The following is a 113,307-nucleotide window of genomic DNA, read 5'->3' as shown; positions in this document are numbered from 1 at the left end:
AAATGGGACCTAATGAAACCTAAAAGCTTTTGCACAGCAAAGGACACCATAAACAAGACCAAAGGACAACACTCAGAATGGGAGAAAATATTTGCAAATGAAGCAACTGACAAAGGATTAATCTCCATAAAATACAAGCAGCTCATGCAGCTCAATATCAAAAAAGCAAACAACCCAATCCAAAAATGGGCAGAAGACCTAGACATTTCTCCAAAGAAGATATACAGATTGCCAACAAACACATGAAAGAATGCTCAACATCATTAATCATTAGAGAAATGCTAATCAAAACTACAATGAGATACATCTCACACCGGTCAGAATGGCCATCATCAAAAAATCTAGAAACAATGAATGCTGGAAAAGGTGTGGAGAAAAGGGAACCCTCTTGCACTGTTGGTGGGAATGTAAATTGGTACAGCCACTATGGAGAACAGTATGGAGGTTCCTTAAAAAACTACAAATAGAACTACCATATGACCCAGCAATCCCACTACTGGGAATATACCCTGAGAAAATCATAATTCAGTAAGAGTCATGTACCAAAATGTTCATTGCAGCTCTATTTACAATAGCCAGGACATGGAAGCAACCTAAGTGTCCATCATCGGATGAATGGATAAAGAAGATGTGGTACATATATACAATGGACTATTACTCAGCCATAATAAGAAACGAAATTGAGTTATTTGTAGTGAGGTGGATGGACCTAGAGTCTGTCATACGGAGTGAAGTAAGTCAGAAAGAGTAAAACAAATACTGTATGCTAACATATATGAAATCTAAGAAAAAAAAAAAGGTCATGAAGAACCTAGGGGCAAGATGGGAATAAAGACACAGAGCTACTAGAGAATGGACTTGAGGATATGGGGAGGGGGAAGGGTAAGCTGTGACAAAGTGAGAGAGTGGCATGGACATAGTATACACTACCAAACGTAAAATAGATAGCTAGTGGGAAGCAGCCGCATGGCACAGGGAGATCAGCTCAGTGCTTTGTGACCACCTAGAGGGGTGGGATAGGGAGGGTGGGAGGGAGGGAAACGCAAGAGGGAAGAGATATGGGAACATATGTATATATATACCTGATTCACTTTGTTATAAAGCAGAAACTAACACACCGTTGTAAAGCAATTACACTCCAATAAAGATTTAAAAAAAAAAAAAAGAGTAGCCCCCACTCGCCACAACTAGAGAAAGCCCGCTTGAAGCAATGAAGACCCAACGCAACCAAAAATCAATCAATTAATTAATGAAGAAAACCCGAAGTATTATCACCTTATAATAAGCCTTGTGGTCAGTGAAAAAGCCATTGGCACCTGGCATCTTCCTGTGGACCCCTACAAGCTCAATGTGGCCTAGTGCCCCACTGTGCAGACTAGAGCGGCCTCATACACCGTGGGGGAGCGATGCTAACGCCGACTCCAGCATCCCACTGCTTCCAGATGATCAGAGCCGATGTGCCTCCACGTGGCTTAGGTTACAGTGTTGTCAGTGGGCTGCTGCAAGGCGGCCTGATCTCTCCCACAACTTGTCACCAGTGCATAGATCGAGACCTAAAAAGGCTGACATCTCACCAGCAGGGTCCAGTACCATTATATGGAGACATTATTCTGACTGGAAGGGCTAAGGACAGTATACCGACTGCCTTAGATAAGATGGTTCAGTTTCTGAGTGAACAGGGCTGGAAGATGAACCCCATCATGAATCTGGGACCAGTAACCCAACCAAAGTTCTTGGAAACTGTTATGGTCTGAATTGTGTCCCCTTAAAATTCATGCGTCAAAGCCCTAACCCCCAGAATTCCCATGCAGGGGTGCAGGGGTTCGATCCCTGGTTGGGGAACTAAGATCCTGCAAGCCACGTGGCACAGCCAAACAAAACCCCTGACCCCCAGTACCTCAGAATCGGATTGCATTTGGAGAGAGGGGCTTGAAAGAGGTGATTAAGTTCAAATGAGGGTGTTAGAGCGGGTCCTAATCCAGTCTGCCTGGTGTCCTTATAAAAAGAGGAAATTTGGACACACACAGGCACCTGGGATGTGCAACACAGAGGACAGGCCATATGGACATACGGTGAGAAGGTGGCCGTGTGCAAGCCAGGGACCGAGGCCTCAGAAGAAACCAAACTCGCTGACACCTTGGTCTTGCACTTTTAGCTTGTAGAACTGTGGGAAAATAAATTGCTGCTGTTTAAGCCGCCCCGTGTGTGGTGTTTTGTTGTGGCAGCCCTAGGACATGGTTGCAGACTGCATGGGCAAAGGGATTCTGCCCAGTAGGCAGAGTGCAGACTTCGGTGCTTGTCTTGAAAACACCCCCCCAAAAATGTACCTTGTGATCTATTTATTAACTCATGGGACTGGCAGTGTGGTCTGGTGCCTGGCCGGAGTTGACCGGATCAACACGTCTCAGGCCCCGTGGGGCCAAACACCATGGCAGCAGATCGCACAAGAGCCACACCCCCTGTTCATGACCCCTGGGGAAAGAGACCCTTCGAGGATGAACATGGGTGGAGTCGACAAGCTGGTCTGCACTGCCCAGGTGAGGACCACAGCTTTGTGCATATCCACGGTCGCACAGGGTGTGGTCATCCATGTACAGTTCAGAACTGGGCCCTAAAACAAGGCCTAGTGATTCCAGCCCAGGAGGCTAAGGAAGCCTGGAAAACGTGCCTGGACTGCCAGCTACATAGTTGAGTAGCAACGGGGACTTCAGAGTGTATAGTTAGGGGTACCAGGCGGGGCTGGCCGTGGCAAGTAGACCACGTAGGCCCCTACTCTTTCTTTTTTTTTTTTTTTTTGCGGTACGTGGGCCTCTCACTGTTGTGGAGTCTCCCGTTGCGGAGCACAGGCTCCGGACACGCAGGCTCAGCGGCCATGGCTCACGGGCCCAGCCGCTCCGCAGCATGTGGGATCTTCCCGGACCGGGGCACGAACCCGCGTCCCCTGCATCGGCAGGCGGACTCTCAACCACTGCGCCACCAGGGAAGCCCCCCTACTCTTTCTTGAGGGCACTGGCTGCAGGAGACTTGTGTTCTTTCCCTATCGCTGCTGTAACAAGTTGCCGCACGTTTAGAGGTTTAAGTCAACATACAGTTATTATCTTACAGTTCTGCAGTTCAGAAATACAAAATGGGTCTCACCGGGCCCACATCAAGATGTTGGCAGGCCTGCATTCCTTCCTGGAAGCTCCGAGGCAGAACCCTTTTCCCTGTCTTTTCCAGTTTCTGGAGGGTGCTCACACCCTTGACTCCTGGCTTCTTCCATCTTCACAGCTAGCAATGGCCGATCCAGTCTTTCTCACGTGCGTCATTCTGACGCTGACCCTCCAGCCTCCCTCCTTCACTTACAAGGATCCTTGTGATTTCACTGGGCCCACCCAGAAAATCCAGGATAGTCTCCTCACCTCAAACTCAGCAACCTTAATTCCGTCTGTAACTCCAGTTCACCTTCCCAGGTAACATATGTTCACAGGTTCCAGGGATTAGGATGTGGGTACCTTTGGGGGTCCATGGATATCTTCCTGGGGTGGCACAACCATCTCTGTCTGCACGAGAGATGGGTGCCGTACTGTTCAAGGACTCTTAGATGGACTGAATAATGTTTTTGGATTCCCCGAACACATACAATCAGACAGTGGCATTGCCTTTGCAGCAGAAAGTACAGCATCAGTGGGCAGCCCCTGGAACATTCACTGGATCTTTCGTGCCCCATATCACCCCCTGGCTGCACGTGCCGTTGACGCCTAGTATGGACTCCTTTTTTTTTTTTTTAAATAAATTTATTTATTTTATTTATTTATTTTTGGCTGCATTGGGTCTCCGTTGCTGTGTGCGGGCTTTTTCTCTAGTTGTGGTGAGCGGGGGCTACTCTTCGTCGTAGTGTGCAGGCTTCTTATTGCGGTGGCTTCTCGTTGTGGAGCACGGGCTCTAGGCGTGTGGGCTTCAGTAGTTGTGGCTCACGGGCTCTAGAGCGCAGGCTCAGTAGTTGTGGTGCACGGGCTTAGTTGCTCCGCGGCACGTGGCATCTTCCCGGACCAGGGCTCGAACCCGTGTCCCCTGCATCGGCAGGTGGATTCTTACCACTGCGCCACCAGGGAAGCCCCCCTACTATGGACTCTTAAAGGAAAAACTGGAAAAGACAACTAACCAGACAACCGAGGTTCAGTTTCCAGCAAAGCACACTTAAGAAAGGCAGTTTGGTCTCTGAATGTGGCAATTTTCTAGAAAGTACCTCCCGTTTAAATAAATTGCTTAATTACGAGGTTGGGGAGGAGGGGCGGAGACCCAGAATGGCTGTAAGAGACCCAAACCACATAATGAACCGTTCTCAGGTCACACTTTTCCTTTCCACATCTACCCCTGGGAGACTGGACCACTGGAATTGGAGAGTAACAGAGAAGATCAGGCACCGCCAACCCAACCCGGTGATTCTTTTGCCCCCACCCCCCACCCCCTGCCCATGCTTGCTGGATTTGGACAATTATGGACACTGAAGTTAATGATCAAGAATGCAAGTGACAACTCCTAAGCTAGTCCTGGCATAGATCACAGAGTGGTGGAGCTCACACAGTGGGTAAGGTACAGGGTGAGATGGTCTAGGATCGTACAAGTTATATAAGAAAGAAATTGCTGAGCCACCTAGGGATGAGGCTGAGTGTGCGATGCAGGCAGGACATGGGGAGGACTAGATAAAGGGTGGAATGATCCCTGCAGAGACTGGTCATATAATCACGTGGCTGTGGAAGGCAGGGAAGAACCTGGGTCGGTGGGAGAGACAATCCTAGACCTCGAGAGGCTAGTCAGTGAGGCTCAGGCAGTGTGACAAGGCAGAGTGGGGCAATCCCACCAAGTGGGTCTCGCCGCGCTCTCGGCAGGGAGAGGGGTGGTACCTAAGTGTGCAGATTCTACCTCCCGTCTTTCCACCTGAGAGCCTGACCCGTGCAGATATGTGATTCCAGGTGCTGCATCTTTCATTCCAATCAGCTGAACTGTTGTGTCTTTCCTTTCCTGACCGAAGCGGAGAGCCCTACCTCTGCCCCACTCCGAAGGGAGAATGCGGGGTGAGGAGAGCCCAGGGCAGAGTCCTGACAGTTCAGCAGGGGAAGCGGTAGATGAGGCAGGGAGCTTTGAGCAGACGCTCCTGCAGGAGGCTGGAAAGAACAAGGAAGTGGCAACATTCCCAGCAGCAATGGTTTCCAGGGCAGAGACGAATCTACCCATGTCACTGAGCGCAAACTGAGCCTCAGGAAGGGAAAATAAGGTGATAACATCAGATCTGGGAGGGGAATTGGGGTGGGGGACAAAATGGGCTAAGAAACTGATAAAGACTGGAAACCTAATCCAGAGAAGGGAGGAAAGAGAGGGAACTCAGGATGGGTTTACGTATTATTTTCACTCTCCAGGATTAAGGGTCTTGCTCAGAGGGTCCTTGGTTTCTGGACATCAAGTGGAGGTGAAACCGTACATTTAGATGCAAACACCTAACTCGTTTGCCTTCTCTCCTCCTTGCCGAGATGGCTTTTATAGGTTTACTAATTGTTTGAAGCCAAAATTCTAAGCCAGTCTCAAGGCATGGCTTGGAAGGCGGGTCCAGAAACTGTCCAAACAGCTGTCTACTAGGCCCCGCTCTCCTGTGAGAGCATCTGCAATCTTCTCCTGGGACAGAACCAGCCCTGCCGCGAGGGAAGAGCCCCTGCACCAGGAGGAGAGAAGAGGCCTTCTTTCTGGCTGTAGTGTTCCGACAGAAGAGTGAAACCTTCCCAGGGAGAGTCAGAGCTGATATGCGACCCTGACCCCAACCCCAGGGGAAGAGCTAAGATGCCCTGACACTGCGGGTTGGGGGGAGGAGTCGGCACCTGGACTGGGGCCTGAGGAGACTACTGAGTTTAGGATGATTATCTCTGCCGCCAGCCCCATTTTTTTTATGTCCCCAAGCTAGGAACTATTTTCTTGACCGGACTAGAAGAAACCAGCACCTGTTTCCTCCACCTGGACTCCCAGCGTCAAAATCAGCTCTGCTTTCCCTGTAGGCTCTGCCTTGACTTAGGCTCCTTCAGACCACAGCCTCCTTCCTGCCGTGCGCTAACCCCGGGTTTGCAATCACTCAAACTCTTAGGCAGAGTGCGGGAGCCATGTAGACCTAACCTCAAATCCACAACTGTTCACTCATCTGCAAGATAAGGCTATTAATACTTAAGTTCCAGGATTGCTTTGATAATTAAGAAAACAACCTACCATATTTAATCAATGCCAAAATGATATCAGTTGTAAGATGCAGCATTAATCACCATGAAAAGAAAGTCCCGTCATTGCTTCTTTTTTTTTTTTTTTTGCGGTACGCGGGCCTCTCACTGTTGTGGCCTCTCCCGTTGCGGAGCACAGGCTCCGGACGCGCAGGCTCAGCGGCCATGGCTCACGGGCCCAGCCGCTCCGCGGCATGTGGGATCTTCCCGGACCGGGGCACGAAGCCGCGTCCCCTGCATCGGCAGGCGGGCTCTCAACCACTGCGCCACCAGGGAAGCCCTATGTTTACCTTTTTGAGGAAGTGCCAAACTGTTTTCCAAAGTAGCTGCATCATTTTATTTTTCTACTAGCAACGTATGAGGCTTCCAGTTTTTTCACATCCTCACCAGTACTTGTTACTTTTGTCTGTCTTTTTGCTTACAGCCGCCCTAGTGGATGTGAAGTGGTGTCTCAGTGTGGTTTTGGTTTACATTTCTGAGATGGCTGATGGTGTTGAGCATCTTGTCATTGCTTCCTTTCACTTAGAAATTTTATTTTATTAAAAGAGTCTTTTAAGACTTATTTAGACATTTTAAAAATCATATTACTATTATGCACACGTAAGAGTGAAACTATGCAGCTTTTCACCTAATGTTTTCAGCAGCTGCTTACAACCCCTGCCTAGTTTCATTATTCCATTAGCCATTTTCTAATTCTATCATTCCTTCTTTATTTATTAACTGGAACGTTTCTATCAAATAGTTTCCCTCGTCAACTATTTGGTGGCCCTGAGGAACAGTTCATACAGGAAAGACAGGATAAATGCTTAAAATTTCACCTTTATTTACCTGTTTTCTGAATAACAAGTTGGTTTCTAAGCGTTCTCCAAAGCCAAAGATGTTTTTGAAAAGTATTATTATGAGTTCATGAATTTTGACGTAATTGATGTGTTTCAACTCACTGCTGTTGTTATTCTTTTTGCTGCTGGTCCAGTGAGGAGACAGAAATCTTAATAGTTATTTGAAAAGATAGAACTTAATATAATTGTTATTAAGAATTGTTATCATGCGCCCCTACGTTCATTACAGCATTATATATAATAGCCAAGATATGGAAACAACCTAAGTGCCCATCAGTGGATGAACGGATAAAGAAAATGTGAGATACACACACACACACGCACACAACATAATATTATTCAGCCGTAAAAAAGAAAGAAATCTTGGGGACTTCCCTGGTGGCACAGTGGTTAAGAATCCGCCTGCCAATGCAGGGGACACGGGTTTGAGCCCCAGCCCAGGAGGCTTCCACATGCCACGGAGCAACTAAGCCCGTGCACCACAACTACTGAGCCTGCGCTCTAGAGCCTGCGAGCCACAACTACTGAGCCCGTGTGCCACAACTACTGAAGCTCGCGTGCCTAGAGCCTGTGCTCAGCAACAAGAGAAGCCCCTGCAATGAGAAGCTCGCACACTGCAACGAAGAGTAGCCCCCACTCTGCAACTAGAGAAAGGCTGTGTGCAGCAATGAAGACCCAACGCAGCCAAAAATAAATAAGTAAATAAATTAATTAAAACAGAAAGAAAGAAAGAAAGAAATCTTGCCATTTGTGACAAGGATGGACCTTGAGGACATTATGCTAAGTGAAATAAGTCAGACAGGGGCTTCCCTGGTGGCGCAGTGGTTGAGAGTCCGCCTGCCGATGCAGGGGACACGGGTTCGTGCCCCGGTCCGGGAGGATCCCACATGCCGCGGAGCGGCTGGGCCCGTGAGCCATGGCCGCTGAGCCTGTGCGTCCGGAGCCTCTGCTCCGCAGCAGAAGAGACCACAACGCTGAGAGGCCCGCGTACTGCAAAAAAAAAAAAAAAAAAAAGAGAAAGACAAATACCATATAATCTCACTTATATGTAGAATCTTTAAAAACCTGAAAAACAAAGAACCAAAAAAACGTATTCATAGATTCAGAGAACAGATTGGTGGTTGCCAGAGGTGGAGGATGGATGGTGGTCAAAATAGGTGAAGGGAGTCAAAAGGTAGAAACTTCCAGTTATAAGCAATGTACAGCATGGTAACTATAGCTAATAATATCGTATTGCATACTTGAAAGTTGCTAAGAGGATAAATCTTAAAGGTTCTCATCACAAGAAAACAAATGTTGTGACCGTGGATGGTGACAGCTGTTAACTACTTACTGTGGTGATCATTTTACAATATATATAAATACTGAATCATCGTGTTGCACATCTGAAACTAATATGTCAATTATACTTCATCATGTTATATATCAATTATACCTCAACAATGGGGAAAAAAAAGAATTGTTAACTAGGTGAAGCTAGGTATAAAATGGTAAAAGAGGTAACTCAAAGTGTAAAAAGAGAAGTCTAGGGTATCATGGAGTGAGGAACTGAAATAGCTACAAATAAAATGAAGAAGCTGCTTCTATTGGCTTTTAGCTACAGGTTATGAGTTACTTTCTTCCTTCTCATGTCCAGTAATTTTTTTTTCATTTTACAAAATTTTTTAAAAAATTTATTTCATTTATTTATTTTTTGGCTGTGTTGGGTCTTCGTTGCTGTGCAGGCTTTGTCTAGTTGCGCGTAGCAGGGGCTACTCTTCTTGCGATGCGCGGGCTTCTCATTGTGGTGGCTTCTGTTGCAGAGCACAGGCTCTAGGCGCGTGGCTTTAGTAGTTGTGGCGCATGGGCTCAGTAGTTGTGGCTCACGGGCTCTGGAGCGCAGGCTCAGTATTTGTGGCACACGGGCTTAGTTGCTCCGCGACGTGGGATCTTCCCGGACCAGGGCTCAAACCTGTGTCCACTGCATTGGCAGGTGGATTCTTAACCACTGCGCCACCAGGGAAGCCCCCATGTCCAGTAATTTGTATTGTGTATTGGACATTGGGATAATATGTTGTAGAGGTTCTGGATTATTTTATCTTCCCATAAAGAATATTACATTTGGTTTTGGCAGGCAGTTAAATTGCTAATAGGTAACCCTGACTTAGGTTTTGTTAGAGTGAGTCTGTTTAATTTTTTACTTTATTCCTAGAGTGTGTGTAGCCTTACTTCTAGGACATGGTCTGTCTGGGATCTCAGATTGTTCTCAGAACAGCTCAGATTGTTTGCCAAGCTCTTTTCATTCTGGATGGGGAAATTTGGGCTGACCACAAGAAACCATATCTAAGAAGCATGAGAATAAAATAAGATTTTATGGGAAATTTGCTGCCTTCAGCTGGCCCTTCGAGAGAGAAATTTTATTTTCCAATTATATATTTCACTTTTCATTTCTCAGGATTGGGTTTTCGTCCTCAAACTTTGAACAAGAGTAGAAACAGCAGACAGAACAGAACAGGCATAGTTTGGGAGTTGAGGGTGTTAAAAATTCTGGAAGAAACAGGGAACACACTGCAGTCTTCAGTAGAAGTTTTGAACTGCTTATATTAGAAAAAGCAGAAGTTAGGAGGGTAGGGGAAGAAATAAAGCAAGTAGAATTTGATAGAAGAACGAAAGCTGTTTTCCCCTTTACTTCTTTTTTAATAAAAAATTGGGTTAGTTAGTAAATTGCTTTAGGCTAGGCATTAGGAGTCCTGAGATCTATTCTCACTGATTGAACTATCATTAGGGACATTTATTTCAGCCAAGTCTCTTAGTTATTTATGTTATTAGGGAAGACCTATGCATAATCAGAATTTTAAACCTTCTCCCGAATCAATATCTTTACCTGCCTTCTCTGTCTTTTAAACCCTTTATCAGAAGCACTCACACAGGGAAAACCATGATTTGCAAAATCATGATTTGGAAATCGTCTCTCTAGTCCTCTTCCTGTTTTGTGGTGGAGATGCTGTGAGAAAGCAGTGGCCTGGTTAAGTCATAAGCAGAGAGCATCACACTCTTGAATCCCTGAGAACCAGCTGTATCCCTCACTCTCAGGGGCTCAGTTTTCCATCTGGCTTCTCTGAGGGCTTCAAGCAGGCCATCAAAGGACCTTGGAAGAGCACTAGTCAGTGGTGGGGGTCCTGGAACCCACAGGTCTCCTCCCCTAGGGAGGTGGTCAATCGAATAGATACCTTCTGGTGCCCGTGGGCTGTGTTCTACCTGAGGGTGCCAGAATGAGGTACAGGAGCACTTTGGGCAGCCAAGGATTCTGGGGTGTGAACTCAGGTTGGGCACGGATGTGGAGGTGGAAGGGCGTTCTGACCTCACATTGTCTCCAGCTGCTAGAGCCATTCGTGGCCTCTTCCTCCAGCGGCCGTGCGGGTCCTGCAGCAGCGCTGTCGAAGCCATTACTCTGCCTCATCTCGTGCTCACTCTCTCCCCTTAGACGCATCTGACCTTCAGGAAGGCATTCACAGAAGCGCTGGAAGCCAAACAGGTGGCTCAGTAGGAAGAGGATGCAGCAGTTACACACGACCAGATGATTGAAAGGACTCATGAGACTTAGCAAAGTATACTTGTTACGACAAAGGGTACAACACAGTAGAAGAAAGAGAACCCAAGCAAACATCAAAGAGGTCCAAGACATTCAGGTCCTATCTCAGTCACCTAGGACATGATTTTGGGGGACATCACAAACCACCAAGATGTGTGTAAAAGATCTAGGTCTTGCAGAAAAATAAGATAACAAAAAACTGCAGTGCTGTGGAAGAATTGTGTCCTCTCCAAATCATACGCTGAAGCCCTAACCCCCATTGTAATGGTATTTGGAGATGGGGCCTTTGGGAGGTAATTAGTTTTAGATGAGTTCGTGAGGATGGGACCCTAAAGAATGAATTAGTGCCTTTAAAAGAAGATACACAAGACTTCCCTGGCGGTCCAGTGGTTAAGAATCCGCACTTCACTGCAGGGGGCTCAGGTTTGATCCCTGGTAGGGGAACTAAGATTCCGCATTGCATGCTGCACGGTGTGCCCCCCCACCCCCCCAAAAAAAAAGATATACAAGAGAACTTCTAGTCTCTCTCTCCACCATTTGGGCACACAGCAAGAAGGTGGCTGTCTGCAGGCCCGGAAGAGAGCTCTCACCAGAACCTGACCATGCTGGTGCCCTGCTCCCAGACTTCCAGCCTCCAGAACTGTGAGAAAAGAACTTTCTTTTGGTTAAGTCACCCAGTTTATGGTATTTTGTGATGGCAGCCCCAGCTGACTAACATATACAACCATGTTTTTCCGGAATGAGGGAATGCAGGACAAACTAGCTCAGCCTTAAGCTGAGTGAGCATAGCTCATCTAATTTTATTCCCAGACCTTCTGCTATGTGTCTCTTCATTTAGCGGGTCCTGATTTGTATCCTTTATAAGAAAACTGTAATAGTAAGTATAGAGTTTCCTGAGTTCTGTGAGTCATTCCAGCAAATTATTGAATCTGAGGGGGTGTGGTGACCTCTGAATTTGTAGCCAGTTGGTCAGAAGTGCAGGTGGTCTGGACACCCCTGCACTTGGCATATGAAGTTAAGAGCAGTTTGGGAAATTGTGCCCTTAAACCTGTGGTGTCTGTGCTAACTCTGGGTGGTTAGTGTCAGAACTAGAGATACAGATTTGATAGTCATTGGCATGGAGATGGTATTTAATGCCATGATCTGGATGACATTTCCTAGGGATACTGTATAGTTGGAGAAAGGACTCTCAGGAATGACCTTGGATTACATTTTGAGTTTGAGCAGATAACAGAGCCAGGAAAGAAGACTGGAAAGCAGCTGCCAGGGTGTGGGAGGGAAACCTGAACTATGTGGTGGGGTAGAAACCAAAAGAAGAATGGGTTCCTAGAAAGAGGGAGCAGTCAACTGCTAAAAGCTCCTAAGAAGACAAATAGCATGAGTGTAGAGAAGGGACCATTGCATTTGGCATCGTGACGTTCTCAGTGGAGTGTTTACCACCTGGGCGTCCTTCCTGTCAGACCTAGCTCAGTATTTACAAGATCCTTCCTTTCTCATTCTCCTCGGTCACTTTGGAAGAAGGCGTTGAAAATATGCCCCCTGTGTTAGCGGAGAAGCTCTATTAACCTTCTTGTCTTCAGTGTCAATGAAAATAATAATGCAGGAGCTGCAGATAAGAAAAGAATTTACTTATTTATTTAATTGGGGTCTTGAGAATTGCGATTGAGGGCTTCCCTGGTGGCGCAGTGGTTAAGAATCCGCCTGCCAATGCAGGGGACACGAGTTCAAGCCCTGGTCCGGGAAGATCCCACATGCCGCAGAGCAACTAAGCCCATGTGCCACAACTACTGAGCCTGCGCTCTAGAACTACTGAAGCCTGCGCACCTAGAGACTGTGCTCCGCAACAAGAGGGGCCACCGCAATGAGAAGCCCGTGCGCTGCAACGAAGAGTAGCCCCCGCTCGCTGCTATTAGAGAAAGCTCGTGCGCAGCAGCGAAGACCCAATGCAGCCAAAAATAAATAAAGTAAATAAATTTTAAAAAAAATTGCAATTTGAGAGGCACAGATTTGGGTAATACTGAAAGAGTGTTCCAAGGAAGAGAGAGTCAGGGGTTTATAAATACAAAAAGCCACTAGGTTGTTAAAAGTTGCCTGGTGAGAATTGTGATTGACTTTGACGAAAATCGGAAAATATTTGTCCTCAAGGAATCCCAAGTTGTTGTAGGGTAGGTGTCTGATAAGTAGATAGATTATCACAAGTTATTCTAGTGTAAGGGTCCAACACATATGTTGAGTTTCTGGCAGGTGTTCTGTGTGACTTCGTCAGGTCAAAAGGTCAGATTCCATCCAGGCTGAGAAGTGCATACATCACACTTCCCTAGTGTCCTGCTGGCTCCTTTGTGGAGAGTGCTCTTAGCAATGCAGACTCCCATTGTGATTTTCCTTTCATAGTAGAAACTTGGGGGCATCGAAGTTCTTTTACATCTCCTGTCTCTTTCAGTCCAAGTTGGGGCCACTTTGTCAACATAACTGCCAGAAATGAATATTTCTTATGTATTTGATTTCAGACAACTTCATGGGCCAGAAGCCATGCTCACAATTCTTTTATGCTCTCTAGACTTAATATTGGATATTTATGAACAGGCATATCAACTGTTTACAATAGCCAAGACATGGAAGCAACCTAAATGTCCATTGATAGAGGCATAGATAAAGAAGATGTGGTACATACATACAATGGAATGTCACTCAGCCATAAAAAAGAACAAAATAATGCCATTTGCAGGACTTCCCTTGGGGCGCAGTTGTTAAGACTCTGCACTCCCAGTGCAAGGGGCTCATGTTCGATCCCTGGCCAGGGAACTAGATCCCACATGCATGCCGCAACTAACGGTTGGTGTGCCGCAACTAAGGAGCCTGCCTGCTGCAACTAAAGGAGCCCACATGCCACAACTAAGGAGCAGACAAGCTGCAACTAAGGAGCTCGCCTGCCACAACTAAGATCCAGAGCAACCAAATAAATAAATAAAGAGTTTCATACAGTAGAGCATTAAAAGAATAATAATAATGCCATTTGCAGCAACATGGATGGACCTAGAGATTGTCATACCGAGTGAAGTAAGTCAGACAGAGAAAGAGAAATATCATGATATCGCCTACATGCGGAATCTAAAAAAAAAAAGATAAAAATGAACTTATTTACAAAACAGAAACAGACTCACAGACTTAGAGAACGAACTTATGGTTACCGGGGGTTGGGGGAAGGGGTAGTTAGGGAGTTTGGGATTGACATGTACACACTGCTATATTTAAAATGGATGGGGACTTCTCTGGTGGTGCAGTGGTTGGGAGTCTGCCTGCCAATGCAGGGGATGCGGGTTCAATCCCTGGTCCAGGAGGGTCCCACATGCTGCTGAGCGACTAGGCCCGTGCGCCACAGCTACTGAGCCAGCACGCCTGGAGCCCATGCTCCACAACAAGAGAGCTCACCACCGTGAGAGGACCCTGCTCGCTGCAACTAGAGAGGGCCCACGCGTGCAGCGACGGGGACCCAACGCAGCCAAAAATAAATTAATTAATTAACCAATTTTAAAAAGTAAAGAAAATTAAGGTTTAAAACAAAATGGTTAACCAACAAAGACTTATTGTATAACACAGGGAACCCAGCTCAATATTATGTAACAACCTAAATGGGAAAAGAATTTGAAAAAGGATACATTTATATGTATACTTTGCTGTACACCTGAAACTAACACAACACTGTTAATCAGCTATACTCCGGTATAAAATAAAAAGTTAAAAAAAAAAAGGCAAAACAAACAAACGGAAAAAGAACTGGCATATCACTCTTCTGTGAGTTTACAGTTAATCATTCCAGGAACCCTTCTGTCTAGCTGAGTGGATTTATTAGGCCCTGCCTTCATCTTTTCAGAGGTCTTTTTAAAAGGGTGTGATAGCCACACACTTGACTTTTTCTTTATCTTAAAGCCATGTAGTAGATGGCAGTAATGGCCACAAATTCCTCCAGTGGGTGTGCGCACACCCCTTTCATTGTGACCGCCAATCCTCCATCAAGAGGTAGATCCTGTTTTTCACGCTTTCAGTCTGGGTTGGGCCAGGTGGCTTGCTCTGTAGGATGTTACATTATTAGCAAAATTGATGAAAGCAGAGACTTGGGAAGGGTTTGCCCTCACTGAAGTTGGGAACCTTTCTCCCTCAGAAGGGTTCCTAAATGTGAAGGGTCCTCAATTCCAGCTGAGGTCTCCTTAGGCCACTCAGCCTGCCAACAATCAGACATGCCATGAGGCTCTCAGGTTATTCAGCCCCAGCTCCAGCTGAGTCCAGTCCGGAGCAGAGGAGCTGCCCAGTCTACCCACAGTATCATGAGAAAAAATAAGTGCTTGTTGTTTTTAAACCATTCAGACCGGAGAAGTTTTTTACGTAGCAAAAGCTAACTGATACAGGCTGTATCTTAATGGCAGCATCATAGTATAGATGGTAAAGCGGTCAGAGGTTAAGAGATACGTGAATGTCTGGATAATAAAGAATAGCTTGGCTGGATGCTCTGGGGTCTGGAAGAAGCAAGATTGAAAGACTAGAGAAAGGAGGTCTAGAGATGTGTGCGGATGGACCTGTGGGAGTGGGCATCAGTGTGCATATATTTATGTTTTCCATCAATAACCGTAAGAGGGCATCCACCTCAGAGGCACTCAACAATGAGGTGGATACACTAATTCAGTGGAGGCCAGCCAGCCTCTGTCCTGCCCCACCCCCCAGCCCCACCCCATGCTTGCCAATGGGCCCATGAGCAGAGTAGCCATAATGGCAGGGATGCAGCTAGGCATGGCCCTGTGCGTGGGCTCCCATCATCAAGGCTGGTCTCCGTTCTGCTGCTACCTCTGAGTGTCTGACCTGTCAGCAGCAGAAACAATGGCTAAACCCTCAAAATGGTACCATCTTTAGGAAACCAACTTGCCAGTCAGAGGCAGGTTGATTATATCAGATCCTTTCTGCTCCGGAGGGTCCTAACTAGGATTGATGTAAATACCAGGCAGGGGGTTGTTTTCCCTGCCCAGTCACCCTAGTGCTTGCTCAATGGGCCCAGGTACAAAGTGGCCATAGTGGAGACACGTTCTTCCCTTCCCAAGGTTGATTTGGCCTCTGCCACTGCTGAGTGCCGAACCTGCCAACAGCAGAGACTAACACTAAGCTCCCCCAATCCCCTGGGAACCAGCTGGCTACCTGGAGGCAAGGTGGGTGGACTACACTGGACCCTTCCCCATCATGGAGGGCAGTGCTCTGTCCACATGGGGATAAGACACGTTCGGGTACAGATTTGCCCGCCTACCCTCAGCACTTCTGCCCGAACCCCCTGTACAGAATGCTTCGTCCATCACCATGATGTCCCCCATAAAATGTGGAATGCCAACCAGGGGACACGTTTTGTGGTGAAGCAAGTATGATAGTGGGTTCATGCTCACAGAATTCCTGGTCTTAACAAGTGGCCCCATCACAGAAGAAGCGGCTTGACAGAACAGCAGAAAGGTCTGCTGAAGACTCAACCACACGCTAGCTGGGAGACAGCACTGTGCCTTTGGAGTTCTGTCCCACAGCACACAGGACACAGGCCCAGTGGCGAGGCTAAGGCAGGAGTATAAGAGGCAGACATACCGTGTGTCTAAATACTTTAAGTTACAAATGAGGCTAGCAGTCAAATATAAAATGTTCTGCCCTCCTACCTTAACAAATACACTTTCATAATGAATTGGAAACTCAATTTTTTAGTGCATCTATTCCTTTTTTTAAAAACTAAATAAATTTATTTATTTTTGGCTGTGCTGGGTCTTTGTTGCCGCACGTGGGCTTTTCTCTGGTTGTGGCGAGCAGGGGCTACTCTTCATTGTGGTGCACAGTCTTCTCATTGTAGTGGCTTCTCTTGTTGGGAGCACGGGCTTTAGGTGCGAGGGCTTCAATAGTTTTGGCACGTGGGCTTGGTAGTTGTGGCTCACGGGCTCTAGAGCGCAGGCTCAGTAGTTGTGGTGCCCCGCCCGGGCTTAGTTGCAACGTGGCATGTGGGATCTTGCCAGACCAGGGCTCGAACCCATGTCTCCTGCATTGGCAGGCGGATTCTTAACCACTGCGCCACCAGGGAAGCCCCAGTGCATCTATTCTCTATTTCTGTATTACTATTTTTATTGAAATATAGTTGGCTTACAATATTATATTAGTTCCAGGTGTACAAATGGCAATTCGATACAAAGTTATTACAAAATATTGACTATATGGCCTGTGCTGTACTTTACAACCCTAATACACTGCTGGTGGAAATGTAAATTGGTACAGCTTCCATGGAAAACAGTATGGAAGTTCCTCAAAAAATTAAAAATAGGACTACCATAGATCCAGTAGTTCCACTTCTGGGTATTTATCCGAAGAAAATGAAAAGATACGTGCATTCCTGTGTTAACTGCAGCACTATTTACAATAGCCAAGCTATGAAAGCAACATAAATGTCCATCAACAGTGACTTCTCTGGTGGACCAGTGGCTAAGACTCTGCACTCCCAATGCAGGGGGCCGGAGTTCAATCCCTGGTCAAGGAACTAGATCCCACATGCCGCAACTAAAGATCCCGCATGCCCCCAACTAAAAGATCTCACATGCCGCAGCAACTAAGACCTGGCGCAGCCAAATAAATAAATATTAATAAAAAATAAGTGCCCATCAACAGATGAATGCATAAAGAGGTTGTGGTATATATATATATACATATATATATATATATATATATATATATATATATATACACAATGGAATATTAACCATGAAAAGGAATGTTGGCATTTGCAACAACATGAATGGAGCTGGAGGGTATTACGAACTAAGTCAGACTGAGGAAGAGAAATACTGTATGTTTTCACTTATATGTGGAATCTAAAAAACGAAACAAACAAGTGTAACAGAAACAGCCTTACAGATACAGAGAATAAACTAGAGGTTACCACGGGGGAGAGGGATGGGGGAGGGGCGAAATAGGTGTAGGGGATTAAGAGGTACAGATTAGAAGGGGAAACTCAAATTTGAATTGAGAGTTTTCGGATCTCTGTAGTGCAAGGCAAACCAACGTCCAGCTGCAGCCCGTGGTCTAGCCCCTTCCCTTTCCAACCACTGCCTTTGTCTTTCCTTAAATTTGTATAGACCAAACCTTCACATCTCAAGCGCCATCCACACGCCCTGCAAATAGCTAACGCTTGGCCACTCTGTGAGTCTAGGGATGTATATGTTGATGGTGGTGACACATTCCTAGGGAAGAGGCCTGTGCAGATTCCGGAAGTGGGCAGGGAATTCCAGGGTCCTGGGCACCTAGAGAGTGGCCTGAGTGTGTGTGGGCTCTGGGTTGGTACATCCCCTTGGCCCAGACTCTTCCTCCCATGAGAGTGCCCCCACAGGAGAAACACAACAGGGCCTCTGAAGTTCATGGCCCGAGTCAGGGTTCCCTTTCGCTTGCGTCTAAAGGGCATATGCCTTAAACCTGTGGCCAGTACATGCCATCTTCTTCCCCTTAGCCTGGAAGCACGGATTGGGGAACCATGGAGTGAAGGATGAAGCAGTCCTCTTACTATTACACATAAAAATTTGCTTGAATAATTTTTCTTCCCATCCCCCATGACCTTGTGTTTGGGGATGTGAAGGTCCTAGTGAACAAGGAGGAATGTTCTCACTGAAATGCACAGTCATGGTTTCACAGAATTAGGAACTGAAACTATCTCCTGGAGGTTTGGGGAGAGAAGTGAATATACAGGTTGGTTGGCCTCCTTGTTTTCCTTAGCCCCTCACTTGCTTGTGCTGCCCTGATTTTACTCTGAGGACACCTGGAACAGCTCTGAGTCACCACAGGTGTGGCCAGGCATGAATTGTTCCAAGGTAATGGCATAACTCCAATAGCTCCTCCTTGAGTTTATATAACCACCTTCGGCTAACCTCGAGCCAAAGCTGCTGTCCTATACCTTCCACCCACCCCTCCACCCCTAGGTTTTTTCACAATCTTCCCATTTCATGGTATTTTCCCTCCATAGTTAGTTCAGCTTACTGGTAAAAACCAGAACCACACCATAGTTCACTTCTAAGTATTTAGCAATTTCCATTGAGATTTCCTCTTTAAGGCATGCATCATTTTAAAGTATGTGTCTCAGTTTACAAATTAATAAGGGTTCCTGGCGTGTGTGTGTGTGTGTGTGTGTGTGTGTGTGTGTGTGTGTGTGATTCTAACTGCTCTGCACTGTGGTTAGAGAATGTGGTCTATAAGATGCTGACTTTTTGGAGATTTTGGGGGGCACAGTAAACAGTCCATTTCATAAATGTGTGTGTGCTTAAAAAGAATGTATATTCTCTCTTTTGAGTACATATATGTGTGTATGTGTATATATGTCAGTGTACATAAGCGTGCGTGCGCGTGCACACACACACACACACACTTGATCAAGGTTGTTAACTGGATTTTTCGATTCTAGTAAATCCTCACTAGAATTTTGTCTGCTTGAACTGTTTACGTTAAAATCTCCAACTATAATTGGATGCTTGTTAATTTCTCCCTATAATTACATTTTGAGGTTCTATTATAAAGAGACAGAAGATTTCCTGATTACTATCTATTCTTTTAAGACTGTTCCTTTTATCTTTACAAAATATTGCTCCTTGTCTCTGTTAATATTCATTGCCTAAGATTTTCCTGTCTGATTTTAATATTGTTCTACCAGCTTTCTTTCAGTTAGCTATTTGTCGAGTAAATATTTTCCATCATTTTATGTTTAACCTTCCTGTGCCCCTTTTGTTTTGTTTTATTTTGGTTTGGGATGTGCCTTACGAGGATCATATAGCTCATTTTAATAATCCAAGTTGATAGGCTGTCTTTTTTTTTTTTTTTTTTTTTGGCCACACCTTGCAGCTTGCAGGATTTTAGTTCCCTGACCAGGGATCGAACCCCCGGTCCCTGGACAGTGAAAGCGCCGAGTTCTAATCACTGGACTGCCAGGGAATTCCCAATAGGTTGTCTTTTATATATGAGTTTAGTCCTCATAGCTATCTTGGTTTCTAATATAGCTGTACATATTTCTAACATCTTATTTGCAGGTGATTCAAAGACAAGAGGTATAGCTAATATAGCAGATGACAGACCCAGCTCACCACCTCTGTTTGGTGCTTCTGCTTCTCCCGAGCCTGGGTCTGCCACCAGGTGCCCAGCTAAACCCTGTGGTATTACAGGTAACCTGAGGCTTATGCAGTGCCATCCGGCTGAATGAAGCACCTGTGTAAAGTGTTCATGAAAAACTGCAAACAAGCTGTACCCACTCGTTCACCGGCCGTTTGGGTCTCCATGGGGCCTCTGAATTAACTAAAGGGCCATGCAAATAGACAGTTTTCCCAGGGGTGTCAGATGACGGGTGGACAATGCCATTAGGTGTCCTTTGGAGTGGGAGGTCATTGGAATATCCCTCTTTCCACCTCTTGCCCCTCAGCCTAAGGTGGTAACAGCTTCTTGCTGCTGCTCTTCACCCAAAGGTTTCACCATCTCATTTTGGTTTCTTTAACCCTACCCACATCTCTGTAAATAATTCTTATTCTAACTCCCTTCAGCCAAACCCTTTGGAGTGAGCCAACTGTGAACTTGACATTGACCGATGCATACGATTATTAAAGGAACTTTAAATATTAATCAAAGTTTTCCTTAAAACTTAGGATTAAAATGTATTGGACTTGTTGATAGAAATATGTCTTAGTTGACTTTTGTCAAAATAGTGCTGTGTAAAAACCATCCCAGGGCTTCCCTGGTGGCGCAGTGGTTGAGAATCCGCCTGCCGATTCAGGGGACACGGGTTCGTGCCCCGGTCTGGGAAGATCCCACATGCCGCGGAGCGGCTGGGCCCGTGAGCCATGGCCACTGAGCCTGCGTGTCCGGAGCCTGTGCTCCGCAACGGGAGAGGCCACAACAGTGAAGAGACCCGCGTACTGCAAAAAAAAAAAACCATCCCAGAAATGCTTACAAGCATTCATTCTCAAGTTTGTGGCGTCCAAAGATCAACTACGTTTCAGCAGACCTAGGCTGTGCTCAGCTAGGTGACTCTGCTATAGACTGCTCGTCAGTTGGTCTTGGCTCCTGGCCATGGGTTCGGTTTGAATCCCCTTCCTGGGTTTTCTTCTAGAGTCAAAAGCTGAAGGGACAACAGCTAGCTGGGGCGTGTTCTTCTAAGGGCAGGTCACTGGAACTCAGGAGAAGAAGCCGACCCACACAAACGTGTTTCAGCCTCTGCTAACATCCACTTGGCTCAAGCAAGTGTTGTGACTGAACCCAGGGTTGCTGGGCTTGGCCCGCCCTGAGGCCATGGCGAGCATGTGATGTAGAACTCTACAGGGGAGTGAAGTACTGGAACCCATAATTCATTCCACCACAAATAATAAGATTTGCTCATTGAATATGGAGCTTGTAGTTGTGATTTCAGTACATTCAGTATTAATTTGTGAGTCAGAAAAAGACAAATACCATATGATATCATTTATATGTGGAATCTAAAATATGACACAAATGAACCTATCTATGAAACAGAAAGAGAATCAGGGACATAGAGAATAGAATGGTGGTTGCCAAGGGGGAGGGGTTGGGAGAGGGAAGGATTGGGAGTTTGGGATTAGAAGATGCAAACTGGTAAATATAGAATGGATAAACAACAAGGTCCTACTGTATAGCACAGGGAACTATATTCAATATCCTGTGATAAACCATAATGGAAAAGAATATGAAAAAGAATATATATATGTATAACTGAGTCACTTTGCTGTACAGCAGTAATTAACACAACATTGTAAATCAACTAGACTTCAATAAAAAATAAAATTTAAAAAATATTAACTTAAACCCTAGTAGTTACAGAGACTTCAAAGCACAAAAGCGGCCCTTCAGGCAGAAATTGGGACACAGATGTAGAGAACAAACGTATGGACACCAAGGGGGAAAAGCGGTGGTGGTGGTGGTGGTGGTGCTGTGGTGAATTGGGCGATTGGGACTGACATGTATACAAGGATGTGTATAAAACTGATGACTAATAAGGACCTGCTGTATAAAAAAAAAAAAAATTAAAAAAAAAAAGCTGCCCTTCTGCAAGAGGGAAGACATATGGGAACATATGTATAACTGATTGACTTTGTTATAAAGCAGAAACTAACACACCATTGTAAAGCAATTATACCCCAATAAAGATGTAAAAAAAAAAAGCTGCCCTTCAAATAATAATTGCCAACACTTACTATGAGAGTACCACTTGCAGGCACTGTCTGAAGCAGTTTACATGTATTAACTCACTTAATTCTTAAAACAATCTCATGAGGTAAGTGATATTATCATCCACATTTTCACAGCTGAGGGTACTGAAGCACAGAGATGTTGAAGAACTTGTCCAAGGCCACACAGCAGGTAGGGGGCAGGAGCAGAGCCAGGCTCTGGAGTTCACCTTTTAACCAGTACACTCTGCCTCTTGAAGGCATCCAGAGAATTCAGAAGACAATTGAGAAGAAATCCGCAGCCTTTCAAGTCTGCTTTCTTTTCCCCTCGGTCCTCATCAGTGAGGCACTTTTTTTTTTCTTTTTTGGCCGCACCTTGCAGCTTGTGGGATTTTAGTTCCCTAACCAGGGGTTGAACCTGAGCCCTCAGCAGTGAGAACATGGCGCCCTAACCCCTGGACCACCAGGGAATTCCCAGTGATGCACTTCTTGACTCAAGTTAAGGCTAAAGACAGCGAGGCAGTATCCTCCACTTCAGTCCTCGTTTCACTGTTCCAGACTTGGCCCTATCCTTCCTGACTTTCTGTCTCTTCCTGTCTCTTCTGTCTCTTTCTGTTTCTCCCATGGGAGAAACAGAAACCCTCCCTTCTACACAGGCAGCAGGGGAGGTATAGGGCTTTAGATCCAGCAGACCCGGCTCCAGTCCCTCTGCCTCCCCTCACAAGTCTCTGAGCTCACTTTCCTCATGTGAAAATGAGACAAACACAACACTGAAGGCCCGAGATTGTTCTGAGCATCAAATGGTAAAGCAAAACGCGTTCATTCCTTTCTCCATGAGATAGTTTTGAACATTAACTATGAGCCAGCTCCTACGCTAGGGATAAACTGGAGAGCAAAACAGAAGTGGTGACGTTCCTTGTTTTCAGGGAATGTTGGAAACAGGCAGCAAACACACACACACACACACACACACACACACACACGCACACACACACACGAGCACATTAATATAACTTACAAACTCTGCCCGGGACGGCGACCAGGAAGTACTGGGTGCTACAAGGACACCGAAAGAAGAATTTGACCTGGTCCCTGTGTTACCGAGTCCAAGCTCGCTCTGCTCACCACACAGTGAATCGGAGGTGTTGAGGCGAGGAACATGACTTTATTCGGAAAGCCGGCAGACCAAGAAGGTGGCAGACTAGAGTCTCTGAAAAACCATCTTATCTGGGTCTGGCTGCCAGTTTCTCTTACAGTATCAGAGAGGGAGAGGCAGTAAGGAAGTAAAGTAAAAGGGCCATCAGTCTTGCAAAACATCTGCTGGAATGGCCAGCTTCAGGGAGGGGATGTGTTCATTTCAATTGCCAGCTACCAGTCTGGAGTGATCTGCTGCTTTCTTCAGTCGCTTCTTGCCCTCCGTGTACACGGGCCAGTTTGCAAACCAACACCAGGGTATTTTGTCCCTGCTCCTTCAGTCCTTTGAACAGCTGACCCCCACCTTCTTTTTTTTTTTTTTAATTTCAACATAGGACTTCCCTGGTGGCTCAGTGATTAAGAATCCACTTGCCAATGCAGGGGACACGGGTTCAAGCCCTGGGCCGGAAAGATCCCATATGCCACGGAGCAACTAAGCCCGAGAGCCACAACTACTGAACCCCGTGCGCCTAGAGCCTGAAGCCCGCGCACTGCAGCGAAGAGTAGCCCCTGCTCGCCGCAACTAGAGAAAGCCGGAGCACAGCAATGAAGACCCAACGCAACCAAAACTAACTAAATAAATAAATTTATATAAAAATAATTTCAGCATACATTTATTGAGCATCAGCAAGGACTAGATTTGGGGAGGAGGAAGGGCTAGTGACTATGTGGATAAGAAAGCAATTCCACCAGTCAAGGTAATCATCCACTCAGTCAATGAACAGTGCCTAGTTTGTGCAATTTGCTGTACAGCAGTAATTAACACAACACTGTAAATCAACTATACATCAATTAAAAAAAAAAAAAAAGAGTTTGGCCTTTGACTCAGTGACACCAGTAATGGAGGTGGGTGTAATGGGACACTGGGAGTGGCTAGAATAACCAAACACAGAGGAGGTTCAAATGACTTAAGAACTTGCCAATTTATCAAGTGACAGCCAGAAATGGGCCCACACATAGGGAGAAGTGGAGGTCTTGTTATGGTGGTAAAATACATAGTAACCAGCCACCATGAAAAAGCCTGAAGTCATCCTGGGAGAGGCCACCCTCAGGCTGGCCCAGACAGCACCTGGTGTAAGATGTGCACAGACCTGGCCACATGTTAGGGCTCCAGGTAGACGGGAGGGGCCCCTTCTTCCCTATGTCTCAGGGCAGCAGCGAACACTGCTTGGCTCTGGGTCTAGACACCCAGGGACCACAGCCAGGCTTTTGCCATGGGGAACTGGTGTTTAAACCCCTGGCTAATCGAGCTGAAAACCAGCAAACATCCTCACTTAGCTAACTTCCCCTTCCTGCCCATCACAAAGAATGCACCCTGGAACCAAAATCACAGGTCACAATGTTACGGAAGAAAAGTTCTGTGTCCAGTGCACAATGAGGCCAAGCTGAGGCTTCGGAGTTCGGAGCAGAGAAAGGTTTATTTCAGAGCCAAGCAGGGAGAATGGGTGGCTCGTGCTCAAAAACCCCTAACTCCCCAATGGTTTTCGGGGAGAAGATTTTCTAGGCAAAATTTGGGGTGAGGGCTGCAGTGTGTGTGACTTTATTCCGATTGGCTGGTAGTGAGGTAATGGTTGGTGTTCCAGGAATTGAGACAGGCTGGGATTTGGGACCTGGGACACTTTGCTGCAGTGCTTGCACTGGGACAAAAGTCTCCTCAAGCAACAAAATACAAAGAAACCATAAGAGACTAAAAACAACTGCGTCCATGCGCAATTGGGGCAAATGATGGACAAGATACAAAAAGACGAAAAAAAAACCCCAGCTGCCATCTCTGAAGAGTGGGAGCAAATACCAGGGTGTCGGGAGCAAAAGCAGGGTACTGCGCATGCCCCCTGCACTCAACACAGCCAAAAGGGTGGGTAAACCTCCTAAGCCACCCCTTTGGCTAGACCCCTGGACACACCCCCTACCCTCACCCCCTGTGAGGGACCAGCTCATCCCCCCTCGTCTCTCCTCTGGAGCCAGAAAGGGAACCTGTTACTTGTTTTCTGCTCCCCCTCCCTGCTGCAGCAGGGGCCCCAATAAAGCCTTGCCTGAATTTCTTGTTTGGCCTCTTAATCAATTTCTATTGATGGGGGAAGACCAAGAACCCTGGTTGGCAACAGAATCTTGTGTTCAGCCTGAAGTTACCACCTCCGCTTGGGTGGGGGCCTTACTTCCTGTAGAAGAACTCAAAGGTATTTTTATGTATATTCCCTGAGGAGGAACCAGGATCTTGCCCCATCGCTGCACTATAGTTTCTTGATAGTTCCTCCTTTGTTTCTGCATTCCCTATTTCCTTATTTGAATCTGCTCTTTGGTAGTCAGGGAAGGTCTAGAAGGCTGAAGCCTTTATCCTGCAAATATGAAATGGGGGACCTGATCAACTATACTTCAATAAAATTTAAAAAAAATTAAAAATTTCAAAAAAAGAAAAGAAATAGGGGACACCCAAAAGGCTTTTGTGCCCAGGAGGACCCCACAGGGTCCTTCTCGGTTCAACAATACTTCTGTGAGGCAAGAGTTAATCTGGCTGAATTAACCCAGTCCCACTTCCAAGTCACAAGAAGAGCTCCCCATTTAGATAGAGCTGGGGGGGGGGGTGGGGCGCGGTAGAGTGGAGTCAGCACTGGCCTTAGAGACACAACTCCTGGGTGCAAGTCCTAGCTCGAGGCTGGCCACAAAAGTTTGAACAAGTCATGAAATCTCTCACAGGCTGGGTGTTCACATCTGCGAAGCAGTTCACAGCTTTATTATCCGTTGAATTAAGAAGGACAATGCATGTGAAAGCCCTTGGTAAACGGTGAGGTGTTTTTATTACATGTACGTGGCAAATAGTACAACGTACAGCGCTTTGCTGATTAGTCTTGCCCGGGAAAGCATAGTATCCCTCTCACAGCTATTCCTAGAAAATAGTTACCTATAATAGCTGCTTCAGAACTCTCTCCAGCAGGGTTTCTCTTTTCTGCCGGCTGCTGAGAAGCTCTGAGCCGAATTTGGGACTCACCTGCAGCAAGGTTGTAGATCCCTCTGGTAGCAGATCTCTTTCCAGACTTATTTGGTTTGACTGATTGACTGTCATTTTTCTCTTTTATTTGCACGACATTCTATTTTATGTCTCTGTCTTAAATTCCTTTTTGGGACACGGCAGGGTATAAGTAAGGACGTACTATATACACATAGAAACACCGGTCATTTTGCAAGCATTTTAAATGCCTTTGTTTTATTTTTTTTTAATAAATTTATTTATTTTATTTATATAGTTTTGTCTGTGTTGGGTCTTTGTTGCTGCGCTGGGGCTTTCTCTAGTTGTGGCGATCTGGGGCTACTCTTCGTTGGGGTACTCGGGCTTCTCACTGTGGTGGCTTCTCTTGTTGCGGAAAATGGGCTCTAGGCGCGCGGGCTTCAGTAGTTGTGGCGCATGGGCTCAGTAGTTGTGGCTCGCAGACTCTAGAGCGCAGGCTCAGTAGCTGTGGTGCAGGGGCTCAGTTGCTCCGTGGCATGTGAGATCTTCCTGGACAAGGGCTCGAACCCGTGTCTCCTGGATTGCAGGCAGATTCTTAGCCACGGTGCCACCTGGGAAGCCCAGTGCCATTGTTTTGTCTAGTTTAAAGCAAGGTTATGTTTGTGACTTAAGCTGGGTCATAGTAAAATACAGTACAATCGCACTTGAGATGAAGCACAGGAAGCCGCCCAGCACCGCACCTGGCTTATGAAAAGGTTCCGGCAAATGCTAAGTTCATGTGAAATTCACCAGACTCGTCCAGACAGAGGCATTAAGTGGCTGTAAGGGGCTGTTAGAGGGTTTCAACCCACTGCAGTTTTCCTCCCAGCGTCTTTTGCCGGAACTGTTCCGGTGGGGTGTGGAGTGCGGAGCGAGGTGGAGGCGGAGCAAAGACGGAACTCTAGCTTGAGCTGCGCGAGAGGCAGTGAGGCTCGCGGACAGGTGGATACGGTTTCAATGGGAAGGAAAGCGAGAGGCCGCGATGGTAGGGAGGCTAGAGGTGGGCGCAGGGATTTTGTTGCTCCTTAAGGTGGAGCGGGAACTCCGTTTACCCACCGAGCGGGAGAAGTGGTCCCAGACCGAGTCTGGGAAGTTGGGAGAGAAGCGCGGGAGCGGGACTGCAGCCCTTGGGTAGGGTGCGCTACGCGTTCGAAGAGCGCTGCGAGGACGGGCTCCGACAGCCCAGGGCTGGTGACCCGGCCGGGAGAAGGCAAGCGCGGGTGCCGCGTGGTAAAACGCAGGGTCCACGCGGTTCTCCGCAGAAAGGCCCCTACTTTCACCTCGGACCACCAACAAGGTGGCGTCTGGCCGGTGTGGGGGTTCCGCGTACAAGGGACGGAAACTGCTCCACTCGCCCGGGGCTTCCGAGTCACCCAGACTCACTTCGAATTCCAGCTCTTCCACCTACTAGCTGATCACCCCACTTCTCCTCAGCTTCCCCATCCTAAAAGTGGGGCTAATAACAGCACTCGTCTCTTGGGGCTGTTGCGACGAATAAATGGTACAACGTAAATAAAGCGTTTAGCCCCCAAGCCCTTGCCTAGTATCTATCACAAGCAGGGGCTGTGGTCATTACTGTCACCTTTTCGGCAATTCCCTGGCGGTCCAGTGGTTAGGACTCGGGGTTTCCACTGCAGGGGGCACTGGGTTCGATCTCTGGTCCGGGAACTAAGATCCTGCAAGGTGCGGTCGTCCCCAAAAGACCACAAAGATGCTGGGACGGACTGGCGCCAAGCTGGGCGGAAGGCAAGACCCAGGAGGTGGGCGGGGGTTGGTGGTGACGTGGACAGGTTCGACCCAAGCTCTCGCGGCTTCCTCTACCCCGGGTCGGTGCCAAGGGCTGGACAATCGGCGGGGTGACTGCCCGGCTCCACCACCTCGGAACGTGCGAGGCGGCGGGTTTCGGGATGACTTCGTGCGGGTGAGTGTCCCCGAAGCAGAGAAAAGTGGGAGGTCAGACTTGGCCAGCCGGACGCGCCGTCGGGAAGCGGCCAGGTGCGGGGGCCGCGGAATCCAGGTCCGAGGGAGGGGGCAGCCGGTCTCTAAATTAAGTCCAACCGGTCCCCTGCGTAGGTGGGGCAGCGAGGAGACAGTACCTGGGGACGGTATTGAGAGCCCCTGCTCGTTTTCCAGCGCTGCTCTCCAGGGAACACTGGTTTTCGAGGTGGAAAATTCGACGTGGAGGCTGCCTCTCGTGCTTGGAGTGCGTAGCGCTGTGGTGCCGAGCGTGGGGGGCGGCATGGAACCCGGACGCTCTGACCAGGGCTGGACATGTGGGTCCCTGGTGATGTGGGTCCCCGGCGAGGGGACCGCGGGCTCCGGGCAGTCGGGAAACCTAGGCTGCTCCTTCTTACGCAGCTTCAGAAAACAGCCCGGGGTTTTGGAGTCAGGGGTTTCGAAAAGTAGGTTTTCAGGTTCAGGCGACAGCCTCGAGGCAGAGTGAGCGTCTGTTTTGGGGCTCCGGGCGCTAAAGTCTCTAAGGCATAGCATATTAATTAACGGGGGAAAAGTAGACTTGGAGGGCTCATTTAGTTTTTATAAACCAGGAAGAAGGATCAAAAATACATTTTGTGCCTTTTATCCCCAAAGTTTACTTTTTCTTTTTCAAAACTAGAACGATCATTTAACGCTAACAAGGAAGGTGTCTCCCGACAATGCAAAAACGTGCTGGTCAGATGATGTTTTATGAGCACTAAAATGAAGCACACGTTGTACAGAGGCTGTGGCGGAGCGAGGGGAAGGAGGCAGCCCTCGTGTCGCCGAAAGTCCCTGGCTAAGGCTTTCATTCCAGCACCTTCCTCATTCCCTCACCCCACATTCCTGGTGCCAACGAATTTAACGCTGGCAAGTGCTCGGCAAACTTGACTTTCCTTTCACATATGGGCAGCTGAAACCGTGAACAAAAGGTCTGGGTTTTAAATGATGTTGTTGCTGTTTAATTTACATCTCTATGATCTTAAGGCGGCTGGCCTTTGTGGCCTTGGGGAAGTAACGTTTCTTCCTCCGAAGAAACTATTTCTTTTCTTTGCCTTTTTAGTTTTCCTTTTTATTAAAAAGTATCTGGCTTTGGGGCTTCCCTGGTGGCGCAGTGGTTGGGAGTCTGCCTGCCGATGCAGGGGACACGGGTTCGTGCCCCGGTCCGGGAGGATCCCACATGCTGCGGAGCAGCTGGGCCCGTGAGCCATGGCCGCTGAGCCTGCGCTTCCGGAGCCGGTGCTCCGCAACGGGAGAGGCCACAACAGTGAGAGGCCCGCGTACCGCAAAAAATAATAATAATAAATAAATAAAATAAAAGAGATTGTTAGTTAACTTTCCAGCAGATTATACGGGAAGCCAGACACTGAAATATCTTCTATACCATCAGAACTATTCAAAAATGAAGGTGCCCATAAAGGCATTTTCAGACAAGCAACATTTGAGGGAATCTGTCACCAGTATACTTGCACTAAAGTAACTACTAAAGTAACAATGTTACTGAGCTGTACACTTAGAAATGGTTAAGGTGGTAAACTTTATGTTTATTCCCACAATTAAACTTTTTTTTTAAAGAAAAAAGACAAGTGACAAATTGGGAAAGACAACCTTAGCTATTTACACCACAGACAAAAGGTGAATATCTCTATACACCAAGAGCTTCTAAAATTAGGGAAGGAAAAGCCTGTAGAAGAATGCGCTAGAGCAGGGCTTCTCCAATTGTGGGCCGTAGAATCCCGAGGGTCCCAGTGACCCTCGGGGAGTCTGCAAGGTGAAAACTATTTCATGATAATAGTAAGATGCTACTTGCTTTTTTCACTGTGCTGACATTTGCACTGATGATGCAAAGGCAATGATGGGCAAAACTGCTGCTGGTACCTTAGCTTGAACTGGTGGGAGTTGTACTTTCCCACCACACTCAGGGAAAAAAGCCAGTTTACTTCAGAATATCCTTGATGAAACAGTAAAATCGATTGATTTTTTTTTAAAAAATTGTCAATTTTAAGTAGATTTTTTGATGATAGGTACACGTAAAACATTCCTGACAGAGACTGAAGTGCAGTGATTGTTGTCTCAAGAAAAAGTGCTTGTGCAATTTGAGTAGCGAGCTGAAGTAGCTGCTTTTCTTTTTTTTTTTTTTAACTTATTTATTTTTGGCTGTGTTGGGTCTTCATTGCTGCAGGAGGGCTTTCTTTAGTTGTGGCGAGCAGGGGGCTACTCTTCATGGTGGTGTGTGAGCTTCTCATTGTGGTGGCTTCTCTTGTTACAGAGCACAGGCTCTAGGCGCGTAGGCTTCAGTAGTTGTGGCACGTGAGCTCAGTAGTTGTGGCTCACGGGCTCTAGAGCACAGGCTCAGTAGTTGTGACACACAGGCTTGGCTGCTCCGTGGCATGTGGGATCTTCCTGGATCAGGGCTCTAACCCGTGTCCCACGCACTGGCAGGTGGATCCTTAACCACTGCACCACCAGGGAAGACCCTGAAGTAGCTGCTTTTTAATGGAAATCTCTTTTTTTCTTTTTCTGTTTTTGGCTGCGTTGGGTCTTTTTTGCTGTGCCCAGTCCTTCTCTAGTTGCAGTGAGCGGGGACTACTCTTTGTTGCAGTGCACGGGCTTCTTATTGCCGTGGCTTATCTTGTTGCCCAGCACTGGCTGTAGAGCGCGGGCTTCAGTAGTTGTGGCTCGCGGGCTCTAGAGCACAGGCTCAGTAGATGTGGTGCACGGGCTTAGCTGCTCCGCGACATGTGGGATCTTCCCAGACCAGGGCTCGAACCCATGTGCCCGCACTGGCAGGCGGATTGCTAACCACTGCGCAACCAGGGCAGCCCCTGAAGTAGATGCTTTTTAAAGGAAATTTGTTTTTTGCTTGAAAGAATAAGAATGAAATAGAATAAGCTGGTTATTCAGACTTCTGTACTGGGTAGATGTCTTCTCAAAAAAATGGACCATGTGATGCACCAGTTGCCAGTACTAGTTGCCAATCATAAAGTTCAAGCTTTCCATAAATTAGAACTTTGTAAAACTTATTTCCACCGCAATGAGTTTGACAGTCTTAATATTTAAAGACTTTTCTATGAGATTGGTGTTGATATTAATGAATGTGAATTCTCGATATTGCATTAAAAATACATCAGCAGGGCTTCCCTGGTGGCGCAGTGATTAAGAATCCGCCTGCCAATATAGGGGACACGGGTTCGAGCCCTGGTCGAGGAAGATCCCACATGCTGCGGAGCAACTAAGCCCGTGCGCCACAACTACTGAGCTCACGTGCTGCAACTACTGAAGCCCTCACGCCTAGAGCCTGTGCTCCATAACAAGAGAAGCTGCGACAATGAGAAGCCCGAGCACCACAAGGAAAAGTAGCCCCCGCTCGTCGCAACTAGAGAAAGCCAGTGCGCAGCAACAAAGACCCAACACAGCTAATAAATAAATAAATAAATAGATAAATAAATAAATGCATAAGCATTTGGGGGATCAGCATAACTCAGTTAACCAATATTTTCCATATGACTAATGTATAGTGTAATAAAATCATGAGTAGGTAAAAGATTCATTCAAAGTCCAAGTCATACCAGTGGATTTTAATGTAACAGTGTACAAAAAATTCATTGACTTAGGGCTGGAAAATGAGAGTCACACACACACACACACACACCAAAATTTCCATTACTAAGAGTCAGATTTTGGCTTCAAAACCAGCCCCCAAGAAACCTACCCAAAGCCCCCGAGAAATTACAGGAATTCTAATTTTCTTCTTCTGGGCAACCTTCTCTGGGTCAACCCTCTAAACACCCCTCTCCCAGCATCTTCCATTACTCACCACCACTCCTCCACCCTCAGCATCACCCCAGACCCTGATTTTCTGATGATGCCCATTCTAACTGGTGTGAGGTGATACCTCATTGTAGTTTTTTTGGTGTGTGTGTGTTTTTTGTGTGTGTGTGGTACGCGGGCCTCTCACTGCCGTGGCCTCTCCCGTTACGGAGCACAGGCTCCGGACGTGCAGGCTCAGCGGCCATGGCTCAGGGGCCAAGCCGCTCCATGGCACGTGGGATCCCCCCGGACCAGGGCACAAACCCGTGTCCCCAGCATCGGCAGGCGGACTCTCAACCACTGCGCCACCACCCTCATTGTAGTTTTGATTTGCATTTCTCTGATGATTAATGATGTTGAGCATTCTTTCATGTGTTTGTTGGCAGTCTGTATATCTTCTTTGGAGAAATGTCTATTTAGGTCTTCTGCCCATTTTTGGATTGGGTTGTTTGTTTTTTTGTTATTGAGCTGCATGAGCTGCCTGTAAATTTTGGAAATTAATCCTTTGTCAGTTGTTTCATTTGCAAATATTTTCTCCCATTCTGAGGGTTGTCTTTTGGTCTTGTTTATGGTTTCCTTTGCTGTGCAAAAGTTTTAAGTTTCATTAGGTCCCATTTGTTTATTTTTATTTCCATTTCTCTAGGAGGTGGGTCAAAAAGGATCTTGCTGTGATTTATGTCATAGAGTGTTCTGCCTATGTTTTCCTCTAAGAGTTTGATAGTTTCTGGCCTTACATTTAGGTCTTTAATCCATTTTGAGTTTATTTTTGTGTATGGTGTTAGGGAGTGTTCTAATTTCATACTTTTACATGTACCTGTCCAGTTTTCCCAGCACCACTTATTGAAGAGGCTGTCCTTTCTCCACTGTACATTCCTGCCTCCTTTATCAAAGATAAGGTGACCATATGTGCGTGGGTTTATCTCTGGGCTTTCTATCCTGTTCCATTGATCTATGTTTCTGTTTTTGTGCCAGTACCATACTGTCTTGTTTACTGTAGCGTTGTAGTATAGTTTGAAGTCAGGGAGCTTGATTCCTCCAGCTCCATTTTTCGTTCTCAAGATTGTTTTGGCTATTCGGGGTCTTTTGTGTTTCCATACAAATTGTGAAATATTTGTTCTAGCTCTGTGAAAAATGCCAGTGGTAGTTTGATAGGGATTGCATTGAATCTGTAGATTGCTTTGGGTGGTAGAGTCATTTTCACAATGTTGATTCTTCCAATCCAAGAAAATGGTATACTCTCCATCTATTTGTATCATCTTTAATTTCTTTCATCAGTGTCTTATAATTTTCTGCATACAGGTCTTTTGTCTCCTTAGGTAGGTTTATTCCTAGATATTTTATTCTTTTTGTTGCAGTGGTAAATGGGAGTGTTTTCTTAATTTCACTTTCAGATTTTTCATCATTAGTGTATAGGAATGCCAGAGATTACTGTACATTAATTTTGTATCCTGCTACTTTACCAAATTCATTGATTAGCTCTAGTAGTTTTCTGGTAGCATCTTTAGGATTCTCTATGTATAGTATCATGTCATCTGCAAACAGTTACAGCTTTATTTCTTCTTTTCTGATTTGGATTCCTTTTATTTCTTTTCCTTCTCTGATTGCTGTGGCTAGAACTTCCAAAACTCTGTTGAATAATAGTGGTGAGAGTGGGCAACTTGTCTTGTTCCTGATCTTAGTGGAAATGGTTTCAGTTTTTCACCACTGAGGACGATGTTGGCTGTGGGTTTGTCATATATGGCCTTTATTATGTTAAGGAAAGTTCCTCTATGCCTACTTTCTGCAGGGTTTTTATCATAAATGGGTGTTGAATTCTGTCGAAAGCTTTCTCTGCATCTATTGAGATGATCATATGGTTTTTCTCCTTCAATTTGTTAATATGGTGTAACATGTTGATTGATTTGCGTATATTGAAGAATCCTTGCATTCCTGGAATAAACCCCACTTGATCATGGTGTATGGTCCTTTTTTTTTTTTTTTTTTTTTTTTGCGGTACGCAGGCCTCTCACTGTTGTGGCTCTCCTGTTGCGGAGCACAGACTCCGGACGCGCAGGCTCAGCGGCCATGGCACACAGGCCCAGCTGCTCCACGGCATGTGGGATCTTCCTGGACCGGGGCATGAACCCGTGTCCCCTGCATTGGCAGGCGGACTCTCAACCACTGTGCCACCAGGGAAGCCCATGTGTGATCCTTTTAATGTGCTGCTGGATTCTGTTTACTAGTATTTTGTTGAGGATTTTTGCATGTATGTTCATCAGTGATATTGGCCTGTAGTTTTCTTTCTTTGTGACATCTTTGTCTGGTTTTGGTATCAGGGTGATGGTGGCCTCACAGAATGAGTTTGGGAATGTTCCTCCCTCTGCTATATTTCGGAAGAGTTTGAGAAGGATAGGTGTTAGCTCTTCTCTAAATGTTTGATAGAATTCACCTGTGAAGCCATCTGGTCCTGGGTTTTTGTTTGTTGGAAGATTTTTAATCACAGTTCCAATTTCAGTGCTTGTGATTGGTCTGTTCATATTTTCTATTTCTTCCTGGTTCAGTCTCAGCAGGTTTTGCATTTCTAAGAATTTGTCCATTTCTTCCAGTTTGTCCATTTTATTGGCATAGAGTTGCTTGTAGCAGTCTCTTAGGATGCTTTGTATTTCTGCGGTGTCTGTTGTAACTTCTCCTTTTTCATTTCTAATTCTATTGATTTGAGTCTTCTCTCTTTTTTTCTTGATGAGTCTGGCTAATGGTGTATCAATTTTGTTTATCTTCTCAAAGAACCAGCTTTTAGTTTTATTGATCTTTGCTATCGTTTCCTTCATTTCTTTTTCATTTATTTCTGATCTGATCTTTATGATTTCTTTCCTTCTGCTAACTTTGGGGTTTTTTTGTTCTTCTTTCTCTAATTGCTTTAGGTGCAAGGTTAAGTTGTTTATTTGAGATGTTTCCTGTTTCTTAAGGTAGGATTGTGTTGCTACAAACTTCCCTCTTAGAACTGCTTTTGCTGCATCCCATAGGTTTTGTGTCATCGTGTCTCCATTGTCATTTGTTTCTAGGTATTTTTTGATTTCCTCTTTGATTTCTTCAGTGATCACTTGGTTATTAAGTAGTGTATTGTTTAGCCTCCATGTGTTTGTATTTTTTACAGATCTTTTCCTGTAATTGATATCTAGTCTCATAGCGCTGTGGTTGGAAAATATACTTGATACAATTTCAATTTTCTTAAATTTACCAAGGCTAGACTTGTGACCCAAGATATGATCTATCCTGGAGAATGTTCCATGAGCACTTGAGAAAAATGTGTATTCTGCTGTTTTTGGATGTAATGTCCTATAAATATCAATTAAGTCCATCTTGTTTAATGTATCATTTAAAGCTTGTGTTTCCTTATTTATTTTCATTTTGGATGATCTATCCATTGGTGAAAATGGGGTGTTAACGTCCCCTACTATGATTGTGTTACTGTCGATTTCCCCTTTTATGCCTGTTAGCATTTGCCTTATGTATTGAGGTGCTCCTATGTGCATAAATATTTACAATTGTTATATCTTCTTCTTGGATCGATCCCTTGATCATTATGTAGTGTCCTTCTTTGTCTCTTGTAATAGTCATTTTAAAGTCTATTTTGTCTGACATGAGAATTGCTACTGCAGCTTTCTTCTGATATCCATATGCATGGCATATCTTTTTCCATCCCCTCACTTTCAGTCTGAATGTGTCCCTACGTCTGAAGTGGGTCTCTTGTAGACAGCATATATATGGGTCTTGTTTTTGTATCCATTCAGCCAGTCTGTGTCCTTTGGTGGGAGCATTTAATCCATTTACATTTAAGGTATTATCGATATGTATGTTCCTATTACCATTTACTTACTTGTTTTGGGTTTGTTATTGTAGGTCTTTTCCTTCTCTTGTGTTTCTTGCCTAGAGAAGTTCCTTTAGCATTTGTTGTAAAGCTGGTTTGGTGGTGCTGAACTCTCTCAGCTTTTGCTTGTCTGTAAAGGTCTTAATTTCTCCATCAAATCTGAATGAGATCGTTGCTGGGTAGAGTAATCTTGGTTGTAGGTTTTTCTCCTTCATCACTTTAAATATGTCTTGCCACTCCCTACTGGCTTGCAGAGTTTCTGCTGAAAGATCAGTTGTTAACCTTATGGGGATTCCCTTGTGTGTTATTTGTTGTTTTTCCCTTGCTGCTTTTAATATGTTTTCTTTGTATTTAATTTTTGATAGTTTGATTAATATGTGTCTTTGCATGTTTCTCCTTGGATTTATCCTGTATGGGACTCTCTGTGCTTCCTGGACTTGATTAACTATTTCTTTTCCCATATTAGGGAAGTTTTCAACTATAATATCTTCAAATATTTTCTCAGTCCCTTTCTTTTTCTCTTCTTCTTCTGGGACCCCTATAATTCGAATGTTGCTGCGTTTAATATTGTCCCAGAGGTCTCTGAGACTGTCCACATTTCTTTTCATTCTTTTTTCTTTTTTTTTTTTGTGGTACGCGGGCCTCTCACTGCCGTGGCCTCTCCCGTTGCAGAGCACAGCCTCCGGACGTGCAGGCTCAGCGGCCATGGCTCACGGGCGCAGCCGCTCCGCAGCATGTGGGATCTTCCCGGACCGGGGCATGAACCCGTGTCCCCTGCATCGGCAGGCGGACTCTCAACCACTGCGCCACCAGGGAAGCCCCATTCTTTTTTCTTTATTCTGCTCTGCAGTAGTTATTTCCACTATTTTATCTCTCAGGTCACTTATCCATTCTTCTGCCTCAGTTATTCTGCTATTGATCCCTTCTAGAGTATTTTTAATTTTATTTATTGTGGTTCATCATTGCTTGTTTCCTCTTTAGTTCTTCTAGATTCTTGTTAAATATTTCTTGCATTTTCTCTATTCTATTTCCAAGATTTTGGATCATCTTTACTATCATTATTCTGAATTCTTTTTCAGGTAGACTGCCTATTTCCTATTCATTTGTTAGGTCTGGTGGGTTTTTACCTTGCTCCTCCATCTGCTGTGTTTTTCGGTCTTTTCATTTCGCTTATCTTACTGTGTTTGGGGTCTCCTTTTCGCAGGCTGCAGGTTCGTAGTTCCCGTTGTTTTTGGTGTCTGTCCCCAGTGGCTAAGGTTGGTTCAGTGGGTTGTGTAGGTTTCCTGGTGGAGGGGACTAGTGCCTGTGTTCTGGTGGATGAGGCTGGATCTTGTCTTTCTGGTGGGCAGGTCCACGTCTGGTGGTGCGTTTTGGGGTGTCTGTAGCCTTATTATGATTTTAGGCAGCCTCTCTGCTAATGGATGGGGCTGTGTTCCTGTCTTGCTAGTTGTTGGCATGGGGTGTCCAGCACTGTAGCTTGCTGCTCGTTGAATGAAGATGGGTCTTGGCGTTGAGATGGAGCTCTCTGGGAGATTTTTGCCGTTTCATATTACGTGGAGCTGGGAGGTCTCTTGTGGACCACTATCCTGAACCTGGCTCTCCCACCTCAGTGGCACAGTCCTGACGCCTGGCTGGCGCACCAAGAGCCTGTCCTCCACACGGCTCAGAATAAAAGGGAGAAAAAATAGAAAGAAAGAAAGAGGATAAAGTAAAGTAAGGTAAAATAAAATAAAGTATTAAAATAAAAAATAATTATTAAGAAAAAAGTTTTAAAAAGTAAAAAAAAAAAAGATAAAAAACTGGGTGGTCAGAACCCTAGGACAAATGGTGAAAGCAAAGCTATACAGACAAAATCTCACACAGAAGCATACACATACACACTCACAAAAAGGGGAAAAGGGGGAAAAAATAATATATCTTGCTCCCAAAGTCCACCTCCTCAATTTGGGATAATTCGTTGTCTATTCAGGTATTCCACAGCTGCAGGTACATCAAGTTGATTGTGGAGATTTAATCCGCTGCTTCTGAGGCTGCTGGGAGAGCTTTCCCTTTCTCTTCTTTATTCTCACAGCTCCCGGGGTTCAGCTTTGGATCGGGCCCGCCTCTGCGTGTAGGTCGCCTGAGGGCGTCTATTCTTCGCTCAGACAGGACGGGGTTAAAGGAGCAGCTGATTCGTGGGCTCTGGCTCACTCAGGCCGGGGGGAGGGAGGGGCGCGGAGTGTGGGGCGGGCCTGCGGCGGCACAGGCCAGCGTGACGTTGCACCGGCCTGAGGCGCGCCGTGCGTTCATCCGGGGTAGTTGTCCCTGGATCCCGGGACCCTGGCAGTGGCGGGCTGCACAGGCTCCCCGGAAGGGGGGTGTGGAGAGTGACCTGTGCTCGTACACAGGCTTCTTGGTGGCGGCAGCAGCAGCCTTAGCGTCTCATGTCTGTCTCTGGGGTCCGCGCTTTTAGCCGCGACTCGCGCCGTCTCTGGAGCTCCTTTAAGCAGCGCTCTTAATACCCTCTCCTCGCGCACCAGGAAACAAAGAGGTAAGAAAAAGTCTCTTGCCTCTTCGGCAGGTCCAGACTTTTCGCCGGACTCCCTCCCGGCTAGCCGTGGCGCACTAACCCCTTCAGGCTATTTTCAAGTCGCCAACCCCAGTCCTCTCCCTGCGCTCTGACCGAAACCCGAGCCTCAGCTCCCAGCCCCGCCCGCCCCGGCGGGTGAGCAGACAAGCCTCTCGGGCTGGTGAGTGCCGGCCGACCCGATCCTCTGTGCGGGAATCTCCCCGCTTTGCCCCCCGCACCCCTGTTGCTGTGCTCTCCTCCGCGGCTCCGAAGCTTTCCCCCTGTGCCACCCGCCATCTCCGCCCGCGAAGGGGCTTCCTAGTGTGTGGGAACCTTTCCTCCTTCACAGCTCCCTCCCACTGGTGCAGGTCCCGTCCGTATCCTTTTGTCTCTGTTTATTCTTTTTTCTTTTGCCCTACCCAGGTACGTGGGGGGTTTCTTGCCTTTTGGGAGGTCTGAGGTCTTCTGCCAGCGTTCAGTAGGTGTTCTGTAGGAGTTGTTCCACGTGTACATGTATTTCTGGTGTATCTGTGGGGAGGAAGGTGATCTCCGCGTCTTACTCTTCCGCCATCTTCTCCAAACCCCCCCAGGTACGATGATTCCGGCCCGCTGTCCCCACTACTGTCGCAGCTTCGGCCGCCGGGGGCTCTCCAGAGCCGGCAGCCTCAGTGAGGCCGCCCTCTCCTTGGGCTCCGGGGCAGTTCCGCGACGGCGGAGGAAGAGACCCCGAGCCAGGAGTTCCAGCTCTGCGGAAACGCGGGCTCCGTTCTGGGCGCAGGGTGTAGGACCGCTCTGCCCCGAGGCCTTCTGGGAGGGAGGGGGCGCCGGGGGAGGGAGCTTCCAGGAGTGCAGGGCCCCGTCGGGGGTCCTGGAGGGCTGCTAATCTTTTAAGAAACTACCACTTCTTGATTTTTGGTGTGGTATCAAAGATGAATATCCACAATTATCTGAAAACGCGATTAAAATGTTTCTCCCTTTTCCAGTTATACATCTGTGTGGGGCCGTATTTTCTTCATATACTTCAACCAAACAACATATCATAACAGATTGAATGCAGAAACAATGTGAGGATTCGTTTTATCTATTAAGCTAAACATTAGATAGGCAAAAATGTTAAACGATGCCACTTTTCTCCCTACTTTTTATTTGGAAAAATGCAGTTTTTTTCCCATAAAATATGTTATTTGTGTTAACATGTAATGGGTTTATTATTTTACTTCTAAATTAATAAATATTTCTAAAAACTCCTCAAATTTAATTTCCAAAATGGTAAACATTGACAGAAATAAGCCACAAATACAAAAGCTCTTTGGGGGTCCTCCATAATTTTGAAGATTATAAAGAGGTCCTGAGACCAAAAATACTCAGAACCAGTGATTTGGGCAAGCATCAAATGGCTGCTAATATCCCCTGAAAGAGAGATGATGAGCTATTTTGTGCCTCGCCTCCCGGATGGAGGGGCACACACCATCACCTATGAAGTAGTTTTCTCAGAAATCAAACCTGAATTTGACTGAGCCTCTCGATCTAACTACAAATTTATAGAAAATTCAGGGGACAAAGGAACATGACCCAGGGGGCTGAAATCAGCACAGTCCAGATGTGGAAAATCCAAATCATGTAGGATAAACAACATGGTTCCTTCAACAAATAAGTTGCAAGAAAAAAAATAGATATAGGGGAATCTGTATATTAAAAGGAACTGATGAGACATATCAACCCGTGTATGGACCTTATTTGGATTCTGCTTTGATCCTTAAAAAAAAAAAAAGACAAAAGGGAAAGTTAAACTCTATGGACATTTGATGGTATTAGAGAATGATTGTTAGATTTTTAGCTGATAATGGTATTGTGTGTCTGTGTAAGAACCCTTATCTGAAGCCTTAAGCAAAGAAGGAAAACTTCTATGAGTATTGCAGAATAAGAAATATTTTTTATAGGAATTAACACAATTGTGGGACAAGCTGGGGAAAAAAAGTTCCAAAAAAAAAAAAAAGAATTAGAGAAAAGTCACCAGCCACCTTGTCACAGGTGAATGAGCTGGAACTTGCAAGAATTCAGAAGCAGGGCTTCCCTGGTGGCGCAGTGGTTAAGAATCTGCCTGCCAGTGCAGGGGGCATGGGCTTGAGCCCTGGTCTGGGCAGATCCCACATGCTGCGGAGAAACTAAACCCATGTGCCACAACTACTGAAGCCCGCACACCTAGAGCCCATGCTCTGCAACAAGAGAAGCCACCGCAATGGGAAGCCTGCGCACCACAACGAAGAGTAGACCCCGTTCGCCGCAACTAGAGAAAGTTTTTTTTGTGCGCAGACACAAAGGCCCAATGCAGCCAAAAATTTAAGAAATAAATAAATTTTAAAAAGAAAAAAAGAAAGAATTCAGAAGCATCTGTTTTTCTGGAGTACAGCCACAAACAGAGTTGCTGGAGAAGTATATGAAAGCTTGTCCCTCATGGTTACCACTACTGTGAATTCTCAGAGGAAGTTCTGATAGTGAACCTGGGGTAGCTGGTCAGCAGGACCAGTAGTTGGGAAGGAGTGCTGGACCCAGAGTCGAGGGAAAGAGGATCAAGTGGATGGAACTTGCCAGTACCTGCAGTGCCTCTAAATCTCATGCAAACTTCTCTTGTGGCCATCACTAACCTGGCGTTACACAGGGAAGGGAATTCAAGGAAACGTGGTTCCAGCTCGGTTCATTTGAGTACAAAACTACCACATTACCCTTCAGAGACAGAATATTTGCTGATGAAATTATATGATGTCAAGATTTTCTTCAAAATGATTTGAGAAGTGAGGGAAATAGGTAAAGAAATAGATAAATCCATTTTGTACAGGAGTAGAAGGTGGGTAATGGGTACAGTAAAATTTATTTTATTTTTCTCTTTATTTTTTGTATTTACTTGGATTTTTTTCTATAATTAAAAAGTTTTTTTTTTTTAAGTACCCCACTCACCCCTTGCATTTTTTTCCCTTGGGTATCATTAGCTTCATGGGTTTTATTTATTTATTTATTTGCGGTACGCGGGCCTCTCACTGTTGTGGTCTCTCCCGTTGCGGAGCACAGGCTCTGGACGCGCAGGCTCAGCGGCCATGGCTCATGGGCCCAGCCGCTCCGCGGCACGTGGGATCCTCCCGGCCCGGGGCACGAACCCGTGTCCCCTGCATCAGCAGGCGGACTCTCAACCACTGTGCCACCAGGGAAGCTTCATGGGTTTTATTTTATTTTATTCAATGTGTTATAGTTAATTATAGCCATTGTTCTTGTTGATGTATCAATTGTCCCAAATATGGCTGGTAGAAGACCCTAAACTGGCTTCTTTTTCTTTGGACATAACTGTGGTCTTCTTAGATAGCTTCCTTCCTTTCTGACACCACAGGATATTCCAGACTTGCTTTGAATTTTCCTTGCCCCAAAGCCAGAATCAACCATTTCTCCAAGGGGCTCTGATTTCCTTTAGAAGGGAATACTGCATGTAAACCAAGATCCAGATGTTAGGTGTGCTTACGATTATTAGTGTGGTGTCATTTCTTTTAGGTCCTTTCTTTTTAAAAATTTTTTATTATAGTTGATTTACAATGTGTTAATTTCTGCTGTACAGCAAAGTGACTCAGTTGTACATATATATATATATTCTTTTTCATATTTTTTCATTATGGTTTATCACAGGATATTGAATATAGTTCCCTGTGCTATGCAGTAGGACCGTGTTGTTTACCCATTCTCTATATAATAGTTTGCATCTGCTAATCCCAAACTCCCAGTCCTTCACTCCCCCACTCCCACTTCTCCCTTGGCAACCACAAGTCTGTTCTCTATGTCTGTGAGTCTGTTTCAATTTTATAGATATGTTCATTTGTGTCATATTTTAGATTTCACATATAAGTGATATCATATGGTATTTGTCTTTCTCTTTCTGACTTACTTTGCTCAGTAATCTCCAGGTCCATCCATGTTGCTGCAAATGGTATTATTATTTTATTTTTTATGGCTGAGTAATATTCCATTGTGTGTGTGTGTGTGTGTGTGTGTGTGTGTGTGTGTGTGTATTATATATATATATTATATATATATATACACACACACCACATCTTCTTTATCCATTCATCTGACAACGGACATTTAGGCTGTTTCCAGGGGGTCTGGCTATTGTAAATAGTACTGCTATGGACATAGGGGTGCATGTATCTTTTCGAATTATAGTTTTGTCTGGGTATATGCCCAGGAGTGGGATTGCTGGATCATATGGTAGCTCTGATTTAGTTTCTCCATAGTGGCTGCACCAATTTACATTCCTAGCAGCAGTGTAGGAGAGTTCCCTTTCTCCACACCCTCTCCAGCATTTATTATTTGTAGACTTTTTAGTGATGGCCATTCTGACTGGTGTGACGTGGTACCTCGTTGTAGTGTTGATTTGCATTTCTCTAATAATTAGCGATGATGAGCATCTTTTCATATGCCTCTTGGCCATCCGTATGTCTTCTCTGGAGAAATGTCTATTTAGGTCTTCTCCCATTTTTGATTGAGTTGTTTTTTTGTTATTGAATTGTATGTTTGTATGTTTTGGAAATTAAGCCCTTGTCAGTCACATTATTTGCAAATATTTTCTCCCAGTCCGTAGGTTGTCTTTTTGTTTTGTTTATGGTTTCCTTTGTTGTGCAAAAGCTTGTAAGTTTGATTAGATTCCATTTGTTTATTTTTGCTTTTCTATTGCCTTGGGAAACTGTTTTTGGTCCTTTCTTAAATGAGGGATGTTTAACAAATTAAGAATGGATGTTGGATTTTATTAAATACTTTTTAAATCATCTGTCAAGGGCTTCCCTTGTGGCGCAGTGGTTAAGAATCTGCCTGCTAGTGCAGGGGACACGGGTTCTATCCCTGGTCAGGGAAGATTCCACATGCCACGGAGCAACTAAGTCTGTGCGCCACAACTACTAAGCCTGCGCTCTAAATCCCGCGAGCCACAACTACTGAAGCCCGCGTGCCTAGAGCCTGTGCTCTGCAACAAAAGAAGCCACCGCAATGAGAAGCCCGCGTGCAGCAACGAAGACCCAACGCAGCCAAAAATAAATTTATTTAAAAAAAATCATCTGTCAATATAATCATATTGGGTTTTCTCCTGACCTGAATTTTCTCTTGGTGAAATTTATTAATAAATTGTGTGATTGTTGGGAGACAGAGACATCGAATAATATCCTTCTAACTGAGAATGAACTTTGATACCGGAAAACGAAGCAGGCAACTCCATGAAGTGCAGTTATGAAGTTTATTGTGGGTAACTTACATATGGGCTGGATCTGGCAGAGGATCCAGAGGCATTTGATCCATAGGCATTCAAAGCTGCGCTCTGTGCTGCAGAAGAGGGTACAGGGGGATTTAAAGGGCCAAAGCTAAAAATAGAATCTGACTACTAGGGAGAATCATGTCCATATTGATGGGAACCGGGTTATTTTCCCCTCCCCTTGGGGCTCTCATGACCATTAACCATCTGCGTCAGCAAAAGGCGTCCTTCCAGGACTGAAAAGGCCAGGGGAAAAGTTGATAGGAAACTTACCTTGCTTGGGCACATTCCTTGTGAGTAGGCTCGATGACATGGAAAAGGGAGCAGGTAACAGTTGAAGGAGAAAAAAACTATAGAATACCAGAGAAGCCATTTACCTGGAGAATTTTTTTCTCCCCACTTTCGTTTTTACTCAGTGACATAATTCTTAGTTTTATTTCCTGACGGCAAAAGGAAAAAAACCCAACCCTCAAAAAGGTCAAGACCACGTCCCTCTGTTGTCGGTGATTTGTTTCTTTTTGTTAGGTTGAAAATTGTGTCATGAATTTGATGACGCTGTCATTCTTTAAAAAAGGAAAAGAAAAGAAAGGGAAGCGAGTAGGACTGTGGGCCTAAGATAAGCTGACAAAATGGAGTCAGAGTGGTTCAGCCACACTATAGCACTGAGACATCCTTGCTCTCCTAGAGAAAACTCCATTTGTTAGTGGTGAATCTTTCATTTAGGATACCACTGTACTGTATTTGCTAATATTTGTTTAGCATGTTTACATCATTATTCATCTATACCTACATTTGCATCGCTGTAAAACTTTTTTTAAAATATTTATTTAATTTATTTATTTGGTTGTGCTGGGTCTTAGTTGTGGCTCGCTGGCTCCTTAGTTGCGGCACGTGTGCTCCTTAGTTGCGGCTTGCTGGCTCCTTAGTTGTGGCATGCGAACTTTTGGTTGTGGCATGCACGTGGGATCTAGTTCCCTGACCAGGGATTGAACCCGGGCCCCCTGCATTGGGAGCATGAGTCCTAACCACTGCGCCAACAGGGAAGTCCCTAAAACTGGTTTTTATAAATCGGCATTGAGTTGTTTACTTATGAAACATGGATTTGGGACTTTGTTGAGTACATAGGCCTTTGACAACTTCCTCAGTTTTTTTTCACTTTTACAGATCTGTATAGGTTATTTGTGGTTTTCTAGAAAGTCATCTCTTTCATCTAGCTATTCAAGATCTAGGCTTCTTGTGTTGCTTATCTTCTATCTCCTCTGCCTTCTCTCCTACCCTCTATTCTCAGTTCAGGGGACCAGGTTTAACTGATCAATATCTCTGCTTCCCGATTCCTGGGAATAAGTTCTGGCTGATCAGCCCAGCTCAGAGGTGTCCACCCTTGGTCCAATCAGCCATGGCCAGGGGAGCATCGTGTGGTACAACTGGACTCACAGGTGTCACCTCTGTGGGTCAGGAGAAGAGTCTTAGAGCAGGGAGGTTATAAAGTAGGCAGATATCTCAAAAATTTTCTCCTCAGTGCTTAGATTTAGCAATTATTTCATTTCAGGTTTTTTTCTAATTTGCCACTTTCCATTTGCATTGTTATTAAGTCCTTGTTTCTGCTTTTCCTAGATTCATTTTGTTATCTATTTTCAAACTTCTTATTTGATTGTTTAATTTATTAATTTTATGTCTTGTGATCAGAAATTTGTATTTAAAGCTTCAAAGTTTCCACTCAGTATAGTTTTAGTGTGTTCCACAGTTTTGTATGTAGTACCTTCATTAGTTTTATATTTTTGTCCTAATGTTGTCCTTGATTCAAACACTTGCTTTGGAAAGCTTTAAAACATTTTTTTCCACATTGTTGGGAGAGGGGGCTTATTATTACAGATTTCATTTTGATTGTACTTGTCAGAGTGTGGAGTGTATAATCTGAACGATTTCTACTTTATTATGGTTTTCTTTGTGTTCAAATAAGTGGCCCATTTTTGTAAATGTTCTAAAAGCTCTTTCACAGAATATGAGTTCTATAATTTAGTGGCTCTATTGCTTTATATAGTTTTGAGACTTGATCCGTTGAGGACTGAGATTTTAGAGTGTTAGATGTGAGAAGGTTAGAATCTATGACTGTCTTCGTATTTGTAATCCTTCTCCTTCCATGTCCTGCCGTTCTTTGCTTTGTGTGCTTTAATGCTATTATCTAATGGATAAAGGTCATGACCTCTGCATCTGTTTTCTGGATCATGCATGTGATCATGATAAGTGATCCTTTTGGTCCCACTTAATATTTTTGCCTCGAATTCAACTGTGTTGACATTAATATTGCAAACCTTACTCTTTATTTCCCCTTGGGCTCTTTTTGCCTATTCTTTTTTTTTTTTTTTTTTTTTTGCGGTACGCGGGCCTCTCACTGCTGTGGCCTCTCCCGTTGCGGAGCACAGGCTCCGGACGCGCAGGCTCAACGGCCATGGCTCACGGGCCCAGCCGCTCCGCGGCATGTGGGATCTTCCCGGACCGGGGCACGAACCCGTGTCCCCTGCATCGGCAGGCGGACTCTTAACCACTGCGCCACCAGGGAAGCCCCCGCCTATTCTTTTATTTCTGATTTTTTATTGAGTCTCTCTGTTGCAAATTGATTATTTACTCTTCTATTTAACAGAAATCAATCTTGCTAAGTAGTGTAAGATACAGGTTTAACTGACGTTTTTCCTCCAGTTACTGTTCCCGTCTGTATTACACAATCAAGTCTTTTTTGTTTACATAATCAAGAAAAATAACTTTAACAGCCTTTGCTCTTTTGTGTCCCAACAGCCGTAGATGTCTGTGGATCCTCAAGATGCCGGTCTTACTCTTGGTCCTGGGTGTTGTGTTATTTATGTTCAGAAGTGTATACCTTTATACACAGTCCAGTAACCACACACCACGGCTCCCTCACCCTGCTCCGGCTGCCGGGATGCTGAAGCTTCTACCTGAGGAACATGTCAGGAGCCTCTTTGCCTATGATGGAATCTGGTGAGATAACAAGTTATTCCACCTTGGTCTGACCTTTCCTTCCTGTGGCTCACAGTGTCCTGTTGTGCCCACTTTACAGCCAGTTCCCTACCTTCCTGCACCTGTGTTGATTGCGAACGTGATTCCAAACCACGGAACCAGGAAGAGGCTTGGTCTGCAGGGCACGGACTCTGTTCCCAGCGAACGAAGTCCCTTACGATTTTGGAGGGCCTGTTTAACCCAAACCACAGGAAAGATGCTGCCTTTCTGTCCCTCTGGCCTCCTCTTCTGGTCGGGCTTGCTGAGATGCCACTGACATTCCTGCGACTCTCAAGTTTAAAGAAGCTTGGGGAATTCCCTGGCTGTCCAGTGGTTAGGACTCTGAGCTTTCACTGCCGGGCCTGGGCTCGATCTCTGGTCGGGAACTAAGATAGCACAAGCCGTGCAGTGTGGCAGAAGTTTGGTGCAGGAGATGACTCAAGAGAGGGGGGCCTTTTTTTGGATTATAAAATTTATTTTTTATTATTTTATTGGAGTCTAGTTGATTTACAATGTTGTGTTAGTTTCAGGTGTACAGCAAAGTGATTCAGTTATATACAGAATATTGTGTAGAGTTCCCTGTGCTATGCAGTAGGTCCTTGTTGGTTATCTATTTTATCTATAGTAGTGTGTCTATGTTAATCCCAAGCTCCTAATTTATCCCTTCCCCCCATGTTTCCCCTTTGGTAGCCATACGTTGGTTTTGAGAGAAGGGCCTTCTTGCCCTTTCCCCTTCCTTCCCCTCCCTGTGTCTTTGGGAACAGCCACTGCTGTCATTCTAGAGTCTCAACGCAACCCAGACGGTGGCTATGGGAAAGGAGAGTCTGAGGGGAAAAACACACTGGCTTAGGCTTCAGGCCTCGCCTTACCCACCAGCCCACCCACCCAATCCGTGACCTTAGTCCTCATCTTGTTCTAGGCTCTTCCCGAAAAACCAGTGCAAATGTGAAGCCTCAAGACATCAGGGAAGCTATAACTTTGAGGATGCCTATGGCCAGAGTGACCTCCCTGCGGTGAAACTGAGGAGACAGGCTGAATTTGAACACTTTCAGAGGAGGTAATGCAGACTATGAGGGCTCTTGGGCCCTGAGGTGGAACAGAAGCTCTCCCTACTGTCTCCTGAGGGTGTGGGTCCAGGGAGAGAAGGAAGGCACTCCCGCTCTTGCAGGGTCCCTGGAAGGAACTATTAGGAATAAACCAAGTAAAGAGAATTGAGGAAATAGTCCTTCAATAAAGATTTATAAAACTTGGGAATTCGGGCTTCCCTGGTGGCGCAGTGGTTGAGAGTCCACCTGCCGATGCAGGGGACACGGGTTCATGCCCTGGTCTGGGAGGATCCCACATACCACGGAGTGGCTGGGCCCGTGAGCCATGGCCGCTGAGCCTGCGCGTCCGGAGCCTGTGCTCCGCGATGGGAGAGGCCACAACAGTGAGAGGCCCACGTTCCGAAAAAAAAAAAAAAAAGATCAATCTGATCTAGACAACATCTCTCAATGAGCTTACAGTATAATAGAGGGATACAGACTGTGCCCTCCCACCGGGGTCAAGTGGCCACTCTCCCCACCACATCCTCCCTGCGCCACCATCATCACAGAGCACACGAGCAGTCTGTGGCCCAGGGAGTGTTTTCAGCAAATTGCATGGAACTCAAGAGTTCAATCCCAAGCTCAATGTTATAACAGCAGTCAGAGGGAGGGATGTGGTAGGTTTTAAGAGGGAGAACAGCATCTAGCTCTGAGAATTGAAAAAGGAACTTCAAGAAAAAGGTGACATTCAGAGCTGGCCTGACCTCTGTTACTGAACAGATGACTTTGTATTCTAGCTTTTGGAGTCTGGCTCTGGGTTCTCACCCTTCCAGGAAAGGAACTTTATTGATCTCTTTGTCCTCAGTTTAGCACTGTGCTGGGCAAGTCAAGAAATGAATGAATAAGAGGCATGGGGTGATGTGTGACTCTGGACAGAGCTCTGGGTGTGATTCACTTCCTGAGGGAAGAGAAGCAGTTTGGAGGATGAAGCTTCAGGCATTAAAAAGGAATGAAGTAGATCCCGCTGTACCTTTAGAAGGTGAAGTAGAATAGCACCTTTCCGCATCAAGGTGCAGAAAGTTTGTACAGTGTATTAGTTTGTGTTTTTAGAAGAGGGGTGGACATTTGTGTGTTGCGTGTGTGTGTGGAGGTGTGTTTATGGATGTTGGGGGGAGAAGTATGAACAGTGGTGTAAATGTTTCACAATGGTCTTTTGATAGTGGCTTGTAGTGTCTGCCAATTTCTGTGGTTTAATAATCACACTGTGGCTGATTTCAAGCTACAGACAAGATATCACTGAATTCCAGTTATAAAATATCTCCACCACACAGACACAATAGATGAAAATAACCTCAAGAGCAGAATAATAGGAAAATGTAGTAAAATAATTTGGAAGTGGAGAGTTTTGAGTATTTATTACCTGTGTTCCCATTGTATTTAATTTTAAATGTATATAATTTAATTTTTATTACTGGCTGTGTTTAAAAGCTGGCTTTCAAAGTTCCTGAAAATTCAACAATTGACTCTCCTGTGTCAGTACAACCAGATCTCACACACCACTATTATACATGAATATCAATGGCTGTGTGTCCCTTGGCGGCAGACAAGTGAGTAAGCAAGATATTGCCTTACAAGCCCCTTTCACACAAAGTGTCTAAGCTTTCCAGGGGACAGCGGGCTGGGCCAAGTCATTGAGGCACCTGCTTTCAATGGCTGATACGCTGGCTACCAATTTAGGGGTATCCAAGAGGCCCGGCTCTGGGAAATTTTTCTGCTAGTCAGTCCCCCATGCTCAGGAAAGAAGATCCTGCATGGGGCTTTCTCCTCACCTCAACCCTTCAAGGGCTCAAGATCCTCACATTTTCCCCTGCGGTCTGAGGGACGCCCCCCACCCCCAGTTGTAATTACACTCTGGATAAACTATACTCAGATGCACAAACTCTTGGGAATTAGTCTCACTCTTTAGTCTCACTCTTGCCACCACTGGGAATCGCCCTTAGTAGCTGTGACCTCCCTGGGTATCCGAGATAACAGAAGAGGACAGAAATCTATGTGCATCGAGGAATCTTGGGACATAATTGGCTTTTTGGTGGCCTCCAGCATCATGGGAGCAGGCAAAGCATGAGCCCATCTCCAGGGAGTGCATATGGCAAAGGATATTTATGCCAGTTAAAACTCTCCTCTACGAGGGAATTTTACACACTCTTTTAGTTCAGCATCACATCCCTGTGAGGTAAATATTATTTTGCCAACTTCACAGAGTTATCTGAGGCCACATAAGAAGAATATGTCTGAATTAGAGCTTGAACTGATCATATTATAAGAACAGAGATAGATTCTAAAATAAAATCATTTCGGATGAATTGCTAGTGTTTTTGAATAGTCATTTAAAAAATGATTTGCCATTTTGGGTAGTTCTTTTTTTATTGTGGTAAAACATACATAACATAAAATTTACCATTTTTAAGTGTCTAATTCTGTGGCATTAAGTACATTCACATTGTTCTGCGACCATCACCAGCAACCATCTCTAGAACTTTTTCATCTTTCCAACTGAAACTCTGCACCCATTTAACAGTAACTCCCTTTTCCCCTCAGTCCCTGGCAACCACCATTCTATTTTCTGTCTCTATGAATTTGACTATTCCAGGAAACTGAGCGTGTTCAGGATAATTCATTATTTATCTATTGCTTCCTTCCCTTTAGTAACAGAGATACCTAGAAGGGACTGGATTAATTCACAGCACCCATCCAAAACTGAGGGTGGGCATTGGTGGCTTTAGAACTGCTGGAATTTGAGAAGGACCATGGGACACCATCTAATAGAGCCCTGGTGAGAGGGGAGTGGTCAGCAAACTCTCTGGATAGGTGACACTTAAAGGGCCTCTGGAGGGATGTGTAGGAGTCAGTCAGGAAGGTGAGAGCATCAGGGAGTCCTTGGCATCCTCTCAAATGTTGTTTTTTGTCCTTTTTCCTGTGTTCTCCAGGTCTCCAGTTTGAAGGACCAGATGCTCCCATCTATGAGACAAGGGTCCCCTTCCCAGCTCCCTTTTGCACTTGGCATCCTGTCCTTTGCTCACTGCCTGTGCCCTCTTCCCCCCATGGTAGCCGGTTTCAGATTTTGACAGAGTCTCTATCCTGATTAAATATTAGACGTGAGTCCATGGTGGGGAGAGGGGGAAGGGTGCCTATAGACGTCAAGAATTTTCCAGCCGTGGGGTAGCTGGAGTTCCAGGGAGGACTTCCAGAGGACTGGGCCACCAAGGGTCCTGCTGCCTTCAGCTACAAGAGGAAGCTGCGGCCACAGCCGGGCTGTATTGCCTCTATTCGGGTCAGTGCCAGCAAGGTGGATGCTCTGTGGCTGGCCCTTCTTTCCCATTTAAGATAGCTCCAAATCAAGGTCTATGCAAGTATGTCTAAGGGGTGGGATGTAAATCACATCCAGACCCTAACTGAAAAGGAGTCTGGGAAATTTAGTTTTCCTCCTTCTGCATGCCACACGGGGCTGTAATAGGTGGTGATTGAGCAAAGCTGCTCTGTCCTCCAGAGGGCGCCTCTAGACACCTCCCCCGCAACTACCCTCACCGCCGCTGCCCCCTACACCTTTGTCACTTTGTCTCTACTCTGTGTTCCCTTCTTCATGGCACTTATTATACCTGAATTACTTTATATGTGTCATGATATGCTTATTGCCACTCTTCCTCACTAGACTATAAGCTTCTTGAAGGCAGGGAGTCTGTCTTATTCACTGCTCTTTTCCCAGTGCCTGTAGTTTGGATCTCAGAAAGCACCTCTCGAATGACTAAAGTGTTTTCAGCAGGAATGACATAATCTAGGCTACTTTTCCTAAAGATAACTGGCTGTTGCAAAAGACAAGAAGGCAAGGGAAGAGAGTAGCAGTGGGGATGGAGAGAAGCAGATGGCTTCTAGCTACATGTTGAAGGTGGACCGGGCAGGACTCACTCATGGATTGGCTGTAGGTGTTGGGGAAAGAGCAGGACAAGAATGACTTCATTTGGGGACTGGAACAGCTGAGTGGGTGGAGATGCCATTCACAAGGCAAGGAGAGCCAGGGACGGGGTGGAAAACAGGTTTATTGAGAAAAAAACATAGTTCAGTTTTGAAGATATCAGTTTGAGCTGCTTGTGAAACTTCCTAGCAGAGCAACCAACGAAGCAGCTGGATTTCAGAAAGATAGGAGCTGAAGATGTACTTAAAAAAAAAAATTATTTATTTACTTTATTTATTTTTGGCTGCGTTGGGTCTTCATTGCTGCACGCAGGCTTTCTCTAGTTGCGGCGAGCGGGGGCTACTCTTCATTGCGGTGCGCAGGCATCTCATTGTGGTGGCTTCCCTTGTTGCAGAGCACAGGCTCTAGGTGCGCGGGCTTCAGTAGTTATGGCGCGTGGGCTCAGTAGTTGTGGCTCACAGGCTCTAGAGCACAGGCTCAGTAGTTGCGGCGCATGGGCTTAGTTGCTCCACAACATGTGGGATCTTCCAGACCAGGGATCGAATCCTTGTCCCCTGAATTGGCAGGCATATTCTTTTTTTTTTTTTTTTTTTTTGTGGTACGTGGGCCTCTCACTGTTGTGGCTTCTCCTGTTGCAGAGCACAGGCTCCGGATGCACAGGCTCAAAGGCCATGGCTCACTGGCCTAGCCGCTCCGCGGCATGTGGGATCTTCCCGGACCGGGGCACGAACCTGTGTCCCCTGCATCGGCAGGCGGACTCTCAACCACTGCAGGCAGGTGTATTCTTAACCACTGCACCAGCAGGGAAGTCCCTGAAGATGTACATTTTTAAACCATCAGCATATGAATAGTATTTAAAGCTGCTGCCTCCTCTAGTGAGAAGGTGTAGATTAAGAAGGGAAGAGGATGCAGAACCAAACCCTGAAAAACTCTCTTTGGAGGTCAGATAGACAAGGAGTCGGCAAACGGAATTCAAAAGGAGCAGCCATGGGGCTTCCCTGGTGGCACAGTGGTTAAGAATCTGCCTGCCAATGCAGAGGGCACAGGTTCAATCCCTGGTCTGGGAAGATCCCACATGCCGTGGAGCAACTAAGCCCGTGCGGCACAACTACTGAGCCCATGTGCCGCAACTACTGAAGCCTGCATGCCTAGAGCCCATGCTCAGCAACAAGAGAAGCCACTGAAATGAGAAGCGCCTGTGCGCTGCAATGAAGAGTGGCTCCCCCTTGCCACAACTAGAGAAAGCCCGTGCGCAGCAACGAAGACCCAACGCAGCCATAAATAAATAAATTTTAATAAATAAATAAATGAGAGAGAGAGAGAGAGAGTGAGACAGAGAGAGAGAGAGAGAGAGAGAGAGGGAGAGAGAGGGAGAGGGAGAGATAGATATATATATGAGCAGCCGGGGTAGGAAAGGGTAGGAAGAAATCTTTAAGAATGGTATCCTGCAAGGCAAGAGTTAAGAATGCTTCAGAAATGGCCCTTGAACACACCAGGTCCTAGAACTTGTTTCTTCTTTACTGGGGCTGGGGCAGCAACCGCAGAGCCAGACCCTAGGTTTCAGGGGCACCCGTGATCCTTCTCCTCTTGTGTTTATGCACTCTGCTCCCTACTGGCCATTCTGGGTATGTGCTGTTCTTTGCATTTCATCTTTCTATCTCATCCACCCTAGGTCACCCTGACAGCTTCTCTGGGGACACTGAACACCCTCGCTGACATCCCAGACAGTGTGGTACAGGGCAGAGGCCAGAAGCAGCTGAACATTTCGACCAGTAACCGGAAGCTTTTGAATTTCATACTCCAGCACGTGACATACACAAGCACAGAGTATCAGCGCTGCAGGGTGGATGTAGGTGAGAGGCTGTCCTTGGATGCTTAGGGACCTGTCCAAAATGCTTAGGGACCCAGAAAAACACCATCAGGCCCTCAAAGTCTTCCTCCTCCAGGAAGCCTGCCTCTCTAGCTCCTGTTTCTAACTCTAAACACCTAACTTCCCAATTACTGTACCCAGTGCTATCCCCCACATTGCCATTGACCACATAGAGTGACTCAAAGGAAAGGACAGGCAAAATGCCTGCTCGACTCTCCATGAAGACAGATCATTCATGCTGTGTCCCTAGAAACCATCCAGTTCTGTTCCTCATTCTCAGTAGCAAGCAAACCTGAAGATGTTGGCTGCAGTAGATGGGAGGCAGTCTATGCATCAGTATTTTGTCCTGGGCACTAACAGGAAAGAGGGATGTGGGGAACTAGAAGCCCCCAGGTCAGTGGCTTTGTCTTCTTCCTCCCATCCCAGTCCCCATTCCCATCCCCAGAATTCCTGGGAGAACAACTCCTGCCACCGGCAGGGCAGCCCCAGTTTCTTTCTGGTTGAATTCAAGGCACCCGTTCCCATTTTGAGCAGCTACACAGGATGCCTTCCCAGGACACCAACAGAAAAAATGAAGTGTGGGACAGATTTCCCATGAGCACAAACTAGAGGCAAAGTTCTCTTCACCTTCAGATTTTCAAACGTTTCTTATCACAAAATGACCCTGTGAGGTATAAAATGGGGCAGGTAGTATTATCTTGCTTTTGTAGATGGAGAAGGAGGTGAAGTGATTTATCCAAGGAATTTCAGATAACAAGGCAAAGTCAAATTTAATCCATCCCTCTGATTCCAAGCCCACTTTACCCAACAGATTCTTACGGGGAGGAAACGTGAGTTTTGGAGGTGATCAGCAGGTTGCCCCAGGGAGGCACAGCAGGTTATGAGCCACACTGCCATAGACTATGCGGTCCTCAGTCTCATTCCACCAGTCCACTCCCGCATCCCGTCGGCTTCCTGGGCAGCGTGGGGAGTGACCCAGACACAGTGCACCCAACCTGACCTTATTTCTCTCTCCAGTGAGTCTGGAGTCCAAGTCCTCAGTGGCCAAGTTTCCAGTGACCATCCGCCTTCCTGTTATGCCCAAGTTATATGATCCTGGACCAGGTAAGGCCCTTGTCTCTGGGGCTTCATGGTGGGTCCTATAGAATATTGGTGAGATTCAGAAGGGATCCCATCTGAGATGGAGGAGAAGAATAATTATAAAGATAGAGTGGTACTAGAGCAGGAATATGTACATCAATGGAATCAAATTAGAAATCTAGAAATAGACATGTTGATAGTTTACCATGTGATAAAGGTAGCTTTTCAAATTAAAGGGAGAAAAGATGGATTATTTAAGAAATCATGCAGGATAACTGTGTAACTATGTGGAAAAGAACAAGTTGAATCTATCTCACAGCTCATACCAAGATAAATTCCAAATAGGCAAATATCTATTTTTTTTGAAGTACTAGAAAAAAACGTGGAGTTTAAAAATAACTTTGGAGGGACTTCCCTGGCAGTCCAGTGGTTAGGACTCTGTGTTTCCACTGCAGGGGCATGAGTTCAATCCCTGGTCCGGGAACTAAGATCCCGCATGCTGTGTGGCACAGCCAAGTAAATTAATTAATTAATAAAAACTTTGGCGTATAATGCTTTTCTAAATATGACACAAAACCCACGGGCCATAAGGAAAAGACTAAAAACATAAAATACATAACAATTTTTAATGTTTTTATGACAGAAACTTACCATAGGCAAAGTCAAATGACAAAGGATGAATTGGGAAAAAATATCTTCAACACACATTAAAGTCAAAGGTCTAATTTTACTTAAGAGCGCTTGTGAATCAATAAGAAAAGAACATGAATAAGAAAAGAACAATAAGAAAAGAATAAGCCAATTCACAAAAAGTTAAATTCAAGAATACTTTTAGCCATTAAAATATATGCTCAATTTCATGCTAAGAAAAGTGCAAATGAAAACTACATTCATATTGTGTTGGAAGAGTGGGGAAATATAAACTGCGAGCCGTATCTTAGTTCCCTGACCAGGGATGGAACCCGTGCCCCCTGCAGTGGAAGTGCAGATTCTTAACCACTGCACCGCCAGGGAAGTCCTATCAGCATTTTAAACGTATATGTGCTTTGGTCCAGCCACTTATCATGTGGCTTCTAGAAATTATCCTAAGATGCTTACATCTGTGTGAAATGACATTTGTTTGAAGGTATTTATTGCAGCATTGTTTGCAATGCCAAAAACCTTAAAAGTGGGAGGCACGGGTTAAATCAAGTGTGGTCCATCGGTATAATGAAATGCCACGCAGTGCCATTCAGAAGGATGGAGGAGGAAAACAGGAGCAGGAAGGTTTTTATTCTGATTCAAAATGCTTTCCAAGATGTACAGAAAAGAGTAAAGAGTAAGCTACCTTTTCTGTAAAAAGAAAGGGGGAAAGAAGACATAACTGCTTGATTACAGAAAAATAAACAAGAAATTAGTAATACTGGTAAACTCCTGGGAAGAAACCAAGTAGTTGGGAACAGGGATGGGAAGAAGTATTTTCATGGTATAACTTTCAATACATTTAGGATTTTGAACAGTTGACATTTTTTTACTGTATTACCTATATATTCAAAATGTAATCTATTCAAATAGATTCTTTTCAAAATATAAATTGTTATTTTAAAGTAATAGTATTAAATATCTGTGGAGAGGGATTTAAAGTATGGGCTTAACATCATAACTATCTCAAAAATAAAAGAAATAAGTACAAGGAGTTCACAAAAAAACCCTTTCTGGCTTCAGATTTGTTTAAAGATAAAGTGTTACCAATAAAATGGAAATCACCACAATCTTCTTCCCCTCCCTTCTTCCAGCAGTCATGATCTTTCTTTTCCCTGTTTTTGTACATTTTAATATGTAGATTTCTATTCTTACACATGTGTACACACACACACACACACACACAGCATATACAGTGTGGTACAATGCATTTTTGAACTTCTCATAAAAGTTACATTGTATGGCATGAAGTTCTAGTTTCTGACCTTTTGTCAGTCCATGGCTTGTCTTTTGATTTTGCTTCGGGGTCTTTTGTTATTAAAAGCTTTATCCTTTAATAGAATTGATTCGTTGTTTTCTATCTTTTGCTTTTTGTGCCTTATTCAAGAACTTCTTCCTGGGCTTCCCTGGTGGCGCAGTGGTTGAGAGTCCGCCTGCCGATGCAGGGGACACGGGTTCGTGCCCCGGTCCGGGAAGATCCCACGTGCCGCGGAGCGGCTGGGCCCATGAGCCATGGCCGCTGAGCCTGCGCGTCTGGAGCCTGTGCTCCGCAACGGGAGAGGCCACAACAGTGAGAGGCCCGCGTACCACAAAAAAAAAAAAAAAAAGAAATTCTTCCCTACGTTGGAGCCATAAAGATACTCTCTATTTTTTTCAAAAGTTGCACATGTTTGGTTCTTACATTTAGATACTTATGTGTGGCATGTGAAGAGGACCTAATTTTTTGTGTATGGAGAGCCTGTTGTCCCACCACCACAGACCTAGTGGTGCAGCCGCCTACTGCTCGTACAGCCAGCCGTTCACACACCCACTTTCATGCATGCAGGGGTCTGAACCTTTCTTAGGTCACATCGATCTATTTATCCTTGGGCTCATTCCATAATGTTTCCATACACTTTATAACAGGTTTTGTATCTAGTGGGGATAAATTCTATACTTCAGGATGACTGTATTTCATTTAGCAAACTTTTCTCAGCCCTTCTTGGTCTTTTACTTTTTCATTAGCGTTTTGGCATCAGCTCATCAAGATCCTCCAAAATCCCTTGAGATTTTGATGAGAATTTCATAGAATTTGTAGATTAATTAGAGATGAATTGACAGTTTTATGAAGTTGAATATTCCCAACCATGAATCTGGTATACCACTCCATGTTATAATCTCCATGTCATAGTCTCTTCATAGGTTCTTCAATAATTTATTTTCTAGTTTTATTTGTAAAGGAATTGCACACTTCATTGGATTTAGTCTTAGGTACTTTATATTTCTTATTGCTTTTATAAATTGGATCTTTTTCTTCTACATTTTAATTGGTTGCTGTTGGTATATAGGACATTAGTGATTTTTGAATGCTGAACTTACACAAGCAGCATCGTTCTTGCACTCATATTAGTGATCGTTTTTAACATAGAGTCTCTTGAACAAATAATAATTTTTGTCTCTTCTTTTCCAGTTCTTATCATTTGTTTAGTTTTCTTGTCTTACTGCATTTTGCTAAAATCTGCAGTACAGTGTTGAATGATAGCAGTGGTAGCAGGCACTTTTGCTTGTTCCTGAGTTTAAGAACATTCGAATGCTCTACCATTCATGTTTGCTGGGTAGGAGTGTGGTAGATGTGTCAGGGTAAGAAAGTTTCCTTCTTTCCTTCTATTTCTGATGTGGACCATTTTTTTAAAGTCTTTATTGAATTTGTTACAATATTGCTTCTGTTTTATGTTTTGGTTTTTTGGCTGTGAGGCATGTGGGGTCTTAGCTCCTCGACTAGGGATTGAACCTGCACCCCTTGCATTGGAAGGCAAAGTTTTAACCTCTGGACCACCAGGGAAGTCCCTTTCCTTCTATTACTGCTGCTAAGAATTTTTCTATTTCTACTTTCTATTTCCTTGCAGAGAGTTTTTATATGAATGAGTATTGAACTTTATCAGATAAATTGTCTGTACCCATTGAAATAATTTTTCTCCTTTAATTGGGTTTATGTAGTGACTTACATTATTGATTTCCTGCTGTTGAAATTGTTCCTGTATTTCTGGAATAAACCCATCTTGATTGCAATGTATTAGTTGATTAAATGCTGAATTAAATTTGATGAAATTTTATATAGGATTCTTGCACCTGTATTCAAAACTGAGATTATTTTTTCCTGTAATGTCCTTGCCCAGTTTTGTTGTCAATATTATACAAGTCTCGTAAGACAAGTTGGATAGCTTTCCTTTTTTCACTGTTTGCTGAAGTGAATTGTAATAAAATAAGAATAATACGTCTCTTGGAGTTTTATTACAACTTATCTGATCCTTATGTCTTTTTTTTTTTTTTTTTTTGGGTCCAAGTTTTGGGGAAGGTGGTTAAGGATGGGAATGTGGATGGGAAGGAGTGAGAGAAAGGGAAGAAATTTAAAACTATCAGTTCTGTGTCTTTAATGGTTATTGATCTGTATGTACATTGAGTCAATTTTTAAAATGTTTCTGTAAAGTTGTCTTAAATTTGATGTAAATTGCCTACTTTTTTTTTTTTTGTCATAGAGCTGTTCATAGCATTCTCTTATGTTAGTTAAAAAATTTTAAATATCTGAAGTCAGGTCTCCCTTTTGGTTCTTTACACTTATCTTCAGTAATTTTAAGTTGGTTTCATATCTAAATATTCTCGTTTCATTTATGCCTGTTTTTGTTCCATATTTTCTTTTTCATATAGGTGATTCTGTGATTTGTCACTTTAAAGATTTTAAACATTCTCATTTTAAATCCTTTTCAGCTTCCTCTATGATTTTGTCTATCTAGAGTGGTAGATACACACTGTGCAGGGTCGATTTGCTGGCTGTAGTTTTCTTTGAGTGTCTTGGAATTTTTGCTGGTGGCTCATCTTGAGTAGGAGGCTTTTGCTTGTTTGTTTTGTTTTCTCCTCTCTCCCTCTTTCTCCCTCTTTCCTCTCTCTCTCTCTCTCTCCTGATTTGTTCCCATCTCACAGCTTTACAATTGCTTCTACTTCCACTAGCCCAAGATTCCTAGTCTATCATTTCATACCGGAGTGTTGGGGTCCTTGTTCCCTAGTGATACTGTCATCACTGAAGAGCCAGTTGCTGGGCCTAAGGGTGGCTTGGCACAGGGCTTGGCTGTGATGTGGTGTCATCTCTGCAACCAGAGTTGTGTACAGGGATGATGGATGTTTGGGGTTCCTTGCCCAGCAGGTAGTATGTGGTGAGAGATGGAGGGAGTGCAGCCTGGCTTCAGTGTGTGGCTTCTAGCAAAAAGCCTGGCTGTGGACCCACATACCTTATGAGACACTTTTATTCCATTAAAACACTCAGACTTGGCCTCCCAGCCTCCTCTGCTGTTCTGACCTCAGATTGCTGCAAGCCCAGCTCCAGCTCTGCTCACAGCTGTTGATATCTGTTCTTGGAAGAAATGTTGTCTATTTTTGAGCACAGCTGTGTCTGCATTTTTCTTTATCATTGCTATGTGTTTGGAACAATATGGAATTTCAAAGCAAAATTCTATACCACCAACTTGGCTGGGAGTCCCCTACCTTGACCACCTCCTATGGTAATTCAGGCCCCTGATTCTCTCTTTACTATAACAAAAGAACCAAACTTATCATGTGGCCTGAGAAGAGAAAAGGTAGGAGAGGATTCATTTGCCATGCTCTTGAACATGATTTACTTGACACTTTCTGTTACTGAGCCCTTTCCAGATTCTTGGGCAGCAGCAATACCATAGAAATGAATATCGCTTCTGCAAGACTCTTAGGCACACAGAGCTTTTTATTAAAAGAGATAGTTTGTGCACAAGAGAGAAGGCAGGAGACAAGCCTCTCAGACAGCCTTATCCACCAGAAGGCAGACAGCAGAAGCAAGAACTACAATCCTGTAGCCTGTGGAATGAAAACCATATTCACAGAAAGATAGACAAAATGAAAAGGCAGAGGACTAAGTACCAGATGAAGGAACAAGATAAAACCCCAGAAAAACAACTAAATGAAGTGGAGATAGGCAACCTTCCAGAAAAAGAATTCAGAATAATGATAGTGAAGATGATCCAGGGCCTTGGAAAAAGAATGGCGGCAAAGATCGAGAAGATGCAAGAAATGTTTAACAAGCACCTAGAAGAATTAAAGAGCAAACAAACAGAGGTGAACAATACAATAACTGAAATGAAAAATACACTAGAAGGAATCAATAGCAGGATAGCAGAGGCAGAAGAACGGATACATGACCTGGAAGACAGAATGGTGGAATTCACTGCTGCAGAACAGAATAAAGAAAAAAGAATGAAAAGAAATGAAGACAGCCTAAGAGACCTCTGGGACAACACTAAAGGCAACAACATTTGCATTATAGGGGACCCAGAAGGAGAAAAGAGAGAGAAAGGACCCGAGAAAATATTTGAAGAGATTATAGTCGAAAACTTCCCTAACATGGGAAAGGAAATAGCCACCCAAGTCCAGGAAGTGCAGAGAGTCCCATACAGGATAAACCCTGGGAGAAACATGCTGAGACACATAGTAATCAAACTGACAAAAATTAAAGACAAAGAAAAATTATTGAAAGCAGCAAGGGAAAAATGGCAAATAACATACAAGGGAACTCCCATAAGGTTAACATCTGATTCTCAGCAGAAACTCTATGAGCCAGAAGGGAGTGGCATGATACATTTAAAGTGATGAAAGGGAAGAACCTACAGCCAAGATTACTCTACCCGGCAAGGATCTCATTCAGATTCGACAGACATGCAAAAGCTAAGAGAATTCAGCACCACCAAACTAGCTCTACAACAAATGCTAAAGGAACTTCTCTAAGTGGGAAACACAAGAGAAGAAAAGGACCTACAAAAACAAGCCCATAGCAATTAAGAAAATGGTCAAAGGAACATACATATCAATAATCACCTTAAACATGAGTGGCTTAAATGCTCCAAGCAAAAGATACAGGCTCACTGAATGGATATAAAAACAAGACCCATATATATGCTGCCTACAAGAAACCCACTTCAGACCTAGGGACACATACAGACTGAAAGTGAGGAGATGGAAAAAGATATTCCATGCAAATGGAAATCAAACGAAAGCTGGAGTAGCAATACTCCTATCAGATAAAATAGACTTTAAAATAAAGAATGTGACAAGAGACAAGGAAGGACACTACATAATGATCAAGGGATCAATCCAAGAAGAAGATGTAACAATTATAAATATATATGCACCCAACAGAGGCGCACCTCAATACATAAGGCAACTGCTAACAGCTTATAAAAGAGGAAATCGACAGTTACACAATAATAGTGGGGGACTTTAACACCTCACTTAAACCAATGGACAGATCATCCAAACAGAAAATTAATAAGGAAACATAAGTTTTAAATGACACAACAGACCAGATAGATTTAATTGATATTTATAAAACATTCCATCCAGAAACAGCAGATTACACTTTCTTCTAAAGTGCACACGGAACATTCTCCAGGATAGATCACATCTTGGGTCACAAATCAAGCCACAGTAAATTTAAGAAAACTGAAATCATATCAAGCATCTTTTCTGACCACAACGCTATGAGATTAGAAATCAATTACAGGGAAAAAACGTTAAAAAAAAAAAACACACATGGAGGCTAAACAATACGTTACTAAATAACCAAGAGACCACTGAAGAAATCAAAGAGGAAATCAAAAAATACCTAGAGACAAATGACAACAAAAACATGATGATCCAAAACCTATGGGATGCAGCAAAAGCAGTTCTAAGAGGGAAGTTTATAGCAATACAAGCCTACCTCAGGAAACAAGAAAAATCTCAAATAAACAATCTAACCTTACACCTAAAGCAACTAGAGAAAGAAGAACAAACAAAACGCAAGTTATTAGAAGGAAAGAAATTATAAAGATCAGAGCAGAAATAAATGAAATACAAACAAAGAAGACAATAGCAAAGATCAATAAAACTAAAACCTGGTTCTTTGGGAAGATAAACCAAATTGATAAACCATTAGCCAGACTCATCAAGAAAAAGAGGGAGAGGACTCAAATCAATAAAATTAGAAATGAAAAAGGAGAAGTTACAACAGACACTGCAGAAATACAAAGCATCCTCAGAGACTACAACAAGCAACTCTATGCCAATAAAATGGACAACCTGGAAGAAATGGACAAATTCTTAGAAAGGTGTAACCTTCCAAGACCGAACCAGGAAGAAATGGAAAATATAAATAGACCAATCACAAGTAATGAAATTGAAACTGTGATTAAAAATCTTCCAACAAACAAAAGACCAGGACCAGATGGCTTCACAGGTGAATTCTATCAAACATTTAGAGACGAGCTATTACCCATCCTTCTCAAGCTCTTCCAAAAAATTGCAGAGGAATGAACACTCCCAAACTCATTCTATGAGGCCACCATCACCCTGATACCAAAACCAGACAAAGATACTATAAAAAAAGAAAATTACAGACCAATATCACTGATGAATATAGATGCAAAAATCCTCAACAAAATACTAGCAAACAGAATCCAACAACACATTAAAAGGATCATACACCATGATCAAGTGGGATTTATCCCAGGGTTGCAAGGATTCTTCAATATACGCAAATCAATCAATGTGATACACCATATTAACAAATTGAAGAAAAAAACCATGTGATCATCTCAGTAGATGCAGAAAAAGCTTTTGACAAAATTCAACACCCAGTTGTGATAAAAACTCTCCAGAAAGTGGGCATAGAGGGAACCTACCTCTACATAATAAAAGCCATATATGACAAACCCACAGCAAACATCATTCTCAATGGTGAAAAACTGAAAGCATTTCCTCTAGGATCAGGAACAAGACAAGAATGTCCACTCTCACCGCTATTATTTAACATAATTTTTGAAGTCCTAGCCATGGCAGTCAGAGAAGAAAAAGAAATAAAAGGAATTCAAGTTGGAAAAGAAGAAGTAAAACTGTCCCTGTTTGCAGACGACATGATATTATACATAGAGAATCCTAAAGATGCCACCAGAAAACTACTAGAGCTAATCAATGAATTTGGTAAAGTTGCAGGATACAAAGTTAATGCACAGAAATCTCTTGCATTCCTATACACTAATGATGAATAATCTGAAAGAGAAATTAAGGAAACACTCCCGTTTACCACTGCAACAAAAAGAATAAAATACCTAGGAATAAACCTACCTATGGAGACAAAAGACCTGTATGCAGAAAACTATAAGATACTGATGAGAGAAATTAAAGATGATACAAACAGATGGAAAGATATACCATGTTCTTGGATTGGAAGAATCAGTATTGTGAAAATGACTATACTACCCAAAGCAATCAACAGATTCAGTTCAATCCCTATCAAATTACCAATGGCATTTTTTACAGAACTAGAACAAAAAATCTTAAAATTTGTATGGAGACATAAAAGGCCCCGAATAGCCAAAGTGGTCTTGAGGGAAAAAAATGGAGCTAGAGGAATCAGACTCCCTGACTTCAGACTATACTACAAAGCTACAGTAATCAAGATAATATGGTACTGGCACAAAAACAGAAATATAGTTCAATGGAACAGGATAGAAAGCCCAGAGATAAACCCACGCACCTATGGTCAACTAATCTATGACAAAGGAGGCAAGGATATACAATGGAAAAGACAGTCTCTTCAATAAGTGGTGCTGGGAAACCTGGACAGCTACATGTAAAAGAATGAAATTAGAATACTCCCTAACACCATACACAGAAATAAACTCAAAATGCATTAGAGACCTAAATGTAATACCGGGCACTATGAAACTCTTAGAGGCAAACATAGGAAGAACACTCTTTGACATAAATCACAGCAAGATCTTTTTTGACTCACCTTCTAGAGTAATGGAAATAAAAACAAAAATAAACAAATGGGACCTAATGAAACTTAAAAGCTTTTGCACAGCAAAGGAAACCATAAACAAGAGGAAAAGACAACCCTCAGAATGGGAGAAAATATTTGCAAAACGAATCAACAGACAAAGGATTAATCTCCAAAATATATAAATAGCTCATGCAGCTCAATATTAAAAAAACAAACAACCCAATCCAAAAATGGGCAGAAGACCTGAATAGACATTTCTCCAAAGAAGACATACAGATGGCCAAGAGGCACATGAAAAGCTGCTCAACATCACTAATTATTAGAGAAATGCAAATCAAAACTACAATGAGGTGTCACCTCACACCAGTTAGAATGGGCATCATCAAAAAATCTACAAACAACAAATGCTGGAGGGGGTGTGGAGAAAAGGGAACCCTCTTGCACTGTTGGTGGGAATGTAAATTGATACAGCCACTATGGAGAACAGTATGGAGGTTCCTTAAAAAACTAAAAATAGAACTACCATACAACCCAGCAATCCCACTACTGGGCATATACCCTGAGAAAACCATAATTCAAAAATAGTCAAGTACCACAATGTTCATTGCAGCTCTATTTACAATAGCCAGGACATGGAAGCAACCTAAGTGTCCATTGACGGACGAATGGATAAAGAAGATGTGGTACATATATACAATGCAATATTACTCAGCCATAAAAAGGAACGAAATTGGGTCATTTGTTGAGATGTGGATGGATCTAGAGACTGTCATACAGAGTGAAGTAAGTCAGAAAGAGAAAAACAGATATCGTATATTAATGCATATATGTGGAACCTAGAAGAATGGTACAGATGAATCGGTTTGCAGGGCAGAAATAGAGACATAGATGTAGAGAACGAATGTATGGACACCAAGTGGCGGGGGGTGGTGGTGGTGGGATGAATTGGGAGATTGGGATTGACATGTATACACTAATACGTATAAAATGGGTAACTAATAAGAACCCTCTGTATAAAAAATAAAATAAAATTTAAAAGAGAGAGAGAGAGAAGGCGGGAAAAAAGTGCCAACTCCTCGAGTAGAAGGGAAGAGTTGCTTTTATAACAAAAGGGAGGTTTGTCTCACGATCACGGATAATTTCCAGAAATCATCCAACTTCTTTGCTCAGCAGCGGGTGGCTGCATGGTGGCTGTCAGGAATAGGGAGCCCTTCCGTGAGGGGGAAGAAATGCATGAGAATGTTCTGTAAGAAAGCCCAGGAACAGATTAGGTGAAAATTTACAGTTGAGCTTCTTGTCTTGTGGCAACTAGGTATACTCTTAGTGGCACAGAGATAAAGTTAATCTTTTATTCCTGTGAGTCTGGTTTTTTCCCTCTGGGACTCGGGCCCCCAGGGCCTTTGTTCTTTAGTTTGCAAGGCCTGTTTACCCAAGACCGGTCTTTGTCCAAAATGGCTGTACTCTCATCTCCCTGTCTCATTTCCACTCTCTCCCACAGACCCAGGAGAAGCTGGGTAATGCTGCAGCATGTCCTGAAAAGGGTTTATAGAATGATTTCTGATTTCTGTCATTCTGAAAAGTGGCTCTGCAGTCGGGTTCTCTTGCATTCACCCACAACAATAGGTGAGGGTGTAGCTTTCAGCATGCGTTAACTTCAGCTGACCCCACCGCACCAGACGACCCATGTGCCCCCAGAATGATGCAAGTCAGGACAGCGAGGCTTCCTGAAGACAGAGCTCTGACATCTACCCTTTCTTGCTCAGAGAGGAAGCTCAGAGACCTGGTGACCATTGCCACCAAAACTTTCCTCCGTCCCCACAAGCTCATGACCATGGTCCGGAGCATTCGTGAGTATTATCCAGATTTGACCGTGATCGTGGCTGATGACAGCAAGGAGCCCCTGAAAATTAATGACAGCCACGTGGAGTATTACACCATGCCTTATGGGAAGGTATGTCCCTCCCAGATGGGGAGACACCCGGATCCCGGGACAAGAGGGCCCACAGTCAGGTTCTGCCCTGAATGGGGCTGCTTCAGTGGCCCTCCCAAGGCAGCAGGGGCCTGGCATGGGAGGGGAGTCCCCTTGCTGATTCCAAATTCACAGAGAAATCAGGCCCCTCTCCCTTTTCTGCATTAACAGGGTAGTTAATCTGCCTCTCCTCACACTTGGTGTGGAAATTGATTGAGGGCCTTCTAAGTGACTTGAGGTGTCCGACAGGCTAAGGTTTCCTGACATGCAGGTCCAACAGCAGAGAAACCTCTCATCCCTATAATTCCCCCCTCGCTGGAGCGTCTCTCTCCCCCATGCACCATCTTTCAAGCACACACAGGAGGAAGTGGATAGTGGATATTATACGTACCAGAGTGTCCCCCGCTCCAACAGCTTCCAGGCTGCATGAGGGGAAAGGGCGGGAGAGCCACAGAGACTCTCTGGGGTGAAAGGGGACTTCCATCGGTCCATGTTAGCCACAGGGCCAAGGAAGGACTTTCTGCCTTTGTCTCAGTCTTTGATCCAGAGAGTCCCTGTCCCTCTTCCAGTGTCTCTGAGACATGGACTCCCTTTAACCCAGAGGTTCTCAGCCACTGTTTGTGGTGCAGCCTGCTTTTTGGGAACTGAGAAATCTCCCAGGTGACGCTGATATGAAGCAGGGCAGGCAACCACCATCTAACCTCACTCTACTCACAGGGTTGGTTCGCTGGTAGGAACCTGGCCATATCTCAGGTCACCACCAAATACGTTCTCTGGGTGGACGATGACTTTCTCTTCAACGACAAGACCAAGATTGAGGTGCTGGTGGATGTCCTAGAGAAGACAGAACTGGACGTGGTAAGGGAGAGTTGCTCGTTCTACCCCATTGCAATCTGACAAGTGAGAGGGGAAGGGGAGGAGAAAGGAAGAGAGGGAAGTATGCGAAAGAAGAGGAGGGAGAGAGAGAAGGGAGGGCAGAAGGGGTGGGGGAGGGCCCGGTGCAGGAGGTGATGCAGCACAGCTCCGGGGTTGAGACCATCACGCGGGAATCAGACACACGAGTTCCGCTTCTGCCTCTGTTCTTACTTTTCTTTGAGCAAATTACACCAACACCCACGCCCAAAACTCACCGTTGTTCTGTTTTTAAAATGGTGTGTTTATTACTTCTACCTTCCTCCTCTCTGGAGCGGCCAGAGAAAGCGAGCGGGGCTCTGGCGCCGTCACACACCGTTACAAAAATGAAAATGGCACAAGGCTATAAAAGACTGTGTGGCCTTAAGGACATTAAAAAAATAACAAAAACATCAAAAGTCAAGTCACATATAGAAAAGAGAAGAAAAAGGTGACAGTAATTAATAATATTGTATTTTTGAAATTTGCAGAGATTACTAGGTAGAGGTGATAGATTTGTCAATTAGCTTGTGTGGTGATCTTTTCACAACGTATACATACATCAAAACACCAAGCTGTACACCTTAAATATATACAATTTTAATATGTCAAAGCTATCTCAATATAGCTGTTAAAAAGAAAGAAAATGTATAAGAAGTAGCACAGTGACCACAGTTACTTCATACTCCAGGTGGACAGTCCCCAAAGCATCTGACTTGACTAAGATGTCTCTAGAGACCCAATCACAATAGCGTAAATGACATAGAAGGTGCAGTTCCCACCCGTGTAAGAATGCAAGCTGGCACTCGACTCTCCTTCCAGGGTCATCCTGGGCCAGCTTCCTTCCCCGTTGTTTGTCCATCTTCGTGGTCCTCAGCTGTATGGTCGGAAGAAATGGGGAGAGGGGAAGTGAAGGACAAGTTCTCTTTTAAGATTGAGATCTTTATAAAAGTTGCAGACATCTGTTCTGAATCACATCCTTTCAGCCAGGACTTAGACACATGGTCAGACCTTGCAAGGGAAGTGGGAAAATTTCATCTTTATTGGGTTAATTGGCTAGACTTTAATTTAGTCCAGTTAAAACTCAAGAGGGTTCATTTACTAAGGGGGGAGGGAAAGTACAGGTGATGGCAGACAGTCAGACTGCTGTGCCACCCTGGGTGATTATGATGGTTCAGGAATAGATATAATTGCTTGTCCTGTTTTGCTCGGGCTCCAACAGCTAGATGCATGCATCTCCCACGAGTGCAGGGACGGGCAGCACAGAGAGGTGAGCCGGGAGCAGAGAACGGAACGAAGGCAGCTTGAGACAAACTACTGGCTGCAGGAAGTCCACACAGGGACCCCTGCACGAGCAGGCTGCCTCTTGCACCTAAACACCACTCCTTGTACTGGAAGGGAGTGAGTCACCTTCTGGAAAGAGTGAGCCTGCTGGAGGGTAAACGGAGCAGAGTTGTCTGCCCTTTGGACTTGGTGTAAGTGTAGTATGAAGGGTAGATAAAGGGTGTGATTTTTGTCATAACTGAGGTTCAGTCCAGGAAGGCTTCTTGACAGCAGCTACATGGATACTGAGTCTATTCTCTAATGTGGATTTCTCTGCCCACCGGCTAGGTAGGCGGCAGTGTGCTTGGAAACGTGTTCCAGTTTAAGCTGTTCCTGGAGCACAGTGAGAATGGAGACTGTCTCCACCGGCGGTCAGGATCTTTCCGGCCCCTGGACGGCTTCCCCAGCTGTGTGGTGACGAGTGGCGTTGTCAACTTCTTCCTGGCCCACACAGAGCGGCTCCAAAGAGTGGGCTTCGACCCCCGCCTGCAGCGAGTGGCTCATTCAGGTGGGGAGGCTGGAAGAGTGAGGAAGAGAGCTGTGCTGTGGACAGATCTCAGAAGCCTGTTTTTTCCCAAGGAGGGAGGGCCGTGTGCCACTGCTCAGGGGAGCTTGTCCTTTCTCCCCAAAATGGGGAGCTCACCCTTTCTCGCTAAAATGGAGAGCTCGTGGTCTCTCTCTTTTTTTTTTAGAATATTTATTTATTTACTTGGCTGCACTGGGTCTTCGTTGCGGCACACCGGATCTTCATTGCCATGTGCAGGATCTTTGTTGCAGCATGCAGGGTCTTTAGTTGCGGCATGCGAACCCTTAGTTGCGGCATGTGAGATCTAGTTCCCTGGCCAGGGATCGAACCCAGGCCCCCTGCATTGGGAACTCAGAGTCCTAGCCACTGGACCACCAGGGAAGTCCCTCGTGGTCTCTCTTGCCTCCCACCACCCTCTCTGCCTTCTTGTCTCCCCCAGGCTGTTCTGCTTCTCCACGACGCCCTTCCCCTTCCTTTGCCTACAGCTCTGGCCCCTCCCTCTTTTCCCACCTGGCTGCTGCTGCTTCTTTTCCAGACATCCTCTCCTATGAAACTGCAGCTGGTGACCTTCCCCTCTCATTCCTCTCAGTCCTGGAGTCCACAGTTCCGTCCAGTTGGAAGCCAATCTGTGTCTCTCTACCCATATCATTGTCTGTCCTTCCAACTCAGTAGCCTGGGCAGGTGGCTTCACAGGGGCGGAAGCTCCCCAGGGGTATAAACTGTGTCCCCTCCCCCCGACTCTCCTCCCAGACCTGCAGTATGGCCCTGGGTCTCTGGCGGAAGCTCACATTTCCTTCTCGCACTTTCCCTCTCTTGGCAGAGTTCTTTATCGATGGACTCGGAAGCCTGCTTGTGGGGTCCTGCTCAAATGTGATTGTAGGTCACCAGCCCCGTTCTCCAGTGGCGGACCCAGAGCTGGCAGCCCTGGAGAAGAGCTACAACGTATACCGGACCAACACCAAAGCTCAGATCCAGTTCAAGTTGGCTCTCCACTACTTCAAGAACCATCTCCAATGTGCCACGTAAAGGTTGTCCGGGCACTGGAAAAGCGCTATGCTGACCAGTTGCAGGTATCTAAAACAGAGGAACTGGTGGATGGGCTATCAAAATTTGAACTCTAGATAAGATGGACAGGGCAGATGGGTCTGGCTCAGGTACTGGAAATATCAATCAAAAGCTGAGGGTCATTAGAAATGGACCAATCACTGATCAGGGCGATGGAGACTGTATTCATTATTGTTTGTATGATGTCTTACCATTTATGAAACATTTGTACATATAGTATCTCACATTATCTCATTTCATCTCACACGAAAGAGTATATGATGGGTTGGTATCCTCAGTCAAAAAGATGGCTGCTGGGTCCTTGAGGGTTATTTGGTGGAAATTATATCACAGATCATCTCCAGCATCATTGCCATCCACAGATTTTTTTTGGTCCTACCTTGTGGACTCAAATAATGTGAATAACCCAGGGTCCTTGCCTGGAGAAGGTGGAAGCCTGGTTCAGTTCAGTCCACTAGTGGAATCGGATCAGATGATGAGAGGCGGACCAGGCAGGCGAGGAGGGAGTCAGCTCACCTGGAGCCCGGCACACGGATGGGACGCAGGCAGTTGGAGGGATGAGATCCCTGGGGTAGTCCACTCACTGCTGGAATAAAGGTTTCCCTGGCATCAGACTCCCTATCATAAAGACAGATTCCATACTTCCTGGGATTGAACTCAGACACTGTGCTGAGGAGCCATGATAAACGGCGTAAGTGCAGTGGCCAAGCCACTAAATTCTAGGGCCTTGAGATCAGTTGCTGACCGCTCGAGACCCGTGTCATCTGCAGAGTGGAGCTGTCACGATGAGGCAGGCTCTCTCGGTTACCTTGGGAGTCAGGAGATTCTCCCAGTGCTGCACTGGCTCTGCCTTTTGGTTTCTACTCTTTCCTACTGAAGACGGCCGAGGGTAGTTCAGGATCTCTGAAAATGTGTCTGTGAGATATTAATAAAACTTCATGAAAAATGTTTTGGTGGTCAAATAATTTTGAAAAATACTGCACGCTCTGTCTCCCTCTTGGACAGTCGCAATTCACATTAGTATATTCAAGGTTCTGAGAAGTCCTGCTGTAAAGAAATTGGCTTAACTTCAATTTAGCGTTTCTCAGATACAAATACAGACTGGCGATCATTGTTTATTCTCCCAAACAGGAGTAAAGTACATACCTCATTCCATTGTGTATGTCATAAACATAGTTATAAAGTTTTTATAACTTTAGCACGCATGATCATTTAGTGCAATAGTATGTATTTTACGTACAACACCATAGCTATATAGGGGGACAATGTTGGATTGCTCCATTCAGTACTGTCCTTAGACCCAGGCAAGACGAGCCCCTACCTGGATCCTGTGCTTTAGAGAACGCTGCATATCACAGACACATGTATTTACTTCAAAAACAAACAAACAGGGCTTCCCTGGTGGTGCAGTGGTTGAGAGTCCGCCTGCCGATGCAAGGGACGTGGGTTGGTGCCCCGGTCCGGGAAGATCCCACATGCCGCAGAGTGGCTGGGCCCGTGAGCCATGGCCGCTGAGCCTGCACGTCCGGAGCCTGTGTTCCGCAACGGGAGAGGCCACAACAGTGAGAGGCCCGCGTACCACCAAAAAAAAAACCAAGAAACAAACAGGGCTGGGATAGGGAGAGTGGGAGGGAGGGAGATGCAAGAGGGAAGAGATATGGGGACACATGTATATGTATAACTGATTCACTTTTTTATAAAGCAGAAACTAACACACCATTGTAAAGCAATTATACTCTAATAAAGATGTTAAAAACAAACAGGGACTTCCTTGGTGGCACAGTGGTTAAGACTCCACGCTCCCAATGCAGGGGGCCCAGGTTCGGTTCCTGGTCAGGGAACTAGATCCCACATGCATGCTGCAACTAAGAGTTCACATGACACAACTAAGGAGCCAGTGAGCCGCAACTAAGGAGCCCACCTGCCTCAGCTAAGACCCAGCGCAACCAAATAAATAAAACAAACAAACTCACAGAAGAGATCAGATTTGTGGTTACCAGAGGCAGGGGGTGGGGGAAGGCAAAGTTGGATGAAGGTGGTCAGAAGGTACAGACGTCCAGTTATAAGATAAATAAGTACTAGGGACATAATGTACAACATGATAAATATAACGAACACTGCCGTGTGTAATATATGAAAGTGGTTAAGAGAGTAAATCCTAAGAGTTCTCATCGCAGAAAAAAATATTATTTTTCTATTTCTTTAATTTTGTACCTATGTGAGATGATAGATTTTCACTAAACTTATGGTGATAATCATTTCATGATGTATGCTAAGTCAAATCATTATGCTCTACTTAAACTATACAGTGCTGTCAGTCAATTATATCTCAGTAAAACTGGAGGAAAAGAACAAACACATGTATTTACTGATGAACATTTGGGCATCTCTGTCACACAGGATCTAGTGCTTAGCGCCGGGACAGCATAACCTGTTTCCCTAAATATCCCCTCTTGGGACTAAACACTGTTCAGGCTCTAGAGAAATGTGTCTCTGTTCCTTTTTTTAAGAAAATAAATTTATTTATTTTAATTTATCTTTGGCTGCATTGGGTGTTTGTTGCTGCACGCGGGCTTTCTCTAGTTGCGGCGAGCGGGGGCTACTCCTCATTTCAGTGCATGGGCTTCTAATTGCAGTGGCTTCTCTTGTTGCAGAGCACGGGCTCTAGGCGTGTGCGCTTCAGTAGTTGTGGCATGTGGGCTTCAGTAGCTGTGGCACGTGGGCTTCAGTAGTTGTGGTGCACGGGCTAGTTGCTCCGTAGCATGTGGGATCTTCCCGTGCCAGGGCTCGAACCCATGTACCCCGAGTTGGCAGGTGGATTCTGAACCACTGCGCCACCAGGGAAGCCCTCTCCATTCTTTCTGCCCTATGTTCTCAAAACAGAAGGCGACTGTGTGTAAATGCCCTGCAAGTCTGTGGACAGTGCTTTGGAATGCTGGTAATATTTGAGCAGCAAAGTGCTTAGGTAAAAGAAAAAGACACATTTTTAAATTTGTCAAATTCTTCCTCTCAGATAACATAAATAGCAATAGAGTCTTGCCCACTACCTAGTGTCTATTTTCTTGCCTTTCAATTCATGGTTCCAAAAGTACTAGAAAATTAGTGTGCTGTTCACAACAATTGCACGTGTGGCTTAAGAACATTTAAAAATAGTAAGCAAAGATCTTTGAACAAGATACTATGAGACATTTTCTTTTGTTTTGGTTTTTTTTTAATAGATCTTTATTCGAGTAAGATCTTACCTTAATTTTTAATGTAAAAGAGTCCTCAATGCCTCATGCCAAAAATAAACATTCTAAATTGGATAGTTTTAAAAAATAAATAGAAGCAATTTTTATTACTCTAATTTTTATACATGTAGTTCTAGATGTATCATGCTTGAAGTGTGATACCAATTCTTATTTATTTATTTATTTATTTTTGGCTGCATTGGGTCTTAGTTGCTGTGCGTGGGCTTTCTCTAGTTGCGGTGGGGGTGGGGGGCGGGGGCTGCTCTTCATTGCGGTACGCGCGCTTCTCATTGCGGTGGTTTCTCTTGTGGAGCACAGGCTCTAGGTGCGCAGGGTGAGAGCGCAGGCTCAGTAGTTGTGGCGCACAGGCTTAGTTGCTCCGCAGCATGTGGGATCTTCCCGGACCAGAGCACGAACCCATGTCCTTTGCATTGGCAGGTGGATTCTTTTTTTTTTTTTTTTTTTTTGCGGTACACGGGCCTCTCACTGTTGTGGCCTCTCCCGTTGTGGAGCACAGGCTCCGGATGCACAGGCTCAGCAGCTATGGCTCACGGGCCCAGCTGCTCCGTGGCATGTGGGATCTTCCCTGACCGGGGCATGAACCTGTGTCCCCTGCATCGGCAGGCAGACTCTCAACCACTGCGCCAGCAGGGAAGCCCTGGCAGGTGGATTCTTAACCACTGTGCCACCAGGGAAGTCCCAATACCAATTCTTTACGCTGGGAATTAAGTGGTTATTGAATGCAAAAACTAATTATTTTTATAAAAACACTTAATGGCTTAAGTTTTTTAAAATTAAAGTAACTACAAAAGGGACTTCCCTGGTGGTCCGGGGGTTAAGACTCCACGCTCCCAGTGAAGGGGGCCCAGGTTCAATCCCTGGCTGGGGCACTAAGATACTACATGCCACAGGGCACGGCCAAAAAAAATTTTTTGTTTTCAAAAGGGGGGATAATAAAATAACTACAAAAATCACAGCTTTACAATAATTTGGATTTTTCCTTTTTAAAGATATATTTGTCAAGGTAAGAGGATAGAACATTTATTTTAACAATTTGCTAGCTTCAGTTTTTATAGCTTTTAAATATTTAAATATATAAACATAGCTAAAATGTAAATTAAATATTTAGACAAACATTTAATTTGTCCCATGCCTGGTTCCAAAAAAAAAAGTCTGCCTTCCTGGTGAATTTCTTGCATTCTTGAGACAGGGAGATAAAGGTGTGTGTTTTCATGGCAACTGTAGCATCCTAAAACATCCCCCAGCAGGGACTGTTGTGATGTGCTGTGGTTACCATCGGTAGGTTCCAGGAAGATCCTCTTCCCTGTCCCAAGAACTGGAACCTTCTACTCCAGCAGGGAGGAGTTCTTAAAGTGGAGGGTGTTCGCCTAAACTGTGAGCCAGTTCTCCAAGAATTCTTCTCCAGGAATAGATCAACTACCCAGAGAGTGTGTGCCTCCATTCCCTAGTCAAAATATATTGGATTAAGAGAAGCTGTACCAATAGCCAAGCAGATTGTCTTTCTTGGAATTTGAATTGGGCCTGAGAATACCCAGTGGGGCTTTATGGGTGGCTGGATGGCAGGCGTCACACTCCGGAGCAGCGGGGCAGCCCCTTACTGTGCAGACCGGGGAGCTGAGACAGCCAGTGTGCAGTGAGAAAAGAATTCGACATGAGCACAAAAAGGAGCTGAAATGAGAGACTCCTGGCGGCCTTCTGGTTCTTTCCTGAGGTCTGGCTATACTCCTTCCCTGGGGTTTTGTGAAACACTATACCCTTATAATTCTCCTTTTTTGCTTAATCGAATTTGAGTTGGCTCCTGTGACTTATAAGCAAAGTGTCCTAAATAATACAACCATTCTGTGTGTTTTCAAAACAGAAAGGCATAAATAAAAGGTTTTCTCTTTGGGTGGTTTGGAAGTAAAAATCAGATCACAGAAAATAACCGCCGTACAGGCCTCCCTCCAGCCTTCAATTTCAGACACAACTGAGCAGCCTGGACTAAACCAATGACAAAGGTATCCTTCCAGGACAGCGAAGGGCCTCTCTGATACTTGCGGGTCAACTCCTAATTCCTGGACAACTTGGTGCAAATAATCGTGTGGGCCTCCAGGGGGAGCTCAAGTCCACTCTCTCTGTTTCCCCTCTACTAATTCCCACCCTCCTGCTCAGGAAAGGAAAATTCCTAAGACTTTCAGAAAGGAGGGATCCTATTGGCTACTGGGCTAGTGGCCTTTTTTTGCGTGCATGGGCGTGTCCACTTCCTGTGGCTGAAGTGGAAATGGGACTGGGGTCCGCCTCATTCTGGATACTGTCTCTCCCTGACTCAGGAAGGTACCTCCCCAGCTGTTTTTTGATTGTTGATAGACCAACAACATATACAAGCCGCTACCAAGTGTATCTATGAGAATGCATTTGTCTGCAAGTACCAGAAACTTGACCCAAACTGTCTTAAACTATCATATATAGGTTGCAGCCCAGAGGTGGGGCAGAGCACAGGTGTCCTATGACCGACAGGAATATGTATGAGGGATTCCAAGCCCACAGGTCTCTGCACCTGGCCTCTGCCTTAATGCTCTTCAAAACAGTCATCTAAGGTACAGAAAGACCATCTATAATTTGCTCTTTGCCCCCAGGTTTTTCCTCTTAATGGGCAGAAAATGTTTAAAGCATTGCAGTGTAGTAGGCTGGTCTTTTACTCAAATTGGTCTCCTGCGAAGTCTTCTGTCTCTGCCGGTGCTTTCTCTTGGGTTGGAGATTTTAGCTTTTCTAGGCCTACAAGGCTCCAAGTTATAGGACATCCAGTAAACTTGGATTGCAAGATACTCTCAGCAAAACCATACTACACCTGCTTTAAAACAGGCTGCCTTGGGCTTCCCTGGTGGCGCAGTGGTTGAGAGTCTGCCTGCAGATGTAGGGAACACGGGTTCGTGCCCCGGGCCGGGAAGATCCCACATGCTGCGGAGCAGCTGGGCCTGTGAGCCATGGCCGCTGAGCTTGCGCGTCCGGAGGCTGTGCTCCGCAACGGGAGAAACCACAACAGTGAGAGGCCTGCGTACCACAAAAATAAAAAACAGGCTGCCTCAGCCTAAAGCTTATCTCTCATAGGACCAACATGAAGACTAACACATGCCAATATCCTGATTCTTTCCTCCCATTTCCCATTCTTGATATTCTACAGTCTTGGTAGGCCCATAGTTTGTGTTTCAGACACCAGTAACAACATCAGGATCACCAGCTTCCCAGGAAGTCTCTGCTCTCTACCCCATTTCTTCTGCTCAAACCTACATCTAATGACCTTCACAGTATTCATGTCTATATACAGCTCTTTTTCTTAATCCTTCGCCTGGGTCCTCCAGCTACCTTTCTGCCCTTCAGCCGCCCTGCTCCAGTTTCAGACAACTCTCCCATGTAAAACCTACATCCCATAAGAACCTGCTGTATAAATAAATAAAACTTAAAAATTAAAAAAATAAATAAATAAAACAGAAAAAAAAAATAAAGGCTACATCCCTCTTGAAATTTTACCAAGAGATTATCAAAGTTTTCATTGTATAATTGAGTAATCTGTATTAACTGCACAAGCCCCTCTTCTATTCTGTGTGCTTGGAAATATCCCAGATCTCTGCATGCAAGAACATAGAGGCATTAATCATAAAAGGAAAAAAAAAAGATAAATTTGACTTGATTGAAATTAAAACCTGCTAACCAAAAGACACTATCAAGAAAGTGAAGAAACTTCCCTGGTGGTACAGTGGTTAAGACTCTGCACTCCCAAGGTAGGGGTCCCGGGTTTGATCCCTGGTCGGGGAACTAGATCCCGTATGTATGCCGCAACGAAGGAGCCCGCCTACCACAACTAAGACCCAGTACAACCAAATAAATAAATATACTTTTTTAAATTAGCAAAATTAAAAAAAAAGAAAGAAAGTGAAAAGACAAGCCACAGACTGGAAGAAAATATCTGCAGTACAAATATTTGATAAAGGGTCCATATATATAATTACCATATATATATCCATAATGGATCTATATATATATATAAGTATGTATAAATATATAATTCTTATAAATCAATAAGATAAAGACAGGTTTTTTTTTCTAAATGGGCAAAATACTTGAAGCACTTAGAAAAGAAGATATTCAAATGGCTAGTGAGCATGTAAAAAAATACGTTCAACATCATTAACCATTAGGGAAGTGCAACTTAAAAGCAAAAGGAAAGATGATCATACACCTCCTAGAATGGCTAAATTTAAGCGACTAATAATACCACTTGTTAGCTAAGATGTGAAGCAACTGGAACTCCCTCATACACTGCTGGTGGGAGTGTAAAATGGTACAAGCACTTTGGAGAGCTGTTTGGCTGTTCCTAATAAACTTAAATGTACACTTACCCTACGACCCGGCAATTCCATTCCTAGTTATATACCCAAGACCAAAAAAGGTTTGTAAAGGAATGGTCATAGTAGCTTTACTCATATTAGGCCCAAATTGGAAACAACCCAAATGTCCATCAACTGAAGAATGGACCAACGAATTGTGGTATATTCATACAGTGGAGTACTTCTCAGCAATGAAAAACATACTGCTGATACATAAAGTGACATGAATGAATCTCGAAAACATGTTTAGCAAAAGAAGCCACACGCGATAGATACTGCAAAACAGTATACGTATACTATAATAATAGGCAAAACTAGTTTCTGGTGATAGAAACCAGAGTAGTGATTTCAGTAAAAACTGGAAAAAGGCACCAGGGAACTTTCTGGAGTGATGGAAATGCCCTATATCTTGATCTAGGTGATGATCACACAAGTGTATACATTTGTAAAAAATAATTGAGTCCGTTAAGATTTGTGCATTTTCCTTAATGTAAATAATACCTCAAAATAAAATGCCTTTAAAAAAGTGAGGTATATTTCATATGTACTGTTATGGAACAATGCTCAAGATATGGTGCTAAGTAAATAAAACCAGGTGCAGAACAATGTTTTGATTTCTTTTTCTAGAAAAGGATTATGCATATGCATGTATATCTGTGTAAGAATGAAATATCTCTAGAAGGACCATATCAGAAGTTGCCTCGGAGAACAAAAAAAAATTATAGTCAGGAAGTCTTATTTATCTGTGTTTTCCTTTTATACCTTTTGAATTTTGTATTATGCTCATGTATTATCTATTTAAATATTTTTTAACATTTTAATTATGTTAAGTGCAAAAGCAGAACATAAAATTATATATACAGTGAGACTGTAAAAATGCATTTTAAAAAAGGAAATGAAATAGCAAATGTAAAAGTGCTTGTTGGAATTGTAGTTATTTAAAAATCTTCCTTCTACTTTACTGTATTTTCTACATTTTCCATAAATATTTTACCTTTGTAATCTGAAAAGATAATAATTATTATTTTTTAATTAATTTATTTATTTTTGACTGCCTTCCATCTTCATTGCAGTGGCTTCTCTTGTTGCGGAGCACGGGCTCCAGTAGTTGTGGCACGTGAGCTCAGTAGTTGTATCTCGTGGGCTCAGTAGTTGTGGCTTGCGGGCTCAGTAGTTGTGGCTCATGGGCTCTAAAGCACAGGCTCTGTAGTTGTGGCACACTGGCTTGATTGCTCCGCGGCACATGTGATTTTCCTGGACCAGGGATCAAGCCTGTTTCCCCTGCATTGGCAAGCAGATTCTTAACCACTGTGCCACCAGGGAAGTCCCAAGATAGTTATTTTAAAAAGAGAAAGTAAAAACACGCAAGAAAAGGATAAAAGGTGGATGCTGCTTTTTTCTGTTGTTCAAAAAAAGTAAGTGGCCTGGGAGGGATACATTAGGAGTTTGGGATTAACAGATATACACTACTATGGATAAAATAGATAAACAACAAGGACCTACTGTATAGCACAGGGAACTATATTCAATATCTTGTAATAACCTATAAGGGAAAAGAATCTGAAAAAGAATATATATATGTATATATTATATATAACTGATCACTTTGCTGTACACCTGAAACTAACACAACACTGTAAATCAACTATACGTCAATAAAAAAAAAAAAAAACAATTAAGCGGTCAGATTTCCCCATCAGAGCCTGGGGAATGCCAGGCCCAGAGCGGGGGCCTGGACCGGAGGGGTTGGGTAGCGGCAAGCTGTCACCCTGCACAAAGTGGTGGCTTGTCTGGCAAAACCAGGGCTCCCAAGGCAAAGTGGGGACTTGTGGCAGATCTCACTTATCCTGAATGGCGAGGACACAGAGCAAGGCCCATTCTATCCCAGCTGTGAGCAGCCTAGCATGGATACAGGAAACTGTCTGAACACAGCCTTGAGAGTGAATATGAATACTTTCCATGTTGACTCCTCAAAGCATTATTGTCCCTACTCCATTGTCTATATATTTACAGGCTCATAAGAAACCTGGAAAATATCTTTAAAGCCCCTAATTCTGGATTTCAGCCCTCTTTTCTTAACCCTTGGCCTCATTGTACTTTCTGGGGTACACTCTGCCCCAGTTCAGCCCTCAGCTGGGATGCCACAGCTGAAGCCACAATAAACCCACCTCCAGCAGAGCCCTGGACTCCCCCAGCTTCAGGAGCCGCCTTGTGTGGATGCTTGAGAGTCTGTTCTCAAAGATGTCATGGGATGCCATCTTTGGGATGTCACGTGCAGTGGATTTATATTAAAAGAACCTAGTCACACTGGGGCAGGGAGATTACATATTGTCTCCGTTTTCTCTGTTATCATTAAATATATATAGAGAGAATATGATGCTATAAAGGGTCTCTGAACACAAAATTAGAATGTTGTTTCTTCCTCCTAAGTTCTCCTGTGCCCTCTAAGGGGGTTCAGGGGACGTGTCTGTTAAGGCACTAGCCACACATAAAGGTAAGCAAGTCCCAAGGAATTCACAGCCCAACCAAGGGGAAGAGAGAGGGAAGATGGGAGAGACTGAGCCGCAGAACACAATTTCTTATAATTCCAGTGAGTCATGACAAAAGCAGTAAGGGAGATGATCCTTTTACGTTCCTTGAGGAATGAGCAAGTGGAGGATTTCATCTGGGCTGGTAAGATTTTTTTCAAGCTGAGAAAGAAAGTGGAGGGAACTGCAAAGAACTAGGGAGTGGAGTAGGGAGAGTGGGAATAGGAGGGCAGTCATTCCTTCTCCTCACACCGGATAGAGAAACTGTCATACACTTTCAAAGGATATAATCATCACCCTTTAGTAGCTTTCTACAGTAGTTTTTGAAAACTTAATTTCAATACCCTCTAGCCAGTACAGAACCCTTGTAAGAAGGAAATAGATGGGAAAGCTGAGGTCCAGAGCTGCTAAAGTCATTTGATGTTAAGTCAATTTGATATTAAGTCACTCCAGCCTTAAGAGAGGGACACCCTTATCTCATAGGAGCTGAAGGGGAATTTGGTTCATTCTTCAAAATGGAAAATCATTAATGTTTCTTCGGACAATATACAAGAATTATAAACGATTTTTTCAAGCAATACAAAAAAACAGGACTTCATAAGTTTACTCCCAGGAGATAAATGTCATCAACAGATCTTTTCGGATTTGGGCTAAGCAGGTTCTTGACTATATGCAACAGAAACAGACTCTGGGTACCTTACATAGAAAAGGAACTTATTAGGAGGACGTTATAGAGTTCACAGCACCAGAGGGAAAGCAAACTCAGAAAGATGGACAAGAATGAAGGGGAACTAGGCAACCAGGAACTCAGCCAAGGTCAGGATCCTGGACAGTCTAGTTAGGATGCCACTTCTGCTGCCAGTGGACATGGCACGGCTGCCATCACTGCCCCTGAGGCTCTGGATTGGCACAGCCACCACCGGCAGCCAACTAAGTTCTAAAACGTTCCTGCTTCTGGATTCTAAATCCAATTGGCCAAGTTAAGGACACACATTTTCACTCTGGCTGCCAGAAGCCTGGAGAGTGAGCGTGTCTACCTTGGGGCACAGCTCTGCTGTCACCCAGTCCCATGCAATGTTGAGTCTCTCAAGAAACGGAGTCAATCAGATGGCCGAGGGCAAATAAATGGCAAATATTCATTACATGTGTATTCATTCAGCTTTTCTGTTTGTGTATAAGTTGGATTTTATTATACACACTATTCGGCAAGTAGATTTTTGTTTTGTTTCTTTAGGACAGTATATCTTTTCATGCCAATGCAATAAATTCCCCCCTAAATTCCTGCACAGTATTTATTGTATAGATATTGTCAGTATTTATTTAATCAAGTTTCACTCAATGGACATTTATTTTTATTCTTTACTATTAAAAACCACACAGCTGAGAACATCCTTGACTAACTGGCACTCGTCCTAGTAGCCCGTTAGGATAAATTTCCAAAAGTGCAATTGTTGAGCAAATGGCATATAAAATTTTATCTGTCGCCAGATTGACCTGAAGAAACATTATCCTTTTACACCTTCACTAAAACTTATGAGAAAGTCCAAAAGGGATTGTCTCTTTCACTGATCTGATTCTAATCTACACGTTAAAAGGAACCATGCCCCCAAGTAGCGTTTAAAGTAGGAGAGGGAGATGGAAGTGGAACTTTCTGTGCAGATTTCTCGGTGGCTCTAGCTACGTGTAACGCCAAGGAATCAGGTGGGGCGCACTTCCTAGCGGCGATTCGCGCTTGGGGCACCTGGGCCTTGAACGGCTGTCCCTCGACGTGCCAGTCAGCTTCCCTCCCCGCTCGGCCAAAAATAACCTCCCCGGGGTAGTCGCTGTGTAAGTAAATAAATAAACAATACGAAGCCCAGGATGCGAGCGCCGAGCCTCCTGCTAGGGGTCTATGGGTCGGAGTCGGCCTTCTCCGGTCCAACATTGCGGGCCTAGCCCCGCTAAGGCCGACCCCGCCAGCCTGCCGCCCCCCCCACCCCACCCCCCGGGCTTCCTCAAACCCGGTGAGGACCCCTGGAGGAGAGCAGGGAGAGAGGCAGCAAGAAATGACACCCTGGGACCGGGATGGTATAGGACGCCGGGGACGCTGAAGCCCTCGTTGCTCCGCTCCTGCCCGCCAGTTCGGCTTGGGGACCAGAGCCCAGGACCCAGAGCCGGTAAACCCGGCATCCACTGCCGTTTTCGAAAGGCAGCCCGGCGCGCCCGCTATGTGACTTGAGGAGACTCCCGGCCGCCAAAAGTAGCGAGCGGGTCCCATGGTGTAATGGTTAGCACTCTGGACTTTGAATCCAGCGATCCGAGTTCAAATCTCGGTGGGACCTCTCCAAAACCTTTTGGTTCTACAATTCCTATTTTGGAGGCCCCTGGCGGCAGTGGCCATCTCAGGCTGTTCCGGTGCCCCCCCGTGACCTACCTGACCGCGATTTAGGGTCCCTCCCTCTTTCTCAAGATGCTTTCATTTCAGAGCCTGCTTGAAGGTCGCGGTGCGCATGCGCGAGACTCAGGGCGGAAAAGTAAGTGTCTGTGGGAGCTGGAGCGTGACTTTAGCTTGCCGGGGACGGCCGAAGGTGCCCGAGGGATCCCGAGGATTCCGCTTCGGGCGGGGAACAGTGGCAGCCTTCTGGTCTAGGAAACGCCACCGCCACCGCCACCCACACCCCCGCCCCGCAAGCTGCCGGGAATGCTTCTCCCCATTGGCTAACATGCAGAAGGGCCAAACACTTCTGCTCTGGAAACAGCGAACGAAATAGCCATAGGGAGCCGAGGGGAGCGGGAGGGAATAGCCGACTGCGGAGGAGGGCGTGTATTTGGGGGTCCGTCCGCCCGGAAGTCGGCCAGATACTGAAGTGTGTCTGTCTGGGTTGTCCGGTACTCGGGCAGTAGACTGCGAGGTTGTCTTTCAGTTGGAAAAAAAAAATCCCTTAGTCAAGGAATCCACTCTTCAATCCGTTTCAGCAGGTCAGGGTATCTCTGGTGACGGTTTCTCGCCGTATCGATGGGCTATTTCTCCCGAGCAGACGATGGGAATCTCTATGGGGTTCACCCGCAGGGCTGAGCGAATCTCTTTTGGCGAATTTGTCCAGGGTCGCTGATTTGGGTGCTGACCAAGCGCACGTGATTTGCAGGAAAGGTTCTACCTCTGGGGTAGCGGGGAAGAGACGTACACGGAGTATTGTCTTCTTTGGATTGGTATCTGGGTTTTGAGAGCTGTCTGTCTCTCGGGGACAAGTGACGAGGGAGCCCGCTCACGCATTTGTGATCCCCCTACAGGGTGACTGGCACTGTGGTTATACGGCCCCGCGCCTTGGGAGGATGCCGTGGAAACAGAACCCTCGCTCTGCTCTCCCCAACTCTCTCCTGAGCACCCTTCCTCCCCACTCCACCCCACACACTCCTTAAACATTTGAATGAATTTGTGTGTATGAGCGATCCCAGCTTCAAAAATACCTAAACATGAGACGTGGGAGGACTTGCACTAACAGATATTAAAGCTTATTATCAACTATTAACTGTAGGAATTAAGACAGTGTGGTACTGGTGAAAAGAAAGACAAACATACCAATGGAACAGAATGGAGAGCCCAGATAGAGCCGCACACATACTTGGACCAGTGATTTATGACAAATATAGCACAACAGAACAGTGGGGAAAAGGACCTTTTTTTCAATAAATTATTCTGGGACAATTGAGTGTCCATATGGAAAAATATGAAATCAAATTCCTCCCAGTTTTCACTAACACAGCAATACATTGCATGTGAATTATAGACCTTTATGTGAAAAAAAGAAAAAAAAGAGCAATAAAACTTTGGAAGACAACATAGAATATCTTCATGACCTCAGGGCAGGGAAAGTCTTCTTAAGCAAGACACAAAAGGTTCTGAAAGTTTGATATATGTCACCATATTAATATGATATTCTATGTTTTTCTTATCAGAAGACCCCAAAAAGGAAATGAAAAGTAAGCCATAGAATAGGAAAAGATATTTGTAATGCATAACTGACAACTTGTATCCAGAGTATATTAAAAGCTCCTAAAATTCAGTAAGAAAAAAGACAAACAACCTAATGGAAAATAACAAAAGACTTGGACTGGTACTTCATAAAAAAAAAGGAAATCCAGAATAACCGGTACACATGAAAAGATGCAACACATCAGTCATCAGGAAAATGCAAATTAAAAGCTCAATGAGATGCCATTGAGATACCACTCACCAGAATGACAATGCTGAATGTTATTGAGAATATGGAATAATGTGAATTCTCAAAGGAGCGTAAATTGGTGGAAAGCAGTTTGAGATCTACTAAAGTTGAAGATATCATACCCTATGATCTAGCAATTTCACTCTTGTACATATACCCACAGAAATGTGTGCTTTTGTGCACTTAGAGACATGTGTAAGAGTTTTGGGCAACATAATAGCCAAAAATTGGAACTCAAATGTCCACCTACAGTAGAATGGATAAATAATTTGCAGTAAGGCCACACGATGGAATATTACACAGCAACAAAACAAATGGACAACTACATGCAACGAAATGGGTGAATTTTTTTTTTTAAGTATTGAACAGAAGAAGGTAGATACAAAAGGATAAATGATAAATTATTCCATTTGTATAAAGTTTCTTGGGACTTCCCTGGTGGCACAGTGGTTAAGAATCTGCCTGCCAATGCAGGGGTCACAGTTTTGAGCACTGGTCCAGGAAGATCCCACATCCCACGTGCCGCAGAGAGCCACAACTACTGAGCCTGCGCTCTAGAGCCCGTGAGCCACAACTGCTGAAGCCCGCGCACCTACAGCCCGTTCTCTGCAACAAGAGAAGCCACCACAATGAGAAGCCCGCGCACTGCAACAAAGAGTAGCCCCCCCTCCGCCCCCGCTGCAACTAGAGAAAGCCTGCACTTAGCAATGAAGACCCAAAGCAGCCAAAAATAAAATAAATTAATTAATTAATTTTAAAAAAAAGTTTCTAAACAGGCAAAACTAACTACTGTATATTGTCTAGAGCTGCAAACTTAGATGGTAAAATTATCCAGCAAAGCAAAGGAGTAATTCACATATAAGTGAGGATATGGAATACTTTGGGGAAGAGAGAGGGCCATGATTGGAAAGGGGCCAGCAACAGTCTTCCAGGGGTACTGGTACTATTGTATTTCTTGTCCTTGGGTGGAGGTTACATTGATTGTTCACTTTACAAAATTTTGTTAAAGTGCGCATTATGTTGTATGCACTATTCTGAATGTCAATTTAAAAAGTCAAAAAGTGATAAACAACAAGGTCCTACTGTATAGCCCAGGGAACTATATTTAATATTCTGTGATAAACCATAATGGAAAAGAATACGAAAAAGAATGTATATATGTGTGTGTGTGTGTGTGTGTGTGTGTGTGTGTGTAACTGAATCGCTTTGCTATACAGCAGAAATTAACACAACATTGTAAACAACTATACTTCAATAAGTTAAAAAACAAAACAGGGGGCTTCCCTGGTGGCGCAGTGGTTGAGAGTCCGCCTGCCGATGCAGGGGACACGGGTTCGTGCCCCGGTCCGGGAAGATCCCACATGCCGCGGAGTGGCTGGGCCCGTGAGCCATGGCCGCTGAGCCTGCGCGTCCGGAGCCTGTGCTCCGCGACGGGAGAGGCCACAGCAGTGAGAGGCCCGCGTACAGCAAAAAAAGAAAAAAAAAAAAACACAAAAGAAAACAAAAACAAAAGTCAAAAAGTACCTGCCTAGAGACATGTTTCTGCCATGGTCACAGATGAGAAATCCGAGATCAAAAGTTGTCCACAGAGAGGGAGTCAGGTTAAAGATCCTCTATTCTGAGCCAGCAGAACCACATTCAGAGGATCAGGTTCAATTCTAGGGATCACACAAAGACACTGATAAATTTCATCCTGCCACTAACTGGGTGGGTGCATTTGGGTAAGCAATTTAAATGTTCTGAAATTGTAACTATGTGAGGTGATGGATGTGTTAACTAAACTTACTGTGGTAATCATTTGGCAATGTATACGTGTATAGCAAATCATTATGTTGTACACCTAAAATTTATACAATGTTATATGTCAATTACATCTCACTAAAGCTGGAAAAAAAATTCTGCGCCTCATCTGTAAAATGACAATAACGGTGCCTTTTGCATGGCAGTGCCCTAAGACTTAATAAAATAGTAAGCAAAAAGTCCTTTTCTCTGTGTCCCATCCATGATAGGCTCAATAATGTTAACTGCTAGAAAGATAACCAGAATAATAAACACTGTGGAAGGTCAGATTCTTGAGAAAAAAACAAATGCTTATATGGGAAGGAAAATAAAACTTATAGAGCACTTGTTAGTTGTCAATTTATTTGCCTAGTTGTTCCTAGTCTTGGTTGCAACAGAGGCAGAGAATGAGGACTCGTGGGTGGAAGTTAGAGGGGCAAATGGGAAGAACTTTCTAACAGTCTGAGCTGTCCATCAATGGAACAGGCTTGAGAAATTTTGAGCTTCTGGTGCCTGGAAGTCTGGAGTCAGGGAGCTCAAAGGTCTTTGTCTCATGGGGTGTAGGAAGATTTCTGCACTGAGATAGAGGTAGTGCTCCACAAAAGTTGCCCTGCCTTCTGCCCTGAGCTTTGATTTTTTTTTTTTTGAATTTCTGAATTTTATTTTATTTATTTTTTATACAGCAGGACCTTATTAGTCATCAATTTTACACACATCAGTGTATACATGTCAATCCCAATCTCCCAATTCATCACACCACCATCCCCACCCCCCTGCCACTTCCCCCCCTTGGTGTCCATACGTTTGTTCTCTACATCTGTGTCTCAATTTCTGCCCTGCAAGCTGGTTCATCTGTACCATTTTTCTAGGTTCCACATATATGCGTTAATAGACGATATTTGTTTTTCTCTTTCTGACTTACTTCACTCTGTATGACAGTCTCTAGATCCATCCACGTCTCTGCAAATGACCCAATTTCGTTCATTTTTATGGCTGAGTAATATTCCATTGTATATAGGTACCACATCTTCTTTATCCATTCGTCTGTTGATGGGCATTTAGGTTGCTTCCATGACCTGGCTATTGTAAATAGTGCTGCAATGAACATTGGGGTGCATGTGTCTTTTTGAATTATGGTTTTCTCTGAGCTTTGATTCTGCTGGGAATCCTCACACCCACTGAGGACTTACTCCCCAGGACCTTTCTCATCATGTCTCCAGTGGCTTTCACCATGTTTTGCTTGTTTGTTTGTATGAAGATCCTCAGTAAGATATCGTTTTACATCACAAACCAGTTCACACATACACAAAACTGAAATAAAAGTTTGGGAAACAATATTCACCTTTATTCTATGTAAATTGCACTCTGATATTTTCTATGTTTTTATTTTTTTAAAGCTGGTCTCAGGACTTCCCTGGTGGTCCAGTGGGTAAGACTCCATGCTCCCAATGCACGGGGCCCAGGTTTGATCCCTGTTCGGGAACTAGATCCTGCATGCATGCCGCAACTAAGAGTTTGCGCGCCGCAACTAAAGATGCTGCCTGCCACAACTAAAGATCCCATGAGCCGCGACGAAGATCCCGTGTGCTGCAACTAAGGCCTGGCACAGCCAAAATAAATATAAATAAATAATAAAGAAAGAAATAAATACTAAAAAAAATAAATCTGGTCACAACTACTAAAGTGATTTCACAACTACTCACTAATGGTTCTGAACCCACCACCATCCCCTCTTCCTTCCCCTCCTAGCTCAGCTTCTCTGAGACTTCTCTCTCTGACACCCCCCTCCACCTTTCCTCCCTTTTCCATCCCCAGTAGCTGAGGGGAGAACCTCTCCCTCCTCCTTGCCAGCAGTCTGAGGAGCCCCTACCATGGGTTTATTTCATGGAAGGGCCCCCAGGGACAGCATTGTCGGGAAGGTAGCGTCTGCAGGATGTTGTCCTTGCCTAGAATGACCAGCAGAGGGCAGAACACCAGGACCTCCAGGGAAGCCGGGTCTGTGCCTAGCCTGGCCCCTCCATTATGCTAGATTCCCAGGGCTGTCCACTCGTTATCTTTGGTTTATTCATTTGTACATGACATAGTGTATATTCAATACACAATGCCTGGCGCATAGTAAGCCTATAAAGAGGAATCACTCAGTCATTCCACACCCATTTGTTGAGCACCTACTATGTTCTAGATGCTGGAAATACAAAAATCAAAGATTTGTCCCCCGCCCTCAAGGAGCTTGAAACTTGACTAATAAATGGAAGACTAAAGGAGAGTTTAAAATGAAAGGTTATAGGCTCAGGAGTACATGTAGACACCAAAGGTAAGTGAAGTCCAGCTAGGTAAGGTTAAAAAAAAAGAAATCCAGACCAAAGCTCAGAACAGCATGAAGCGCTGTTGTAAAAAGAAGGAAAATGCGCTTGTGTAAAAATGTAAAAAGGGTAAAAAGCGCTTGTGTAAAAAGAGGGAGAATGTTTATATGTGTTGACTTGTATCTGCATAAAACATCTCTGAGAGCTCATGTGAGAAACAGTTAACGTCGGTTTCTCCAGGGAGGAATATAGGAGAAGAGGAGGGAGGCACTGTTCATGGTATGCCGTTTTACACTTCTTTCTTAAATTCTGAACTACCTAATTTTGAATGACCTATTCATTCAGTCATAAAGGAGAGAATCTGGGAAAGCTTTCCTAGAAGGGATGCTTCAGCCTAGTTGTGACCCTACATGAATTAGCTGGATACAGAAGGTGTCTCAAGCCCAGCACGAGCTGGTGGAGGAATTAAGAAAAGCTCCACTGATAGAGCCCTGGGGGCAGGTGGGGTGAGCAGTGGGGAGAGCTGAGGCCTCAGGGGTAAGCAGGGGTAAGCAGGACCCTTACCCATGGTGTGGGAAGGGCCTCGGTGCTCAACCCACAAGTCTTGACTTGGTCTTACAGGAGGTAAGCAAGGGAGCCACAGAGAAACACTGCAGCCAAGCGTTGGGGGTGGGAGTAGAGGGGCCAGATGAGGGGAGCTCAGTGGGAGGCTGTTGGAACAAAGGGATAGACAGATGAGTGTGTGAGCAGGGTAGAAGATAGAGTCTTGAGGAATTTGCATCTGATCAGACGGCATGGGGCAGTGGGCAGAGTCCTCGTCTCTTCTTGGCCTTTTTCTCCTTTCCTGGCCCCACTGGTTTGTTTCCTCAGCTCCGATGCTGCAGGTGATGTCACCCCCTTCACCCATTTCCGTGGTCTGGTAGAGAAAAGTCAGAGCGGCCAGGGGGACATTGAGACACTACTGCAGATAAGGTAAGGGGTCCCTGGAGAAAGAGAACCAGGCATGACTTTCTTGACGTAAGAGAGGCCATTTTTGGCCTAAGCCATTTGGTGATGTAAGCCTGGCCACAATGCTTACCCTTGAACAGGTCTCAGTAATGAAAGATTTTAAGGGAACAAAAGAATGCAAAAGCAAACAACTGTTATCAGGCGAGAGAAGTTATTGTACTATATCAAAGATAATATATCAGTTGTAAAGACTCCCAGTTTTGCCTCACTGGTAAAGATTAGCCTGAAGCACTCAACCACCAGATCAGCTGGAACCTAAGGGATGATGATGTGGACCTTTTCTGACCCTCATGACTTCAGTCAACTCAAGCTTGGACTCCTGTGGACCCTTCATGAATATGCACGTATCCTTAGCTTAAAACTTTCCCAATTTGATTGTTTGAGGAAAGATCCCTGGTGTTCTCCTTACTTGTTGTAAGTAATAATCCTTCTCCCGCTCTTTGGCTTGGTTGTGTCTTTTAGCTTGAAACCCACCAGGAGGCAGACTGGGTATTTCAGGTAACAAAGGTGAGCAGAAGAAACCACTGCTCTACCTGGAGCCCTGATAAGGGTTCAGAGTCCTGAGGAATGAAGGTGGGAGTCCACCCCTGGACCAAGAACTCCAGCCAAGAAGGAAGCCATAGCCCATGACCTACACCCGTGTGACTGTAGGCCCCATCTGTTTTTCCTTTCTTACTGATGGAGCCGTATGAAATATTCACACTTCCCCATTAAAAAAAAAAAAGTATTATATTTAAATGTTTCCTCTTCTTTTCCTGCTCTTAAGCAGAGTATATTGGGGTGGCTGAATTTAGTATTTTTATTTTTATTTTTTTTTGCGGTACGCAGGCCTCTCACTGCTGTGGCCTCTCCCGTTGCGGAGCACAGGCTCCGGACGCGCAGGCTCAGCGGCCATGGCTCACGGGCCCAGCCGCCCCGCGGCATGTGGGATCCTCCCGGACCGGGGCACGATTCCGTGTCCCCTGCATCGGCAGGTGGACTCTCAACCACTGCGCCACCAGGGAAGCCCCTGAATTTATTATTGAGGTCACAGAATGGCATAGTGGGGTTACTATGGAATTGGGAAAGGAGTGGACAGTTCCCGGGAGATCCTGGATTCTGACCAGTGGCCCATGACCTCACCTGTAGGAGCAGGACACACCATAGGGCTGTGGCCCACTGGGGAGGGGCTGAGGGAGTTTGCAGCTCAATGCATTATGTTAGGTTTGTTTTCAGATCAATGTATTATGTTAGGTTTGTTTTCAGATACTTGCTTTCAATTCTCTCTCTCACCCTCCAAGCCAGAAACTCGTCAGCATCCTTGACCACCCCCTGTCCCTCGCCTATCTCTCAATGAAATGTCAAGATCTGAAAACTTTATTTCGCAAAGAACTCCCCCTCTAGACTTATAGCCACTGCCCTGACCCACCTCTCCCCTGAGCTCACAATCATCTCCTTAACTCCCTCTCTGCCTCCACGCTTTCTCCTTTCCATCTTGTCAAAAGCTATTCCCTTCTAAATGCAAACATTACCAACCCACTCCCAGCAGATTCAGTGGTTTAGTATTGCAGACAAGACCCTCGGATGGTCTCCAACCCCACCTCTCCAGCAGCAGATCCTAAAAATCTAGGCCTTTCTCTTGACATTCCAACAACTGACCTGATAGGTGTTTGCATACAAACCCATGTTCTTTTTTTCTTCTTTTATCTATTCCTCTGTTCATACTGTCCCTTCAACCAGATTTGCCACCCATCCACCCTTTACAACTTAACCCCTTAGGACTCAGCTCCAAGTATCACCTACGTTTCGAGGTCTTTCCTGTCCTCCCTCCCGGGATGCAACGCAGCCCCTCAGCTGGATTTGACAGCCCTTCCATGTGTCCCCCTCATACTTCACGCAGACCTCTCTGACATTGCACTGAATGCACTGCATCATGAACGTCTGTCTGTGGCCCCTTTAGACAGTAATCTTCTTGCTAACAAGGCCTAGGAATTAGTCTTCCCGACCTTAGCAGGATCCAGCCTCCCTCATGCTAATCAAAACCTAGCCTTCTGCGGCTTAAATACCCTCAGCAGCTTCCTATTGCAATGAGGGTCAAAAAGAAACTTCTTACCTGAGCTCACAGCAAGATCCTTTAGACTTGAGCTCATCTTCCTCTCCAGCCCCATGTTTCACCCCTCCCAGGTCTGTCCTCACCCCCCACGCCCCCACTTGCCTGCAACAGTTCACTTTGACAGTTCACATTGCCCTGACTGTCCACCTGCTGTGTGTTCCTGCACCACCCTTGACTTTCTTTTCCCCACAGCAGCACTTACTGATTAAACTGTATCCCTGTTTCATGCCTTCTATGCTAAATTCCATGAAAATAAGAGCCATTTGAATTTAGCTCACTTTTCTATCCTAGCCCAGCATGGAACAGGCACTCAATAATATTCAATAAATCATGACAACATGACTTTACGAGCTCTTTTTGTCACCAGGCCATCTGGGGTGATCCAAATGACCAGGGGGACTTCCACAGGACTGGCCATGAGGTGGGGGGAAAGGACACCCCCAACTCCAGTCCTCAACCCGAAAGCTCTGAATGGGAATTCTGGCTCCTAGGCAGACAGTGGAGGGGGGAAATGGGAAGAGTAACTGTTTCCCAAGGACCGTCCCAGGTCTCAGGCAACTGCAGTCTTTTCAGACCCCACGAGTTTAGGTGTCCACTGCTGAGCCAGGGAAGCTTTCCTGGGAGTGTTTCCAAGTGGGGTCAGCAGTGACCAGGCAGGTGGTAATGGGAGAGAAGAGTTCAAAGCAGGACTGGGGAGTGGATTCCTGATGCACGCAGCCAGGCATCTCTACTCATTCTGTGACTAAGAGAAGGTGAACATCCACTGGTTCCCTGGGCGTCCCAGGATACTTGACTCTGGATAAGGAGGGGGCTGAGGAGGGGCAGGCATTCAGGATGAGGGCCTCCAGTGCCATCAGCTTATCATACAACCGCCTTTTTCCTTGAAGGGATTCTTGTCCTCAGGGATGCCTTTGAGAAGAGGGTCGTTTCCCGCTTCGGCCTCCACGTAGTCCTTGATTTCCTTTCCTGTCTTAGAAATCTGCGGAAAGTAAAGTGTGCTCTAGCCCCTGTCTGTGGCTCGGGATTCATGACTTGTTCAGTCCCAAGAAAGCAGGCTTCTGGGCAGGGTGGGGATAGAGGCCGGAGAGGAGAAAGATGAGAGGCACAGGCAGGTGTGAGTACCTTGACCAGAACCGCAGAGCCTGACTCTTACCCTGAGGGACTTTTTGGCCAGGTCCAGCCCAGGGACAGGGCCGGACCCACTGAGCCCTCGAGGCTCTGAGGTTATCTCTTACACATCTTTGTGGGATCAAACCCTGGCCTCCTTCCACTTCCCATCCCATTCCAGAGGCACCTCCTGCTCTTTCTACTGTCCTGGAGAAGGCCCACCACCAGGCTGTCCATCACTTCCTCCTTCGTGTCCCAGCTCCATGAGGACCAGAAGGGGATGGAGAAGAGGAAGCAGGGAAGGGAATAGGAGGCTCACCGGAGCTCTTGGGTTCTTCACTTCCTTCTTCAGCTGCTCCACCTCCATCTTTAAAAGCTCCTTCTCACTGAGCTCCTGGGTCATCCTGCCCTGGAGAGACCAGGTCCTGGAAAGGATTCCACGGCTGGGATTGCAAATCCCCTGGGCTCCCCCAGCTCCCTCCTCTGTACTCCCCACACCTCAACTTCTACCCTCTTCCCTGCTCACCGTATATTCTCATCACTCACCGTAGATTCACTGCACCCCCACCCCCATCCCATTATGAGTCTAGCCTCCAGAGGAGAGGATGCTCCCAGCCTCATGGGGGAGGCACACCCAATCTTTGCCCTTTAGATAAGACCTGTCTATGGAGGAAAAGGGAATCAGAGCATGGAGAAGAGAGAGAAGAGTTTCTTTCAGTGAGGCAGATTTGGGAAGCAAAGTTATTGTTCCACCTAATGACACAGGTAGAAGTTTTCAGGAAACTCCAGGTCCTGTCAGAAGACAGAGTAGTTTAGTGACTAAGAGAAAGACTCTGGAATCTGCCAGCCTCCAACTCTGATCGTGACTCTGCTGCTTCCAAGTTGTGTGGCCTTAGGCAAGTTGCTCATCCTCCTTAAGCCTTAGTTTGCCCATCTGCAAAATGGGTATAATAATGCTACCTACCTTATATGATTATCGTGAGTGCTAAGAAAATAATGCATGTAAAATATTTTAACACACTGCCTGGCACATAATGAACACGATACATTTATCATCATCATCATCCTCATCATCACTACTACAGGGTTATCAGGAAGGCCTGCCCAGTGTCTAACCCAATAACTCTAAGGCTAGCTCCCAGCCCAGTGCAACCTTAGCCCCTCTTACCTGCCAAGAAAGAACGTGCGCTTCAAGTCTTGTCCCCAGCCCAGACAACATGGAGTTTGAGCCTCCTAGCTCCTCAGCAGCTGAAAGTCTTTGGATAAAGCAGATGGTTTGGAAGCCCAAATCTCTGATGCCTAAGCTGATCACAGGCTCAAGGTTCTAAGCCCATCCAGCAGCCTGAGCCTCCAAGACTGCCGCCACTGCAGGCACCCTGCCCCCTGCGTCGGCCGCCCTCCTGTAGTGACCCCTCTGGCTTACAGCCCGCTTCCCTGTTCTCACCTCCGGCCCTGATTGCTCCCCTTCCCCGGCCTTCTCTCCCAAGCCCTCTCCTCCCCCACCTCTGAGCCTGCTCTGAGGCTGTTCTTCCCAATGAGGCAATTCCTAGACAGGCTCCTAACTTCCCTCACCCGAGAAGCCTTGTGTCCCCATTTCGAGCCCCACCATTTCACCTTGCAAGGTTCTCCCAGCTCAATCTTCATTCACTCATTCGGTAAAAATGTACTCACTTAGGACGCTGTGCCTGTCAGCACTTGGGCCCATGGCCACACCTCTAACACCTGTGTCCCCACGTTTTTGCCTCCATGCCTCCCCTTGAGCCCCATGTGTGGGTCTCCCTCAGCAGTCCCCGAGCTCAGGGCCCACGTCCTGATCTCTCTCTTGGTCTCCTCCCAGGACCACCCAAGCGCTGTGCCATTTAACAGTCACTGAGCTCCTGCTCAGGCTGACGCCCGTCCAATGACAGGAAACCCTCTCAAGGAGCAGATGTTAAGGGACCGATGTGGTCAGTGAGGGATCCTCTTCTTTCTCCTGACTCTAGAATGAATGACAGACTCCCCAGTGGGAGGGGCCGGGAGGAGGCCCGGAGTCCATCCTAACTTCCCCAGCTCCAGGATCCAAGTCCCACTCACAGCTCTGAGTACTAAGAAATTGAGATCAGGACAGGACCCCGGAGGTCATCCGGTCTGAGTCTCCTCCTGTGAATGCAGGAACTGGAGCACAGACCTCCTGAGGCGGGCTCAGGGCTCCGGCCGGCCACCGCTGCCTCCTAAGACTGACCTGTTAATCTGGAATTTAAACTTAGTGCTTCTCAAAGCCAAGTCCTTCCTGTTGTCCCATCTGAGTCCCTTGTTCTGCGCTTAGTCAATTTCATCTTGTCCTGCCGCTATCAGGCACAGAGCATGTATGTACACCAGATCTTCATTGCAGGTAACCCTTCAGAGACTTGATAATGATTCTCAGGGGGCCTCTGGCTGTATCTTCCCGGTGTCCAGCATGGTTTCCCTGGCTGCTGCATCGGTTGTTTTCCACTGTCGCGGCACCACTGCCCTAGGGCCCCCAGCACAACCGGTCTCCGTATCCTCTCCACCCTCCAGTCCCCTGTCTCTTGGTGACTCATCCCCGAGCTTCCCAAGGAAGCCCCCACCCTCTGCCCTTTCCTCCCCTTCCATGAGTGGAAAATCCATCTCCACCCCCAGAGCAGGCCAGCCCCCTTCCTCCTGTCTCCCATCCCAGCCCCCGCTGCAGTTTCCTCTCCAGGCCCAGGGAGCAATCACAGCCGCCCCGACCTTGGCTTCCTCTGCTGGGAGGGATTGGGGGGCTGGGCCCCTGCAAGGGGCCCCCAGCTTCCCCCTTCCCCTGGGCAGGGGACAGAGAAGCACAGGCCCAGGGAGCGGGGACTAACTTCCTCTTGTGCCGGAATGAGCATGTCTGCCCTTTGCAAGTGGGTTTGGGTCTCTCAAGCAGAGGAAACCAAAAGCAGTGAGAGGGAGGGAAGGCGGAGCGACCAATCAAGGGCAGGGTGAGGCGCAAAACCAGCGGCTCCCCGGGGAGCCAGGCAGAGGCGGGGGGCCATGGCGGAGCTGCAGCAGCTGCAGGAGTTTGAGATCCCCACGGGCCGGGAGGCCCTGCAGGGCAACTACAGCTCCCTGCTGCGAGTCGCAGACTACTGCGAGGACAACTACGTGCAGGTAAGCAGAGCAGGCGCAGCCCCGGTGGCCCAGCCCCTCCAGGGGCCCGGACCCCGTCCTGACAGGTGCTCGGCCTGGGCCTTGGCTGATCTATCCTCCCACTCCAGGCCGGCTTCATCCCAGTCCCGCAAACTCTAACGCTGACTCGTGCTCTCCAAGCCCCCACTGTGCCCCTTCTCTCTCCCAGAGCCTCAGGCATGCCCGGCAGGCAGCGCTACCCCGTCCTGCTACAGGCCTCATCCTAGGCTCATCTCCCTCCTAGCCTTTCACTCAGATCCAGAGGCCCAAAGACTTATCCTCACACACCTGTTGATGCCATCATTCCATGTTCAGGCTGGCTCTGGGTGAGACTTCAGAAGAACTTCCCATTGTCATGAGCTTGAGATGGACGAGGGAAAGTTCTGCTCCTGAGATCTGAGGGAGAGCCGAGAGATGTCAGACTACGCTAGGTTAAAGAGATGGGGTCTGACTCAGAGGCAGGGAGATGGACAATAAGACTGCCAGGAACAGGCTACCAGCAAAAGATAAGGATGGTGGCATTTTAGAATAGTTTTCTAAATTGTGGGGTTGTCCCAGGACCGCAAGTCTGGAGCACGGGAAACTTAACAACGATCGAGCACCTCTGTTATTTCATTAACCTTTTTTTTTTTTTTGCGGTACGCGGGCCTCTCACTGTTGTGCCCTCTCCCGTTGCGGAGCACAGGCTCCGGACGCGCAGGCCCAGCGGCCATGGCTCACGGGCCCAGCCGCTCCACGGCATGTGGGATCTTCCCAGACCGGGGCACAAACCCGTGTCCCCTGCATCGGCGGGCGGACTCTCAACCACTGCGCCACCAGGGAAGCCCTCATTAACCTTCTTAACCACCTTGTGAGACAGCATCATTATTCCAATTTCATAGATAAGGAAACAACAGTTCAGGGAGGTGAGGTGACTTGTCCAAGTCATACAGCTTGGCAATGGTAGAGCGGGCATCAGCCCAGGACTCCTGACTTCTGACGATGAGCCCTCTCCTCCCTGCCTTCCCCTCCCTGACATGCTGTATGACTTTAAGACAGTTATTTGCACTGGGACCTCCCGGCTCAGTAGGCGTGTGGGAAAAAATAATAATATAAGGAGCAAGTGCTTATGGGAAAATGGCAGATTAAAGAGAGTCAATGGTAACAAAAGTTAAGCCGCTTTGCTCTGCACGCAAACTGCTCGCATTGCCTCCTTCAGTCCTCACCCCAGTCTGTGAGGTGAGGACCACTCCTACTTCACAACCAGGAGGCTGAGCTTTGGAGAATTTAACTCACTTTCCCAAGGTCTCTAAGCTAGTGGTAGAATCTGGATTCGAACCAGCAACTCTGACTCCAGAGCAGCACCCCCAAACCTCTAGTTGAAAATGTTACCCCGCGTGTAGATATTGAGTGGCTGATTGTAGCTACTGCAGATGAGCTGGAATGTGGCTTGTGAACCAGCTCTATTCTCCAAGCCCTGGAAGGCATGCTCCTTCTATGCACTAGGATGGAGGCTGGCCTTCCCATTCCTTCAGTATCTTCTGCGCATCTCAAAGCACTTCCAGATGGGTTCTCGTTTGCACGCAGTGTGCACACAGAATTTGAGGTCGCAAAGAGCTGAGCCCAATTTCCAACTTCTGGACCTGAGACAAGTTTCCCCTCTGATTCTTTTTTTTTTTTTTTTTTTTTTTTTTGCGGTACGCGGGCCTCTCACTGTTGTGGCCTCTCCCGTTGCGGAGCACAGGCTCCGGATGCGCAGGCTCAGCGGCCATGACTCACGGGCCCAGCCGCTCCGCGGCATGTGGGATCTTCCCAGACCAGGGCACGAACCCATGTCCCCTGCATCGGCAGGCGGACTCTCGACCACTGCGCCACCAGGGAAGCCCTCCTCTCTGATTCTTATACCCTCCTTCTCGGTGGTCATATGGGTTAAATGTAATAATGTATTAAAGCATTTAGCCCAGTGCCTCCTCCTTAAGAAGGGCAGGATAAATGGCAGCTGTTACCATTATCACCACCATCATCATCTTTCATCAGAAGGATGGAAGACACATACAGATATTAAAAGTCAATTCTAGTGAGGTGAAGCAGCCCTTGCACAGACACTCAGGGCATCGGAAGCCCTGACCCAGGCCAGAATCTGTAGATTTATGCTTCCTTCATGCAGAACACTAACTACTAGACCACACAACCAGGTACCTTTCCTGACTTCTCTGACGATCTTTGTCTGGGGAGCAAATGCTAAGGAAGGGTTTGGATGACTTCTCAGAACTGGTCTTAAACAAAGCCTGGTTCCCACACCCTCCCTCCCTCACCCCTCCCTCCACCCCAACCAGGTGTCAGGAAACCCATGGGGAATGGGGGAGGGCAGGCTGGGGTGAACGGCAGAGTTCTCCGTCAGGGTCCATTGGATTTGTAGACAGGGTGATTTGCATGATGAATAAGCAATCAGCCATGAAGCTGGATCCCAGACCTTTGTCTCTCCAGACCTCACTTTCGATTAAGACCAAAGCCAGGGGTCAGTAGGCATCCAGGCTCTAGCCTCCCAGAGCTGGGCCCAAGCAGACATTTTTCCTGTTTGGACTGACAGGAAAAATCCAGTGATGAATTCCATATGCCAGTCCAGGGAGGGGACAGTACAGGAGAGGCCAGCTGAGACCAGAGAAGTAGTCACTGCTCCATTCTGGGCCTTCGTCCATCTCCTTGCCTACTAAAGGAAGGTCTTGGACTAGAATAAGACCTGCTATGATTTCCGGTTTGATTTCTTTGCCTTTTCAAGGCACTTGGTGACATATGTTGATGAGATGTAAATTAGATGCAAACGAGCAGCTCTTTCCCTCAGTTGGAACAGAAAGGCAGGGAGGAGCACCTGAGGGGAAAAGCATGGAGGGGGTGTGTGGGGCGGGGTGTGTGTGTGTGTGTGTGTGTGTGTGTGCTGTCCAGAAGGTTCTAGGCCTGCCCTTTGGCTCAAGCCTGGCTTGGGCTACACTGGAGGCACCCAGGTCTCTCTCAGCACCCTTCTCGGACAGCTTCTAGGTCTGTTCTCCACTGCAGGCCCAGAGGAGTACCTGAGAGCCCTTAGCAAGGAGACCTCAGCGTGCAGCCTTGCTGGTCACTCTGCTGGCCTCTCCCCAGACTTGCCATGGATTGGCCCGCTACCCTCCATGTCCCTGACCTGAGATGAGGAAGCTGTCTGGGGAAGCAAATGACCAGAGAAGCTTTGTCCCAACCCGCACAGTCCGATCTGGGACGGAAAAAAAACCCTCTTCTGTCTTCAGCCACTCCCTGCCCACCCCAACGCCACTGACTGGAAGTGTGGCCCTGGCCAGCACCTGGCACAGTGCCGGGCACGCAGCAGGAAGATGCCCAGCAAGTGTCTGGGTTTGCATTCAATCCGCTGAGTAACTCACAGACACATATTCATTAAGTACCGTCTGTGTATTGGGCACTATTCCAGGACAGGATACAGAATATGACAGATGCGCTCCCTGCCCTCACAATGCTTACGTGTGTGTGTGTGTGTGTGTGTGTGTGTGTGTGTGAGTATAGATAATAAAGTACATAGATAAATAATTTCTGATCGTGCTAAGTGCTATGAAGAAAAGAGAACAGAGTAAATCTGATAGTGAGTCAATACAGAAGTGGGCTGGGGGAGATCTTAGGGTGGTGAGGGAAGGTGTCTCTGAAGCGCTGAGACTTAATAAGGATTCTAGAAAGAAATACAGCCAGTGCAAAGTCCTGAGGTAGAGGAACTCCCCTGGTGGCACAGTGGTTAAGAGCCCGCCTGCCAATGCAGGGGGAGATAGGTTCGATCCCTGATCCGGGAGGATCCCCTACGCCACGGAGCAGCTAAGCCCGTGCGCCACAACTACTGAACCTGTGCTCTAGAGCCCACGTGCCACGACTACTGAGGCCGTGTGCCACGACTACTGAAGCCTGCACACCTAGAGCCCGTGCTCCGCAACAAGAGAAGCCACCGCAACTAGAAGTCCGTGCACCGCAATGAAGAGTAGCCCCTGCTCGCTGCAACTAGAGAAAGCCTGCACGCAGCAACAAAGATCCAACGCAGCCAAAAAAAAAAAAGGCCTAAGGTAGAAACGATCTTAGCTTGATCAGGAAGAGAGACCCAATGGCCAGAGTGGCTTGAGGGGCGTGAGTGAGGGAGAGTGGAAGGCAATGAGGGTGAGAAAGAAAGCAGGAGCCAGCCTTGTGAGGCCCTATATAGGCCACGGTTAGAAGTAGCTTTATTCTCAGTGTGTTGGGAAGCTGTTGGAGGGAATGAGTGATTGAAATCACCCTTCCTGGGCCTCAGTTTCTTATCTATAAAATGGATCAGATTATCGCTTCCCAAACACCAGCTTGAAGACTGGAGATAAACCAGGAGCACAGGAGTCGCCTGAGGAACTTTTAGAGGTACAGATTCATTGGTCCCGCGCCCAGGGGATTCTGGTTAGAAGGTCTGGGATGGGGGCATGAGGTTGGCTGTTTGGTTTTCAAGTCTGAGAATATCTCTTCCAGCCAGTATTGACTTCCTCTTTCCTTTCTACCATTCACCCTTTAGCTCCCGCCCCCACCCCCCTCAAAAAATATCTTCAGGAGGATGGTGGAGCCAATCCTGTGTGACTATTTGAGCAGGGTGCCTTTTCCTTCCCTTGCACCCAGTCCTCAGGGCTGCAGATTCACTCTCCTGATGTCCCCTGAGTCCTTCTTACTACATCATTCTTACAGAAACCTCCTCAAACAGCTGAGGGTTGCCACTTCCTCCCAACTCAGCCCCCACATTTCCTATACCCCATCCCAGCCCAGCCCACCCAGCCGCGGCCCCAGTGGAATATGCTGGCCTCAGGCCAGGGCTGTGTGTATTTCAGGCCACAGACAAACGGAAGGCGCTGGAGGAGACCATGGCCTTCACCACCCAGGCCCTGGCCAGTGTGGCCTACCAGGTGGGCAACCTGGCTGGACACACTCTGCGTATGTTGGACCTTCAGGCGTCCGCCCTGAGGCAGGTGGAAGCCCGTGTGAGCACGCTGGGCCAGGTAAGGGCTGTGGGAAGGCTGCTCGCCTCAGACCCCAACTCTTCAGCCCCACCTGGACATCTTCTGCAGCAAAATTTCTTTCTTGCCTCCCTCCATGTCCAAATGCCCACCTGTATCACAGAAGGCTGGCACTCCCCAAACTTTTGGAGCCTTCTAGTCTTTGTGGCTGTGTCTCGGGGGTGAGCCTTGCTGCCCCATCGGACCAGGAACTCCCCGATGGCAGAACTTTATCTTTCTCTGAATTCTATCCTACATGGTAGAAAGCAGGCTCTCCCTATCACGGTGGCTGCATAGGACAGGAAAGAGGAAAATGGACCCTGTTTCCATATAAACACGGGTGGTGATTTTATAAATATCCCAGACTCAGAGTGCTTGCTTGGCAAGGTCATCCTCAGCCCTGGAAGCACTGCCACCACCACACAGCAACCCCAGCCCATCTAGCATACGCACCCTCCTCCTTCCTTCCTGGATCCTTGGCCAAGGAATTGCCCCATAAACCACACGCACAGATCCAGTTACACATGGGTCTGGCCTGTGCATCTCTCCCATGTTCAGTGTGGGTGTGTCTTTTCCTCTCACCCCAGCAGATTGGAGTTCCCACCCTCTCAGTGCCGTAGGTTTCTCCACAGTACATTCCAAGAGGAAGTTAATTCACTTATATTATTGTCCCCCCAAAGGAAGAGCTGATCCAGCCACAATTCTCAGCCACCTCCACTTTATCTCCCTCTGCTCCCAAGCCAGCCCCGTCTCTTCCCAGCATCCCCAGGGATGTTGTGTTTTCTCTTCCTCAGTTCCTGCTCAGCTAATAATAACCCTTGCTCTCTTCCACCAGGAAGTTGCTCCAGAGTGGTTCCATTCTCAACTGGCAACCCTTTCCCCAAATGCTGTCTGCCCTTGGGGACAAAACTCACTCTTTCTCTGGACTTCCCTGCCTCCGATGGTCCCTCCTCCCACCCCAAAGCCTTAAGGGGAAGGGTGCTGTGCAGAGGCTGCCCCACTGTCATCTCCAACCCTGTCTTTGCAGATGGTGAACATGCATATGGAGAAGGTGGCCCGAAGGGAGATCGGCACCTTAGCCACCGTCCAGCGGCTGCCCCCCAGCCAGAAAATTATCGCCCCTGAGAGCCTGCCTCCCCTCACGCCCTACTACAGGAGACCCCTCAACTTCGGTTGCCTGGATGACATCGGTCACGGGGTCAAGGTAGAGAGAGGGGCTCCTCCTCTTTCTCCAGAGCCCACCCTCTTCTCTTTTTTTTTTGGCTGTGTCATGCAGCATGCGAGATTTTAGTTCCCTGACCAGGGATCGAACCTGTGCCCCTTGCAGTGGAAGTGCGGAGTCTTAACCACTGGACCACCAGGGAAGTCCCCCCACCCTCTTCTGCCTCATGGCTCTCTTCTCTCTAGACCCTCAGTTTTCTTCCACAACCATGTTCTTGTCCCAAGCTGCAGTCCCTTTCCGTCCTCACTCCCTAAAGCCACCACCCTAAGTGGCTACCTTACTCCACAAGGCCTCCTTAGAGGAGTCCCTTCACCCCCTTCCTCCTTAAAAATTCTTCATGACCCCTCTCTTCATAACTGACCTTTACTCTGTATCACACGATCTGCTGCGAGTGACATCTGGGCACTCCACCCCTCCTTGTGGGTGGCGGGTGTGTGTGAAAGGGAAGAGGGGGGAGGGAGAATGTCAGGGTGTGTATGAGAATGGCAGGCCAGCCACATGAGATCGGCAACTTCCTCTGTCTGGAGGTTTGAGGTCACTGCACTGAACAGTCACCCCAGAGCTGCTGTTGGGTGGGAAGGGGCTGGGACGCAGCCACTCACAGGAGGACACGGTGAATGACTCTGGCATTTTCTTGACAACCCATGTCCTTCTGAGAGGTGGGAGAGGACACACACCCCCATCACATTTTGCTGATTACTTGTCCCCACACTCCAACATTCCAGACTAGATTGGACGTTCCCCTGCATCTAAATGGCCCCTTGCTATCCTTAACACGCCATCTCCCCCCAGAAAGAGAAAGCACACGCCCTCCTTCAGTCACCAGGCCTCCTCACCAGTAAGTTCTTCCTTCTGTCCAACTTCAATTCTTTATGCGTGGGCTCGAGTCCCTTTTTGTCTTGTCCCTTGTGAAGGATAGCAGAGGACATCAGCCCCCATGCACCCCCTCTAGGTAGGGGAAACCCTGTCACTAACAGAGGTGCTCTCTTGCATGTGGGTTTGCACCTTGTCACGGGTACACTAAACGTTCTGCTCCTCTCTGCCCCAAACTCCCCAAAGCCAGTTCCCCAGGCCTGCGAAAATGACAGGTGGGACATTTCTAAGTCAACCTCTACCTCCTCAGCCACGCACTGGCGTTGGGGTTTCTCAGAGTCAGGGACCACCAAGCTGAGCGCTGAGACGCTTTTGCGAGCGGGTGGGGCTCAGCCGCTGAGGCTCTGCAGAGGAAGTGGCCTTCTGACCGTGCCTGTCTGAGCCTAGGCAGACTTGAGGCCTGGGATCCAGGCAGCGAGCAAGAGTGGGTGGGGCGGGGGTGGGAGAGGGGGGCTGGGAAGTGGAACCGGGAACTTGCTGTGTCCGCGCTCTCCCTCCCAGTTCTCGTCTGCCCCTCCCGCATTTCCTCTCTGGGATGAGGGGCCTATTGCAGGCCACCCCCCGGTGTCAGCCCCGCCCCCTGTTCCCCCGCAGGATCTGAGCACACAGCTGTCGCGGACCGGGACCCTGTCTCGAAAGAGCATCAAGGCGCCTGCCACACCCGGCTCCACCACCCTGGGGTGAGGCCTCCCCGCAATTCACACCTGCGCCGCTCCATCCAGAAACCCTACTCCTCCATAGCCCCCTTCAAGCCGGGCGCCAAACTTCCTCCTCCGCCAGTTGCCACCTCCTCCCCGCACCGACCGCCTGCTCGCCTGATGCCTTCCCCTTGACGACACCCCTTCTCTCTGCCCACCCCCAGGAGAGCGCCCCGGATCCCCGAGCCAGTGCAGCTCCCCATGGTGCCGGACGGCAAACTCTCCGCCGCCTCCTCTGCCTCCTCCCTGGCCTCGGCCGGGTGAGCCGCACAGGTCCAGGTTGGGGGTGGTCGTGAAGGGCGGGGGCTTAAGAGGACTCAGGGTCACGGGGGCGGAGCTTATGACGGAAGGGGGCGGGGCCAGTTGGTTGCTGAGTTAGGAAGGTGTCCCCCCCCCCCGCCCCCAATCTAGCCGAGCGCCCGCTTTCTCTGGTCTTCAGCAGCGCCGAAGGTGTCGGTGGGGTCTCCACGACCCAGAAGCAGGCAGTACCCCCACCTCCACCCCCTCCACCTGCTGCCTCCGAAGGTTTCCTGCCGCCCCCTCCGCTGGGGGAACTGTACCTGCCCCCAACGGGTAAGGAGCTCTGCCCTCTCCTCCTAGCTCAACTTCGGGGTCGTTCTCACCTCCCAATACTTCTCCCCACCCTCACCCTTGTTGGGTCCAACTGGGTCTATGTCAGTGACCACTTTGTCCAAGGCAGGAGTACCGGGAAGAAAGGCAGCGGAGGGAATGAACTAACATAATTTAGCCCCCGCTTTCTCATCCATTTTCTCCCTTTTACTTAACCTCCTAGGATCTTCACACTCCCATTTAATAGATGAAGCTGAGCCTGAGAGGTTAAACTAAGTGCATTGGCTCACTCAGTCAAGTGGCAGAGTCTGACAGCCCTACAACTGTTCAATGTTACCGTATTTACTGAGCACCTACTACCTGCTAGAGGCATTGTGGGAGGACCAGGATGAACGGGGGCTGAAAGCAGATTGCAAAAAACGGGTAGATCCTGGGGCCCTGCTCTCCAACACTGAAGTTTCTTGGCCTGGAGGCGGTTGCCTGTGTGACACTTGCAGCCTTTCTGCTTTCCCTCCCAGCCCCAGAGCTGCCCATGCCCCTGGACCTGCCCCCTCCTCCACCCTTGGATGTAGATGATTTGGGGATACCACCTCCGCCACCACCAGGCTTTGGGCCTGAAGAACCCAGCTGGGTCCCTGATGCATACTTGGAGAAAGGTACTTGACACCTGGGATTGAAAGGCACCAGATCCTGGGGTCAGGATTCCCCGCTCTTCTAGCCCAGAGCCATTCTCCCCTCCAGCTGCAAAGGGGTGAGGCTGTTGTTCCCCACACCCCCATAGAGAAGAGAAGCAGCCGGCCTGATATTGAATATTATCTCAGCTGGGGAGGAGTCCCGGGGCTTTGGAGAAGGCGTCTCCTGCTCCACCCCCCACGTTGCTCCCTAGGGTCCAGTATGTGGGCTCCAGCCTCCCTGTGGCCGGGCAGGAGGCACATCTCACGGCACCTTCTCCTCCCGCCCTGCAGTGGTGACACTGTACCCGTACACCCGCCAGAAGGACAACGAACTCTCCTTCTCTGAGGGCACCGTTATCTGCATCACCCGCCGCTACTCCGATGGCTGGTGTGAGGGTGTCTGCTCAGAGGGGTCTGGATTCTTCCCCGGGAACTATGTGGAGCCCAGCTGCTGACAGTCCGGGCTCTCTGGGATGCTGACCCAAGCACAGCCTTGAGTGAGCCTCTTTTTCTGAGTCCCACACCGAAGCCAGCTCCACAGTCAAGACTGGACCAGGCCTGCACACCTCCTGGGCTGTGAGCTGTGTCTGTTCCTTCTCCAGAGGCCTGCTGGAGACAGGAAAGAACTGGAAACCAAGGAGTTTGGTGACCTTATCCACAGGGGACCCTTACGCCATGCATGACAGGGTCTCCAGCTGCAAGCGCCAACTTTGAATAAAACTCTGATGCCCTGATTGCCCTGCAGGGCTGGGGAACCGAGGGACTGAAAGGCAGCCCACTTGTAAGGCTCCCGCTAATTGAGCGCCCCCGCTTGCCCTGAGCAGCGGTATCCCCCATCTCCTCGGTGCTCACTGAGCCCTCTGCGCTCGACCCCTGTGCCCCTCTGCAGAGACGGGCTGCACCCTGCTCTTTTGCCTGTTGCTTGCTTTGTTATGCATTTAGTTTTGGTTCCCCAAGCTGGGCACTCCTCCCAAGAGTGGGGACCAGCTCCCTCACTTAAGTGGGGCTCTCTGAGAGCAGAGATCACCTCGCCCTCATCCCTCAGGTTGCGGCGCAAGAGATCTCAGCCACCTTCACCTCCTTTCTCTTTTTCTTTTTTTTTCTGTACGCGGGCCTCTCACTGTTGTGGCCTCTCCCGTTGCGGAGCACAGGCTCCGGACGCGCAGGCTCAGCGGCCATGGCTCACGGGCCCAGCCGTTCCGCGGCATGGGGGATCTTCCCGGACCGGGGCACGAACCCACGTTCCCTGCATCGGCAGGCGGACTCTCAACCACTGCACCACGAGGGAAGCCCCTTCACCTCCTTTATAGCTCTGAAACACCAAAAGAGGGAGGAGGGCCTTGGGTTTCCGCTGGCTCTGCTTTAAAACATCATGGCTTTCTGTTCCATACGGGAGAAGGGGGACTCAGAGGGCCCAGTCGGCGGGGCAACTTTGGTTAAGTCCCTGGTTTCTTGCTGCATAGACGAGGCTGGGGTGCGAGGAGATATCTTCGGGGTCTGTGAGGTCCCTGGCTGGCCAGACCCGAGCCCCGGACAGTGTGCTACCTCATTCGACCACAAGGAGGTGTCTGTGCCCTCTGGCTTTTTTTCCTGTGGGGATGCTGACAGGGTTGGGGGGGGGAAGGGAGGCCAGGAGTACAGTGTAGGGTCACAGTAGGTAAAACAAGATCTAGGCCTGGGACCTTCGGCAGAGAGCGCCACTCCTCTCCGCGGGGAGTCCGGTGCGGGGGAGGGGTGGTGGAGAGTGCAGGGCCTGGGTCCCCTTGACAGAAGACTGGGGGTGGGAGGTCATGCAGCCCAAGGTTTAACTAAACCTTTAGTTAAAGGTTTAGTTGGTTTAACTAAACCAACGCAGCGGGAGATGTTCTACCCCGCCAGGGAACCCCTTCCTCCCAGCTGGGAGGACCAGGTTTTTGGAAACGCTGCTGCCTGCTCAGGTATGCGCACCACCCGGGTGGGGCAGACTCCGGAATTTGCTTGCAGTGGAACTGGGGGAGGCAGCAGAGCTGGGTTAACTGCATAGACGGGGACAGCTCCGAACTCCCTCTTTCAGTCCCCAAATGGACGAACCTAGGATTCCGGAAATTCCCGGAGGATCATAACAAAGCGAAAGGGAAAGGGGGTAATAAAGCTAGGTGTGTCTTTCCCGACCCCCACCCCCTCACCCCCTCCCCGCCCGGGTGCCCCCTGCAGGCCCCGTCCTCAGCACGTCTTCAGCACCTGTTGCAGATGGAGGCGCACTTCGGTGGCGGTTTCCCAGGGCACCACCCTGGCGCAGAAGGAGCTGGGCTCGGCCTTCTGCGCCTCCTGGATAAGGCGGTGCATGGGGTAGCCCCGGCGCGGGAAGGCCACGTCGCCTCCTGCCAGCACCCCCATGGGGCAGAAGTCGTTGGCGCCGTCGCCCACGTAGAACAGGCGCTCGAAGTGCACGCCGTCGTGGGCCCGCTCGCGCAGGTAGTCGCTGAGCACCTTGTGCTTGCACATGTTGGCGGGGCAGCGAGCGCAGCTGTGCGCGTGGAAGGGCCGCAGCGCCAGCAGCCCCCGAGCGTCGGGCCCCGACGGGTTGCTGAAGATGCGGCGGAACAGGCCGTGGTGGCCGGCGGCGCGCAGCGCACTCTCCACGCCAAAGGTGTTGGCGTCTGAGATAAGAATAACCTCAAAGCAGGCGCCCTGCTTGGCCACAAACTGCAGCAGCTCGCCCATGCCGGGCGACAGGGGGATGGCCTCGTAGATGGCGCGCAGGTCCCGGGGCCGCACGCCCTGCTCGCCCAGGTACTGGAAGACGCGCTGCATGTACTCGTTGTAGAAGCCCTCGCGGTAGGTGGCACGCAGGCTCTCAGGCAGCCGCTGGCCCGGCGCGGCGCGCACGATGGAGTCATCGCTGTTTTCATCCACGATAGTCTCGTCAAAGTCGAAGGTCAGGAGGAAGCGCGGTGCGCCCTGCGCAGCCATCCCGCCGTCCTGGGAGCAGGGGAGAGAGGAGGGAGCAAGCGAGAGGGGGCGCGGCGGGAGCCGGCCAGGGAGAGGCTGGTTAGCGGGCCTCGGCCAGAGGCGCTGGCACATCCAAGACCTGAGGAGGACCCAAGGCTGGTTAAGCAACGCTGTCCTCACCCCCAGCCTTCCCCGCCCACCCCCTTGCACCTCTCGGTTAACTGCGCTGGGGTTTATCCTCAGGGGACCATCCTCCTCGTGAACCCAGAAGGGCTTCTTTGACACCTGCTTCTTCTACTCTCATCCGGGGCTATGGGGGCTTAACGAGGGTCAGCTTAAAGGAGTGGCAGAGTGGCTTCCAAGGGGGCGCTCCTTTGGGGAGGTTTCTGGACTATTCTGGAGACTTCCAGTGACCCCAGCTGTCCATTGGATACAGGGAGGGTGGGAGGGACTCTCTACTCCCTCTTCCCTAACATAGTTAAGGAAAACCACCCGTTCACCCAAATGCAGCAGCCTCCTCGTTCCCCTTTTTGGCCATGCACAGCCGACGGCTTGTGGGGCTGGTGGACAGGAGGAGCCAGGGAAGACTTGCTAGCACCACCCAAAGCATGTGGGCGATCAGTGCCAGGCCTGGAGAGGTAGGGGCCTGGGCTTCTGCACTGGCCAGAGAATTGGATTTTAGCTCTTGGAAGAGCCAGGTAGGTGGATTGACTATCCCAAATCCAGGCAGGCTCTCTGTGAGCTGCCTCCAGCCAGTGGCACTGGGCAGGGGTCCGAGGATGGGACACAACTTCTCGGGGGAGTTTTAGGGCCCTGTGCTGGCAGCTCGTCACTAATCACTTGCCAATTCCCTGGGAGGAACTTGTCAGCAGGTGGGGTTTCTGCGAGAGTCCGAAGCAAGCGGGCAGCAGGAGAAGCAGTGGGGCTTGGGGAAGTCGGAGCCTCCCACACCAGGCCACGACATACCTGGGAGACAGGTAAGGGAGAGGAAAGAGAGCAGCAGTGGCTGAAAAGGCAGAGGAGGCAGCAGGTAGTGGGGACATGGGTGGGGGGGGGGGGATGAGGCAGGAGTGGGGAAGAAGGGGGCTAGAGGAGGAAGTCGTGCCGGGGCCACGGGGAGGAAGGAACATGAAGTCAAGACCCTGGGTTAACCATGTTGCGGGGGGCGGGTGGGAAACACAAGGGAGAGGATGGGAGGTAACAGGGCAAGTGTGAGGGCGCGAAGGCAAGCAAATGGAGAGCAGAAGCCCTCTGCAGCCTGGCCCTGCCTCTCTGCCTGCCAGCAGCTTTATGTGACAGAGGGACAGCGAGCAGATTACGTACAGCTTCAGAATATCCACCATGCTGCCTTTCTGCCTCTCAACCCCCCACCCCAGTTAGTTGAGACAGAGCCATTCCTCTTTCTGGTTTCTTCCTAACTCCCTTTCCAATATTCCTGTGATGTTTATGGCCTGGTACATCCTGTAAACAGAAGGCCAAGCTCCTGATTTCCAAACTGGGATTTGAACCTGCTATCTGCCTCCCTAAGAGAATTGTCCCTTTGACTTCCATCCCTAGAGTCACTCTCTGGTCTCACCAACATCTATCTGTGAGTTTCAGTGGCCCACGATCCCTGGAGTAAAGCATCAGGGCCCCACCCCTGGGATGGAAGCTTCCAGGGATTAGTGGAGGTGCAGTAGAGGTGAGGGCAGGCTTAAAAGGGGCTGGATAGGGCTCCTCCCTCCCCATGATGGGAACATGGGAGCTGAGGCCTCATCCTAAGAGACCCCTGGAGGGACCCACTTACCCTAGATAGGCATCGGAGGCCAGCAACTGGAAAACACCCGCTCATGGTCAATACATCACCCTGGGCACCACCTGTAGGGACTGTTGGCCTCCAGCTGTCGTCCAGAGCTCCTAACAACCACACAAGGTCCGTTTGAGGGTCCCAGTCAGGTGGCTTTGTTTCCTTGTCCTAACCCCTCTCCTGAGCCCCAGGAACCACTCAGTAAAAACAGCCCCTCAGATAGGCCAAGGACCACAAAGCCCTTGCTGGGCACCCTCTTAACAATCCCCTACGATGCTGGAAAGGTTACAGATGATATTATTGGAGACCTAGAAAGTTTAACCAACTTGTGCAGACATCACCCACTGTATGTGGCAGAGATCTCAAAACCAGATCTCAGAGTCTGAGACCAGTGCTTTTTTCTCTGTATGGTCATTGCCCCATTCTTGTGTACGGCACATCATAGTTTACAAATCATCTTCGCTCACATTCTCTCCCTGCTCATCACAATCCCATGAATTCAGCAGATGAGAAGGGCTCAGAGATTAAATAACTTGCCCAAGGCTATGATGGTTCCATGGCACAGAGCCTGGTTCATGAAAACCTGGCCACAGCCTTGCCTGCCCTCTGCCCTCAAAGGGAAAGGGGCAGATGACCAGGCTCACTGCACCACAGCTGGAAGGCCGGGACCCCTGGGCACCACAGGTGATCTGGGACTGTCTTCCTCCCTGGTGCTTCTAGAGGCTGGCAGTCAGCAGGAGTCGGGTTGAAATTTCTGCCGGACTTTGCTATGTAACTTTGGGGACAGGGTTTGGCTTCGTGGGGGGCTTCACCAGTGCAGCTACAAACCCACAACTCCAGTGCCTCCCCTCCATCCTGGGGTTAAATGAGAGACTAGATGCAGCTGGGACAGGTCTGGAAAGCTACTGTGAGCCAGGAGACTAGACAGGCTAAGGAGCAAAGGAGCAAAGGTCTGGCTGGCTGCTTCCCTCTGGTGGTGAGAGTGGGTGACACTGGGTACCCCTCTGACTTTGTCAAGTTGACTCTCCCCAGAGCATCCCAGGACAGCATGGAGAAGCTGTAGCCCTCAAGACAGAGACTGGGATATCCCAGGAGGGAGGGGCTCTCTTGCTCTCCATTTGAGGTACCCCATCCCTCCCCACTCCCTGACCACACATGCGTTAAACCCTTTTGCTAGGGATGGGATGTGGGTTTCAGCCTTTTCCCTAAGAACTTGTAATCTAGGAATTGAAGAGACACAGTTCAAGAAGATGGGAGAGGGCTTCCCTGGTGGTGCAGTGGTTGAGAGTCTGCCTGCTTATGCAGGGGACACGGGTTCGTGCCCCGGTCTGGGAAGATCCCACATGCCACAGAGCGGCTAGGCCCGTGAGCCATGGCCGCTGAGCCTGCGAGTCCGGAGCCTGTGCTCCGCAACAGGAGAGGCCACAACAGTGAGAGGCCCGTGTACCGCAAAAAAAAAAAAGAAAGAAAAAGAAAATGGGAGAGAAGGGGAGGGAGGCATGTGAGGTGAAGGAAGGGCACGTTTAGGGGGTTAGAGGTGGGAGGGCTGTCCCCAGGCCCCATCTAGAGGGAGTTTCAGCCTTCCAGAATCCTGGCTGATATCACATGTTCCCCAGGGGCCAGGCAAATCCAAAGAGAAAAGGTCAAGGGATGCCACTCCCCTTGTAAAAGCAAACATGGACAGACATGCGCCGGGCAGATACAAAGCTAAAAAAGGGTCTCCAGGAGCCACCCAGAAGCCAACTTTCACTGCCCTTGGTGCTTTTTCTTTTCTTTTCTTTTTTAAATTTGGTGGAATAGTCTACTGGGTTTTAATCATGTTCAAAACTTCTCACAGCAAAAGAAATAGTTACATTTTTTTCATCTAATACTAGTATTTAGGGAAATCAGTTAAACATTTATTTGGTGAGTTGCCCTTGTTTTAGTCCCCACAGCAGAAAGCAAGGCATCCTGGGTTTCTCCCCTCGAAACTGAGAAGGCCATGCTGTGATACCCACCCCTACCCCAGAGTAGTCAGAGGGACCCCAGGCCCCGCTTGGATCTGCCTCCTGTGACATTCAAAAAGGTACTCACCTCTGCTAGCTTTGTCCTGAGTGATCAAAACCTTTTGTGGTCACCAAAAAGGGTCCCTCAGAGGAAAGGGGGACAGGACCTCTGAGCTTCTCCTGCAGGCTAGAGTAGAGAGAGAAGGGTTTCATCAGGCTGGCAGGGAGTCCACGTTCTAGTCCTACCTAAAAGCACTGCTTCTCTCCTCCCCCCTCCCCCCTCCCCCCTCCCCACCCACCCCGTTCACCTTTTTACACAAGTGCTGCTACATTACATCTATGGGAATAGGGTGCGAGGACACCTGGGGATGAGGGAGGGAAACAAGAATAGGCCCTAAGTTTGAAAGGCCCCTCTTAATGGATGGATGGAGTTTTAGCAGCTTTAACGGTTTTCTACGAGAAACGTGCAGGATAAGGATGTGGTGGGGGCAAGGACCCCAGAGATACTATAGTAACGCATCCTCTTAGTATCAACCACTAGAAACCAGATTCCACCACTAGGCTGGAGTTCTCTCCCTCCCCCAGACAGCACTCGCAACTTCGTCATGGTCTATTCCTCGCTCACCACCACCAGCAGTGAATAGGAAAGGCCCAGAGAGGTCAAGCTAACATCCTGGGTCACACAGCATCAGAATCAAGATTAGAACTCAGGGGTCTCTACTGCCTCTTGGGAAAACTGCAGCCAGAACTTTCCCTATTGCCCCCCTGGGTTGTGAGCTTGCAGTCCTGACTAGCTGGGTTGAAGTCCTGGAGCTCTCGTGCCAGTGAGGAAGCTGAGACCCTGAGTCACCTCTGGTCTCGCCCTGCCTGGGTGGACAAGCTCGGAGGGGATCGTCAATGGGCAAGGAGGTGGCAGCTGACGGTGGAGTTGGGGGAGAGATATTTTTAGAGGTGGCTGGAAAGCAGGCACTCTGGCACACCCCCAGCTGGCGGGTGCTTCGCTCCAGTGAGGGGCGGCGGGCGGGCAGCTCGGGAGTCGAGGGGACTCGTGGGTGGCAGGGAGCAAGGGAGCACGGATTCCTAAGCCTTGTCCGAGTCGGGGACGGACCTAAACCCGGACAGCCCGTTCCTGGGGTAGGAGAAGGGGGACTCATTCCTCCGCCCCGGAGACTCCCCCAATGACACGCGCGTGAAAGAGCGCTCTCAGACTCAGCGCAGCCGCCACCCCACACTGGGACCCCAGCATTCCCCACCTCGGGAAACCCAGGACTCACGTGGGGAGCGGTGGCTGCAGACGTCTGTCCCGGCTGAGTTTGGAGTGTAAAGAGTGGGGAGAGGGGCTAGCTGAGGTATTTGGGCGCAGGATGGAGCAAGGGGTGCTTACGGGAATTGAAGGGGACGCGGTGTCTTATCCGCCCCCGGATTTCTTGGGCTCCGGCTCTCACGAGTCCCTCCACTCCCGAGGGGCCGTGGATGATGTGCATCTGGACCGCTCTCTCCACTTGCCCCCCATCCCCACCCCGGGCCGCCGCCGCGTCCCCTTTAAATACCCGGGAGCCTGAGCCGGAGCCCAAGCCGCGGTTGGCGCTGCGGCTGCCGCAGCACCCGGGCCCACCGCAGTCCCCGCACGTCACAAGCGGCTGTCCAATCACAGTGGCGCCGGAGAACACTAAGGGGGCGGGCCTCCGCAGGCCACGCCTCCCGGCTGCCCCGGAGGCTCCCGGAGCGCAAGCGAAGGTGGGATTGGGAGCTGCGGGAAAGGGTAGGAGAGTGGAGGTGGAACGCGTCCCTTCAGAGGGGCGTGGGTGGGGGGCACTCTCATTAAAGCGGCTGCGGGCCTCTACGTAAGTCCCGAGCACACACCTGGAGGTGCTCGGGCTGTGGACTTTCTCCACCGCCGCCTCCAGAGCTCTGATCCCGGAGATTTGCAGAAATGCACCCTCATCTCCAGCCCTTATTCCGTTCTGCTCTCCTAAGCCCAAGAGCAGGGATCGGTTGACCCCGCCGAGGAAAAGCAATTCCTCTCCCACGTGCGCATAGCTA

General features: G+C 47.0%; 4 protein-coding genes across 6 annotated transcripts; 2 read left to right on the top strand and 2 right to left on the bottom strand.

Annotated features, from left to right (window-relative positions):
• Positions 1-27,018: 27,018 nt before the first annotated feature.
• Positions 27,019-69,883, top strand: B4GALNT2 (beta-1,4-N-acetyl-galactosaminyltransferase 2 (SID blood group); the record flags this gene model as incomplete). Its single annotated transcript, XM_079905215.1, is given in 14 exon segments — positions 27,019-27,167; positions 28,110-28,174; positions 28,177-28,243; positions 38,806-38,883; positions 46,290-46,490; positions 47,428-47,565; positions 49,634-49,647; positions 50,521-50,558; positions 53,176-53,356; positions 54,391-54,477; positions 65,719-65,906; positions 66,642-66,782; positions 68,427-68,646; positions 69,485-69,883. Coding segments are annotated over 14 exon segments (1,773 nt in total). The 3' UTR covers positions 69,691-69,883.
• A 21,863-nt stretch (positions 69,884-91,746) lies between these two features.
• On the bottom strand, positions 91,747-94,633 carry GNGT2 (G protein subunit gamma transducin 2). The gene is made up of 4 exons (XM_079905865.1): positions 94,585-94,633; positions 93,532-93,619; positions 92,683-92,788; positions 91,747-92,235 (listed from the first exon to the last, which is right to left on the bottom strand). Exons 3-4 carry the CDS (start codon positions 92,764-92,766, stop codon positions 92,110-92,112), a joined length of 210 nt encoding a protein of 69 aa, XP_079761991.1. The 5' UTR covers positions 92,767-92,788; positions 93,532-93,619; positions 94,585-94,633; the 3' UTR covers positions 91,747-92,109.
• Positions 94,634-95,218: 585 nt separating this feature from the next.
• ABI3 (ABI family member 3) lies at positions 95,219-105,159 on the top strand. 3 transcript variants are annotated; one of them, XM_079905864.1, is made up of 9 exons: positions 95,487-95,495; positions 99,829-99,905; positions 100,361-100,528; positions 101,553-101,729; positions 103,215-103,300; positions 103,483-103,578; positions 103,758-103,891; positions 104,386-104,544; positions 104,854-105,159. In XM_079905864.1, the coding sequence occupies exons 3-9, from the start codon at positions 100,394-100,396 to the stop codon at positions 105,015-105,017; spliced, it is 951 nt and encodes a 316-aa protein (XP_079761990.1). In that variant the 5' UTR covers positions 95,487-95,495; positions 99,829-99,905; positions 100,361-100,393; the 3' UTR covers positions 105,018-105,159. The 3 variants fall into 3 exon arrangements, with proteins under 3 accessions (XP_079761989.1, XP_079761988.1, XP_079761990.1); XM_079905863.1 differs by lacking the exon at positions 99,829-99,905 and having other exon boundaries at positions 95,219-95,495; XM_079905862.1 differs by lacking the exon at positions 99,829-99,905 and having other exon boundaries at positions 95,347-95,495; positions 104,407-104,544.
• Positions 105,160-106,578: 1,419 nt separating this feature from the next.
• On the bottom strand, positions 106,579-112,581 carry PHOSPHO1 (phosphoethanolamine/phosphocholine phosphatase 1). Its single transcript, XM_079905321.1, has 4 exons — positions 112,539-112,581; positions 111,353-111,451; positions 109,280-109,389; positions 106,579-107,523 (listed from the first exon to the last, which is right to left on the bottom strand). Exons 3-4 carry the CDS (start codon positions 109,322-109,324, stop codon positions 106,765-106,767), a joined length of 804 nt encoding a protein of 267 aa, XP_079761447.1. The 5' UTR covers positions 109,325-109,389; positions 111,353-111,451; positions 112,539-112,581; the 3' UTR covers positions 106,579-106,764.
• Between the last annotated feature and the right edge of the window lie 726 nt (positions 112,582-113,307).

This window comes from Stenella coeruleoalba (genome assembly GCF_951394435.1).
Source record: "Stenella coeruleoalba genome assembly, chromosome: 19".
NCBI classification, from domain to species: domain Eukaryota; kingdom Metazoa; phylum Chordata; class Mammalia; order Artiodactyla; family Delphinidae; genus Stenella; species Stenella coeruleoalba.
This window is presented reverse-complemented; position numbering and strand designations above follow the sequence as displayed.

What these genes read in the sequence shown, in the direction of transcription:
- GNGT2 (XM_079905865.1), bottom strand. Translation starts at nt 92,766, where the DNA reads ATGACCCAGGAGCTCAGTGAGAAGGAGCTTTTAAAGATGGAGGTGGAG. An exon ending in TGAAGAACCCAAGAGCTCCG is followed by an intron (nt 92,236 to 92,682) that starts GTGAGCCTCCTA and finishes TACTTTCCGCAG; the next exon opens with ATTTCTAAGACAGGAAAGGA.
- ABI3 (XM_079905863.1), top strand. Translation starts at nt 95,379, where the DNA reads ATGGCGGAGCTGCAGCAGCTGCAGGAGTTTGAGATCCCCACGGGCCGG. An exon ending in GTGTGAGCACGCTGGGCCAG is followed by an intron (nt 100,529 to 101,552) that starts GTAAGGGCTGTG and finishes CTGTCTTTGCAG; the next exon opens with ATGGTGAACATGCATATGGA. An exon ending in TCCTCCCTGGCCTCGGCCGG is followed by an intron (nt 103,579 to 103,757) that starts GTGAGCCGCACA and finishes TCTGGTCTTCAG; the next exon opens with CAGCGCCGAAGGTGTCGGTG.
- PHOSPHO1 (XM_079905321.1), bottom strand. Translation starts at nt 109,324, where the DNA reads ATGAGCGGGTGTTTTCCAGTTGCTGGCCTCCGATGCCTATCTAGG. An exon ending in GCCTCCGATGCCTATCTAGG is followed by an intron (nt 107,524 to 109,279) that starts GTAAGTGGGTCC and finishes CCCTGCTCCCAG; the next exon opens with GACGGCGGGATGGCTGCGCA.